The sequence below is a fragment of the Chanodichthys erythropterus genome, chromosome 11 (genome assembly GCF_024489055.1).
Source record: "Chanodichthys erythropterus isolate Z2021 chromosome 11, ASM2448905v1, whole genome shotgun sequence".
NCBI classification, from domain to species: domain Eukaryota; kingdom Metazoa; phylum Chordata; class Actinopteri; order Cypriniformes; family Xenocyprididae; genus Chanodichthys; species Chanodichthys erythropterus.
The window spans coordinates 21,864,441-22,007,281 of NC_090231.1; the positions used below are offsets into that span (position 1 = coordinate 21,864,441).

At 39.2% G+C, this 142,841-nt stretch overlaps 10 protein-coding genes and 1 long non-coding RNA gene across 18 annotated transcripts; 6 read left to right on the plus strand and 5 right to left on the minus strand.

Moving 5' to 3' along the window:
- Nucleotides 1–6,083: 6,083 nt before the first annotated feature.
- ccne1 (cyclin E1) lies at nt 6,084–18,332 on the minus strand. The gene is made up of 12 exons (XM_067402048.1): nt 17,824–18,332; nt 17,296–17,349; nt 17,070–17,157; nt 16,913–16,975; nt 15,956–16,119; nt 15,657–15,792; nt 11,846–11,992; nt 11,582–11,677; nt 11,347–11,481; nt 6,890–7,001; nt 6,597–6,754; nt 6,084–6,356 (listed from the first exon to the last, which is right to left on the minus strand). The coding sequence occupies exons 2-12, from the start codon at nt 17,310–17,312 to the stop codon at nt 6,240–6,242; spliced, it is 1,233 nt and encodes a 410-aa protein (XP_067258149.1). The 5' UTR covers nt 17,313–17,349; nt 17,824–18,332; the 3' UTR covers nt 6,084–6,239.
- zgc:162297 (uncharacterized protein LOC555865 homolog) lies at nt 18,332–24,442 on the plus strand. Of its 3 annotated transcripts, XM_067402050.1 has the most exons (6): nt 18,332–18,770; nt 18,843–18,925; nt 21,634–21,814; nt 21,896–22,046; nt 22,152–22,279; nt 24,084–24,442. In XM_067402050.1, the coding sequence occupies exons 1-6, from the start codon at nt 18,698–18,700 to the stop codon at nt 24,272–24,274; spliced, it is 807 nt and encodes a 268-aa protein (XP_067258151.1). In that variant the 5' UTR covers nt 18,332–18,697; the 3' UTR covers nt 24,275–24,442. The 3 variants fall into 3 exon arrangements, with proteins under 3 accessions (XP_067258151.1, XP_067258150.1, XP_067258152.1); XM_067402049.1 differs by having other exon boundaries at nt 21,634–22,046; XM_067402051.1 differs by having other exon boundaries at nt 18,755–18,770; nt 18,843–18,955; nt 21,634–22,046.
- A 139-nt stretch (nt 24,443–24,581) lies between these two features.
- Nucleotides 24,582–29,161, minus strand: si:ch211-260e23.9 (uncharacterized protein LOC555795 homolog). 2 transcript variants are annotated; one of them, XM_067402052.1, is made up of 4 exons: nt 29,037–29,161; nt 27,674–27,828; nt 25,739–25,874; nt 24,582–25,170 (listed from the first exon to the last, which is right to left on the minus strand). In XM_067402052.1, the coding sequence occupies exons 2-4, from the start codon at nt 27,801–27,803 to the stop codon at nt 24,945–24,947; spliced, it is 492 nt and encodes a 163-aa protein (XP_067258153.1). In that variant the 5' UTR covers nt 27,804–27,828; nt 29,037–29,161; the 3' UTR covers nt 24,582–24,944. The 2 variants fall into 2 exon arrangements, with proteins under 2 accessions (XP_067258153.1, XP_067258154.1); XM_067402053.1 differs by having other exon boundaries at nt 27,674–27,825; nt 29,037–29,150.
- On the plus strand, nt 27,835–31,498 carry si:ch211-260e23.8 (protein C19orf12 homolog). 2 transcript variants are annotated; one of them, XM_067402054.1, is made up of 4 exons: nt 27,835–28,268; nt 29,845–30,005; nt 30,460–30,637; nt 30,966–31,498. In XM_067402054.1, exons 3-4 carry the CDS (start codon nt 30,478–30,480, stop codon nt 31,229–31,231), a joined length of 426 nt encoding a protein of 141 aa, XP_067258155.1. In that variant the 5' UTR covers nt 27,835–28,268; nt 29,845–30,005; nt 30,460–30,477; the 3' UTR covers nt 31,232–31,498. The 2 variants fall into 2 exon arrangements, with proteins under 2 accessions (XP_067258155.1, XP_067258157.1); XM_067402056.1 differs by lacking the exon at nt 27,835–28,268 and adding an exon at nt 29,304–29,413.
- Nucleotides 31,499–31,697: 199 nt separating this feature from the next.
- On the plus strand, nt 31,698–33,095 carry zgc:101715 (Protein C19orf12 homolog-like). 2 transcript variants are annotated; one of them, XM_067400632.1, is made up of 3 exons: nt 31,713–31,804; nt 32,021–32,189; nt 32,303–33,095. In XM_067400632.1, exons 2-3 carry the CDS (start codon nt 32,030–32,032, stop codon nt 32,566–32,568), a joined length of 426 nt encoding a protein of 141 aa, XP_067256733.1. In that variant the 5' UTR covers nt 31,713–31,804; nt 32,021–32,029; the 3' UTR covers nt 32,569–33,095. The 2 variants fall into 2 exon arrangements, with proteins under 2 accessions (XP_067256732.1, XP_067256733.1); XM_067400631.1 differs by having other exon boundaries at nt 31,698–32,189.
- A 2,016-nt stretch (nt 33,096–35,111) lies between these two features.
- Nucleotides 35,112–40,328, plus strand: LOC137030331 (protein C19orf12 homolog). Of its 2 annotated transcripts, XM_067400580.1 has the most exons (4): nt 35,112–35,416; nt 35,882–36,063; nt 37,818–38,017; nt 38,584–40,328. In XM_067400580.1, exons 1-4 carry the CDS (start codon nt 35,280–35,282, stop codon nt 38,587–38,589), a joined length of 525 nt encoding a protein of 174 aa, XP_067256681.1. In that variant the 5' UTR covers nt 35,112–35,279; the 3' UTR covers nt 38,590–40,328. The 2 variants fall into 2 exon arrangements, with proteins under 2 accessions (XP_067256681.1, XP_067256680.1); XM_067400579.1 differs by having other exon boundaries at nt 37,818–40,328.
- A 3,620-nt stretch (nt 40,329–43,948) lies between these two features.
- Nucleotides 43,949–47,740, minus strand: LOC137030557 (uncharacterized). Its single transcript, XR_010896425.1, has 5 exons — nt 47,146–47,740; nt 46,116–46,213; nt 45,877–45,968; nt 44,562–44,648; nt 43,949–44,432 (listed from the first exon to the last, which is right to left on the minus strand). It is a non-coding gene; the product is annotated as an uncharacterized lncRNA (long non-coding RNA).
- A 176-nt stretch (nt 47,741–47,916) lies between these two features.
- On the plus strand, nt 47,917–50,456 carry LOC137030454 (protein C19orf12 homolog). The gene is made up of 3 exons (XM_067400778.1): nt 47,917–48,089; nt 48,366–48,548; nt 49,402–50,456. The coding sequence occupies exons 2-3, from the start codon at nt 48,389–48,391 to the stop codon at nt 49,668–49,670; spliced, it is 429 nt and encodes a 142-aa protein (XP_067256879.1). The 5' UTR covers nt 47,917–48,089; nt 48,366–48,388; the 3' UTR covers nt 49,671–50,456.
- Nucleotides 50,457–54,110: 3,654 nt separating this feature from the next.
- Nucleotides 54,111–56,043, minus strand: plekhf1 (pleckstrin homology domain containing, family F (with FYVE domain) member 1). Its single transcript, XM_067402057.1, has 2 exons — nt 55,922–56,043; nt 54,111–55,808 (listed from the first exon to the last, which is right to left on the minus strand). The coding sequence occupies exon 2, from the start codon at nt 55,797–55,799 to the stop codon at nt 54,924–54,926; it is 876 nt and encodes a 291-aa protein (XP_067258158.1). The 5' UTR covers nt 55,800–55,808; nt 55,922–56,043; the 3' UTR covers nt 54,111–54,923.
- On the minus strand, nt 55,969–62,928 carry pop4 (POP4 homolog, ribonuclease P/MRP subunit). 2 transcript variants are annotated; one of them, XM_067402059.1, is made up of 7 exons: nt 62,840–62,928; nt 62,456–62,505; nt 62,089–62,309; nt 61,877–61,954; nt 61,691–61,752; nt 61,429–61,530; nt 55,969–56,097 (listed from the first exon to the last, which is right to left on the minus strand). In XM_067402059.1, the coding sequence occupies exons 1-7, from the start codon at nt 62,844–62,846 to the stop codon at nt 56,081–56,083; spliced, it is 537 nt and encodes a 178-aa protein (XP_067258160.1). In that variant the 5' UTR covers nt 62,847–62,928; the 3' UTR covers nt 55,969–56,080. The 2 variants fall into 2 exon arrangements, with proteins under 2 accessions (XP_067258160.1, XP_067258159.1); XM_067402058.1 differs by lacking the exon at nt 55,969–56,097 and adding an exon at nt 58,844–59,342.
- Nucleotides 62,929–65,184: 2,256 nt separating this feature from the next.
- shcbp1 (SHC SH2-domain binding protein 1) lies at nt 65,185–83,183 on the plus strand. Its single transcript, XM_067400581.1, has 13 exons — nt 65,185–65,487; nt 65,905–66,102; nt 66,186–66,301; nt 66,416–66,624; nt 68,814–68,909; nt 70,047–70,277; nt 70,629–70,806; nt 71,700–71,820; nt 74,179–74,310; nt 76,291–76,409; nt 76,667–76,753; nt 77,444–77,585; nt 82,324–83,183. Exons 1-13 carry the CDS (start codon nt 65,292–65,294, stop codon nt 82,674–82,676), a joined length of 2,178 nt encoding a protein of 725 aa, XP_067256682.1. The 5' UTR covers nt 65,185–65,291; the 3' UTR covers nt 82,677–83,183.
- Nucleotides 83,184–142,841: the final 59,658 nt, after the last annotated feature.

Here is a 142,841-nt window from a genome sequence, read left to right on the forward strand (position 1 = left end):
CGCTCGTCACCCATTATTCCAGCACTCCTCCACTAGCTCAGCGTATTTTGTCCTCTTCCTCTCATTGGCCTCCTCGATACAGTCCTCCCAGGGTACGGTGAGTTCCAGGAGAATTATCTGCTTGGTGGTCTCTGAGATGAGTAGCATGTCAGGCCGCAGTGTTTAGGTGGCGACAGCTTCTGGGAATTTCAATTGCTTCCCCAGGTCAACTTTCAACTCCCAGTCTCGTGCTGTTGCTAGCAGGCCAGATGAGGTGGCCCTGGCAGCTAATGGTGGCTTCTCCCCAGCCCGGACGAAAGCAAAATCCTGATTATATATATACACAAACCCGATTCCAAAAAGGTTGGGACACTGTACAAATTGTGAATAAAAAAGGAATGCAATAATTTACAAATCTCATAAACTTAGATTTTATTCACAATAGAATATAGATAACATATCGAATGTTGAAAGTGAGACATTTTGAAATGTCATGCCAAATATTGGCTCATTTTGGATTTCATGAGAGCTACACATTCCAAAAAAGTTGGGACAGGTAGCAATAAGAGGCCGGAAAAGTTAAATGTACATATAAGGAACAGCTGGAGGACCAATTTTCAATTTATTAGGTCAATTGGCAACATGATTGGGTATAAAAGAGCCTCTCAGAGTGGCAGTGTCTCTCAGAAGTCAAGATGGGCAGAGGATCACCAGTTCCCCCAATGATGTGGCGAAAAATAGTGGAGCAATATCAGAAAGGAGTTTCTCAGAGAAAAATTGCAAAGAGTTTGAAGTTATCGTCATCTACAGTGCATAATATCATCCAAAGATTCAGAGAATCTGGAACAATCTCTGTGCGTAAGGATCAAGGTCGGAAAACCATACAGGATGCCCGTGATCTTCGGGCCCTTAGATGGCACTGCATCACGTACAGAAATGCTACTGTAATGGAAATCACAACATGGGCTTAGGAATACTTCCAGAAAACATTGTCGGTGAACACAATCCACCGTGCCATTCGCCGTTCCCGGCTAAATCCCTATAGGTCAAAAAGAAGCCATATCTAAACATGATCCAGAAGAGCAGGAGTTTTCTCTGGGCCAAGGCTCATTTAAAATGGACTGTGGCAAAGTGAAAAACTGTTCTGTGGTCAGACAAATCAAAATAAGTTATTTTTGGAAAACTGGGACGCCACGTCATCCGGACTAAAGAGGACAATACAAGTTGTTATCAGCGCTCAGTTCAGAAGCCTGCATCTATGATGGTATGGGGTTGCATGAGTGCGTGTGGCATGGGCAGTTTACACATCTGGAAAGGCACCATCAATGCTGAAAGGTATATCCAAGTTCTAGAACAACATATGCTCCCATCCATACCAGTGTTAATTTCGTTGACGAATAATTTTCGTCATAATTTTCGTCAACAACATTTTTTCACGGACGAAAACAAGACGATGACTAAATAAAAATGCGTTTTGAATGACTAAAACTATGACTAAAATCTACTCTAATTTTCGTCAACGAATAAAAACGAGACGAAAATGAAAGTGAGGGACGATTTGGGAAGATATCCAGTCAGAACTGCTGTCCTGTGTGGAAGATGCGCACATTTGAACTGTAATGTGCTGATCTAACCGCGGGAACGCGGTGCTGTTGCGCGCTCTACAGGCATTTATGCCAAGCGATTGCTTATAAGCTAATGTTGATGAATTATGACAATGTTTACTACACAGTGTTTATATGGTAGCATGTTTTAGACGGTTGTAAGAATGCATCTCCCTCATGAGCAGCCTGCTACAGTGCAGACTGCAGACATTTCAGAATAAGAGTCACGGTGTATTTCGGGATGGTTTATAATTATTATTTTTTTCCTGGTCATTATTGTTATTTTGTTTAAACAATAAACTGTATTTAATTTAATTTCTGTTTAATTCATAGTAAACTACTGTATCTTCTGTCACAGGAAGGAAAGACTAAGAACATTATTTGACACATTATTCAATATATTTTATAAGTATAAGGGTTATTATTGTTAACTAAACCTAAAACCAAAGAAATCTTCATTACTTGAAATAAACATTAACTGAAATAAAAGATAATAAATATATAAAAATGTAAACTTATAAAAATGTAAACTTAATAGTTTCTAAGCTTTAGCTTAACCTTAGGTATTAAAATAAACAGAAATAAAAACGTATATAGACATTTAAAAGCAAAAACTAAAAGACATAAACACAAAAAAATTACTAAAACTTTTAACTAAAATTACAATGAAAGCAGGAACAAGAACAACAAAAATCAAATCTAATAAAAAATTTTAAATGTAATCTATAATAGTAGCCTACCTCAGTGATAAGTGTGTCAATCCCTGAAAAGTACCGAATTTTGCTCTTTCATGTGTCTTTGCACTTGAACGATCAAAAACCGTCCGCTTTGGTGAGCAAAGTACAGTTGGGTGAACATAAACAGTTTGGGGAATATCAGATGTACCTATATCAGTGTATTGGATCTGTGGAAGCATTTTTATTGGAAATGTTTAATGCTTACAATTTAACTAAATTAGATTTTAGTCGACTAATTTTCCTGTAGATTTAGTCGACTAAAATCTTATGATATTTAGTCGACTAAAACTAGACTAAAACTAAAACAATTTCCGATGACTAAAATATGACAAAAACTAAATGGCATTTTAGTCAAAAGACTATGACTAAAACTAAATCAAAATTTGCTGTCAAAATTAACACTGATCCATACGTCGTCTCTTTCAGGGAAGACCTAGCATTTTCCAACATGACAATGCCAGACCACATACTGCATCAATTACAACATCATGGCTGCATAGAAGGAGGATCCTGGTACTGAAATGGCCAGCCTGCAGTCCAGATCTTTCAACCATAGAAAACATTTGACGCATCATAAAAAGGAACAACAAAGAAGGCCTAAGACAGTTGAGCAACTAGAAGCCTGTATTAGACAAGAATGGGACAGCATTCCTATTCCTAAACTTGAGCAACTTGTCTCCTCAGTCCCCAGACGTTTGCAGACTGTTATAAAAAGAAGAGGGGATGCCACACAGTGGTAAACATGGCCATGTCCCAACTTTTTTGAAATGTGTTGATGCCATGAAACTTAAAATCAACTTATTTTTTCCTTAAAATTATATTTTTTTTTCTCAGTTTAAACATTTGATATGTCATCTGTTGTATTCTGAATAAAATATTGAAATTTGAAACTTCCAAATCATTGCATTCTGTTTTTATTCACAATTTGTACAGTGTCCCAACTTTTTTGGAATATAAATAAATATGTGTATATATATAATTACATAAATCAGGTAAAATCCTGATTTTATAAATGATGAATTTTAATTAAATTTACTATTTTTGAACTTACTATTTTTGGATGATAAGGATTATTATACTGTTCTGTGACTGCTCTATGATATAAAGAGACACACTTAATCATGTTCTTCTTTTTATTCTAACAATATTGTATTAAAAACACACAATCACCCCATTAGCTGAACTGTTTTATAGGTGAAAAATGAGACAATGAAGATTGAATTTTCTCATTTGAAATGAAGAAAAGTTGTGTGTGAATATAGCTTTTTATCCCCCGCCACCTCTAAGAACCGTAGGGGGCTTTTGATGAAGATGGCTTGCTAACAACCCGAGAAATGCCAGTTTATTTTGCCTAAAACTGAGTCATCTACATGAATTATCTAAAACAATTTACTCCCCACCCCGTGTCATACAGGAAACAGAACAACACAACACAAACTCATTAATGCATGTAGGCTGATTATACATTTCAACCCTGACAGCACCTGATCTACTCAATTAACAATTACAAACAAGCAATTCACTCAAGGACTGAAAATCTGACCCTTTGTTTGTCTGAAAAGAAACCCGTTCTTGCATCTGCTAGCTACAGTATTACATCGAGTGGCTTACAGACAGTAGATTTAGATCTTAAACACAGAGATTTTAGACATTAACCAAAACCAATGCTCTGAAATCCAACATTAAACATACAACAGATTCTTCTTGAGGTTAAACTTGCTTCGTAACATTCTCCATCAATGTTAAACAATATAAACAGCATTTCTCACATATTTTAACCAGAACTTTGTTGAGAACTCTTTTATTGGATCATGTCATAGTAGTCCACGGCATTATGAATATTAGTGGCAGACAGGGGACACAGAGCTCCGACTAGGTGTGACTTTTGGCGGTGATGGCTGGGAGATCATCCAATGGGCACCTGCTGCTGCTGCCACCAGCGTCTGTGCCGAGAGAACAAAAGGGGCCATTGAGCACATAACAGCTGTTGCGCTGTTGCCTGCCTGAGGGCCCCCGGCCCCCAGGGTCTGTCTGCTGGGGAAAGCCCCCTCCTCCTCTTCAATGTTGACCTCCATACAGCTCTTTTAAGAGACTGCATGGTAGCCATCCTGCTGCCACATTGTTAAATACAGAACAGTGACGTTGACGTGGGACTCAATTCACTGTCACCCACAGTAAGGTTAGGAGCTTAGCTTGAGGGACACAAAGCTGCATGAATAGATCCTTGAGGTTGAGAAGCTTACATCCATTTAATCTCCAAACCCTTTTTTTTATTATTAACTGCTTCATTTGCCACAAAACATGTTTTTTTAATTACCATGATCTGCACTGTATGTTGTATAATGGTCATTGTTGTAGAATAACAATGTACGTGTGTAATGTTTCATTGAAATAATACAAAGCATATTCAGCAGTTTGCCATTTTCAATAACTGAAATAATAAAACCCAAACCAAAATTGCCTTAAGCAGATTCCAATCACCAACCCGGCACCCAAACACTGCCAGACCAAAGCAGCAGAGCGATTGTCACTGTGCAATGTAATGAATTACCCTTGTCTCAGCAGCAGCTGTTGAGGAGCTCACAGACCTCAAGTCCAGCCTTCTGATCATGACAGACAAAAGCATCACACTGACATCTAGTGGATCATGTCCTAGGTCTCTCCGTAACACTTGTTCTCAGACTGCAAGCAGAGGGCACTGTGTATGTAGATACACGAGTGAGACAGCCATTACAGGCCCTGTTCACCATTTTGTTTCATAGATCTCATACATGATGCTACACTACAATTTTTGACTCATAGTGTAAAACAGCCTGCAAGTGCATTTTTTCCCCCAAATCTGCATGGATTGCTTTTTGATAATTAGACAACTTAATAAAAGGCTGCTCATAATGCAACCATTCCCATTCCATTAAAAGCCAAATTAGGCTGCCTCTGTACATGCATGTCAAATTACACATGCTGGAGTTTTTTCCCCCCATGAAGTTAAATGTGCTGTACTACAGGATGTAGCCTTGTTAGTAAATTAAATGGTTGCAATCTAAAGCACTTTTTTTTTTTTTTGCAATGCTTTCATCTCTTTGCTCATTCATCTCTCATGTAATTGTCAACCAATCATGAACATGTTTAAAAAAAAAAAAACAAAAAAAAAAACCCTGTTTTTAAGCAAAAAGATATTTTAAAACAAAAAGTTAATTCAAATATAATATAAAAATATGGTCTAATATATAATATAAAAAATAGAAAATGTATATATTTGTTAAATTAGTATTTTATAAACATCAAGAAACAAAGCATGGTAATCATAAAAACTGTCTGAGACAGTGGCTTTATTTAAACATATGATATAGAGAAATGTAGCAGCATCTCATTTAAAAAAACAAACCTATAAAAAGTGAATGGTCAAGTTTGGTTACAAATACATGGGAAGCGACCAAAAGAAAATCTTAAATATAAAAAAATGAGAGTCCTAGCTTCTGAAGCTGGTGATTTCTCTGGTCCTTTCTGGCAGTGGAGACTTGAGTCCCCGTGACAACCTGTCAGGATTTTGCTGGTCCAAATGGAAACCTTTCCATCTGCTCCAGTTCCACCCTCTTTTAGCAGCAATCAGAGCCAGTGACAGCTCTGTGATTTTGGCAGGTAGTCTACATTTGTAAGATAATAATAATAAAATAAAATAAAAACACCAAACCTTTGGACCATTAAAAAAAAAAAAAAAAAAAAAAAAAAAAAAGTACAAAAAGTACATATTTCAAGTCTCATATGAAAAAAAATAAAAATAAGCATAAGACATTTTTGGTCTTATGTCAATGCATGTGAAGTGATGGTTGGGTTTGTCCTGTAATGCCATTCATTTGTTGATTTTCACTAAAAAAATTCATCAGTCAGGGCTGTGTCCTATTCCATAAGTAAAAGGAAGTCAGGAGACTGTGCTCTCTGGCTTCTCACTGCTGGGTGGTGGTGTGAGCACTCCAGAGGGAACTGGAGACCTCTGACTTCTCTCAATGTCCACTAGCTGATAGGAGTGCACCTTTCCCTGAAGAACAAGAAAAGAAACAAGAAAACATTAGGCAAGAGGAAATGAAAGAAACAAATGTTGTGGCTGGGGCAAATATATGCAAAATTCTTTAGAACAAGCTAGATAATAGTGTTGAAGCCCAAGTTTTGGCTGTGTGCTTGTTTATGTTTATGTTTATGTTTATATATATATATATATATATATATATATATCTGGCCTGAGAAAAATGAAGTTGTTGCTTCAAATGCAAAAACTTACCAGCCATTCCAAGTACTGTACATGGGTCTGTATATTGTGCGTGTCATCTGCTGCTATTCCTTTGAATGTTTTGAGGGCTGAGCTGCCTGTTTCACGAATTGACATGGCAAAAGGGACCATCCATCTCACACACTCCTCCAAATCACACCACTTCAGCCCTGGATCCAAAAATACAACATGAATAAAAGTCACTTCCAACCACCTAGGTCCAGTTTTTAATATACATGCTCCATTTAATAGAGCTATCGAGAAGAAATTCACACAAAAGAGTGGTTAAAAAAAAAAAATCATACCTGAAACTTTCATGACTAGCTCTAGAGAAGAGAAGTGGAAGAGTGCAGAAGCTGCAAGGAGGCCGTAAGAGAACTCCAGACTTCTTACATCCAGTATACACAGATCCAAGAGCTATACAAAAAGACAAAGACAAAATAAGATACTAAATCATATCAAGTAAAAAGAGAAACATATGCTTAGAAGAGAGGGGGGGGTTTCATACACTGAAACGGCTCAAGTTCAACATATGAAGAAAAAAAAAAAAAAAAAATGTAATCCCCATTACCAGAGACATCTTTAGTCTCAAACCACTTTTTTAAAACCCAGACAACTTTTGCTTTAATATTCTTTATTAAAATTACCATACAAATAATATTTCTGCTGTAGATACTTAACATTCAACTCTAAACACCTTTGGCAAAAAAATAAATAAATAAAAAGACCTTGTCATTTTAAAATGCTCCTCATTTCAATATGATAAAAAGCTACAAACTAGGGATGGGCATCAGTCGATATCAGCAGATTTTTGCTCCCGAGTGAAAGTTATAGAAACCCGACAGTTAACTGTGGTTTCTATCATTAGAACATGACAAACACTTGCCAAACAGGTGAACATTTCACAAGTTAATATTACATGTTTTGTCTTTTAAAAATGCACATTTGACAGTAGCTTAAGAGAGTTGTAAAAACTATAACATCTGTATAAAATAAAAAAAAATAAAAAAAAATAAAAAAAAAATATATATATATATATATATATAAAAAAATTGTATCAACCTAATTTTTAGAGGGTAAAATTTAGTCTTTCATAGTATTTGTATTATGTTAACCACAGGTAAAACTACACATTGCACCTCATTAGCATGGTAAAAAGTAACTGAATGGTTTCAAATGGTATTTGTGGTCGTTTCTCCTGTTTTCCATGTCAGTGTTATTGAGAATGTCAGCACTGTTTCATCTGGCTTTAAAATAGTTTATGGGTGCTTTCACACTAGCACTTTTGTGCGCACCCAGGTTCGACTGACGTCAGAGTTTGGTTCGTTTGGATGATATGAATGTTGTCTTCCGAACTCTGGTGTGCACCGACGAACTGTGTCCAAGTCTGCTTACAAAGGGTGGTATGGTTCGCTGCTGATATGAATTCAATTGTACTAAATTGCAGAAGTGAACCACTATTAATGACGTATGATTTGATAAAATGTGCGTTTATGCGTTTCACTCACTTTTCTGACAAGCGTGACTGATGCACTGCAAGCAGAGAGCTGTATATCTCATTTCTGCTTGCCTTCAGCATTCTTTTGAACATTTGCAGAGCATTCGTAGCAGATAGATGCAAGTGCATTTGTTTACTGAAGCTTTGAAAACAAAACCAACGGTTCAAAAACAAGTGAGATGAGCAATGCATTTTGCCACCTTCACCTGCACTGTCGTTACTAAGAAACGGGGTAAAAATCTGCTGTTTTGATGACACAAATGCACCACGGTTTGGACCCAAATTATATAATCTGAATACAGTCCAGTGCCAGCGATGGCAGGGGGAGAGGGAGCAATCAAACTCTGGTTCGGACCAGGCAATCGAATCAAGTGTGAAACCACCTTAAGTCACAAAGCATTTGATTTGTGGTTTGTATAGGAGAACTCTGCACCGAACTTTCACTGGATCTCACAGCACTGTTTAGTGGTCGAGTGATTGAGATGGTCAGAGAGTAAATGCATTTGCTCTAAGCTCACGCTGCAGTGTTTTGAGCACAGCTGATAAATATTGTGTGGCGCGCAGTTCAGATGAGCAACTCCGCTTCATTCCACTTGACGCGTTTGCGGTTTAATGCTTACATTCTCATATGCAACAAATATCAGCGCTTACCAGTTAGGCAAATTGATACAGGCAGTCCCAGATTCAGGACACAGGACTTGGGGCGGTTATAATTGTCAGAGGGGCTTGTGGTTGATATCGAGTTCTGGTTTAAAATTGTGTTCCGGCGGCGGGCTTCCGATCATCACAGGGTGCACTTGAGATCAAGGAAAATTATTTCACGATAATTATCATTGTATCGCCCAGTTCTACTACAAACTCATCTTCTGTCCACAAAACCCAGGTTGTGTTTCAATACATTACATTCAAAAAGTAACTTGAATTACATGAATTTGAAAATTAATTTTAAAAACACGTTCTTAAAGGGATAGTATACCTAAAATTTCTGTCATTTATTTGCACTTGTCATTCCAAACCTGTATGATTAACCTTCTGTGGAAGATAAGAGATGATATTTTGAAGAATGTGGGTAAAAGAACAGAGGTAAAAAAAAATTTTTTTAAATTGTGTAAGGCTGCACAATGAAGACAAAAAGCATAATTGTCGATTATTCCCTTGAAATTGTAATTACGATTATTAATTATGATTATCACAATTACATTGAATGATGTTTTGAATATTTTAATACCATTGTTTGAAGCAACTGCATGCCATATTTTTATGTAAAATAAAAGCAAGCTTTGTCATTTAAAATGAATAAATAAATAAATAATTATATGCATCTAATAATAATGGGGGCTTTTGCACCATGTTGTTCTAGGAACTTAGTTATAGGAACTAGTCACCAGGGTGGTTCCCAAGAACTAATGGCCACGTACACACCAAGTTTCAGGAGTGACAACCGCATTTAAATGCCGGAGTGAATACCCTAAATTATCGTTACACGTGTGCACGGAACATGACCCACTCGAAAATGTGATGATTGACAGCTTGGAAACCATAGCAACGTTCTGGCGTTTCTCGTGTTTGGTATCCATTATTGTGACCAAAGTAATATTACAGTGACAAAACACTTGTTACTTTCAGCAATTTAACTAAAAACAGTTGACAGAGGCGTCGTGTTTTGTTTATGCTTGTACGGCCTGTTTCACACAGAGCGCGCTCTTTCTGTGTTGCCATGATCACCCATCATAAGCTATTTTGGGCTTGTTTAAGCTCGTCTCAAAGAGTTTATGGAGTTATTAAAGTGAGCAGACATGATATTGTGATATTTTGGTCTTATTTTCAGCATAAAGCATTTGGATTCATTTCAGTTTATTATGGGCTTATTCTTGTTTGCTGATTTTTCTAGCAAGATCTGGCAACATGAATGAGTCAAGGCTCATGCTTTCCCTGTGATTCACTGTGCATACAGAAGAGAGACATCTCCGATGAACGTTAAAAAACATCAACAACTAGTTGTTCAGTTCGGTTTCGTACACACTGCATCTAATTTCTGTAAAAGCGGTTGTCACTACCTGTATTTTACTGAACTGTGTGCGTACAGAACGCGATTATGCGCCAAAAGGTGAACTGACAACCGAATTTAGCAGTGTGTACGTGGCCTATGTTCCCCTAGGGCCATTTTCCTGGTTGCATTCGCATCACCAGTAGAAAACTCTGAAGTGACGTAAACTGTGCTCATTGTTGTGACTTTTATTTTGACGGCACTGAGAACAGCTCAGCCAGAGCCTCGCATTCTCCATCTTCATTAGTTTACAATCTGTTTAACAGTCCATATGTTATTAGATAAAACTGTTATACAAAGAAAGTAAACAGTATATGAACAAGTATTAGGTTGTCATGTATTCAAAGTCGCACTGGATTTTCTTCTTAGCATAAGGTTGAGAGGTCCATCTATCCCGGTTTTCCATGTTTGTAGAGTTAGTTCATGAAGTAAATATATAGGCTGTGTACATGGCTTTTTGAAAATGGTGTTTCACGTTTATTTTTTTACATTTTTTTTTTATTTTTTTTTCCAACCAATCAGCGTACACTTGCATCACTGGTAGTTCCTTTTGTGCTAGGTTAGAACATTTACACTCTGAAGTAGTCGTGATTCGCAACGGAACATGCTCTAAACACCTTTTAAGCATGCAGAATAATTTAAGTGGATTTTTTTTTGTAATCGCACATTTAAACGATTAAACGATCATGGTTTCCGTAATCGTAATCACAATTAGAAATTCGATTAATTGTGCAGCCCTAGTTGTGAGGGTGAGTAAATTTCCATTTTTGGGCAGACTGTGCCTTTAAAGCAGGCATGGGCAAACTCGGTCCTAGAGAGCCGCTTTACCTGTAGAGTTTAGCTCCAACCCTTATCAAACACACCTGAACCAGCTAATCTAGGTCTTCCAGATTACACGCAGGTGAGTTTTATCAGGGTTGCAGCTAAACTCTGTAGGACATTGGTCCTCCAGGACCGAGTTTGCCCATCCCTGCTTTAAAGCATATTTTTGCAGAAAAGCCCCAGAAATGGATTTGGTAGGATGCGTTCATATATTGGAAACTTTGAGAAAACTAAAACCAGAAGCCCCATGCACACCTACAGTACATGTAGTAGAAAACAAAATAGTGCCAGGCCTTCACACTGCAGGACACGACATGTGCAGAATATAAATTTAATTGAATCACAGCTTTTTATGGTAAATATAGATTTTAACACGATTAATTGTGCCATCTTACCTCTGCAATCTGCACAAATGTAGCCTGTGGGTACTGGGCTATGAGAACTTCAGCAGTCTCCTTTAGATAGGCCATCTGCATGTAGATGTTGAGCCAAGCCACTGGGGTTAAAGGACTCAAACTCCAATTCAACTCCTGAAGAAAAAAAAAAGAAATGGAGTAGTCCATTACACCATATAAAGGAGCAGGGCTGCAGGTTTAGGCATAGTACTGAGCTTAAACAATGAAAATCTACCTTCATGATGATAACCTCCATGCTAAGAATGTCATCCTCGGTGCAGGCCCCATCGGTAACGTAAGCAAACTGATGCACCTTAGGAGGGTAAATTTCCTTTGGAAAGAATATAAAAACCCTAATTACATTTCAGGTTCACATTATACTGCTAAGTGCTGCAATTGCACTTTGAAAAGTTCTTAAAACATGAAATTATACTGATAAGATATAGCCCTTATCAAAAGATCAGGCTGAAGTACAAGGGCATCTGAAAGTAAAACTTACCTCCATTTTGGCAGCGATGAAGAGACAGGAGATGCCTATAAGCTGTAGTGTTGTTTTAAGAACATTCTCTTGTGTGGCCATGAAGCGATCAAAGTAGTCCTGACCCAAGTAAAATGTTTCTCTGTGTAACTTGTACACCTCACAAACCTAAAAGACAGTAGATGTCAGTGTCAAAGATCACCATTCAACATTTCAGTGCTTATGAAAAAGAAACAACCATTAATCCCTTTCAGAAAAAAACTGCTCATTTTTAAATTTCATTTTTAGTTAACCGCTCTATGAAAACAGACTTCCATTTCTTAACCCAAAGAACACTTCAATATTTATTTGTACGCTCGGATATGCATTTAGTTAGTGTGTGTTACGTGGGGGTACCTCCATTCTGAAGTCACGGTTCGGTGCGTTATTTCTACGGCAGGTGAGGGGAAAAAAAATATATAATAATAATAATAATAATAATAATAATAATAATATATATAAAATAATAACAATAACTATAAATAATAATATTAATATTAATGAAGAAAAAGAAAAAAAGAAGAATGCTTTTAAAAAAAAATAGTAATAATAATAATAATAATAATAATAATAATAATGCTTTAAAGTGCATATTGCAGGTTTAACATTTTTTTCGAGATGAATATATAACCTTGTACAAAAATACCATATAAAAAGGTACTGCAGGGTTTAAAAATGTTTTGCGAGACATAAGGGCATTAATTTAGTAGATAAAGTGACGGTCTCTGTAAAAAACGCTTTTTTTCCAGCGTCGCGTCACTTTACGTCACTACAGGGAGATGTTCGCAGAGCTCTGTGTTGATTCAGTGCACAATATATTGGTATTTAGCAACAGCGGCCGTGAATCAGTGTGTTTTCGGTAGTTTTTGTATTCTATTTATCATCGTAATGGTAAATTATTGTGTATGTGGAGGTTGCACAAACTTCAGCCTGTCAGGACATCGAGTCCAGAGGTTTAATAACAAGAAAAATGACGCCATCTTCCGTGCCGGGGTTTGTTTTGTGCAGGTGAAGAGACTGGACTTCACTTCTGCATGTGCTTCGAAAAACGCGTTATAGACTGGAGGATTATCATCCTGGCGATATGATGGAGTTCAACATTGTAATACTTCTGTAAATGATTATATTAAATTAATAAACTTACACACGCTATGCTTCTTCACCGTTTTTACTTGAATCAATTTCAACACTGATAAATACAAATTATGTACACATGCATAGAGTCTCACAGTTACACAAAACAGTTTTGAATTATGTGCTGGTAATGTAAATACTTCGATTTCATTCATGCCATGTATGTAAACTTATATATACACATTCAAGTTCACACAACTACATAATCACGGCGTCATATACATCCTTACACTATCAGTGAATGGGCACGGAATAAACTCATAACACAGAATTAATGAATAAAGGATAACATGAAACGCATACAGTAACACTATATGTTTGGCCGCCGGCGGGAGACATGATCACGGATCCGTCAGAGATGCAGCTCGATGAAGACTTACGGTGCACATTTTAAGTTTTGTGTTTGATTATTACATTTGCTAACTAATAAATCAGTCGTGATGAGAAACGGCTATATCACGTAACGTTAGTGTGGACGGATATTAACGCGTGTGACATACGCTTGATCAAAGTTTATTCGTTTCTGTTATTAGTAATTAGGCCTACTCCTAGATGACCAATAGCTTTGCTATTGCCTGATTCATGATAATAATCTGTACAATATTGTGATCTGAGCACATGTCGTTAACGTTATATCTATAAGCTAACACCGGTCTCTGTCCTGTTCTCCACTGCTTCTCCTCACACAACAGCTCAATTTGTCTGACCGTTATTCTGTCTAATTCTGGCCTGTCCCTGCTCTCTTGACCACATAGCAGGCTAATTGTATGGCTGTGATTAGTTATACGAGTATAAATAAGCATTTACAATTTCCTCAGCGTCCGAACTGTCATTGCAATCCATTGTTTTCCTATAGTTTATATTGATCGCGCTCCCTTCACTGACGTCACGTCCGATTGGGCATTTTTCAGATGCGGAAGTAAAATTCTCACAAAAAACGACTCCAGAAGCCTATGTAGCGTATTTATGCGTGTTTTTTCAAGAAAATCTATTTCATACATTATTTTTCTATACATTGAATCACTAAAGCTCTAACCTGCAATATGCCCTTTAAACGATACCAGACAAGGAATACGGGAAACGATGTAATTTTCTTAAAAAAAAAAAAAAATAAAAATTAAATATTCAACTGTATATGCTTTATAAACAAATTATCGACTTGCAAGTGCTTCCACCATTCCACTTTCCGTATTCTTCAAAAAGCTTACGCTGTATGTCCTACGCCTTCCCTATTCTATTTGCGAAAAAAAAAAAAAACGGAACTGGCACTGTGTTAGTTGAATAGGGAGGGTGTAGGACATACAGTAGGGCTGCAACGATTAAATAGCGATTAATCGTTTGCAAAATAAAAGTCTGTGTTTACGTAATATATGTGTGTGTTCTGTGTATAATAATTATGTATATATAAATACACACACATACAGGTATAAAGTTTAGAAATATATGCATGTATTATAAATATATATTTATATATATTTTATATTACATAAACAAATATTTTATATATAAATATAAAATTTTTCTTAAATATATACATGAATGTGTGTGTATTTATATATACATAATTATTATACACAGAACACACATATAACGTAAACACAGACTTTTATTTTGTAAACGATTAATCGCGATTAATCGTTGCAGCCCTAACATACAGTGTAAGCTTTTTGGTGAATACGGAAAGCGGAAGCACTTGCAAGGCGATCATTTGGGTTTATAAATCATACACAGTACATTTGTATTGTTTAAGAAAATGACCAATCGTTTCACTAGATAAGACTCTTATTTCTCGTCTGGTATTGTTTAAAGCCCTTTGAAGTTGCACTGAAACTGTAATTTTGACCTTCAACCGTTTGGAGACCACCGAAGTCCACTATAAGGAAAATAATCCTGAAATGTTTTCATCAAAAACCTTAATTTCTTTTCGACCGAAGACAGACAGACATGAACATCTTGGATGACATGGGGGGTGAGTAAATTAAGGAAAATTTTATTTGAAAGTGAACTAATCCTTTAATATCAGTGTCTGGTAAGATATTTGTCTAGATATCTCTGCTCACTTATGTGGTTTTATTATAAACAGACACTTCTTTAAACTCATGGGTAGATTATTTAAATAGTGTTTTAATAATAATAAAAAAGTAATTATTTAAAAATCATATGCGTCATATGTGATTTTTTTCAGATGCATCCACAATAAAGTATAACGATATTACCGGTAATTTCCCATCCTACTCTGGAGCTTCAAATTAAGTAGAAACTAATTTCTAGAAACGGCAACAACAGAACGCAGCCGCATTGATGAGTGCTTGCATGAGAGAGACGCACGCAACTGTAGTTTAAATGGAAAATATATTTTTTGTAACTTCTGGAGAGAAATGGCACAGAAACTATACAAAAATGAAGCATTCTAGTGCACATTTGTCGATCGCCTGTGTTCACGCAAGCTTATCAAATGGATGAAACATTCACATAAAAATTCAAGTGTACTTTGGGCTCTAACTGCAGTTAGCTTTTAATTATAAGAAAACTTGAGAACTTGAGGAACAGCCTTTGTAAACAACTTTAGGTTAAGACAAATGAAGGCACTTGCAGTGTCCCCACCCTTCTTATACAGATTAGATTAAGACGTGTGAATGGTTAAACAATGATCACCAACCTCCATTAGCCAATCCAGCAGAATTGCTCTCATTTTGGGTTGGAGATTTGGATGTCTCTCCATAACGTGTGTATCTCGCAAGTAGAGTTTGTCTTTTCTAAGCAGGTTGTTCCACACATCGTCTTTGCTTGCCCAGCTATGAGAAATGGAGAAAATGTTAACGTTTCCATGTACATTAATGTACGTCAAAGAATGTGTCAACAAAGGTGTCTTGTCATACAAGATATTCTACTGGCAAAAATGTAGTCATGTCAATCTAAGGTAGCTAAACGCAGTTTGAAAAGAGATAAATCTCTCACCAGAGGGCCGGCAGAGGGGTAGAACGCGTGGGGGTGACGAAAATATTTTCTGAGGCGTACTGTGTGAATCCCATGCTGCCAACAGCAACCGGTTCCTCTACTTCATCAGGTGTGGGCATCCGCCTGCATGGGCTTGTGTAACCTGTGTCAGGATTCCAGCAGGCCTGAGCAAGAGGACAAGATGTGTAAAGAAAGAGAAGAGAGAGAGAGAGAGAAAAGAAAAACTCTTAACGGATATAAACAAATATGAAAGCCCGCCTTCTGCAACTAGGACAGGCTTCAAAGGCATTTTGAAAAGGACCTTCCATGGCACAAAAAAGCTCCACAAATAAGTTCAAGCCATGACATTGACCCTAACCACTCACAATACCAAGGTGGCACAGGCAGCAATGATTATCATTAGGCAGGACTGTAACCACTTTAGACACTGAGGGGGAAAAGACCAGTCCATAATATTTAACAGCTGTTTAACTATAATATCATGAGCTGCAACCTACTCAACTTTGTCAAATTTCACTTTGAATTGAAGATGTAGGCCAAATCATTTGTGTGATTCATATAATTCTTAACAAATATGCATTTTCAACGCATAAGGCATACAAATAAGAGTGAATGTGTGCAAAATAATATTATTTGGAAAGAGTTATTAGCTTTTATAAACATAGGAAAAATATTACTGATGTGCATCTTGAGACAAAACAACAGCACTGACATTAGAATACATGTCATATAGAAGTTGTTTTCAGCTCAAACATGCATTTTAGTCTGGGAATAGGCTGGGGAACCATCTCTATATATTTACCACATATGTATAACCTTATAATTTCAGGACATTGACCATAATTTTGCGATCTACAGAAAAAGGCTAAAATAAGAGTGTCAATTGGTTTAGCATCACTGAAATGAGATGCCTGGTGAAGCATATGGATACACAAACGGGTCATGACTCATCCATACCTGGGATGCACATGGTTTCTTTCTTGTCATCTCTGTGATCTCCTCATCTGGATCTTGTAAATGCTGTGAATTCAAAAACAAAACAGTCAGAGACTCATCTCTCATTATGTTTTTCATTATAGGAGTATCATAAAAAGTTTAAGAATAGTTTACTTACAATAGCTACGTCTGCTTTCCTCTTCCTGGGACGCACTGAATTGGTTTTAGGAGCTTCATCTGTAGTGTTAGTCTGCTCTGTTCGTAGCCTGCATCGAAAATGATATTGTTACATTTCAACATTGGCTTGAAACTCTGTGACTAACTGGGCCAACTCGCTGTAACTTTTCCATGCATGCACAGTGATGATCAAAACTGCCTTAAAAAGACACGAAATCGAAACTTACACTTTCTTGCTTGGCATGATATCCACGCTTGTGACCTTCTTGAGTGTCGAGAGCCTAAAAGAGAAAAGTGTTACTTTATAAAAAAGTCCGTTTTGTGACTTTTAATCCCAACCCCCCTCATGTAAGTCCTCACAAAGCGCTTTGGGCGCGGGGAAGTAGAAATGGGCACAATGTTCAAGAGGTCAAAACTACACGAAAAACACAACCGAACGCTTCAAGACCACAGATATATGCACTTTAAAGTCTATATTTTCAAAGTAAAGCCAATTCATGCCGATATTTCTACTATTTGTAATAAAACTACACGTTTGCATTGCTCTACCCAAGGGAGTCAGAAAATGGCCGAGCCAATCATTATTCCTCATTTCATTGAACCCGTTCACACAACAGCTAAAAGTAAGAAACTAAAGTCTCGGCAATCCAACAATACAAAGTTTGCTTTCACAACCCCTTTTAATACAGCTTACTTGTTTAATGTCACTTTTGCCGATCTTTATTAATAACCCCACGATTGTGTAATGCACGTACCTTAATGCGATGCTCTCTGAAAATGCCTTCTCTCCACGGATATCCTCAAATGCACAAGTTAGGATGGCGTGACACAAGGCATTATTTAGAAAAACTGATCAAATAGTCTGTAAGCAGGCAGCATATGGTCAGGCTGTGATGTGTTCCGCAGTCCGCTCGCTCTGAGCTGGCGCCAGTAATTTTGCGCCTTGTCTTATAACCCGCCAGCAGTCGTTAAAAGGGGCCGTCAACGCGGGTCATTTAAAATCCCCGCTCGGTTAATAATGACCGAGAAGCAATGCGATCAGTGCCGCATGTGCGATTGACACCGGCACGGAGCGAGCACGCGAAATCCCGACGTTATAAGTCAAACATTTAATGGTCGATAAATCAGTTTAGAAACATGAAAATTTTGCCGGCAAAATGAGGCTTGTGTTTGGCAACGTCACTTGGGGGGCGGCACTGATGTAGCGGAAGTACGTTGAGCACATGGCTAGCAGGCTCAAAAAGTAAACAATCCGAGTGATCGCGTTAAATAGATGGATTTAATCGCGCTATAATGTTAGTGATACATGAAATGTAATGTTTTGGTTGTGCTCTGTTGGCCGTTTGAGATGTCAAGTGTTGTCAAGCTGATATAGCGCATTATTTTGTTACAGTTGCTGCTATGGGTTACCCAGGCAAATCAGTTTCACTATATTGACTGGCGCCCCCTTAGAAATACACAATATACTACAATATAGCGTTTTAAAATATTATCAAAGGATTCCGATAGACAGAGGATTCATGTAGCTTGGTTGTTGTCATGAGATCCACACTTGTGTCAGTATATAACCTTTGACCAGTCACATGACCATCAAAACGCACACAAATCTGTTTTTTGTTGGCTTAAGAAATGAAGTTTTTAAATCTTTTCGGACGCTTAAAATCAAATGTCATTGGCATGATTCACGTCCGAGCATTGCCAGGTAACGCATTTCAAGGGAGAACAAAATTAACATTGAGGAAAGACTGAACTTTTAAATTCTTTTCTTTTGCAGGAACTCCCTTGAACCGCGCAACTATCGCAGAGATCACAGAGGAAGCTTGTCGAGAGGCGGAAATTTACCACCACGCAGGACTTGTATGTGCTCAGAACAAGTAAAACGCAGAGGTGTAAAAATTATCTGAAAACCATACTTGAGTAAAAATACTGATACCTTACATTGAAAATGACTCCAGTACAAGTTACAAGTAACCAATAAGACTTGAGTAAAAGTCTTAAAGTATCTGAATTTAACATAATTTTACTCATGCTGAATGTAGGCTCATAGATGCACTAGTCCTGAGAGACATGCCAGTGAAAATAAGAAACTATCGATTTGTAAGATGAGAAATCAAGTTTATTTTCTAAAATCAAAATAAAATTGAACACCTCAATGTTGCTATAAATCAAGGTCGACACAACAGACTCTCAAAAGTCTACAAACTCTCAAGTCTTAGTTGAGCTCAAGTGCACAGAAAGGCCATAAGTAAACCAATATCCTTCAAAATTGTCTTGTCAATATAGCAGATAAATAAAACAATGTTAAGTAAAATTAAATAGTTCAAGTCTACTGTATGTGCTGGTTTGAGCGTCATCACCAGCTGCAGTCATTTCCTCATCTAATAAATCAAACACCTGCGATAAGCAACTACCTGCTAATGCACTCACATTCGCGTAAAGTATCCTTGTTGAAAAGTTTTGGGTGGGTAAAGGTAAAATGCACAAGATGTAGTACCTTCAATGCCCTTAGATGATGATATTGCTTCTTTATATCACAAATAAACTGCTGCAGAAAAATTGAGCTGCCATGAAAAATGTCATTTGTAATTGCATTACTCATCACAAATGTATTGGAGTAAAAAGTACATTTACTTGTTCAAAAATGTAGTCAAGTAGAGAGTAAAAGTTGCCAATATCTTTGATACTCAGTACAACTACAAAGTAGCCAAAAAAGATGCTTAAGTACAGTAACTAATAACATTTACTCAAGTACTTTACACCTCTGGAAACGTAAACATTATCATAGATGTTTAGAATTATAATCATCTCGAGCTTTCTAACATTTTGAAGTAATAATAATCACCTTATAATAATGGTTAGCGGTGCTTAATTCACGAATGAATCGTTCTTTTAAAGGTGCCCTAGAACCAGTTTTTACAAGATGTAATATAAGTCTAAGGTGTCCCCTGAATGTGTCTGTGAAGTTTCAGCTCATAATACCCCATAGATTTTTTTAAATTAATTTTTTAACTGCCTACTTTGGGGCATCATTAACTATGCACCATTTCAGGCTGCAGCCCCTTTAAATCGGGCGCTTCGTTCAGCATTCTGCAACAACTCTTTTTTTTTTAACCCGTAAAGTGAGCAGGATATATTAAAGGTACAATATGTGAACATTTTTGGATAATTTACTGCTAAAATATTACATATTGTACCTTAAAAATTAAACGAACGGCTTCGGGGCCCTCCCTAGCTCTACAGCACCCCACAGTGTTACAATGTAAATTTGTGGTGGAAAATGGAACTGCAGCGTGGTCTAATTGAACGATAAAAAATGACGGCTAATCAGAGCTCGAACATTTAAAGCGCAGACAACATAACTGCGCTTTATAATAAACAGAACGTTATCAAAGTTCCTTTTTCGCTTAGCGGCCATATTTGTAACATCTATTTGAATGGGGAAATCCTGAAATCTCAAAAACTGCAACAAAATCTAACATGAACTGTCCCATAAATGTTGTTTCTTATGCTTAAGTAGCATTAAAAAGCTTATTTTTTTAGGCTAGACGAGTCAATGCGCATGAGTTGTCCTAATTGCGAGTCTCAGGTTTCTATGGGAACCAGAGCCTCTAACAGTGACGCAATGACTTTATCAACCAGTGACTGGCTCTTTTACTTAGAAGGCGGGACGTATTCCGCCCTATTGCGCGTTGCAGTTAGTGAATAGTCTTTAGGTGTGTCCCAATTCGCGGACTTGTGCACTATTCTATGATGTTTTTAAGTACAAATAGTGCAGTAGTGTGTTCACACTGAAAATTCCAAAAAGATTAGTACACATATAACTAAGTGTGGAATGTTGGACACTTCATGCACTCAGCTGTCACAGCTTTAATTATATAGCAGAGGGGGAGGAGTTATCAGACTCGTTAAATTACAAAATACCCTTATACAATTCACGCACTACATGGATGAGTACATAGTGCATAAGTAGCTACATAGTGTATAAGTGCATTGCGTCATTTGGGACGCAACTTTTCTATCTATAGTTTTTGATGTTTATTATTCTTTGGTGTAGTATAGTTATCTATCTTTATAGTTCAGGGTGTGAACGGCCCTTAGTGGCAACAAACTGAAAAAAGGACTGAGCATGAAATTAATATAAACAGCTTCAAAGTGTAGTCGAAAAAGACACATGGCTTTGTTGGAATGTTTCATTTAGACTAGAGCATGTTGTATCACCCCCATGACGTCAAGTACCACGTAATTATTTAATGACGTAAAATAAGAGCTGAATCAGATTCTTAAACCGGTTCCTTAAAACGAACAGTTCAAAAGAACCGATTCGTGGAAATGAGTCGGAGCGGTCTTCGGAATTCTCATTGCTTCTTGCCAGTATGGGTGCCTGCAAAGGTCATAACTAGCATTCAGTAAGAGATATTTTTCCATTTTCTTTTAAATGTGACTGAACAAAATTACATCAAACCAGTCTTTCTGATAAATGTTATCAGATTTTAGATGTATCTTTTTTTTTTGTTATGTTTTGACCGGGTCAGTTTATGCTCATTTCAGACAATTCTCTCTGACAGGATGGGCTGATCATTGAAAACATGCATGACATTCCATACACCCTTGAAGTGGGTCCAGAAGTGTGTGCATCAATGACAGCTGTGTGTGCAGCAGTCAGGGGCCTTTATCCATCTTGGCCACTTGGTGTTCAGATTCTCTCAGCTGCAAACCAATCAGCACTGGCTGTTGCCCTGGCCTCAGGTAACTATCACAAATGCCTTTTTAAACCAAGGTATTCTCTGACAAGATATTTAATGAATATTAACTTCTGCCTCTCCACAGGCCTGGATTTTATCCGTGCAGAGGGGTTTGTGTTCTCACACGTTGCAGACGAAGGCCTGTTAAATGCTTGCGCTGGTGAGCTGCTGCGCTACCGTAGACGCATTGGAGCAGAGCACGTTCAGATCTTCACAGACATCAAGAAGAAGCACAGGTATAATCAGATCTGCATTGCGTGCTGGCTGACCACAGAGCTCTAACAGAGGCACAACAGTATGGTGGTTTCTGCTTTATTGTGTGATATTTGATAATGTTACAGTGCTCATGCCCTGACTTCAGATGTGAGCATAGCTGAAACAGCCCAAGCAGCTGAGTTCTTCCTTTCTGATGGAGTCATCGTCACAGGAACTGCCACTGGAGCACAGGCTGATCCAGGGGAACTGAGGGGTGAGTCTGGCAGCCTGATGCCATAATACACTTTAGTCTGACTTTCTAATGCCGTACTTTGTCTTCAATGTGTCTTCAATTTTTAAGATATTATGCTCTCCAGACATGTCCTGATTATCTGTAAGATTTTTAAATGTGCTTACATTTATATATTTTAAATGTTTACTCCTGTGATGGCAAAGCTGAATTTTCATCAGCCATTACTGCAGTCTTCAGTGTCACATGATCCTTCAGAAATCATTCTAGTATTCTGATTCACTGCTCAAGAAACATTTCTTATCACTGTTGAAACTAGTTGTGCTGCTTTATTAGTAAAAACTGTGATCTATTTTTTATTTTTTTTGTTTTGATTCTTTGATGAATAAAAAGTTCAAATTAAAAGTGTTTATTTGAAATAGAATTTTTTTGTAACATTATGAATGTCTATCAATTCCTAGTATGCTATGTATGTTTGAATCACTCAACTTTGATCTACTTTCAAAGATCTAACAAATCAATCTCGTGGGTCATCCTGACATATGTCTGCAGCTTCCTAACATCTCACAAAGTGATATCATTGTTGCTAACTAGAAATGAATTGATGTAAATAGGGTATCTTATAGTGATAACTTTATCATACAAGAAAACACATTGAATTACATTTGATAAATGCTCAACGTGTACAGCGTCACACAGGCACAAACAATTTTCCAGGGCTTTCATGCGACCAGCATGATGTTTGAGATAACAATACTTTTGTTTTTATGTGTCCCTTTATACTCCTACACTGCCATTTAAATAGTATTTCAAAGAAAATTAATACTTTTATTCATACTTTTACACAAAAGGGACAGTAAATACTTTCACATTTATACAATTTCTATTTCAATTAATGCTATTTATTCATCAAAGAATCCTAAAAAAGATCCCAGTTTCCCCAACAATATTAAGCAGCACAACTGTTTTCATCATTGATGATAGTAATTAATGTTTCATGAGCAGAAAATCAGCACATTACAATGATTTCTGAAGGGTCATGTGACATTGAAGAATGGCATAATAGCTGCTGAACATTCAGTTTCACCATCACAGGAAGAAATAAAACTTTACATTTTATTAAAACAGAAAACTGATTTTGAATTGTACTAATATTTCACAGTATTACTGTTATACTGTATTTTTGTGTAGCTTTGGTTTTCACAAGAGCCTTAAGAAACAAAATCTTACAGACCCCAATTGTCCAAAATTATATGTTTGTGCAAAGTCCAGGAATCATTAGTGTTAAAACTGTACACTTTTGTGACACTCTCAGTGTTCAATCCCATTCAAAGGTTGATCTGCTCATTTAGAGGTTAATCTGCTTCTAGTATCTAATGGAGCCCATCAGCCAAGACAGTACTGTCCTTTGGAAAGAGAGGATGCTGAACAGTCTCCTGGCCCTGGTGACTGCCCTGTGTGGGCAGATGGCCTGCTTCCTGCCCTTCCTCAAAACCAATGGCCTTGTATGAGCTAACATAGATACCACACTGCCAGCTATTTTAAATCCCACTTCCAGATGGCTGGTGATCATGGAAGGCTGTAAACATAGGCATGAAAACCAGGCCCAGTCTAGTCTGCCACTGCCCTGCTGCCTACTTTGGACTTGTGCCTATTGCCTTCCTTAGTTCTGATCCATTGGACTGGGGAAACTGTCAGATGGAGGATGAGGCACAGTCTGCCAAAATCCTCATTACAATGAAGGAACAACATGTTTTTGTATTTTTATGCATGCATGTAGCAGAAAGATGTCCTCATACTCATGTTGAGAGTCCTATTTGTTTAACAGAGGTTACCCAGTCTGTACGGATCCCCGTTCTCATCGGTTCTGGAGTAACACATGATAATGTGGAGCAATACCTTCAAGCAAACGCCATGATCATCGGCTCCCATTTCAAGAAAGGAGGCTACTGGGCAAATGGTGTGGATGCTGAGAGAGTCAAAAGGTTCATGGGGAAGATGCACACACTTCTGGAATGACCGTTGTAACTAAAATTGCTCAAAAATAAAAATAAATAAGAGCAATGTAAAGAGAAAATATTTATTTTTCAATTTTTAAAAAGTTTTATCAAATATATTCATGAGGATAAAAAAGCAATACCATTTAAATATACAAAAGTCAAATAATAACAGTTGTAACAATATGAATTACGACATACATCATCAGACTTAGTTTCTCGGCGGTAAACACAGCATATTGCTTTGTCATGCGAGTATCATATATAAGATACAATTTTACTTTAATATATTGATGAAACAAATGCCTTGTACAGTACAGTCTTCAATACTGAATTATTTTCAAACAATGTTTTTTTTTTTCTTTCACTTATTATACATGCACCAGTCACAGCTAAGCTAAAATAGAAGCACACAAACATAACATTGCTTAAAAACTTTAAAGTACTAAAGGACTAATAATGCAAATTACTTGTAATTTTGTAACAAATGCTTATTTCAGTGTCAGACTGTCAGTGAGACTTCTTCCTGAAGATAATAATACCCCATTGCATTTAAAGAAACATTTTTCTTAGTCCATACTAGTCTTACAGGGGAATGGTTTCATGTCATCATTTGCAAATATACCCCCTTAAAATGACTATTCACTTATCAAATGCTGTATGTTCAGTGCTTTCAGAAGCATTGATTTTTCTTAATAGTTGTACAGGCGCTGAGTGGGCTGTTTGAAGTAGCCATAATGGCGCTCAGGTGAATAGCGTGTTCTTGCGAGGTTTTGCCTGTTGAGGGCGCCGCGGGTCAGCTTTTTGTGCCCATTATAGACCCTGGCACGCTGCACTGAGAGCAGAATGGTGCTGCAGGGCAAGGGGCTGCCCCATGCTGCTAACCGCCAAGAAACGTTGCGTCTGATTGGCACAGGCCTAAAGGGGTAGATTGACAAATCACAAGCCAACATAACCACAGTTACAACATGGAAATATAGGTTACATATCCGTGCGACATCATATTCTTTTCTGATAATTAAAAATATTGTTACAAAAAAAAAAATAAATGCTTAAATCAGTTTCCACCAAAATATGAAGCAGTAAACGTTTTTAACATTATAATGATAATAAATGTTTTTAAACAGCAAATCGGCAAATTAGAATGATTTCTGAAAATTCATGACGCTGAAGACTTGAAATGATGCTGAAAATTCAACTTATTCACATCAAGTTATATTTTAATATATTAAAATAAAAAATGGTTATTTTAAATTGTAATATTTTCACGATATTACTATTTCTACTGTATTTATGATCCAATAAATGCAGCCTTGTTGAGCAAAAGAGACTTCTTTCAAAAGCATTACCAATCTAATCAACAATTAAACACCTAACATGCCATTTTATGTTACCTAAATAATGAATATTATCTCTATTCCAGCTGAATAAATTATTCTATTCTAAATTATTCTAGCTGAAAATGTGTAATTGTCTTTAAACTTACCTAGCCATGTCCTCTGTTTCTTCATCCGAACCAAGTTCTCCCTGATCGGGCCTCATCTGGTACACAGACATGCTGGGGTGCTCAATTAACAGGTTCTCAAGAATGTTTGTGTCAGCTGAGCCAAGTGACTGATTCTCTGCACAGGAAGCATAAATTACGTCAAGTCAACAACATTACTAATTATCCAATTAGGGATAATTCAGAGCAGGGTCAACACTTAAATTCACAGGACAATTTTCCTTTTCTCTCACAGGCCCAATGAGTAAGCTATACAATAATGAATACTGAGGCTATAGTTGTCACCAGGGTCAGATTAAGGTATACAGGCCTTAATAAGGCAGCAAATAAGGCAGTGATTGAAAGCACTCTGATCCAGTGGTGTTGGGCATCGTCAGATTAACAGTACTTGTACTTGACGAGCGGCAATTTAGAAAAAGAGAATTCCCTACTAGCATTGGTGACCGCTGTTGTGTCATGAGTTTGCAACTGAAACTGACGTAGGGAGGGGTGGTATAACATTAATCCGCCTGTCAAGGCAATAGTCAGTACTGTACTAGAACTGTACAAATAGATTAATCAGAAAATATTTGCAAAAACGCTGAACGCTTACCAGGATCAACTAAACACTGGATTCTCAAAAGTATGTGAAGTTCAAGACTTCTTTGTTGCAGTAAACTTGCACAGCGTTCTTGAATGAAAAATGTATTAGATGCATGCCGGTCTGTTATTGTAGGGGCATCTTTACATTTTCACGCCCCTAAACATGATGCAGAACAAAGCGAACTCTGATTGGTTGCATTACATGTCAGTCAAATGTCCTCTTGGGCGGTCCTTGGCCAATGAAAGCTGCGATAGACTCCAGACCTTCTGTCAAGGTCCATTAAAGTAGTAAAAGATATTGTTAAAATAGTCAACATGACTACAGTGGTTCAACCTTAATATTATGAAGTGACAAATACTTTTTGTGCACAAAAACAAAACATAAATAATGACTTTATTCAACAATATCTTCTGACTTTCTGAACTAGAACCTGGAAGTGCTGGACGTAACAGTGTAGCAGAAAGATGGGAGAGAAAATATTGTTGACCATTTTAACTGTTTTTACTACTTTTCTGGACTTTAAATGATGGTTATTACATTACTTTCTATGGGAGATTAAAAAAACACCTCTGGGATTTCATCAAAAATATCTTAATTTGTGTTCTAAAGATGAACAAAGGTCTTGTGGAATGACACGAGGGTGAGTAATTACTGACAGAAATGTCATTTTTGGGTGATCTAACCCTTTAAAACAGCACAAACATGCATTTTAGTCTGGGACTATGCTTAAGCCTTGTCTGTAAAACTGGGGGGCATAAGTTTTAAAATCAGAATTATATGTGTGGTTTCTTTATCAGTGGAATTTTAAAGAAAACTTTTATATAGTTTTGCTATAGCTGTTGAATAGACAACTGAACACAAAACCACACTAACATACATTCAAGATAGTTTGGTTAATTTTAAATGATTTTAACTGCTCAGGACAAGGTTATTTTTGTCACATATTCTTTAAAATGATACATGTTTATATAACTAATGTATTACAATATGTCTTTACTAATGGTTTGATATTTTGTATGTTAACTTTTGCATTTTTCATTAACTGTTTTACGGTTTTATTTTTCCAAACATTTAAAATAAGCTGAAATAACGGCATATTAACTTTTGATAGATTGCCCCATACAGTGTGACAACTTGTCATGCTTTTATGTTCAGTGAACTGCCCCAGTCTCCCCATATAGCCACTATAACACACCCAGATGCAAGAAATGGAAATACTGACTCATACTTGTGTGATAAGATGTGTATTTACATTAATAAACCTAAGAATTATTGAACTGTAAAAATCAGCTAACTTTTATCAGTAACCGCAGATTATAACCAAAATAACTCACCATGTATATTTATGATAACCCATTCTCCATCATCGAACTCGAGGAGGTTTGCACAGTTATCAGTTTCTTCTGCAACATCACTGTCCTTCTCTTCTCTTCCCACCAGCTGTGCAAGGATTCTGCTGATCATTTTCTGCTATGGCTTAGCCAGACTGCTATTTGTTAAAAAAAATATATATATCAACAAGGAGTTATGTTGCCCTCTAGAGGAATCGACCTCCATTGCAACATTTCCCTTTGCAATTCAAAAGATATTGTAATGAGCATATTTAGCATGCGAATATCTGCTCTTGCTGTTTAAATATAAGCTGTTGATGGGAAGTAATGTGCAGAATGTTTCAGGTGTCACATTAGACACTGTAGCCTTGCGTGACATTAAATATAAGGTCATGTTCTTGTTCAGCACTTGGCATGTACCAGCTGGTTGAACTGAGACATAGTGTTCCTTACCACAGATCACTTATTTTTAACATTGTCTAGAATTCCTTTCTAATGTTAGCTTTATTTTAGATTAAATTCATATACGAGTGAGATCATCAATAGACTTCTGTACAAGATCAGATATGTAAAGGCATGTCGGCCTACCCTGCTAAAGGCAAGTAGGAGTTTTTGTAAACTGAATTCTATGAGCCCACTGTACAGATGCAGAACTGACATTTTTACAGGTTTGAATAACCTCCGCTTTACAAAGATAACTTATTTGTAGGCCTACACACACACACACACACACACCAGATGACTTACTTAAACCAGCATAACATTTCATAAATGGTTAATTGTAGCACCTCTTTAGACCCTTTTAAATACAATTACATTAAATACAAAAGGCTTAGCGATGATGATATTTGTTTTACTGTTTTTATTTTTAAACTCCTTCAAAAGAAAACGATTGCTGGTTTCTTAACCATATTAATATATTAGGTTATATCTTAACTGCTAATAATGTTCTTTTTTTACGATGTTTACGTCAGTGAAGTGGGACAGGAAGGAGTGATCAGCTGCAGCTCTGGCCCCTGACCATGTAAAGCGTTCTAGACTTGTTTACAGTCAAGCGCTGACTGTACGTTTCTTTACAGCTACTTAAGTAGTTCACACAATAATAATAAAACATAGTGTTTCTTCGGATTATCGATGAAATTAATTATATTAAGGACAAAATAATAATAATATCCAAACTGCTTTCGTTTTTGTGTAGCCAAGGCTATACTATTCTTCAAAAAGGGCTAAACTAATAAACAGTGTTCAAATAGAGTTGAGCGTTTAAATACAAAAGAATTAACTTAGCTGAAGTTATCTATACGAAGAAACAAAACACATTCACAAATTTGACATTTCAGAGGTAAAATCTGTATAGTTTTCTCACCTTATTAGCTGTCAGAAAAGTAGTTTTTGCAGCTTAATTCCTCTGCTTTATCTAAATTGTGTGGCAGTCGCTCCCGTCTGAGTAGTCTGGACTTGTTTATGTTCTCGAGGCTCCTCCCCCTTGTTCTTGACTGTACTGTACCTGACGTCACAAGCTCCACCCACGGGGCGAGTCAATGGTATTCGTGCAAGAGGATGTTCTTGTTTACATACTGGAGGTCTCACAGGTGTTCACAGATAGGCTTTCCTATAACCTACAATACTAAAGAAAAACACCGAACCTCAAAGACGCAGATGCTGATTGGAAGTCAAATTGACTGACCATGGTGCTGCATAATGCACACTTATAACACTCAGAGTGGGAAAGACATTTTCAAAGTCTGTAATTCTTTTTCTTTTGCACTGTCTCAACTAATAGCCTATAATATCCTGAAAATTAGTGTGAAGTTATGTACTACAGAGCAGTTGTTTCAACCAATTACTATCTATCTGTCTATCTATCTAAACATAACTTGCGTCACCTTGAAGGGTGGTGTGACAATGTGGCCCCCTAGAGGTTAAAACAGCGTGGGACAGTCTTTTGGATAACCTGAGACAGTTTTTTTTTTTTTTTTTTTTTTACTCGTTTAACCTATCTGTAATCTCAAAATGTCAGAAAAGACCCACCTTATGATAAACATCACGGCATGATTACATTTTCAAATGAAATTTATAGAGTAATCATTCGGATGTCTAAACTAAGCTATAGGCTATTGTATGAATTATCTTCGTGTGAGATGCCTCATGTGTTCATATTAATATTGTCATAGAAATAACACAAATTAAAGCGAGACGACCTACAAGTCAACCGGCTCCACATCAGATGAGCAGACTGCAGAATTGTGCAAGTAACTTGAGCAATCCCACACTGATTTCACCCAAAGTGACTGTAACAGGCGCCTGCTAGCTCCTCTTTATTAAAGAACAAAAGGTAAGCTCTTTAAAAACTAGTTTTTTAATAACGTATAGCTAGTTTATTTATTTATTTTATCATATCAATAGGCCTAAATGTATTATAATAGTGTAGTCAATGGATAGATTTGCTATCATTTGTTTTATGTTTTAAAATAGGCTATTAATAATAATTTTAGTTTTTAAAGATTATATTGTGTAATCCATAATGTCGAATATCTCACAATTGTCCCTAGTAGGCCCTAGTAGTTTCTATTTTTCCATCGTTCGACTTCGATTGCAGAATGTGAAATAGCCTATAGCTACCTAAATATATACTGTCCGTAATACAATTTGCTATCATGAATTCATTTAAAATAGTAGCCTAGTTATTCTAAAATGATGCACGAACTGGCAACTTATTTGCGTATCAACATGACGTGTTTTAGTTTTGTGTGTAAAAGGGAAAATGATCTATTAGTGTTCATTTCAAGGTTTCTCTTGACACCACAATGAGCGGGCGCGTGGATGATGTGATGCAGCTTTGCTGTGAGGTCTCGGCCAGCAGGAAGATGAAAGCAGCAGTGAAGAGCTCTGGAAAGGGCGCCGCAGCGGCGGGTGGAGGTGCTTTTGTGGGGGGAATAGTTGGAGGCCCAGCCGGTATAGCTGTCGGTAGGATCATGCCTCTGTTTCCCATGCAATCCATGAACTTTCATTTACTTTCATCATCGGGTGTGGGGTGGTGTTATTATCTTTAATAGAGCAGTTTATATAGCTACAGTTTATATTGTTTATAGCTATATCTATCTACACACACACACATACACACACACACAAGTTTATTTAATTTTTATCCTTTAGCCTTGAAATTTTTACATTAAAGTTATAATTTTTTTTAGGTTTAACACTATTAAGCTAAGTGGAGCTTTAATACCTTTACAATACAAACAGAGCTATAAATGAATCATATTCTGCTATGAACCTCTTCATATATTACTAGGTGGTACTTTGGGAAGTCTCTTGGGAACTTGGATGACCAGTGGCTATTTCAAACCTCTTCCTGAGATCATCATGGAGCTGCCTCCTAAATATAAGGAGAAACTGTACTCTGATGTCATGGCTGCATTGGGCACTCTGGACTGGACAGACGTCGCTAGCCTCGTTGCTCTGGTTATGGGCAGTGCCACTCTGCAAGAACAAGTGCTTGCTGCTATACTCACTTATGCCAAGAGAGAGCTCAAGGCCGAAGTGCAGTATGAAAAATGACCACCAGAGGGTTAATGTCACCAGCCAGTGTTACTAAGTCCTAGTCCTGTTTGGTTATATTAGATACTCCTGTTGCTTTTGTACCCATTGTTATGTTTCTATATATATTTTTTATAATGCCATTTAAACAGTATAAAGAAAATGAGCTATTTCTGGGTTATACTCTAACAAAGCACATGTTGTTTCTGTGGCTATATATTCTCTAATAAATATCTCTGTGATGGATTAGTAGTGTTTTATGTTTTTATCGAACTGAAAATTAATTCAACAGATTATGTGAAATAATAGCCTATGTTGTAGGCTATGTTTTTAAGTTTTGTTTTTTAATCCCCAGCTAGATTTTTGTAAAGCTACTTTTCATGACAGGTTAATTTTATGCTCTATAATAGTTTATCAAAAACAGGCTATCTATATAGTCTCCACCTGACTAAATTCAGTGAACTAAATTCAAATGTTTAAGCGCAGAGACATTTGTAGAGCGCGGAAGTGCATGTAGGCTATATTACACAATGAATATGATACCGAAAGTAAACTTCTGCTCGAGTTAAAAACTCCTGCTCGAAAGACACTCGGGTAAGAAAAATCTTGTTTAGTAAAATCAGAAATGCAGTTTTTAAGTAGACCGACTGGTGATTTTTTTTTAAAATTACAGTTCGTCGATCTTATTTTCTCAAACATGAAGAGTAGCGAGGCCTCAAAAAACGAGAAATGATTAAAGAATTGTGTTTCATTGGCAGTTTTTCCTCTTCCTTTATACATGTGTGCATCGTTGTTTATTTCAATTTTCAGAACGTCAAAATGACAAATCGAAAAGATGATATTATGAAACTTTGCTGTGAAATCTCCGCAAATAAGAAGATAAAAGCAGCATTTACAAGCTCAGCGAAAGGAGCTGCAGTTGCTGGTGGAGGTGCTTTTGTTGGAGGTCTGCTCGGAGGTCCAGCTGGTATAGCTGTTGGTATGTTTATCCATGATTTTTTTATTTTTTTTTGCAACCCACAAACGTCTAGTTAAGTTATTAACCACAAGATGGTGCTATATTATAATTTTATTTCTTTATATTGATTAAAGGTGCTGCTTTGGGGGGTGCGCTGGGAGGATGGATGACAAGTGGCCAGTTCAGACCACTTCCTGAGATCCTCATGGAGCTGGCTCCTACACAGCAGGAGAAACTGTACTCTGATATCATGACCATAGTGGGTACACTGAAATGGACTGACCTCGCTCAATTAATTGCTCAAGTTAATGGGAATGCCTCTCTACATGAGCAGGTTCTGGCTGCTATACTCAGTTATACTAAAACCCAGCTCAAAGCTGAAGTGCGGTATGAAGATTGAATTTCACTTCATTTAGTTACCCTTTTAAGTTAATTATTGCATTTAAAATAATGACTGCTGGCATTTTGTTAGCAAGTTGACTGGTTCAAAATATCTTCTGATGGCAGAGACTGTATGACGGGATCATGTGAGAGACCAAGAATGGTTAAAACACTGGGCTATTTGTGACAGAACTAGTGTTTGGGAGTTAACTATTTGTTGCTAGTTAACATTCTTTATGTCACATGTGAAATTTTAATAAAACACTATAAAGGATGTCACTATGGCAAAGTAGAACTTTGTATTATAGGTCCAGTCCTACATGTTTTTGGTCAGACAGTTTACATTTTTGACAAATGTCATACTATAACTACTAACACACAATACGCAATCACGTAAATACACATGACCATGTAGGTCATTTATTAAAATTGTCACAATGCAAAATGTGTAATTTAGGTGTCATTGCATGTTGAATATAAAATGCATAATGATGATTGTGTACATGTGTATATCTTTTTATCCCAAGCCAAATAGGTGCAACATATAGAGAAAAGAAAAAGGTAAAATTCCTTAAAAAATCAGACCAGACATTTGTTTCTTTTGGCCTATTGATACAAATGTTTACAACTGTAGTGTTACTAACTACGATAATATAGGCTATAACAGTGGAAAACCAATGTAATCAAAATCAGTTTATGATTTCTTGAATAGACTGATAGTTGTAATGTGTGGTGGGTGGCTTTTTGTTAAAATGTGAGATAGCCTCCAAAACAGAGATGTAGCATTAAAGTGAACAATTCCTAAAATAATCCATTCTGAGCAAAAACAAACAAGAAAGAAGTCAGTCTTTTTAAGATGAAGTGTAACATTTGGTCAATCTGTAATTTTTAGAACAAATTCCCCATTTAACTTTCATGTGCAAGCTATGAAAACCCCTTCTAATGCGCAACATGGGTCAAAAATGACCCGTATTAATTTCCTATGTAATTTCAATCATGGTTGAGTGTTTCTTTGCTGAATCTTTGAAATATATTTTATCATTCATTTATTCCAGGTATTCTTTAAATATCTTGTTTTTGATTGAATGGTTCGGATGAATAGTTGTCTGCAGTAAATATGTTCCTACTTGCAAAAATTTGCAATGGTTTCTAATATGGGTCATTTTTGACCCATTTGTGTAAAATTGATGTAGAAATACAAAAGCTATGATTTGTGAAAATCAAAAACAAGATATTTAATGAATACCTGGAATAAATAAATTACAGAATACATTTCTTTCAAAGATTCAGCAAAGAAACACTCAGTAATGATTGAAATTACATAGGAAATGAATACGGGTCATTTTTGACCAATGTGTGTAAAATTTATGTAGACATACAAAAACTGTGTTTGTTAATAAAGTAAAAAAGAAAAAAATGAACATAATGATTTTTGACAATCAATAACAAGATATTTAAGGAATAGCTGGAATAAATGAATGATAAAATACATGTCTTTTAAAGATTCAGCAAAGAAACACTCAACCATGATTGAAATTACATAGGAAATGAATACGGGTCATTTTTGACCCATGTTGCACATTAGAAGGGTAGTGATACAAAAAAGGTTTTTATTCAAAAAGTAAGAAAAAAAAATTAAAATGAGGATTTGTGGAATACTGAATGATGAAATTCATTTCTTGCAAAGATATAGCAAATAAAAACTCAGCCGGGTCATTTTTGACCCATGTTATGCATCAAAGGGTTAAATGCTAAATGTCTTTCATTGCCTGCAACCTTATTGAGGATAAGTGGTTTGGGGAATGGATGGATTGATGGAAGGATAGATACATCATGGCAACACATAATGACTTTTATACTATACAAACTGTTTATTTTATCCCCTAAACCTACCCATTACAGAAAACTTTCCATATATAGCCTATTTTTACACACACACACACACACACACACACACACACACACACACACACACACGTTTGTTTTTGTGAATTGTGGGGACATAGGTGTAATAGTTTTTATACTGTACAAACCGTATTTTCAGTCATCCTACTCCAACCCTATCCCCCTAAACCTACCCATCACAGAAAACTGTGCACATTTTTACTTTCTCACAAAAACTCATTCTGAATGATTTATAAGCCTTTTTAAAAAATGGGGACATGGGTGCTTTACATAATGCCAGGGGGTCCTTATAAAATTTCTGAATATGAATTTTTTAATATTTTGTTATTTGACATGTTCCCATAAAAGAAGATATGTATAATATAACTGACGAAATGACTAAATATAGAACAAGTCAGCTAACATAGTAGTAAATTATACTTGATTGTATTTGGTCGCCATAAAGGCATTAATGATACCAATGAGGCAATTTTATTCTAGGGTCCTTGAGGATGGTTCCAAATATGACAGGGGTCCATTACTCAAAAAAGGTTGAGATTCACTGAAATAGGCAGTATAGGCAAATGCTAAGGGCGCAATCTCGCTAGGGGGCGCCAAAGAGGCCAAGGGATACAAACAAACAAAAAAAAAGTTACAAACATAACCAAACTTCTGATATCTTTAGCAAACTAAACTTCAAATTAGAATTAATAATTTGTATTATATAAAAATCCAAAATAAGGGCATTTACTGCACCCGCCCTCAATTGATTGACACCTGGAAGAAGGATGGCCGGAGCGAGGTGAGACCCAGGCCCCGTGTGCCAATTTGTTTACTTTCTGTTTAATGGCTTGTGCTGGATGCGTGCGCGTGCTATCACCGAGGGGCAAATTGGCGATATGTCAAAACGACCTCATAAATTATCTGGTGCGCAAGGAAGAAGAAAACGAAAAGAAGAGGAAGAAAAACGCGAAAAGCCAGAGGTAAGACTGTGTGAAGAAAAAAATGAATTAATTAATTATGCGCGTGCACTAGGCTAACACGTTAAACAGATAACTTTACAGATGAATATCTACATAAACAGACTGATATCCAATCCTTCAAAAACATGCATTAAAAAGCTTGAAAAGCAGCCTTTTTTAAGGCCAGCAACATTGTCGGTTTTTTTATGCTATGCCAACTGGTTTGAAATGTCTCTGTAATTAGTTAGGGGCACATTAAACGCAGTTAGCAAAGGCCTAATAATTTAGTTGCTCACTATATGAGACAATATTAGCAGGTAAGAGACGATTTATCACCTTGGCATAATAAAATCATTCAGTTGTAGAGGTAACAGGCTGTTTGTTTGATACAAACCATAGTTTATATAGGGCTATGAGACTCTGAGCAGTTTAAATCCTGCTACATTTGAGAATAGACAGCTCTTTGATAAAGTTTCTCCTCCACAGGCAGTGTTTTTCACACAACACAATGATGCGTCAAATAGACGATATAATGGGGCTCTGCTGTGAAATATCAGAGAACCAGCAGATTGCAGCAGCACTACAGCACTCAGCCCAAGGAGCTGCTGTCGCGGGCGGAGGGGCTCTTTTAGGGGGGCTAATCGGAGGTCCACCCGGTATATTTATTGGTATGCATTGTGTATTTGATTTCTTGTCATCCACAAACTTTAACCTACTGCATTTCTTAACCACAGGGTGGTGTATAATATAATTTATAAACAATTAATTGTGTTCTCCGAAGTTGCCTTTGTTGCTGGGTTTACCGTTAAACTTTTACTGAAACCATAAACTTAATTTACTTTTGCCAAGTCAGTATTTCTCATTTATTTAGCTAGATTAACTTTATGTACTAAAATAAAGCAATAACCCAATTTAGTGGTTCTAAATTCACTGCAAACCATGGCTTTCTCGGGGCTTATTGCTTTTATAAAAACGGTTAGTCCATAAAATTAGTTATTTTAATATTCACCCATGCACATTTGTAGTGTAGGTTTGTAAAGTACTACAACCAGTGGCGTAACGGGTGGGACATGAGTGTGTGATCATCTCTTCCTACTACAAACATGAATTAACATCAGTACACACCCTTTTTTAAGTTCACCGACCCCTCCGTCATTAAAACCTGCGTTCACTGATAAAGCGCTCTTCTGTGTGGACTGAGCACGAGCGCCAAGAGAGCACAGTTGCATGCCTCTGATTAACAGCGGCAACATCAACGAACGCTCTGAATGAGTTCAAAAACACCTTCCAGCGCTAGATGACCTCTTATTTAAAAACAAATGCTTTGTTAGTCAGCTGGAGATGTTTCATGTGCATTAGTTACATCCATGCCGCAAGATGTTTCAAAAAGTGGTAGGGACAATATCCACCCTGCTGAAAAATGGTGGGGACGTTTTTGTTTGTTTGTTTTTTTTCTTTATTTTTTATATATATATAAAAAAAAGTTATAGGTAAAATTGAACTCTTTATTATTTTTATTATTAGACATTAAGACATAACATAGAACAATTACACTTTTAACATGATATCCAAAAAGATACTGCATATATAAATGGGTTTACATTGCACAAGGAAAAAATAAATACAATAAATAAAATAATGACCAAAAAATAAAATAAATAAAGAAAAAAAAAAAAAAGGAAAAAATACCAGTTCAAGTACACTGTAAAATGTAATTAGTTGAGTTTACTTAGAAAGCTTAATTAAACTGTTGGGTTTACTTAAAAAAACTTAAGGAAACCAATTGCCTTAAATTTAGCAAGTAAGTTAACTCATCATTTTGAATTGATAAAACTAGCTACAGTACAGAGTATGTAAACCCAACAGTTTAATTAAGCTTTCTAAGTAAACTCAACTAAGTACATTTAAGTAACCTAAGTACTACAACGCCTCAACCAATCAGAACCAAGGACCGGAACTATCCGTTTTATAATAAGCAGAGCCATAGAGAGAGATTCCTCCCTGCAGAAGCTCTTAAACTAAAACTGAAATAAAACGGTATACACATCAAAAATAAATAACAAATTACTAAAACTTAATTTAAATTTTAAATCAAAACAGAAAATGTAAAGATTCAAATTATTAGCTAAAAACTTTAATAGCATATACCTTTTTGTAATAATCTAAACACAATAACCTAGTTGAAAGATTAATAAAGTTTGATTAAAGCATGTACAGTATAAATGTGGGTGGGGGGTTAAACATTTAGTAAATACAGTACAACATTTAGACCATTTAGTGTGATCAACATAAAATATCAAGTAAAAAAAAAAAGAGCGAGAGTTGATTTTATTGGTTAATACTTATGGATGGTTCATTTAGTGAACATAGTGCATCTTTAGCATTTTGTTTCTTTCTCCTGATCTTCTATCGTCTTTTGTAGGTGGTGCTCTGGGAGGTGCTGTGGGATGGTTGATGACTAATGACAAATTCCAGCCTCTCTCTCAGATCATAATGGAGATGTCTCCTCAACAGAAGAAGAAACTGTACTCTGAGGTCATGGCAGTACTGGGCAATCTGGATTGGGTTGACGTGGATCAACTCATTTTTCTAGTAATGGGTAGTTCCTCCCTGCAGATGCAAGTGCGTACTACTTTAATCTCTTTTACCATAAACGAGCTTTGCGCCAAAGTGCAGTATGGACAAAAATAGTGAGTTAATGTTGCCTGCTTAGTCTAAGCCAAGTTTGTCTACCTGGAGCTTTTTTAGTGTAGCCTAGGTGCTGTTTCTGAAATCTGTGTTTACTTTTATTTTTCCTTTATTATAAACATGCTTGTAGGTGTTACCGCATTGTTCCGTTTTAATATTTTAATCCAGTTTACAGTTTCACTGTAAACCTTAAAATGTTTAAAATACTCAAATCAATTTAGTAAATTGCTTCTGAGTAATTAAGTGGTAATCTTTTCCAACATGTGAAATCAAGGCCACCCTATTCTTTCAACTACAGTACAGTTAAAAGAATAATACATTGTTTGCTCACCCTCATGTTGTTGCAAATCTGTATGACTTCCTTCTGTGGAACATAAAAGAATATATTTACTAATATAACAGCGTTGGTAAGCAAACAGTTTTATTTACCATTGATTTGCATTGTATGGACAGAAAACACTGAGCCATTTCATGAAATATCTTCTTTTGTGTTTCTGAAGAAGTAAGAAAGTCTTTGGAATGACATGAGAGTAAGTAAATGATGACAGTGTTTATTTATTTAATTTATTTTATTTTTTGGTGAACAATCTTTTAGTAGACTAACCTTTTAGATCTGCTATTAATATAATGTTGTTTCGCTAATCATTTCAAAATCTATTTTCTAAAAACATGGATAGGGAAATTTGGGAAGTTATGACTTGAATCAGAGTCAGCTTTCAAAAATTTTAGAAAAATTGTTTGGTAAGGCCTGACAAATTTATAGAAAAAAATAAATTGCTAAATCATCACCAATATGGATTAAGGTCTAATACGTAGGTCTACTTCGATGGCAGTCATGGAACTGGTGGAGAAAATAACAGCAATAGAAGATAAGCAATATACAGTGGGGGTATTTATAGATCTTAGTAAGGCCTTTGACACCATTGACCATGCACTGCTATTGAAAAAAATGGAAAGATGTGGTGTCAGAGGAACTGCATATGCATGGCTGAAAATATGTACAGTGACAGGCTACAATATGTACAAATGAATAAGGTTCGGTATTAGGACCCAAATTATTCATAATGTACATAAATGATGTCTGTGAGGTTTTACAAAATCTAGATTGTATTCTGTTTGCTGATGATACCAGCCTCTACTGCTCAGGAACAGATCTGGAGCAACTCCTGAATACTGTTGAAAATGAGCTAAGGATATTAAAAAAATGGTTTGACATAAACAAACTATTAATGAACATAAGTAAAACTAAATATATTATATTTGGCAATAGGAAAATTAAAAAAAGTCAAAATTAAAATAAACGATCTAGAAATTGAAAAGGTATCTGTCAATAAATTATTGGGGATCTTTATTGATGAACATTTGAATTGGAAAATGCATATACATTTTATAAAGATGAAAATTGCTAAAACTATTGCTATAATGTGTAAAATGAAAAACTTTGCAAATCATCAGTCATTATTTTTATTGTACAATTATCTCATTCTGCCATACCTTAGTTATTGTGTAGAAATTTGGGGGGAATAATTACAAATCTAATATTAATCCAATCTATTTCCTTCAAAAGAAGGCTATTAGAATTGTAAATCAGGAAAAATATTTTGCATCAACAAATCCATTATTTATAAAACTAAATACCTTGAAAATACATGACCTTGTTGACCTAATTACAGCAGTTGTGATCTACAATGCATACAAGGCATCTACAAGCTCCTTCACAGTCTCCAGGAGATATTCAAGCTCAGAGAGAGTTGGTATAACCTCAGAGGAATAGGCATTTTTCAAAAAAACAATGTTAAAACAAAGAAAAAAAGTACATGTATTACCGTTAGAGGGGTAAATTTGTGGAATAGTCTAGATGAGAAATTAAAAGGGTGTTATACAGCAAAATTATTTAAAAAAAATGTACAAATGTCATTGAAAAATATAAAGGATTAGTATTATAAGAAAATCAAATAAATGATTAGTTAATAGGATTATTATTATTACAAATGTGTGAACTAATGGGAAGATGATTAACCTTATTTAATTCTGTTTTAACTTCTGTTTTTGGTAATGTAAAGTATATTATGTTTGACTTTGTTTTCTTCTTGACATAATGTTTTATGGTATGAGGGCTAGGCGTAAGTTTAGACTTCAGCCTAGACCCTTTTGGTCTTTGTCATTGTCTTTGATATGTTGAAGGATTGTATAATTTAATTTAAATTTTTTTTTTTTTTTTTTTGGATGGATGACCAAATAAACAAACAAACTAACTAATTAACTAACTAGTCAGCTTTTTCATTTTCATTAAAATCTATTTATTTGCTATGTATTAGCATTGGTATAGAGAATTCGGTTGAACCGAGCAGGGTCTACCTAAGAGAACAGTAATCACTATAAAAGTGACTTAAATGACTCTAGTCTTTATTGATTAGCTATTTGAACAGCTATTTTAACAACTATTTTCACAAAAATGGTGAAATAGTTAAATGTTATTTTAAGGCTACACCCTGTGCAATATGCATTCTTTCATAACTGTAGGAATAATCCATTTACACTTACTCTTTTTAAAGGGGTGATGAACTGAGAAATCTAATTTTCCTTGAGCTTTTGACATATTAGAGGTCATCATATTTTAAGAATATCTTGTAAGTTTTAGAGCTGGAAACTTCCTTATTAGTCCAATAAAAGCTTTAATTGACACCAGACCCAGCAAACGACAGGATTTTCAAAGTGGGGATCTATGACGTCAAAGGGGCAGCAAGCACCACGTCTGCAGAAGATGATCAACGCCTACTTTATCATTGCCTGTTTAGCCCCGCCCACTGATTCGCGCATGACATGCAAAGGTAGTAACATAGGCCTATGTGGTGCTAAACCGGATCAAGCTACCAAGCAATACACATGCCGTTGAGGATTACAAAAAATGATGCAGTGCCTGGACTGGACAGTAACGCAACAACATGTAAGTAACTGTGTTCATTTTAGTGCCTGATCTGATATGTAATGATTCATGTACAGTCAGATCTGTGTGTCAGTAAATCAAACCCGTGACTAAACATCAACTTGCGTTGTTTCTCTTAGGATGAAAATGTTATTTAACTGTCATTAAATTATATAAAGAAAGCGATCAAAGTATGCTCCCTTTGCTATCGTTGGAGCAACGCGAGCTGAAGCTGTCAAACAGCGCAGGTTTATCAGAGACTGACGCGCAAAACGAACTCGGTTACTAACGTAACCTCGGTTCCCTGAGATACGGAACGAGTACTGCGGATGGGGAAAGGTCTCCTTTTTCCCGCTGCTGAAGCCTTTTTCAATAGCGCAGTGTAACTGCTTACTGCTTGTAAGGTCGGGATATCCAGATTATAAAGGCAGGGCTCACAGAGTTGGCAATTTGCCAACATGCTTAATCGATTATGTGGCGACCAGGGCGGGCGAGAGCCGTGAGGGAACGGCGCGAGACCGGTGACGCAAGTGATAACAAACATCACCTGGGAGGCGCACCGGCCTTGAGTCTCTCACGGAGGAGCTCCGGGAGCATAAATGGAGGAGCGACGACCGTGGAGGCCAGAGAGGACCAGGCCTGGACTGTATGTTATGGTTTATTATGTTTGTGTGGCCGGCAGACGTCCGCGAGGGTCTGCCGGCATTACTTTCGTTTTGTTTGTTTATTTTGAGATTAAACTTTTGTTGAATGTTCGCCGGTTCCCGCCTCCTTCCCATATTTACGAACTATGTTACAGATGTTAATGCAAGTAACAGAGTGATATTGAGCATCAGGGGCCTGAGGTCAGCTGACCGCAGCAGCTCAAAGGGGGGCCCTTTGAGTGCTCTGAGGACCGTGAAAAGGTCCCAGGTGGGAACAGTGAGAGGACAAGGGGGTTCAACCGCCTAGAACCTCTCAAGAAACGCACAAAGAGGCTGTTTCGACCCACTGATTGGCCAGCAATGGGAGCGTGAAACGCTGCAATGGCTGCTACATACACCTTGTGCGTGGAAGGAGTGAGGCCCCTGTCCAACCGCTCTAGGAAGAAGGACAGTATCTGAGATACACCACTCCACAGGATCAACGTTGCGTGATGAGCACCAGCCAACAAAGACCAACCACTTCTGGGCATAGAGGCGTCTCGTGGACGGGGCACTTGCCTGAGAAATGGTGTTTAGCACCATTAACTAACTAGTCAGCTTTTTCATTTTCATTAAAATCTATTTATTTGCTATGTATTAGCATTGGTATAGAGAATTCGGTTGAACCGAGCAGGGTCTACCTAAGAGAACAGTAATGGGTTCACAGGCTCCCATCGAGGGACCATAGGTGCAGAGCCCAGAGTTCTGGCTGAGGGTTCCAGATCGTCCTGTTTGCCTGAGAGAGGAGGTCCTGTCTCAGGGGAATAGGCCAAGGGGCTTTCGTGGAAAGCCTGAACAGCTCTGAGGACCAAACTTGGCTCCTCCAGAACGGGGCCACCAGGAGGACTCTGTGCTCGTCTTCCCTAATTCGCCTGATGACCTGAGGGATCTACATCCTCATCTACATCCTTCGAGAAATAAACTGGGCAATGAGAGTTGTCTTGAGGCGAAGAGGTCTACCTCTGCCTTCGCGAAGATCTCCCAAATCATGAGAACCACCTGGGGGTGGAGCATTCACTCGTCTGAGGGAACATTGCTCCGAGATAGCATGTCTGCTGGCAGGTTCGTTCTATGTGTGTCACTTTGAGAGACTGCAACCTTGGCAATGCCCATTCCAGGAGGCGCTTCGCCAGTGCGCAAAGGCGGCTGGACAAGAGGCCGCCCAGGTGATTCATGTAGGATACCACTGTCATGCTGTCTGACTGGACTAGGACATGGTGTCTTGTCAGGAAGGCCTGAAAGGAGTGAAGGGCTCGAATCACTGCCAGCATCTCGAGGCAGTTGATGTGCAGATGGCTCTGCTCCTGAGACCACAAGCCGAAGGGTGGTCTGCCCTCACAAAGAGCGCCCCAACCCGAGTTAGACGCATCAGTCGAGAGCACCGTCCTTCTGGACACTGCCTGTAGGGGTACTCCATGACTGAACCACATAGGGTTCGTCCAGGGTTTCAGAGCTGCTATTGCACATGGTTTGTCTTAAAGCATATTAAAAACACCACATAGACATATGAACAACATTAAAAACTTGATTTTCTCCACAGGGGGACTTTAAGTTTAAAATAGATTTAAGATAGATAGAATGGAAGTGAATAAATGATAAAGGAAATGAGTCTATCATGGGCTTCTTCTGGATGTTTACATTTGAACAGTCTTGGCTCATTAGTCATCCTGTGCATTTGAAGTGCTGATTGGCTCACAGATAGAACCTTATAGAACCAAGTTAAAGTTCAACTTTGTAGATAGAACCTTTTTGTGGTCTACACTCAAAAAAATTATCCTTTAAACCTACTTAATTTAATTATGGACAGTGGTTCCACACAAGCAAATTGTTTTTTTTTTTAACATTAAAAGAATTTTTTGAATCTATGTAAAATGTTTGTGTTGTGACAACACAACTGAATGAGGACGAATCTATTTAAAATAGTAAAGTCAAATCAAATCAATGCAATTGCTTCCCTGTAACTTAAACTTGTTAAGTTTAGTGGACATGCTTTAGTTTATTTAAAACCAGCCAAATATGTTTCATTCAACCAACAAAAGGAGATTTGTTTCAAATAACTCAATTAAATTATGGACAGTGGTTCCATCCAATTAGGTTTTGTTACTTTAACTCAGTGATTTCTATTTAAAGTAACACCCTTCAAAGCAGCATTTATTTGTGTGTGATTACCTTGTAGAGACAAAAAAAGACAAGATATGTAACAAGTTATCAAACTGTATTTGTCAGTTGCAATAAACTGTATTTTAAACAGCCTGTTCAGTCATTACATTCAAGAATCTTTAAACTTGTGCAAAAGCTTTAACAGTCTCATGTAAAAGAAATTTTAGATAATGTTAGAATCAAAAGACTTCTGCAAACTCAGAAAGTGAAAATTAACCTGGAAAAAACAAAACTAAGGATAAATACAATTACATTTTTATTTTATTTTACAAATTTACAAAAAAAAAAAAGTGTCCAGATGGTAGTTTGCTCTTCAGTGCACTTTATTGGATAACTTGTTGCCATCAACTTTTGCAGTGCTTTGAAAGTATACCTGAATCCAGGAGGGTAGCTCAAATTCAGTCCATACATTAGTTCCATCAACATGGCTGTATATGGCATATGGGACACTGCTAAGGTCTGAAGAACCTTTTGCCCCTTTAACACCACTCCAACATCTGCTAGGCTCTCTTCTATATCTGCACCTTCCAGTCTTATGAAATAAATCCCCATCAAGGTCTGAATCGCCTCCTGTCCTGTCCTAGTGTGGATATTAAAAAAACAAAAAAACAAAACAAAAACAGTACTCTTAAATTCTTGTGTATTAACTTTAACAAAGTATTTAGCATCCTTGAAAATAAACAACATTTTAAAATGCACATATACTCACCATATACAGATCAGACTGCTAGGGCCTTCTTTCATGTAGAGACAGAGAGATTTGATTATGCACTTTCTTCAGTTCAGTGTCACCATTCTAAAGATGCAAACAACAACAACAACAACATTACCCAAATATAGCCTTTACCCTTTAAAATTAAAATAATTCACCTTTCCATAAGATTACCCTGCCATTGCTCCCATCATACTCAACCACTTTCAGTTATCCATCCTCCTCATGCTTTACATCAGGTGTGTGAAAGCTTGCTCCTAGAGGGACTGTTCTGCGGAGTTTAGCTCGACCCAAATTAAATGCACCTGAACCATCAATGTTTTTTGGAATTTTCAAATAAGAACAAAGTGTTAAACTTTCAGGCTGTTGCGCTGGGGTAAGTTAGAGCTAGTGTTATACATGTAACATCTGTCAGTTACTTTGCATTTATTGTATTTATCATGGTAATAAACAATCTTACTACATCTGTTTTTTTATACATGCTCATGACCATAACCCCAGTGAGAGAATATTGTTTTAAAGGGTTAGTTCACCCTAAAATTAAATTTCTGTCATTTATTACTCACCCTCATGTCGTTCCACACCAGTAAGATCTTCGTTCATCTTCTGAACACAAATTAAGATATTTTTGCTGATATCCCAGGGTATCTGATCCACTCAAAAGGCAGCAACGTCATTGCACCTTTTGACGTCCAAAAAGGTAGTTAAAAATATGGTTAAAGTAGCCCATGTGACTGCAGTGGTTCAACTTTAATGTTATGAAGCGATAAGAATACTTTTTGTGGTCAAAAACAAAACAAACATTATGACTTTATTCAACAATTGGAACTGTCATCCTTGTTTACATCCGAATGCCAACTTAGTATAGGCTGAAGCTGAACACGTGCATTTGATGCTGACACAGGAGTCAGCCAATAACGAGCTGTTATTCGGACGTAAACAAGTCAGTATGCAGTGAGTTCACTACGTATGACAACAGTTTAAATTGTTGAATATAGTCATTATTTTTGTTTTTGCGCAAAAATAGTATTCCCGTCGCTTCATAACATTAAGGTTAAACCACTGCAGTCACGTTGACTATTTTAACCATGTTTTAACTACATTTCTGAACGTCAAAAGGTGTAATGATGTTGCTGCCTATGAGTAGATCAGATACCCTCAGATTTCATCAAAAATATCTTAATTTGTGTTCTGAAAATGAATGAAGGTCTTACCGGTGTGGAACGACATGAGGGTGAGTAATGACAGAAATTTAATTTTTGGGTAAACTAACGCTTTAATTCAAGGTTTTGTTGAGTGTAGTTTTTCATACCTGTGTAGTGGGCACCAAGAGATGTTTAATTTTTTTTGTCCAAGGACTCCTCCTCAATTTGCAAACATCAGTTTTCTAGAGTATCCATCCAGCTTGACAACGAATATTGACACCAATGGGATAAATTTAAAACAAAAACGTTATGAAGGGCAGCTTTATCAGTTTATTGAGCCAAGCCATGGGTTCTAACTAACTACTTTTATTAAAACCTAAGAAGACAAATACAGTGCTTCACTTACCTTAGCCAAAACGCCATTTTCTCCTTCAATAAACTTGTGACATTCCTTTATTTCACCAAAGACAGTGACGAACTCCAAAAACCATGATGAAAAACTGTCTTAAAAAGTAATATCAGATAAAATGTCAAAATGTATGCATCTGCAAGGTGAATGTGGCATTATTTGTACTTGCTTCAGACAATTTTACTGGGACTTGCATAGCTTAGAAACTACACTGGGAGGTTTTAGGAGATAAAACACTTTACCCTATTTTCACAGACTAAAATGCATATTTTAGCTGTTTTAACTGAAAGCAAATTGTACTGATACATCTTAAAATATGTGGATGTCATTGTTTTATCTAAAGATGCACAAAGCTACAATGCCCTAATCGAAATAATGCCTAATCCTGGTTTAGCCTAAGCCCTGTCTGTGAAACCAGGCCTTAATATACTAAGACTGTGATAATCAAAGACCAAACTCTGAAACACAATTCCATTAAAAGCAGATGAGCCCAAAATATGAACGCAATGCGTTTAGTTACACGATAAGCGTTTTCCTCCCATGTTTTACACGCTTAACATAGCTATTAATACCGAAACAGCAATCTAAAAATATCAAATTCTGATGATGATGTTGATGATAGCCTAAACCACATGCTATTCGTGCAGATTAACCTAGAATATGAACAACGTTTATGTTAACTAAGCGCGTTGCATTCATATGATGGATTAATCTGCACATTTAGTTTATTAATATGGTGCGTAACGTTACTGAGTTTTAACTTTTAATATCATTGTCTTAGTGCATGAAGCCACAAAACTTTTTCACGTTAAGCGTTTTACACTAGAGAATCATCCACTTTTCACAAGTATGTTACAAATAAACACGCATCTTTCAATCGCATGGAACAATCCATTAATGGCGCAATAAACAAGTTTAACACAATATTCGATAGTCAATATATTAAAAACATCCAAGACATCCAAGACTTTGCGAAACACTAACAGAAATTAAAGACTTTGCCTTTAGATTAACTTTATTTTCTTACCTCACTGACTGACGTCTGATGCCATTCACCTTGCCACCTCCTTCGCGCCGTCTTCATCAAATACGTTGGAAGTCGTCACATCCGGTTTTTTGAATCGCGAACTTAAACACTTTACATTGGTTTATGGTTTAACGACTGATAATTAAGTATAGTGGAAATTGGCACAGTTTCAGTTAATGAAACGCAATACAATAGTGTTTTGGTGGGAAAAGAAATTTATGTGTGTTATTTTAACAAAACAGATTGGGGTAAAACCAACAGTGCTGCAAAACCATTTTTTTTTGAGTGTAATATATAAAAAGCCTAAAAATGTTCACAACTTAAAAAAAAATCACATAATGTAAATAAGTTCGAAGGTGGCGAAATGTAGGGCAGGCTAATGGTGCGTTCAAGTCCTCTTGGGAAGTTCGTATTTACGAGGTGGGAAGTCGTGTGTACGACGGTAGGTGCGTTCAAGTCACTTTCCTCGGAGTATAATGGCGGTGTGCCTTCTCTAAATGAATTACACAAAATAACACTTGTGTGCATTAGTTGTATGTTGCTTTTTTATGTTTTTTAATTCATTTATGAAGCCATTGTAAACTTTATTGTTACATATTACATTTTTATACTGTGATGCTATCATATTTTTTGCTGGGAATCAGCTTACTTCGTTGTAAATAGAAAAGCCTGACAATGTCACTGCAAAATACCTGCAGGTATTGTGGTATTTCGCTATGTTTCTGACTGACATGCCCCCAACTCGTACAGATCGGAGCTTAAAGAAAATTACGAGCTTCCCACTGGTATTTACGACATTATGGTGGCGTTCATGTCGGTTCTGCTCGTAAATACGATCTTTCCGACATGACTTGAACGCACCATAATACAGCGGAGCGAAGTATGTCACTCGATGTCACTTTCACTTTCTCAATCCTAAAGTAACGTCAACAGAAGAAACAGAGGTAGGCCTAATGCCTGAAAGTTTTATGAAAGCTGTATAATGTGTGTTTACAACACTTGCCTAGTGTTAAATATTCTTCAAAAGCAGATGTATGCCATGAAAATGTACAGATTTTCTGAAAGTTGTTTAGCTTTATCACTTTTTAACTACGGCAGTTGTAGTTACAAGCCGTTTGTTTGATACAAACCATAGTTAGGGCTTTGACACTCTGAGCAGTTTTAAATCTTCCTACATTTTGAGAATAGACAGCTCTTTGATAAAAGTTTCTCCTCCCCAGACAGTGTTTTTGAACACAACACAATGATGCATCAAATAGACGATGTAATGGGGCTCTGCTGTAAGATATCAGAGAGCAGGCAGATTAAAGCAGCACTACAGCACTCAGCCCAAGGAGCTGCTGCCGCAGGCGGAGGGGCTTTTTTGGGGGGGCTACTCGGAGGTCCACCCGGTATATTTATTGGTATGTATTGTGTATTTGATTTCTTGTCATCCACAAACTTTGACCCACTGCATTTCTTAACCACAGGGTGGTGGTATAATATCATTTATAAACAATTAATTATGTTTCTCTGAAGTTGCCTTTGTTGCTGGGTTTACTAAACTGTTATTGCAGCATTAAATAAAATATAAATTAAACTTTAACTTATTTTACTTCAGCCAGTTGCCAAGTCAATATTTCTCCTTTTAGTTTAACTTTGTACTAAAATAAAGCACCCCTCTTAGCTGTTCTAAATTCACTGTAAACCATGGCTTTCTCGGGGCTTATTGCTTTTATAAAAACGGTTAGTCCATAAAAATATTTATTTTAATACTCACCCGTCCCATGCACATTTGTAGTGTAGGTTTGTAAAGTAGCCTACTACAATGCCTTCGAACGCGGCTCAACCAATCAGAACCAAGGACCGGAACTATCAGTTTTATAATAAGCTTCTTAAACTAAAACTGAAATAAAACGGTATAGACATAAAAAATTAATAAATAACAAATTACTAAAACTTAATTAAAATTTTAAGTCAAAACAGAAAATGTAAAGATAAATGTTGATTCAAATTATTAACCAAAAACTTTAATAGCATATAGGCTACCTTTTTGTAATAATAGCCAATCTAAACACAAGTTGAAAGATTAAACATTTAGTAAATACAGTACAACATTTAGACCATTTAGTGTGATCAACTTAAAATTTCAAGTGAAAAAAAAAAAAAGAGTAAGAGTTGATTTTATTGGTTAATAATATGGATGGTTCATTTAGTTAACATAGTGCATCTTTAGCATTTTGTTTCTTTCTCCTGATCTTCTATTGTCTTTTGTAGGTGGTGCTCTGGGAGGTGCTGTGGGATGGTGGATGACTAATGACAAATTCCAGCCTCTCTCTCAGATCATAATGGAGATGTCTCCTCAACAGAAGAAGAAACTGTATTCTGAGGTCATGGCAGTACTGGGCAATCTGGATTGGGTTGACCTGGCTCAACTCATTTTTTTAGTAATGGGTAATTCCTCCCTGCAGATGCGAGTACTTACTACTTTAATCTCTTTTGCCACAAACGAGCTTGGAGCCAAAGTGCAGTACGGACAAAAATAGTAGGGTAATGTTGCCTGCTTAGTCTAAGCCAGGGTAGGCAAGTTCGGTCCTAGAGAGCCGCTGTCCTGCTGAGTTTAGCTCCAACCTTAATCAAACACACCTAAACAAGCAAATTAAGATCTTCAGGATTGCAAAGGCTATAGGCAGCTGAAGGTTTTTTTCAGGGTTGGAGCTAAACTCTGCAGGACAGTAGCTCTCTTGGACCGAACTTGCCCCTTGGTCTAAGCCAAGTTTGTCTACAGTACCTGAGTTCAGAGAATCTTTATTGTCTATCAGCTATGATAGAAATTTTTCTTAGGTTAAAAGGCTCTCATACAATACAACATATCAATACATACATACAATCCACATCGCACAGTTAATTTTAAAACAAACATTTTAGGATTAAAAAAACAACCCACACACAATCACTTAACCTTGTTTAAAATAGTTACTGCATTGGGCACAAAATAATTCCTGTAAGCCTTCTTCCTAGCCAAAGGAGTTCTAAACCGGCAAATATGTTGATGGAAATATCTTCAGTATAGTCTATTCATTAAAAAATCCGTAATCCATTGTTCAAACGCTGTTCCTTCCCTATTCTACATATGGAAAAAATGGAACTGACGCTGCGTTCGTTCCGTAGGTAGAATAGGGAAGGCGTAGGACAAACTGCGTAAGCTTTTTAAAGAATACGAAAGTGTGGTTTTGGCGGAAGCACTTGGAAAAGGCGATCATTTGTTTATATAAAGCATATACATTTACATGTAATTGAGAATGTTTTCATGGTAAAAAAAATAAAAATCATTTAACTCATTACAACATTTCTTTGAAAGTGAGAAGAGGTTATACATTGAACCACAGTGTCTCTCTCTCTCTGTACTGTGCTCTATAGCAGTTTGCTGGAGAGCAGCAGACCTGTACTATTCTTAGAATACCACACTCACACACCATGAAAACTAACAGACTTTAAAGGCGAAAACCACACTACAAATATAAGTACAAAAATCAAATGAATTACTTTAAACAGTGCAAAGAAGAATGCAGTGAAACCCTCAGTGTTGACTCTCATTTGTCAGCACAAATATGTGTTATTTTTAGAAGATCGAAAAGGTGGTTGTATAACATCAGTTGGTTGCCAAGAAAAATGCAGTTACTTCCTCATATTAAGGTGTGTATGCATTCACTGTCTGTCATCTACAGTGCTCAGTGTAAATGAGTACACCCCCTTTGAAAAGTAACATTTTAAACAACATCTCAATGAACACAAAAACAATTTCCAAAATGTTGACAAGACTAAGTTTTATAAAACATCTGTTTAACTTATAACATGAAAGTAAGGTTGATAATATAACTTAGATTACACATTTTTCAGTTTTCCTCAAATTAGGGTGATGCAAAAATGAGTACCCCCCAACCCCCCCCCACACACACACACACAACAAAAACTACTACATCTAGTACCTCGTATGGCCTCCATGATTTTTTAATGACAGCACCAAGTCTTCTAGGCATGCAACATCTATCTTTTTCCATTCTTCAAGAATGACCTCTTTTAGAGACTGGATGCTGGATGGAGAGTGATGCTCAGCTTGTCTCTTCAGAATTCCCCATAGGTGTTCGATTGGGTTCAGAACAGGAGCCACTGAATGACTTTCACCCTGTTCTTCTTCAGAAATGTGTTTAGAATCATTGTCATATTGGAAAAGTGCAGGACAACCAAGGGCACGGAGTGATGGTAGCATCTTCTCTTTCAGTATTGAGCAGTACATCTGTGAATTCATGATGCCACCAATGAAATGCAGCTCCCCAACACCAGCAGCACTCATGCAGCCCCACATAAGGACACTGCCACCATGATTCACTGTAGGCACTATGCATTTTTCTTTGTATTCCTCACCTTTGTGATGCCATACAGTTTTGAAGCCATCAGTTCCAAAAACATTTATCTTGGTCTCATTACTCCAGAGTATAAACCACTGCTAGCTGTCTCTTGTCACAGAAGTCAGACACAGCCAAAACAAACGTTGTTACATTATTTTCCTGTTCTCCTGAAACAATCTACATTGTAAAAAGTGCTATATGAATAAAGGTGACTTGACTGATATTTATAGTAACATTTATTGTGCATTAATGTTGTCCTACTGCCCTTTGTCAAGTCAAGTCACTTTTATTTATATAGCACTTAGAATACAGATTGTTTCTAAGCAGCTTTACAGTGATAACAGGAAAATAATGATCAATGATACAAATAATTCCATTCTGCTGTAACGCATCACTGAAAAAAGAAATGGAGCTTATAGTAAGACAACTTTTCTTTGAGAATGAACTTTGCTTCACTAGTTCCCAGAATCAAGCTCTGAGACTGTAAGTAATGTGTGGGAGTTTCTGTACAGTAAGAAAGTGCAATGACTGTGTTTCTTTGGTAATGAGTGGTTTAAGTTGTTTGTGGATTTCTTGTTCTATTTATATCTGTCCATTTATAGTAAACAACAGTGATGAGTGTGAAAGTTGATCTTACCTACTGAGCTGGTTTTGCTAGTTACGGTGTATTTTTCCACACACTGTGCCAAAAAGTCTGACATGGAAATTACTTTGGGGATTTAGCAAAAGGAAAAAGGTGTTTTTTAAAGAATTGTTTACTCTCTTCCTCCCACCAGTGTATACAGTTTTTATGAGAGCAGAAAACTTTCTCAGCTTGTATTCGCACATTACACTTTTATACAAAATGGCTTTTTTTTTTTTTTTTTGTAAGCCACACAATTTGATTTGTTCTACTAATCAGTTGTTAGTACACTCTAAAAATAGATGGTTCTGTAGAGCATCTTTCCTCATATAAAACTTACTGGGAATTATGCTTCTTGTGAAACATAAAGAAACAGGTTAAAATGTATAGTTATTACTATAGTAACATGTAAAGTGTAAAAAAGACACTGTAAAAAACTGCTACCTAGAAACATATCATGGAAGTAAGCTAAACAATACAAAATAATTATCTTTTGAACAATAAACCCCAAAAATTACATCGAATTCAAAATAATGAAAAATATTCATTTTATATATTATCACAACTAAAAATGAAGCAAACTGTGAATAACACCATTCACTACTTTCCACTCACTGATGTCTCTATATATAGATTATAAGCATATTATTATATGATATGATTTATTGATCAATATTTCACAGTGTTTCAAAGCAACTGGAGTAGCATTTAGATTTCTGTTTCCCACTTAGAAATGATTAGCTTGATCATTCATGTGCTCTGAATGTGTAATTACAATATTTCTATATGAAGAGTCTACATGAAGAGCATATTATTCCTTTTAAATCTGTAACTGTCAAAAAATCTTTTGAAGCACCTAGTAAAATGTCTTTAAATTAACTTTTAAATTGTAACTTACCATTTAAACTCTCAGAAACTGAGAAAGCTCTTCTAATCCAAAGTTACTGTCAGAACCATGTAAATGATGCAATTTATTAAAGCTACATGATCAGTCATGTGACCTGGACTAATATTCTGCAATCATGTCCTGAAAAAAAAGATGAAATCTTTAGATTTTTACTGTAATCTCAGTTATCCATCCCACCAGCAGTATCTTGAGCCATTGTCTGCTCTGATCCCTACTGTAAATGGATAATCCACCATGGACAATCCAAAAATAAAAAATACTAATTTATTCACGCACATTGACTTCCATCAAGCAGGTTTGGTTTCTTAGTTGTTGTTTTTTTTTTTGTTTGTTTGTTTGTTTTTTTTGATCATTTAATTATATTGTTCATTATTTAATTATAATAATTTATTCATGTGTTCAGTTAACAAATGCTGCTAGAGCATTGTAATTTTTCTACAATTCCTCAATGTAAAAAGAAAATAATTTACACAAGTCTTGCTATAAGATTTATTTATACTCTAAATTATATTACACACTATTCAATTGGTGGCCTCATTTCATGATGTTCTGTTGTGCTGATGTTCTGTGTTCTGTTGAACACTGATCAACTCACACATCAGTTGTGGTAAACAGAAGCTCAAGAATGTGTTACGCAGCATGCAAGAGGTTTGTTCTTGCGCATCAAGCAGGTTCGGTTGAGCTTCTGTTTATGTGCGCTGATCAATGTTTATATGTGAATAAAAGCCTAATTCAATCTGTTCACCATATAAAGCGATCAAGTCTCTTAAGAAAATTTGGACTCAATTCAAATGGGTTAGTTTCACGATCTCTATATGAACTTTTTGAAGCGTCAAAGTGTCAGTTGCGTAGCTGTGGAGAAGATCTTCATTTGTGTTCCAAAGATGAACGAAAGTCTTACAGGTGTGAAACAACATGCGAATAAAAGCCTAAATTAAATATGTTCATTATATAAAGCGATCAATTCTCTTCAGAAAATTTGGAAAAACTAAAACAATCAATTAGTTTTACAATCTCTTTATGAACTTTTTGAAGTGTCAAAGTAGTATTTGCATAGCTGTTTATGAAGGGACAGAAAGCTAGATTTCATCAAAGTCTTACGGGTTTGGAACGACATGAGGGTGAGTAAATAATGACATAATTTTCCCTTGTAGAATTGTATGTGTGTATATATTTTGTCATTTAATGCCAGTGTAATATAATATAGAGTATAATGTACATTTATTTTTTAAAATGAAAATATAAAAAAACTCAATAAATTAAGTTAGATCTTTTGGATGGTACAGTCATGTGACCTGGACTATAATACTGAAATCACATCCCAAAAAAGGATGTAATGTTTTGTCAATGTCAATCGCAGGTATTCACTCGTGAAGCAGTATGCTCAGTCACCGTCCACTATCCCTCCCTTAAACATTATAGGTCTGCAGTAAGAAGCTGTCTTTCTAGTCTCTAGGATGCTTTTATTGAAAATATTATTTTATGTTTTAATTATTTCTTCGCTTTATAAACAAACATTTACAAAAAACTGGTGTGTGTTTGTGTGTGTGTTTCCCACCAAGTATTTAATGCAATCACCAAAGTATTTCATAATAATGCTTTTTTTATTATATTGATTACAATATTCACATTGTTTACTTTATACATGCTATAATAGAAAACATTTGTTATACTATGAAAATATAATATACATTAAAATTTACATACATAAATACAAAAGTGCAAAACAGAAGTAGAAGTGACTCACATACTTTAGTGCAAAATACTTAATAACTGCTGGTATTTGTCTCTGTGCATCTGGTAAACAGTAAAACATGTTCAATTTCGGCATAGTTCATAATAGTAGTTGCTCACATCACGGTCAGAGTCCAATGATGGGAGGACTCCTGTGCTCGGGCTTCAAGTAGCAGTAGTGGGAGTAATCTGCTTCCTCCACCTGGTTGTTGAACCACTTAGTGGGCACCTGGTACCCGTTCTCATCTTCGAGCTCCTCGTCGCTGGACGTCTCAAACTCAGGTAGCGTTGATGAGTCCTCTACAGAGTTCTTTTTCCAGTGCTGTACATGTTTTCTCTTCTGTTTCTGCTCCTTTCCGTCCTCTGTGCTGCTCACGCAGTTCCGGCAAACTCTCACTGGCTTGGAGGAGATGTTGGGTAGCAAGGCCCGGCTCTTCGAGCAAGCTTGACATACTATATAACCGCATCTCCGGCAGTGGTGCCTCCGAATGGCAATGTTGAAGCGCTTTGAGCAGCGCATGCAGATGGCTGAAGCCATGTCAGGGATCCAGGTGGCAGCAAACTTCTCTGCATCATTGCCATTGGGGAGACCCTTATTTTGCATGTGGAGGGCCCTGCACCTTTCAATGTGCTCCATCCATGCGTTTTTTTCCTCGGGCGAGGCTGCCGACACGTAGAAAGACTTGCGTGGCATGCGGATGAGCCATTGGTTGGCCATGGCCATTCCGTCTTCCAGATCTTCCTGCTGCACCTCCTCCAAAGGAATGATCCTCTGCTTATTGTACCAGCGACCGGGCACCATGACGCTACCATAGACCAAGATGTCGTTGAAGAGGAAGAACATTTTGGGTTTGGGTCCACGCCTGCACAGCTTCAACAAGCAGCCCTCTCCCACAAGAAGACGTTCGGGTTTTAGAAGCATCTTTCCAGTGCGGCCGAAAGAGCTCTCCACCGCCTGGATTCGCTCTCGGTTCTGAAGAGTAAAGGTCGGATGTGCTGCCATTGGTGCTGCCTGTAAAATGTCAAAGTATTGACAAGGTCAAATTGATTTTTGGCTGTACTTTTAAATCAACAATCTTTCAAATATTTTAAAATATATTAATCCACAAAGGAGCTACCAAATACCTGATTGTCGTGGAAAATTAACGTTGGGTAAAAAGACGCTGTATCTGTTCGTCCTTTGAGCTCCAATAAAAAATGTGATGAAAATACTCCTCTGCGTTCGGCACTAAAAGTCACTTCTTTTAATTTGCCAGTCGGTTGAGACAGACCTTTTATACTGTGTCATAAGCTTGTCTTTCCTGTTTGAAAAGGGGAAATTCCACAACTGCTCAGCAGTATTCTACTATTTTATGTTACCTTCCTTGTTCTTGACTGGCAGAAACTCAGACACATTCAAAACATACTGACACAAAATATTTTGAATGATGTCAGATTCAAGTCCTGAGTGTAATATATGCAGTCACAGAATGGAACATTTATGATAATTCTGGTATTTTTGGTGCTGTGTTTTTTGCATAATTTATTTCACAGTGTATGATTAAAAAGATGCATGCATTAATGCATGTTATTGTTGACTAAAATGAAAACTATTAAAATCGGTTTCATGAACTCTAGACACTGTGTTCCAAATGATCATGCAAGTGACTTTCAGTACAATAAACATTTAAAACAGATTTTAGTTTTTCAAAGAAAGTTTGTTTTATTTCTCATCTTTTTAGATGACTGGTATCAGTCTCAGGTTTGTTTAAGTTTGCCAAGTCTTCTTGGGTAAATGGAAAACCTACCGAAAGAGGTTGTTCCACATTATTATAACACATTCTCGTGCAACATGGGGAGGAAGAAAGATCTTTCTGAAGATGAAAAACGTGAAGTGGTGCAATGTCTTGCAAAAGGCATGAAAACAACTAATGTTGTGAGAAAACTGAATAGACTATCAAAGTAACACTTAACACATCATAATCAAGAAAAATTACTACATTTTGCATGAGGCTACCGTATAGTTGTAGATATAGAATCCCTTTTATATATTAAGACGATACAATAAAAATCAAGTTAAAAAAAAATCAAAAACAAAATATGAGAAAAATATTTTAAATATAAGGGAAAGAGCAAAATACTGAACTTGGTTAAGGTATTTATCTATCAAATTTATTTGGCAAAAAAGGCAAACTACATTTACACAATGTAAAAATGCAAAAAAAAAAAAAAAAAAAAAAAACCCTCATGAAAAAGCAAACACTGACTACAACTTAATCAGTTAATATTTTGCAATTTGGCATGTTTTATTGCATTATCACATATAAAAATGGACTCCAAGCAACTACACAACATGTTTACAAAATCTTTACAAATTTTTAATAATATTTGTATAAAGGGTGATGTCATTTTCCCAGGCTGAACATCCCTTTTGGCCACTACTGTATGTGAAAACAGATATTATGGAGTCATTTTTAAATAATTACATGTTTATGAATGTGCTTAAACATGCAGTTCCCTTGACAATGTGCAAGCTGTAAAAGTGTGGGCTGAAGTGAACAACATTTGTTGTTTATCTGATTAAACAGTATTGGCTTAGATAACAGAGAAATCTTTATCTGATTCATTAGGTAGGTGGCAAAAAAACAACAGAGCTTTGGCCCTTAAAACATTCGGGTGGCATAGCCAGTCTAGCAAGTTTTTTTTTGTTTTGTATTTTTTTTTTTTACAGAGAAAAATATGAAAAGTGACTACAAATGACAGGCTTGTTATAGGGCACATCTGTTTAATACATATAACAACCTGAAATTTTATATGTGACAATTAATAGGCTACATAATATTTTTTGTAAAATATAAAGTGATTTGAAGGAAGTCTGCACACTTATGATGCAACATCATGACATCAGAGAACGAGATTAAGTGTAAGGAACCTCTTTTCTCATAAAAGACATTGCACATGAGAATGATGAATGGACTTCTTGTGTATTTGCATGTATGATCACTTCCAGGGCTGTCGTTTTTCAGTACATAAAAAGCAGTTGATGTTTTCAGCTTCCTTTAATTCAGACACTGCTGCCAAAATCTGTACTATGCTCTCAGCACTGAATGCCAAATAATTTTTCTAAGCTAATATAGTTAGTAACAAACTCTTACGTACTTAAAAGGGATAGTTCACCCAAAACTAGAAAAAAAAAAAATCTCACCATTTACTCACCCTCAAGTTGTTCTAAACCTGTATGAAGTTCTTTTTCGTCTGAACACAAAAGATGATATTTTGAAGAAAGTCGGTAACCAAACAGTTTCTGGTCCTCATTGACTTCCATAATATACTATGGAACTCAATGGGGACAATCAATGGTTTGGTTACCCACATTCTTCAAAATATCTTCTTTTGTGTTCAGCAGAAGAAACTCATACAGGTTTGGAACAACTTGAGGGTGAGTGAATGACAATTTTCATTTTTGGATGAACTATCCCTTTAATTGCAAAACCTGTTCCGAGTTTAGGAATGTGGAGACTCCCTGGCATTACCAGAAGAGGCATTAATAAGTCACTTGAAGGAAAAAAAAAAAACATGACCAAGTCTCCAAGAATCAGGTCTAGGTTCACAGAAGGAAAAAAATAAGTTCCTTGTTTTGTAAACAGGCAAAGATTACGACATACCACTGAAAAAGAACCACAACTTCAAAATCACACTAACTCAGTATACACTTTGAACTCCTGTGATCATGTGCTCATTCAAGTACACTGAAGATACTGCATCTAACAATACTTTGCTTGTTTTATACACCCACCATGGGAAATAATTGTGCAATATAAACATACTTGTGGATATATTGTCATACCATTGTCTTACGGAAGTAATGGTATTTGGTACTTATGATTTATTAGTTTCTTTTTAATTTTTAGTGAATTTGCAGTGCTGACTACCCTTGTTGACTAAATGAGGTCATAACCAAAGGGTTTTGTATAATATACGGAAGTGGCAGGTACCAGGGATCGTTTAAAAAGAGAGAGAGAGAGAGAGAGAGAGAGAGAGAGAGAGAGAGAGAGAGAGAGAGAGAGAGAGAGAGAGAGAGAGAGAGAGAGAGAGAGAGAGAGAGAGAGAGAGAGAGAGAGAGAGAGAGAGGTCAATGTTTATTCCTCCTATCTCCTCCCCCCCAAAAAAAGGTCTCCCCCTGGTGGACAATCAAACAACTACTTTTCCTAAATGCCCAATATAGTTTCATGCTTGACCAGATACAAGGTATATACTGAAAATATGTCCTTATGGTCATATAACCATCTTTTCAAAAATGTGTACAAATGGAGCAATAATAATTATAAAGTAAAAACAAATCCATAATGATTGAGCGTCTGCACTTTATAGTCTCCCAGGCTCCAGTACCAGCCCACAGTTAAAAATGACACAACGTTTAAGACTTTCCATTACAAGTCAATGGTTCCTTTTACTTTGAATTTCTTTGCGGACCTCTCACTGGAACGCAGTTCAAATGTACTGCCGTAGATGTGAGTTACAAAATCACCAATTTCCACACTGAACACACTATTCCTCTTTGGAATTACTGTAGAGCGAGAAAGAGAAAAAAGAGAAAAGTCACTATCCAGAGGGAATTATTGAATAGCATATTTCTACAATGAATAAGCAACACTTTTTGAGAGGTGAAGTCAGTTCATTTGGTAAATGGGGTTCTGAGAGGTGGCTAATGACTGTTGTGAGGAAGTGTGTTCATGACACAATAAGGATTTGACTTCAGTCTGGACTAGGGCTGTTTTCACAACATGATTATCGTGGCCAGAATAATTCAAAATAATATTACAGCGATATCTATAGAAATGTTGAAAAAAATAATAATGCTATAAATCAAATTCATGATATAAATCATTCACTGACTTCAATCGAACAATGACTATTTACTTTTAGAGTTGCTGTACAGCCGAAATGAACTCTGTTGCATCACTGAACCATTTTCCTGTTATCATTGTAAAGCTGCTTTGAAACAAAACAAAAAAAAATGTCTAAAAATGTCCTTTTACAAAATAAAAAAAACACTCCCACACAGACTTTTCTCGGGTGTGGGTTGAGTGTCATTTCCTCTGACATGATTTTGTGCAGCAGTAATAGCTACAAACTGCTCCATCTTTTTACCGTTTTATGATGGGTACTATGCTGGACATGACCTCTACTATGTTGGAGTGTCAACCAGATTGCTGCTGGCGCTGGATTATTTATGATATATATAACGTAACATGATATCAATATTTTATTTTTTAAACGTCACATCGTGTTTCTATTTAAAGTTGTGAATGTAACGCAAAATTTGAATAATCGCATAAAACAGTTGCACATAAAGCAACGTTTCCATTCAAAATCGTCACTTCTTGGGAAATTGCTGCAAAATATCTGTAACAAAGATCTAAGTTGCTGCAATTGGTGAAACCACTGTGGACCTTTTTGGGTACATCATAAATGTTGTGTGCATCAGAGTGCACAGACGAAACAATATACACTGTTGCGTTATTTTTCATTTAGATACTTGGTGTTTGGAATGAAAATGTGAGAGAGAGTTCTGGGAGGTCATTATACCCAACCATTTTGATGGCATTTCAGAATAACTAAATCAACATTTTAGATGCTGTGCAGTGAAATTGGTCTGCTGGTTATTCCAGTTATCCAATCACTTTCTCTGTTAAAGCAAAGTCACGCAAGTTTCTTTTGTTGTTGCGCATCAAGGGATTTATTCTCTAACTGTTTTTCCATCATAGTTTATTTGCTTGTCTTGTTGGATAGTAAAAAAGATCCACCTCAATTGAATGCATTTTTTTAATTTACATTTCAAGTGCATTCTGGTGATTCTGTTGTCTGGCTATCACCAGACCAAGCTCAATTTAAAATTGAACATTGGTCTGGGGAGTTTGCTAGGTATTTTCTACTGCACAAGAGGCGTGATCAACGAGCATTAGCCACGCAATTGGATAGTCCTTCACCCGGATCATTGATCTAATTGGTTGACATACTTTTGCAGAGCGATGCGAAAACTCCAGACAGGCTTAGTTTGTATTGGTTTGTAGCATTGATCAGCGGTTTGCAGAAGCAGCAATGGCATCTAGCGATTTTTGCAGGTTGTGCAAAAAAACATGAAAGTGATTGATATTTACACCCACTCGAGCAATTTGTTTCCTAAACTAAAAGAAGTCATTAAGCATCGTTGAGAGGTTAAAAGGAATTGGATTGACGGTCGTGCGAGAGACGTCATTGTGTTATACCCGCCCAGAGCCATAGAAAGAGCTCTGTACCCGCCAATAGCGAGCAAGGTGGATAAGCCAGTCTGTGATTAGTTCCCGCAAAAGTGTAACAGATGCAGCAGAAATGAATGTACGGGTTTCCAGACTGAGTTGCTGGGCGAAATCAAATCGCCGGCAGATCAGGCTGGGTTTACCCAGTCTAGTGATTCTGTCCAGTGTTTTTCAATGAAATATCCAAAAACATACATAAAAATAGGCTTGAACTTTTTTTGCACTCAGAGGCTCCTCCATTTTTTTTTATCTAGAGGACAGAAGCTTGGTTTAGCATCTTTGAGTACCGACATGCTCACTCACAATAGTGAAATGCTGTGAAACCTGTACAAATAATTTAATTTACGCATATACCTTTTAGTTTGTCCTCTTTTGTGATGATTTTGAAGATGTGCTTCATTTCCTGTACCAAGATGCCAGTGAGACCCACATACGAGGGGCATTTTGATCTGACAACTATAAGGAAAAAAGATGAGAGAAAGAGAACATGACATTCCACTATTCACTCAAAATAGCACCATTAAATCGAAAATCTGGATATACTGGATATACTGCCGCTAAACCAAAAATGTGTGCCTTTGTGTGCAGATATTTTCAAATGTGCATGACGTTGTACCTGTTAAAATTGCACCATGGAAATCAGCTTTCAGGAGCTTCTGCTGGATCATCTGTGGGTTGCTGTATTCAAAAGAAACAGGCAGCACATTCACGGAGCGTTAGCAAGACTGGAATTGAAATTAGAGGTACCCATGAGCCAGAAATTCTGAAGAGCATCTTCCTAAAATTATTACATGCATCTTACCTTCCTGGTTTCAATCCATTGCATAGGTCCTCAATGTACTGTTTCCATAGCTCATGCAGAGGCAAGAAGAGTTCATATCTAAAATCACATCCATAAACAAAGACACATTATTTTAGTGATAAGCAGAAGTTTTACCAATATAATATAGTGCATGATACAACACTATAAGGTGAAAGAGAGTATAAACATATAATGAAACCTCCAATACAGACTTTTGATGTTCAGGTTTGAGCTGGAATAATTTTAGCCGTCTTCTTTCTTTGGCATTCAGTCCCTTGGCCTTCCTTTTCTTTCCCTTCTTTTTCGGTCTCTTATATTCCAGAACTACTGCCTTGTACAACATCATCTCCTCAATGGTTGCATCTTTCATTTGGGAAAGGCTATTTTTCAGGAACGCTTTGGTGAAGGCCTCTGCTTTCGTACTATCTGAAGACTGTGAAAAGTGACATTCAGAATCTTATTTGACAAGTCTGTAAAGTTCCCAGAATAACTATACATTATGAAATGCTTAACAGATCATAAATTAGAAAGATGAAAATAAACCATGAAACAGCTTAAGGAACTAATGTTAATGATCACCTCAACTCCCAAAAGAGCGCTTTCCTTTGGTGGGATCCGGGACTCCAGCACTGTGAATGTGAAAACAGATCAAATATAGCATTTATTACGCTTGTCCTTCATTTTGTTTTCTTTGGTAAATGACCATAATGTTATATTTAACACGATCCAAGATGGTCACAACATAATACATTAAAAAGTATAAGTTTCTTTCTTTCTTTTTAATTTTTCACTCAACATTGCATTACTGCCATCTATTGATAACAGATCAGAAACTCTACTTTCTCCTCCTCAGAGTCCCACCAAAAGCTTAACCAGCGCTGCGTGTTAATCTCCTCTGGTTTCGCTTCCAGCAATATTAGATTAATAGGACCATGATCAATATAACAGCACCATCAAACTTACATTCCATAGTTCAAAACACACAGTATCCAAAAAAGCTGCTGCTAGAATCACACGTGCTGACAGGAGTCAGGACATACGAGATGATCACCGATTCAGACCGAAGAAATCGAGCACGCATCATTCATCTCAGAATCACAGTCCAAACTAACAAAAAATAATACTGTGAAAAGGAGGATGTGTTTCTCGATATCTCTTTAAGGGTTATTAAAGATTATTTATGACCATTTAATTTAGCAAAAAAAAAAAAAAAAAATGTTAATCTAGAATAAAACATTTAGCTAACAGTAAAAGAGAATATTTTAAAGGGATAGTTCACCCAAAAATGAAAATTCTGTCATCATTTACTCCCCTCAAGCTCCAAACCTGTTTAAATGTATTTGTTCTGCTGTACACAAAGGATGATATTCGGAAGAATGTTTGTAAACAAGCAGACCCCCTTCCTAATTGCCTACCATAGTAGGAAATAAATATACTATGTGCCATCAAGCATAACCTGATATTGCAGAGTTCAACATGTTCCTGGGTCAACATTTTTGTTGATCCTAGAACAACATTCAAATCAACCAATCAGATTTGAGGGACAAGTTTACAGATTATATCAAGTTTAGGCTTAAAATCATGAATTGGTGCTTCTAGATCAGTGTTATTCATCTATCATTTCCCTTTGATTTTTGGGATAACTTGTGGGTAGGGTTAGGTTTAGGGGTAGGAATAGGGTTAAGACTAAATTTTCAGACTAGAATGTTGTTCCAGGATCAACAAAATATGATGACCCAGGAACGCATCTAACTCAGCAATATCAGGACGTGCGTCAGTCAATGGGGGGGATCTACTTGGTTACAAACATTCTTCCAAATATCTTCCTTTAGCTTCTATCCCTTTAAGAAGCTACATTTCATCCGTTTCATTGGCCATGTGTATTACAATGCATGTAGTGTACTAATACATGACACTGTATATCAATAATAATTATTTTAATGACTTCCAAGGTGACCATAATAATAAAGTATGCAGTTAAGCCAGGGCTAAATAAGCACTCAAAATTACTCATTGCAATGTATATATAAAAAAAAAAAATGAAATATTTATACTTTATCATCCAAGTGGTCCTTGAAACATGGAGCTCTTTACTTCTTATTGTTATGTAGGATTCCTCTGAGTATAGGTGGATTACTGAAAATGAAAAAAAATAAAAAAGTGCTTATACATGGTTGTATTGTTCATGTAGGCTACTTGTTATTCAATAAAAAAGAGAAAAAATGAAAAGAATATAGCCTAGGTGACGTTCATGTGCGTTCAGCTCCTGAATACGATCTTTATACTTGACTTAAATGCATTGGTTATGCATCGGATTTGAGATGTGGCCACTGCATCACGAAAAATGGAGACATTAATGCAATCTTTCAGGGGTGGGGGGATAACATTTTTGGAGAAATCGGGTATATGTCATTGAGAATGTTTGTTTTGTAGAACAAAACGTCCACGTATCGTAAAGTTATGTAGTCATCATGAAATCAGAATTGACAATATTTACTTTGTTAGCACACATTACTAGTCTTGTGGTATCTGTGCAAGTTAATACACAGATTAAAAATATGTTTATCATGCAATCTTTTGTCAAAATCTAAAAAAAAATTGCTTCCGCTCTGAAATAGCATTCCTTCTCTGATGACGTCAGTTTGACGACTTGGGTTGAATATCCTTAACCACTCCTCTCCAACCATCATTCTGATTTGAGCGAGGGATGGAGAGGAGTAAAACCCTGGACATACGTCACAACAATGAAGTAAAGTCGGTTGCAATTTCTGGTTCATGGGGACTTTATGTTAATCATAAACATTATGAGGGCACATGCATTGAAACAAAATAATGGTGTGCAGTGCACAAATAAATAATTTATAATAACATGCAATATTCCATAACAAAAATAAGATTTCCTGTCATTATTTACTCACCCTCAAGTTGATCCAAACCTGTATGAATTTCTTTTTTCTGCTGAACACAAAGGAAGATATTTTGAACAATGTCAGTAACCAAACAGTTGATGGGCCTCATTGACTTGCATAGTATTTTTTCCATACTATAGAAGTCAGTGAGGCCCATCAACTGTTTGTTTACTCATATTCTTCAAAATATCTTCTTTTGTATTCAGCAGAAAAAAGAAATTCATGCCGGTTTAGAAAAACTTTAGAGTAAGTAAATAATGACAGAATTTTTGGGTGAACTATCCCTTTAAAATGGTTTAAGTGTGCAGTGTCCCTTTAAGAATGTGTCGGTTTGCTCCGCCCTGTAAGTTTATTGGGCTCTTTTGCTCCGCCCGGGTAGCGTTTGAAAATACAAGTGAAGGGAGGAGACCGACATTCAGTTGGCTGCTAACCTAGTTAACTAAATACATTTTATTGATATCTATACCTCGTTTGCTGTAGCTAGTTTAAAGTTTTAAGCTTTAGTGATGTCAGAGGAGCTTGTGTGTTCAAAGCCGGAGGAGGTGAGAGACGCCGAGACTGAAAACGCCGTTGAAATCATCGTCAAACTAACCAGCGAAGACGCACTAAATGATCATGATCATAATGTCAACCAAGAGACAGAAAGAGAGACAGAGACTATCTGTAATGTCATCAGGCCAGACCACAATCGGGTTTCTAAAGGTTCGTAATGTTTATACGCCATGTGACCGACTGTGTGATTTGTTGTGATTTCAGTTGAACTCTTGCATTATGTCAAGTTACCATGTGTGATTCACTCCCCCTCCCAAAAAAAATTAATCGAATGTCACACGTTTGACTTTGACACTGCTGTTTTAACAACATCACATAGGCCAAAACACATTTGGTTGTGTGGGTCTATAGCAGGGGTGGCTTACCCTGGTCCTGGAGAGCCTCAGTGCTGCAGAGTTTAGCTCCAACCCTGACTCACCTGTCTGTAGCTTTCCAGCAACACTTCAAACCTTGATTAGTTTGTTCAGGTGTGTTTGATTAGGGTTGGAGCTGAACTCTCCAGGACCAGGGTTAGCCACCCCTGCTCTATAGGGCACTTTACTGAACTGCCATTGCTGATGTTTTCAGAGTTATTTCAGACAGAAGAAGATGGTGATGATGATGATGACGATGACAGCGGCACCGATTATCTGAATAGTGATGAAAGACCCTGTACCCATCTACAGCGAGCGGAGAGGCCAGGAAATGGAAAACTGCCGGACACCTTCCAGACAGATCATCTTCTATACTATGAGAGATTCAAGGCTTATCAAGATTACATGCTGGGTAACCATTCAAACACTTTTGAAAGTCATCCAAAAAAAATTGTGAGTTAATAAATGTATTTATAAACCTGAAATGATTGACAGGTGACTGTAAAACATCAGAACTAGAAGCCTTCACTGCTGAGTACCTGGAGAAGATAGTGGAGCCATGTGATTGGCAGGCCATATGGCATACTGATGTGTTTGACGTGCTGGTTGAAGTAAGTTCATTGAAGCATATGGTGGCAAGTGCTTTTTGGGAATTTACAGTCAATACTTATGATTGATGCATTCACACAAAAGGATGTTTCGAAAGCTGAGGATTGTTGTTGTAGGTTGTTGACGTTGATTGTAAGGAGCTAAAGGCAAAGGTGGAGCTGGTGCTACCAATGGAGTGTGAGACCAGAAGCTGTGATTTTACTGAAGAGTCCATGAAGGCCCTGCTGGAAGCTACACTTCATAAAGTACCTCTTCTGGAGCTCTCAGTTGTCTACGATGAGTCAGGGGACTTTGATCAGACGGCTTTGGCCCTGGAACACCTCAGGTTAGTTAACCCATTAAAGGTACTTTTTTCTTTTCCTTTTCAGGGTTTGACAATAATGAGCACTCAATTCAGTTCTCTTTAGCGTAGTCTTGTGCTTGAATCTGAATAACGAAAACAATTAACTGCCACCAAAGAACCTTGAAGTTAATTTTATTATTATTATTGACTATTATTATTTTTGTTCTTTAACCTAAATTATTAACTTAAAATCGGAGGGCTTACTTCAAATAAATATATTAAGGCAAAGAGGTTCAGCTGACCAAAAAGTTGGGAAATCCCTGCATTGCATGCACACCTGAAATGATGTGAATTTGTACATCATGTGTTTGAAAGACAAAAGCCTTCCAGAGGAAGTAATACATGGTTAAGTCAAGTCTCCTTTTTTAATATATAGTGCTTTATACATTACAAATTGTTTCAAAGCAGCTTTACCGTGATATTGGGAAAATTATGTTTTGGCTGTTGTTCAGCTGAAGTCAGTTCAGTGTTGATTCAGTTCTGTTGTAAAGATCATCAATTATTAAATTAGTTCATTTCATTATAAATCAGTTCTGCAAAAAAAAAAAAAAAAGCTGTCATCCAGCTTAGTTCAGTTCTCATCTAACATCGCATTTCGAAGGCTGCTTCCTTCGGAGGTCGCATTTGAAGGCTGCATACGTCAGAGGCGGCCTCGTTTATGAAAAGTAACCATAAGATTGCAAAGCAAGACCAAAATTACAATATTTTACCTCACAAGGAATAACGGTAAATTTTATTACCTTACTTTTCTTAAATAAGACATCCTTGATGACGCATGCAGCCTTCAAATGCGACCTCCAAAATGAGACACAGCTAGTGTCAGTGCAGTCAAATCAATATTATTATTGAATATTAAGTGTCATATTAAGTGCAGGCAAGCCAGAGGCGACTGACATGGAACCCAAACTCCATCAGGTGACAGAATGGAGAAAAAGTTAAAAGATTCACTGAGTGATAATTCAAATAATTAATGTGTTCATCAGGAGCTGATTAGTGTGCAATGTTGCAATGTTGAGAAAACACTTCTTAAATGGATTTTCAGTTTTCTTTTCTAAAAAGGCTGACTGCTTATAAATTCAGAAGGTCTTACAGGTTTGTGGAATTGCACACACAGACCAGATAATATTGATGAAATACTGAAAACTGAGACCCACACAGCATTTGATTACTGGATTTACAGAAATCATTTTACTTTTTCAACCAAAATTTTGTCATCATTTACTCACCTTCATGTTTGGTTGCTCCAATACTGTATGAGTTTCTTTCTTCTGCTGAACACAAAAGATATTTTGAAGAATGTTGGGAAACAGTTGACGTAGTCATTGACTTCCATAGTGTTTTTTCCTTCTATGGAAGTCAGTGAGGCCCATCAACTGTTTGGTTACCAACATTCTTCAAAATATCTTCAGCAGAAGAAATAAACTCATATAGATTTGGAACAACTTGAGTAAATGATGACGACATTTTCATTTTTTAATGAACTATCCCTGTAAAAGTAAAATGATTTCTGTAAATCCAGTGATTAAATGCTGTGTGGGTCTCAGTTTTCAGTATTTCTTCAATATTATCTGGTCTGTGTGTGCAATTCCACAAATCTGTAAGACCTTCTGAATTTATAAGCAGTCAGCCTTTTTAGAAAAGAAAACAGAAAATATAACAAACTAAGAATTATGAATAATGTACTGCCATTGTGTGAAAAACATGTAATCATGTATAGAAATCATCAATAGAAAATTAACTGTAGTCTGAGTACTGTAAAATGTAATATAATCGAAGTACTTTATTTTTGGAATCTGATTATATAATCCAGTTTACATGTAATAAGTTACTACCCAGCACTGTTCATAATACATTAACTAATTTTAATTATTCAGCTTGAAAAGTTTCAAATACACGTGTGGTTTAGTGGTCATGAGTGGGTGAGGTACTGTAGCCATAAGGCGTGATTTGAGTATTTAATGGTATGTTCTATTTGATACTCAGATCTGCCATATTTTGTCCATCAAAACAGTGATGTAGTTGTATACAAGTTTGGGTTGTGATTCTGATGAGGTTTCTCTGTTATACTGAACTGTCTGGTTAAGCAGGTTTTCCTGTCATTGTTATTCACATCTCCCCCCACACTGTGTCCCCATCATTCACTATTGCATGTTTCGGTCTAATCCCCACAGGTTTTTTTATAAACATATCTGGAGGAAATGGGATGAGGAAGATGAGGATGATGACTTTGATTACTTTGTTCGGTGTGTCGAGCCTCGTCTTAGGCTGTAAGTGTCCTCTGTGTGTCCTGTCTCTTCCCCTGAAGCATGAACCAACACTGAGTTCATCAAAGTCTGTTAGTATCCCAGAAGCACTGTGTTAGTTATAAAGGAGCTCGGACCACCAGGTGGCAGTGTGTACTCAGTAATGAACAGTTGTTTGTTATATGACAATGCTATAAACTGCTCTGAGTTATCCACATAGGTTTACTTTGCAATTTTTAGAGTCATTATGAAATTAGATGTTTAATTTATGCATGGGATATCTATTTTTAAATTCAGTTTGGCATAAACAACAGTGGAGATGATGTCAGACAAATTAAATGAGTCTAATGGCACCATTGTGACTTTTTTTTACTGAACTTCACAAGTTTGAAGCAATTATTTTTGGTGCCACTAGTGATGCAGAAATTCATCATCAACTTTAATAAGTACAGGATTTTATGATTCCTCTCACATTTTTTTTTATTTTATTTTTTTATCTGTCCCTTCAAGGGTTAGTTCACCCCAAAATGATATTTCTGTCATTAATTACTCAACCTCATGTCGTCCCAAACCGTAAGACCTTTGTTTGTCTTCGGAACACACATTAAAATATTTTTGATGAAATCCGATGGTTTCTGATCCACACATTGACATTGATAAAACAGTCACCGTGACTACAGTGATTCAACCTTAATGTTACGAAGGGACGAAAATACTTTTTGTGCACAAAAACAAAACAAAAATAACTTTATTCAACAAATTTGTCTGTCCTCTGTCATACTGTTATGCTATTTTTGTTGCAGAGCTTCTGTTTACGTCCAAACGTGGGGTCAGCATTGGTACGACACAGGACCTTGCCAATACTGAGCCTGTGGACATAAACACGGAAGCTCTGCAACGAAAATAGAATAAAGTCATTATTTTTGTTTTATTTTTGTGCACGTAAAGCATTCTCGTCGTTTCATAACATTAAGTTTGAATCACTGTAGACTAGTTGACTATTTTCTCGATGTCTTTAATATCTTTCTGGACCTCAAATGGTGCAATGACGTTGCTGCCTATGTGTGGATCAGATGCCCTCAGATTGCATCAAAAATATCTTAATTTGTGTTCCGAAGACAAACAAAGGTCTTAACTAACCCTTTCATGTATTTTCCACAGTTACTATGATATCTTGGAGGATCGTGTTCCAGCTGGTCTTGTCGCTGAGTATCACTCAGTGCTGGCGCTCTGCTCGGAGAAGTTTCGGGAGTTCTCCAGCCTGAGAAGTGACCTGAACAGTGACTCTGAGTCTGAGCAAGACAACGTGTCCATGGTGGAAGGGCTGCGCATGTACGAGCAGCTTGAAGCACTTAAGCGCAAGCTGCGTATTATTGAAAACCCACTGCTCAGGTTATTATTTCTGCTGTGTGTTTTGAGATTGAGAGGTGTCATGTATATGTGTGCCCACAACGTGGCTTTACTCCTCAACCACAAGTTAATCAGGAGAGTAACGTAATGAGTATAAATGTGATTAATATTGATATCAGGCATTCATGGTTTTTGAAATATTGGCTGATTTACGTTTTTTCAAACCTCTGGATCAATACGCAGTGCTCCATAATTAATCATCAGTCTTTCCTAGTTACCAGATTTCAGATCTGCTGGGATCAAAGACGTGTTAATCTGAACAGCTGTGTTTGAGCAAGTGTGAATGTTAGTTCTTTGGTTTGCTCACTCGTACCACCTGCGTGTCTGTTGCAGGTACGTTCTGGGCTACAAGGTTAACTCTGGTCAGCAGTCATGCAGGGCAAAGGGGCCACGTTCTGCCGGCGGCCGTGTGGTCCACTTGGTTTCTGCCTCGGCCACAGTTCACCAGCTTCAAAGCTTGATAACTGACAAACTGATGCCCCACTATTCGAGTGAAGAGTTTGAAGTGCAGGTGTGTATGACCCTTTCTCTTTTTCATGGCCCAGTTGCATGCTGGCCAGAAGACCTTTATAGTACTCAATTTTTCAGGAAAATACTGGCTTTGTAAATGGAGATTTTGGGAGAGGTTTATGAAATCTGGACTGTGAAAGAATGGGAGAATCTCTTAGTTTTAAGCCATGACAAGACATTTGGGTGGGAAATATGGTATTCGAATTGGAAAAGGTCACTTCACCTATTTTGAGAGCTGAATCTGGATGGGGGATGGTCTGATCATTTTAAATAAAGTAGCTTCAGACAAAGCAGGTTGAGTGCAAATCCTGCCCAAATGCTGATATTAATGCTCTTCTCTCCCGTCGCCTCTGATCACTGTCTTTTAATTTCCTGAGTTTACCTCTCAAAGGTTAATATCTGGCCGAGAGCGCTCGCCGCCTCAGCTCTTAGAAAAAATCAAATCATCGATTTCACTCATGCTAGTATAATTTTATGACTGCTAGGTCTCAGTGAATAATTTGGCGATTAAAATCTCGCATGTGCTTTCTTCTCCATCTTCTGTTCGAATAGTAAGATTAAAGAGTGTTTTGTGCCAAAAAGAAGTTGTTAGGACGGTATGATCACTAACGTGTCAAGGTGCTTTAATATAGGATTTGTAAAGCACACTGTTCATGTACTAGCTCATGTTTGATCTCTCTTGTTTCGTGAGCCAGTTTATCCCTCAAGAACTTGTTAAAATGGTGCAGAAGATGTGTGTGCTCGCATGTCTCTTTTCAACCCTACTGAGACACATTCACTTCAATTTGTGTGTGTCAGACTGTTTTTACTCTGTGATTTGAAATTCAGTTTTTTATTGCTTTTTCTTCGGGATAAGATGAATTGGACTTAATGTGTTGTGTGTTTTGGTCCCAGTTTCACAGTGACCCGGTGCTTGCAGTCAATGCATGCTATGAGGGGGATGTGGTCATCATATGCCCGGGCCTTTACAGCATCACCAGCTCCATCAGTCTTGTCGACTCTATCGAGGTTGAAGGTAATCACATGACTTGCCATGTTATAGATCTTTTTGAAACTTATTCACAGATGAATAGTTCACATTTTTAAAAATGTTTTTGACCTTGTAATGTTTAATGAAAATGTCATAATTGGGCCTTTTGGTGAAAACTACAGACTTCTCTGGTGATGAATGCAAGTCATTTTACATGTTTCTTTTTTTTCATAGTTTTTGGCAAATTTCATGGAAACTAAAAGAGGTTAACATTTATGTTCTTCCAAACTTTTTCTTCTGTGGAACAAAAAAATCATTATAGAATTAAATCAAATTAAAATATCATGTTAAAAAAAGTTAAAATTAATTAAGACTGTAGCATTGTGTGAGGACAATTACGAAGAAAATTTTAATTTATGGATGAACTATCACTTTCAAATTTAGTGACATTAGTAATGTCTAAATATTTTGGCCAGTTTTAGCTGCAGTGATGTAGTAGAGACATTGACCTGATTGATTTGAAGGCGGTACTTTTTTTTTTTTATTTTTTTGTCCACCTCCATCTAATAACTCAGAGGAAATCACCTATATTTTGTACTATTCTTTTCCCTTTTAATAAAGCTTTGTGAAATGGCATGCTTCATAACAGTAAGTCAGAAGTCTGGCACGATGCCTTGTTTGTCAAAATGGTTCCCTGGACGTGTATAAAACGAACATCGCAATTGGTGCGTGATATTAGGAAGCCTTCTGAGGTAATTGAGCTCGATGGCACAATAACCATCTTCCAATGATGGGGTGGAAATTAATGCATGAGGAATGTGGAGGCTAGCGAGCAGAGAGCACACGGGGTCAGGGTCGAGTCTCTTTATGCAAATGGATGACCTGCAAAGTCAGATAGGGATGAAGTTAAATGAGGTAGAGGAAAGAAGGCCTGGAGGCCGCTGTTTAAATATGGAGGTTTTGTGTGCTTGGCAGTCCCTCCTGCAGCGTCAGGGAAGCCATGAAAGAGGAGATAACACACAGGCGGCTGCTGGCTCTACTATAGGAGAAGAGCAACTCAATTAGACCACTGCCAGATTACCATAGAAGAACTCGGCTCCCTGCGCTAAAGGGTTCTGTGCTCTTTGGTATTTAGAGAGAATGTCACACATGCCTCTGTCTCAGGCTACGGCTTTATCGCCAAGATAATTTGAAGGAGCTGTAAATAGTTTTGCATGTTTTACAGAAAATGATTTAACCCTGCTGCATGAGATGGAAAATGTTAACTTCTTTCTCTCTTCTGGTCAACATAATCAATCTCTCTGTATTTTCTGCCTGTTTTGGTAAGTGGATTGTGGTAAGTGGATCTGCCATTGTGGATGTATTGGAGCAAATGGGAATACAGAATTTTTTTGTAGTTTCCATTCTACACTATAGAAGTTTACCCAACTATGGCGACTTCCGCTTCTTAGGACACTGGAAATGTGATAAAGCTCCATTTTGAGACTTGCAATGGTGTTGCATTTTGGAGAGCAGGAAGTACGATGTGTGATTCTCTGTGTTATTCCCATTCAAAGCGACCCACTGCTGTCAATTACGGTGAGATCTTCCAACAAATCCACTCTTGTTACCTGCAGGCGTAGAAGTGAGGATGGTACTGTGACCTTATTGGTCTATATTCAGCCTTTGGCATTTGAAGAAGTGTCTGAGAGCTGACCAGAGTGCTGAAGTTCATCTGAGCATTGTTAGAAAACTCTGGAAGAAACCTGCTTCAGGACCATCTGTCAAAGAGCAGTGTGTAATGAAGCCGGGCTGTCAAACTTTGAACCGCTGCTCTCGCTGACCTGTCACCACTATCTCAAACTAAGATGGTGCTAAGCTGACCTCTCAGTCATCAGTCTGCTATAGACTCAACACGCTTGTTGATGGTCATTTAGGCACATTGTTACTTGGAAACCATGTGTCTAGACTGAGAGATGATCTAATTTCCATAGAGAATTAGGTCCTTTGTGGAGAGGCTTTGCTATAATGAGATGTTCTTTGCTGGATGGTAGGCATAGTTGTAAATGACAGTAATCCATCAGGGTTAAGGGCCTGTCAATTTCCCTTCGGCGTTTTTGTCATGCAGGTTCAGAAAATGTTTTATTCAAAGAGTGCAATTTTAACAGGTTCTTGTTACTGTCGAAAATATGCCATCACTGGTCTGTTTTATAACAAGGGTAGTTTAGAGTTTTTATTTTATTTAAAAGAGGCATAAATAACATTAAAATATCCCTGCAGTGACTTTTGAAATTTTTTTTTAATTTGGTTCTATTTTATTTTGTAAGATAATTTTTAGATTTTTGTAAGTTGCAGTAAAAAATACAAGGGTTTGTTATAAAAAGCACTGTTTGCAAAGACATTTCTCTCCCTGTCTTCTCTCAGGATACGGTCTGCCGGATGAGGTGGTGATTGAGAAGCGTAACAAGGGTGACTCTTTTGTGGAGTCAACGGGAGCAAACGTCAAACTCTCAAATCTGAAGTTCATACAGCGCGACGCCATTGAAGGCATCCTGTGTGAGTCTCAAAGAAAATTGGCCTGTTCCTTTTCCTCTTTTCCAGCTGTTTGTCGAAGAGTCTTGAGGGACTGCTGCTGTTGAATGGGAAGCAGCATATCCACCCGAGACCTGACGTGCATTCATTCGGTCTCTACAGCAACACCATGAAAAGAGAGTCATCTTATTTTTTGCTTGTCATTTCATTGGTGAGCCATTCTGGCATGTCTAGCCTAGGGAGCTTTTAAATCTGTATCCCCGTGTGCAGTTACTGTACATTGAAGGTTTGCTTCCTGTGGGATTTCTGATCTGGTCAGCACAGGTTTGCTTATCCACTAGATATCCGGCTTGCTTCCAACACAAAATGTTCCCTACTGTATTAAGGCTAGGTGATAGCTAAAAAAAAAAAAAAAAAAGTCTCCCACTATTCAGACTTGTATATAAAATCTATATCTTGGGTTATGTATTTGGCTTTGATGGTATTGTTAAAAAGCAATCAAGGCATGTTTTCTATACTGTCTTTAACTGAATGAACATAAGGAAAATTATAGTTAATTTATTTACACTATAGGTTTGGGGTCAGATTAGTGTTTTTTTTTTTTTTTTTAAAGAAAGAAATTGATACACGTCACAGCAAGGAAATTAATATAAGATCATGCATACATACACACACATACAAGGGTGTGTAATGTGTGTGTGTGTGTGTGTGTGTGTGTGTGTTTTATATATATATAATATAATACACACACACAACATTTTTGTAGAAAACATTATATACACAATGGGTCTCATTCATGAAACACGAGCAGAACGAAAGTGGTTCTGGCGTAAATTTTTGGATTCATTAAAATGTTCGTATTTTCCAAATGTTAGTTGAAACGAAAGAAATCTACACCTGCTCCCAGCCACGCGTAAATAGTGCGTTTAACATCCGAACGTTTTGCTCATTAATAAGGCTGCATTTTAATTCACCTTAATAAGGTACATATTTACACAGCATTTTGAAAAACATTATATATAGTAATTACATACGTTTTTTCTTTTTACTTTTATTGTGAGAGCCAGTAATAGCATCTGCAAACGTAGCACTTTAATCAAATAATTCATTGATTTCAATAGGGCTGGGCAAACTAATGGCCCCTTAATTGTTATGGAAATTGTTTCCTATAAAATGGCCAAAATCTTTCGTATGGTGTCATAATATGATGCCCATATATAGTTGTCAGTCAGATTTAATGGGCAGGATTTATGGTAATTGAGAATGAGCGTTTACGCGCGTCCCATTTACGACTGTTTGGAATTCATTAACACACACACATTTCACTATCACTTCTGATGTTTACGAAGTATTTGTGAATCAGCAGAAGAGTTTTCGGGAAGGTCTCTTTATGCGCAAATCACTCACATATTTACTCGTATATTTACGAATGTTTCACGAATGAGACCCATTATATATAATGTTTTCTACAAAAATGTTGTGTAATAAGAAATTGATAGTAAGAAATTTTTCTTGAGCACCGAATCGGCATATTGAATGATTTCTGAAGGATTGAGTAACACTGAAGACTGGAGTAATTATTCAGCTTTGCATCACAGCAATTAATTACATTTTAAAATAAAATAAACACTTTGTAATATTTATTTTACAGTATTACTTTTTGTCCTGAACTTGTGAATCAAAGTTTTGTATCAATTGTAACAAACATTTTGAACTGATTCAAAGATAAAACCTACTATTCTTGCAGCTAAAGTGTAAATAAAAGATGCAATTTAAAAATGTCTTAACACTTTCATACTCACAACTCAAGATCATGGATCGAATCTAATTGCGCCTTCTAAATCATTGTGATGTTGTCAGTGTTGTTTAATATTATAATGTGTATATTCAGTATAGCCCAGGACTATTTTCAATCTTTGTGTGACCGGAGACCTTTCCTCCTCCTTGCATGTCCTGTCACCGTCCTCCAATATTTTTTCGATTTGTCACCCTTTCTTTCATCAGGTGTTCGCCAGGGGAAGCTGGAAATGGAAAATTGTGTGATGCAGTGTGAGACCACAGGTGTGATTGTGCGATCGGCGGCCCAGCTCTTCATGAACATGTGTGACCTTTACGGCTCCAAGGTAAGCTGCACTAGCACATGGTACCTCACATAATTTATAAAATGACTTCTTCACTTATGAAAAGGGTATTATCATTTGAATGTTTCACTCCATCATCTATTCTTTACGATAGTTATTACAGTATGAGATACAGGTGTGAAAGATCTCACCAGCAGCATTCTTTTGACTGATTTACCACCAACTGCTTTACTAAAGAGCCTCTTCTTCATTCAACAATATCATTGTTATTTCTGATGGTCGCTGTGTGCTTGCTTCAGGGCGCCGGTGTGGAGATCTACCCTGGGAGTGTATGCAGTCTGGTGGGCAATGGCATCCATCACTGCAAGGAGGGGATCCTGATTAAGGTGAGCAAGATGAATGAGTTTCTGCTCTTCTAAACGCCTATAGATTAGCCCGTCTAGCTTCTGGTTACTGCTAATCGTTGCCCAGGCAACGAAGTGTCTTACCTGACCCAACAGAGGCACACTGTAGAGCTGTCTTGGTATTGTATTAATGACCTTAGTGGATTATTGCATTTAAAAGACCTCCAGGGAAGTTAGCCCCTTTAGTGCGTTAGTGGAGTGGGACTTCACTGGCCGCCATGGGGCGTCTTTGATGGTAATGCCTCTAAGCTGTGTCACCAGAGGTCAGTACGATCACACAGTTCAGAGGAAAGCTCAGAAAAGCAAATGAGAACCCTGCAGTTATAGAGACAAATCTTTGTGAAAAATTTTGCAGATCAGATCAGTTGAGTATTTCATGAGCTTAAATATTATTTGATGGCTTTCTCAAGTCCGTGTTAGTGTTTCACCTGAGAGCAAATTAGATTCACACACAGGTAGCAGCATCCCAAAAGGATTTTTCCGTAATTAACTCTAGTGGAATAATTGGATTTTACCTACCTTCCTAAAGCTTTGTGCATTTGTGTACACACTGTGCCTGTCTTTCATTCTTCCTCACGTTGCTTAGGCCAAAAAGAGATGTGAGAGTGTGCGTGCATGTTCATTTGTGTAGGCATGCTGCTTGTTTACCACCTCCTGCTTCCCCTTTGGCAGGATTTTGCAGATGAGTTGGACGTCATGCCTAAAATCACCATGGTGAATAACGTGATCCACAACAATCAGGGCTACGGCGTTATCTTGGTCAAGCCAGGTGACGCTACCGTGGAGGATCTGCCCGCAGAGCCCAATGCCGCAGGTGCCCCTCTTTTTCTCTCTGTTCCTGCCGCCTCAGTTCATCAGCAGCAGGGCAGATTCTCAAATGAACACCAGCTAATTTATTAAAGTGTTAGTTCACCCATGAATTAAAATTCAAATATAAAAATAAAAATATCATTAATTACTCTCCGTCATGTTGTTCCACACCCGTAAGACCTTCATTCATCTTTAGAACCCAAATTAAGATATATTTGATAAAATCTGAGAGGTAAATGACTCGTCCATAGACCGTAATTTAACCGACACTTTCAAGGTCCAGAAAGGTACTAAAGACATCATTTAAAATAGTCCAAGTGACTGCAGTGGTTCAACTTTAATTTTATGAAGCAACAAGAATACTTTTTGTGCGCAAAAACAAAACAAAAATAATGTCTTTATTCAACAATATCTTCTCTTCTGTGTCATTCTCATCAATTGTTTACATCCAGCACTTCCATGTTTTACTTCAGAACGCGGGCTCATTATTGGCTGGTTCTTGCATCAGCATCATGCGTATACATCGTGCTGCTCACATGATCAGCTTTCAGGCATTCGGACGTAAAGATGGAAGCCTTCACTGTGCTTACTGCAGCAACTGCATAAGGATAATAGAATATATTATAGATTGTAGAATAAAGTTATTTTTGTTTTTTGTGCACAAAAAGTATTCTCGTTGCTTCATAAAATTAAGGTTGAACCACTTTAGTCGCGTTGACTGTTTTAACAATGTCTTTTTCTGGACCTTGAAAGTGTTTTATATTGCTGTCTATGGACGAGTCGGATATATCTCGGATTTCATCAAAAATATCTTAATTTGTGTTCTGAAGATGAACAAAGGTCTTACAGGTTTGGAACAACATGAGGGTGAGTAATTAATGACAGAATTTTCATTTTTGGTTGAACTAACCCTTTAAGAACATGTATCTTAAAGTACCTAGCAATAACTGAAGTAGAAACACTAACATATGCTATAGGTTTTATTCTAGGCCTAAAATGAACATTTCCCCGTTTTTTGGTTCTAAAGTAGTTTATTTATTTATTTTTTAATTTTTTTTAGAGGAAAGAAAAAAAAGAAATTCTTAATCTTCTCACAGCTTTTTTTATACAGCTACTGTTAATAGTGAACAGCTTGTCAAGCTTCAAAAATAACACAACACTGAAAGATGCAAGATAAATATGTGATATTTCAGTTAATAACTGATATTATAAAGATTTGTGTTGGTAAGTATTGGATATTTAATTGTACACCTGCTCATTTACCCTATTTTTTACTTTTTCCATTATCAAAAGCTCACTTAAAGTTCATCTTAAAAAACACTAATAGATAATAAATGTTGAATCTTTAGCAAATATAAAAATGCATATTCAGTTTTCAAACTCTACTTAAGAAATTCCCATATATATATATATATATATATATATATATATATATATATATATATATATATAATATATATATTAATATATATATTAATATACACTGCCAAATGATTATGCAATTGACATATCAGTACGATTTTAGTACAATAAACATTCAGATTTTAGTTTTTTCTGATTTGTCTCTTGCATAATAATTTGGAACGCAGTGTAATATATTAGTCAGCTGTAACCCCTTTGACCTAAACTATTGACTCCTGAGATTTTAAACTAGTACCTCCTGAGATTTTAAGTTAATATTTCAATAATTTAAAAACAACACATCTGCAAATCACTGCAACTGGGTCATTGGGTCCAGTTGAGAACTGTATCAGACCAATTCGTGAACCAGATCGACTGCATAGCTTCAGAGATGACTCATGACATGAATAGACTACTTTTATGATGCTGTTTTTCATCCTTTTTGGATCTTGACAGAAAGTGGTCAGCATGAACTGTCATTGTATAGATAACTTTTCTTATGTTTGGTTCCACAGAGGGGAAAAAAAAAAAAAAACTGCATTTGATTTTGAAACAACATGAGGTGACATGCATGAGTTATGGGGGAATTTACCTTTCATGTAGTGTGTAATATATAGCTGTCATCCTTAAAAGGTGCCATAGAATGGAAAATTGAATTGACCATGGCATAGTTGAATAACAAGAGTTCAGTACATGGAAATGACATGCAGTGAGTCTCAAACTCCATTGTTTCCTCCTTCTTATGTAAATCTCATTTGTTTAAAAGACCTCTGAAGAACAGGCGAATCTCACCATAACACCGACTGTTACGTAACAGTTGGGATCATTAATATGTACAACCCCAATATTTGCATATACCAGCCCATGTTCAAGGCATTAGACAAGGGCAGGCAGTAAAGTCTGGAGCAGCACAGCTGAATCATCAGACTAGGTAAGCAAGCAAAGACAATGGCGAAAAATGGCAGATGGAGCAATAATAACTGACATGATCCATGATAACATGATATTTTAGTGATATTTGTAAATTGTCTTTCTAAATGTTTCGTTAGCATGTTGCTAATGTTAAATGTGGTTAAAGTTACCATTGTTTGTTACTATTCACGGAGACGAGAGCCCTCGCTATTTTCATTCATAAACAACTTCATTTTTTTATAATTCTCTCCAACAGTGTGTAATGTTAGCTTTAGCCAAGGAGCGCTATCAAACTCATTCAGAATCAAATGTAAATATCCAAATAAATACTATACTCACATGATCCGATGTATGCATGCATGACGAACACTTTGTAAAGATCCATTTTGAGGGTTATATTGGCTGTGTGAACTTTGTTTATGCACTGTATTATAGAGTCGCGAGCTTGGGGGCAGGGAGCGAGAGGATTTAAAGGGGCCGCAGCCTGAATCGTCGCATTTCTAATGATGCCCCGAAATAGGCAGTTAAAAAATGTATTAAAAAAAATCTATGGGGTATTTTGAGCTGAAACTTCAGACACATTCAGGGGACACCTTAGACTTATATTACATCTTAACAACACATGTTATCATCAGCACCTTGTCCGGCAGATGAAGTAAAATGTCTGTGAAGTTTCAAAGGTCAAACACATTATAAATGAAATGAAAGAACCGGTTCTGAACTAATGCCACTTTATGGTCTTCATTGGCTGCCCCGAACAATGCCTACTTTGACCTGCCCTCAAACACTGTGGTTGTAGCTGAGGCCTGGAAGTTTTGATTTGTGTTGTTGACATGTCAAGAAAATGCTGATTCCTGCTCTGTGAAAGCAAATCCACTTTGCATGCACTTCCAAAAGATGATGACTCTGGCTTGAATTGATAAGCTAAAGCCAATGCTATCATTACGGTTTGAGGCCTCCAGAGCTGAAATTCAGATATGGTGATGAGTGTTTTGTTTCCGACAGTGGTAGACCAATCACAACAGACTGGGCCATCTGACCAATCTGAACAGAATAAGCTCTTGGAAAGGAGGTGTTTATCTTTTATTACACCATTTCCAGACACTGAAAAAATTAAAATGGCATAATAGGGGCACTATTCGTTCACATTTATGCTGAATTTTGAAATAAAGTAATTCTTGTAATTTGTTAGGAAATACAGAAACTTACAGAAATGATACACATGCAGAAATGTGCTTCAGCTTGCAAATAATACAGTACATAAATAATACATGCGTGTGTCCAGGGTTAGTCCACAGACATTTTTTCTTTTTTTCTTCATGTCCTTAGTGTGTTTTTTTTTAAGGGGAATACTGTAACCTTGAAATTTTTTTTTTTTTATCTTTCACACATCTCATCATCTTTGCCACAAATTAAATAGGCCACGACCACTTTCCCCAGTACTGTAAATGGTTCTGTGTGTGCCTGCATAAGCCACATGCCTATATAGCTCATGAAGAAACCCGCAGGACTCAGTACGACTATGCGAAATGTGCTCTACTTTCTCCTGTGGTAATATCTGTGAAAATGTATTCGCTTGCATAAAATTTTTGTTAAAAATGCCCCCCTGGGGCTGTTGGAAGGCCTGTCTGTAATGACTGCCATCCCCATGGCACATTTCTTCAGCAGGATTGGCTTTTTTCCTCTCTCTCAGCTAGCTCCATTTTGAGAAAAGGAAAGAACGGAAATACGCTTGACATTCAGTGAAGGGCAGCTGTGAATGCAGTGTGCTTAATTTCTGAATTATGCTCCGCAGAAGGCGTCTCGGCTTCAAAATGCAAGTAGAACCTACTTCTCTGGTTCCTTTATGTTTCCGCCTCTAACCGTTTACCTTGGTCGAATGTACACATTGTCATAGTGAATTTCTGTGCTGTATTGTTTAAATGGCAGATTTATGTTAATGTATGTTAGAGAGTAATTTTTAAACTGGCTTTCCTAAAGATGCTTTCTCTTTTCTCTTAGAATATAGGAAATTAAATTCTCTGTCTAGTAGTATTACAGTGAAATTGTTCCTTGCATCACTTGTTTTTCCAGGACCAGCAGGGTTTAGTTTTAGTGCAAAAGCCTTCCATTTAGGGGAGAGTCATAGATGTTTCAAAAATCCTTTTATTGTACCCTATCATTTTCAGGCTGACTATAACCATTCATATTACTCTCTGCTGTAAGGATGGAATGAAAGCATGTTGTGTTGATGCATCAGTCTGCGCTTCCTGCTTTTTGTTCAGGAATTAAAGGAATAATTTTCCCAAAAAGGAATACAAACTATCATTTGTTCTCACTCATGTTGTTTCAAACCTGTACATACTCAATTTTCTTTTAGGTTTGAGGTTTTAGAGTAAATTTGCTATCACCAAAAGAATTCAAAAACCAAGTCTCTTCTGTTTTGTCAGATGAGAAAGAGGAAGAATCTGAGGACACGGGAGTAAAACCAGAGGCTGATATGGATGAGGATGATGATGACAATGATGGTTATGATGTGCCCATCATTGTTGTGGAGGAAGACTGCCCAGCCATCAAACATAGCCGCTCCGTCCCTCCAGACTTCACTGAGGGAAATGATGCCATCAAGCAAGAGTTGGTTGCCACGTCAGCCAAGAAACATGGGCTTCAGAAGAGCCGGATGAAAGCACTAGGGGCCATGCGGGCTGATGAGAATCTACTTTCGCAGGAAATGTTCATTTCCATTCATGGAAATCAATTCAAGCACAATGGAAAAGGCAGCTTTGGTACCTTCCTGTACTGAAGGCATCTCTACGGCAGGCATGCACAGACACACTTTACTGTTTAACTATTTATTCTGTACTTCTTTAATTTTGCTACACGTTTACTTTGAGCTTTTCATTAATTTCATTGTGTGAGTGAAATGCAAAATGAATTAAACACGTGCTAAAATATGCAGGCTTTTAAAAATGTCTTTTTAACCTGTCTTTTTGGATTTAATTTTTGTTTATCAAAGTTTTTAAACACTGAAACATGTGTACATATAATAACACAAAAAGCAGCACCTTGGAAATGTTTTGTTCACAAGATCTCATGTTTTAGAACAAACGTGTTCATAGAATTCTTTTTTTTTTTTTTTTTTTTTTTCAGAGTTCTCACAGTTCATGTTTTATCCACACTCTAGTTTAATGGTTACTATTGTTACTAATAAGTTCTAAAAAGCGTTTGGTCTCTGAAAAATAAAGGAAAAAAGCAGTATTTTCTTTCTTAATTCTAAATATTTTGTAGAAATAAAGTTTTATTGTTCCAAATGGCAAACATCTGCTTTATGTAGTCTACTTCTTTTTGAAAAAAGCATATGTGTAAAAGTTACTGGTTTTGCTGGTGTATAGCGGTTCCTTTTGTGAGTCAAAATTTAATTCCCATTAATAAAAAAAAAATAAAAAAATAAACTTCTCAGAAAATTAAAGATAAACCTTATTACAATGGTGATCACTTGTTTTATTTGATAATGTGTTTTAAAGATAATGTGTCTAAAGAGCTACAGTTTGACCTGCATTAGCCAAACTTGTTCCTCAAGCCAGCAGTGATGCTAATTAATTTTAAATGGGAAAATAAATGAATCACAAAAAAACAAACAAAAAAAAAACACAAGATCTTTGAAGGGCATTAATGTGAAATCTAACAATACAAATTAATTGAAGTCAATGAGATGGAGGACAATTAAATAGTTATCCATCCTTATACCCTCTTCTAGCGCCATGTCAAATTTAGTTTTACACCAAATTCTTTTATGAATCAACTTTAAACTGCAACTCGCAAGCGTGTGTTGTGAAGGCCTATTCTCTTTTTAAGGAGACTTCTGGGAAAGAATTCTCTTCCTGTTTGTTACACATTCATAACTTTTTCTTAGTTTCACAAGATGTCTGTTTGTTGTATAGGTCAAAGTCTTTGAGCGAAATCGATGATAAATATATACCTCTTTTTTGAAGAGGGAAAAAGGACCTGGGGGTTATTGATTTCTTTTTTTCCTTTTACTGGTTCTTCTGGCATATTTTAGATGCAATAGAAATGGAGGGGAAAAGAAGTGACAGGCTTCTTTTGTAGCGATTGTTTTATCTTCAAATGAGGTGTCAGTCTGGACAGACTAAAGCAAGAGCTTGCAGTCATTGAGGACTCTAGAAAGTATCCTATTTTGAAGCTGTGTCCTTCAGACCAGCGAGCGGTCTGGGGAACAATGGCAGCATCCATTGTTCGGGGTAAGGGCGACTGTCAAAGCCACTGAATGTGCAGTAAGTTTGAGCGTCCCCTATGACTGTAAACCACCACGCTCTCCTTGTTTTTCTCCCTGGTCTTCTGCCTTAATGCTAAGGTGACCTACAATATCTACCAGTTGCTCATTAATTTATGACAATGAGCGTTTCACCTTCCAAAGTTTGTGATGCTGCATTTGAATACTAGAGTAACAAGCTGCTCGTGTAGACTTTAAATAAAAGAGAGTGCTGAATACAGTCTTGTTAATTAGCAGTGCAGTCTGTTAATTAAATGTCAAGGAGTATTGTCCTTCTCTTGAGGTTGGAGTTTTCTTGTTTAAAAACTCAAGACTGTTGAGAGAAGCTGTGTTATATGAAGTTTTGATAGAAATAAAGGTTTGTTGATCTTATTTATGATCTTAAGTAGTGAACAGGGGCTAGAGAGATATAAGAAGTGTAGATATGAGTGACAGATTTGAAAAAAGTCACACAAAAAAATCTGTCAGATAGTTTTTGGCCCTTTGTGTCCTTTCTTGACCTAAATTATAATATGTCTGAAAAATTAATAGTCTCACTCTTTTATGAAGCAGGCTATTTTTAAGTAGGGCACAACTTAACTCTTTTATTGACTTTCTCAGTTTGGGTAAATCTACTTTAGGGTTCAGAAAATTTATTTTGTTTTTAAAACAGTTTGATTTACACTTAGCTACACTTAAAACTGAGAAGTTTTTCCTTTGAGTTTTCCGCATACAGACGACACCATTTTCAAAACGACCTCCATTCATACGAATCCTTGAAAATGACTAAAAACGCTGTATTCTGCTGTCAGGCCATTAGATGGCGATGAAACACTATAGACTGGACGTGTAATGCGCATGTGCATGATGTCATAGTTTTCACAGATTCGCGTTTTTGTTTACACCATAGACTGTAAAAAAAGGTTTACACGGAGACCGTTTTCAAAAGTTTGCGTTTTCAGACCACCAAAACGCCGTTGTCGTGTAAATGAATGGCCAAGTTTTCTGTTTTTAGTTGAAAACAGTGTTGTGTATGTCATCTGTGGCGATGTGTGTTGCAGTAGCGCTGTTATATTATAGCTATAATGTCATATAGCCTATTACGTTTTGGGTTTTTTGAACATTTTGGGAGGAGTAAAATTTACAAATGTGGTTTCAACAACCAGTTGCACACTTGTCCAGTTTCATTTGGAATGTGTCTCAAGCAAGCAACCTTCTGAAGTGGAGTGATCTGTTTTAATTCTCCCAAGCCTTTCAGAGGACATTTATACCTTGTCTTTTTACTGATAGCTATCCAATCAGAGAAGCTAACAGGTATAATTAAAGTGAGAATTTAAATAAAGACCTCCCTGCTTAACTAGTATAGCAGAAAACAAAAACAAAAAAACTTTTAAACATCATACTGTAGTATAAGTGCATAGTCTAGTAAATCTTTTGAGACACGACTTTCAACATACTACTTCACATACTGTTAAAGAAGGGTAGTGTGCATGTTTGGGCACAATGACTGCATTTGAAAGCTTAGGCAGTTGACTTGTTGCCTCGCAATGACTGCGCAGGCAGCGTTTGCGCATACAGGTATTTTGTAATGGATTTCAGACAAACTTCTGTCGTGGTGGCAGCATAATGCTTGATCTACAACAAAATAGAGAAAGCTTTGGTGGCAACTAAGCAAATATTTAATTAGGCCTACAACAATAATTTCTCACTAGAAATGACATCAAAAGTGGGAAAAGTATAGGTCAAAAATGTACATTTACACACAAACTGACCACCAACCGCAGTTTTCAGATGCCATATTTATTTTTTAGCTGAACTGTCAGAGAATGGAACATGATTGTGGTATATCAAACACAGCAAAGGATACAACTATGCTGCCTTCAAAAATTCATCAGATTAAGATATCTCAGTAGAGAGGATGTGACATGATCATTGGATTTGGACATGCCTTGTTGCCGTTCTACCTCTGTATGCTGCCTGCAAGGGCAGCATTTTTCAGCTTTCAGATGCAGCCAGGGTGTGTGGCCACTGCAAGCAACAGATTAAGGCTGTTTACACTGGTCATAGCAAAAGTTCCAAATCCATTTGTCCTGTTGTTGGAAGTAGCACAAGCATGTTTAATATGCCTGAAATAAAATGGGGCACCAGTTCTCATGAAACGTGTGGTGCGATCAGCTTTGAGCTCTGAGAAAACCTCACAGATGGTGGCCCATTATCTCAAGGCCAAAGTGGATGAGTGGTTTGAGTCCTCTATGGACTCCTTCATTTAAATCTTCATATTGGCTCAAGCGTCCAGTCAGCAGACTCTTATTGCCAAATCTGTAAAGGAGCCACTCAAGATGAGTGACTTCACTCCATTATGAGTCCGAGTACAAGACAAAGCAAAAACACCATTGAAGGTCTTAAAGAAGAAAACCTTTGTCCGCCACCATAATCTGCCAGACATCAACGGTACAAATCTGAATATAATACATTTCCAGCTAGAGATATGTGAACAGAAAGAATACCAAACTGATGGCTTCATGAGAAGCTCAAGCTGCTCTTCGCATGCCCTCCATCACCGCTCGCTCTCTATTATTAGATCACGGGGGTAAGGTGTAAGGTGTCGATGCTGAGCTTGTTGCACGTGTTCAGATCAATGAAGTCTGCGCACACTTGGAGGATCACTTTGCCAGAGTTTCAGAGCTTTAATGACTGCAATATCTCACACCATCTGTCACTCTGGGCGGGACGAGGCAGGAGGTCCTATTCTGTTGTTCAGGATTAAAGGCTGTAATTGTCAGCTCATATTCTGTGTTTCGTGCCAGTGTGTTTTGGATGCAATCGACATGCACACCCCCTCAACACCACCTCCCTGACCATTCTCTCCACCAGCCCTTTCTTCATCATCTTCATGGAGGGACAGCAGCCGGGGATTGCAGAAAAATGTGTATACTTCCATTACTGCTCACGCTGTGAGTTCAATGAGTTTGGCTCTCGAATCTACAGTACCCATCCTGCCACAAATTACTATTTTTTTTCCCCCCTTCAAAGGCTGTCTTGAGTGCTATAAAGTTCTCAGTTTCTTTTTTCTTTTTTGAAAAAACTTTGTCTGTCTGTCAAATTCTGGGTCCTAATATTTGGTAATGAAGACTTTTATAACATATCTTTTACAGATTTTCTGTCAATTCAGTGTCAGGTGAAAATTTGACAAGAATATTGAAGGGCTCCTGAGAGATCCGATGTCTGTGCTCACACATTTGTAATTGAAGCTGTGATTTTTGTGAGAGGTGCTGCAAATGTGATCTAATAACAATAATGTTTGAAAAAAATGTGAGTTAGGAGGCCTGGTTAAAGATCCCCCAAAAGTTGTGATTTAACAAGTAAAAACATGACTGCATACAAAGATCCACAGATCTCTGTATCCAGGCATTTTTTTTACTTGCTAACCAATGTTGCACTCACATTGTTTAGTGTTTCAAAAAGATGTTTGACTTAAAGGTCAAATAATAAATCAATTCTGCATATTAGGAATACAAGAAGAATCTTGCGTAACAGGTGAGGATCTTTTTATTGTATTTTGGATGTTGTAGACCTAACCAAACCAAATCACTTGTCCTTTATCTTCATTCATCTCATAGCTTTAAGAAATTTAATTTCTTTCATTCTCATCTCTGCCTAGTCGTCTGTCTGAAAAACCTAAATATGATTTTTGATACATATCAAATAGCAGAAATCAATGTTATGTCTCATGCTCTTTGAAGATCTGGCTTCACTGTTGCACCATTTTTACCAGCTTTATTCTGTAGCCCCTGTTTGTTTTGCAAGAATTATGGAGTTAAAACACACTGTGCAGATTCATTTCATGTAATAATAGTCTTAGTTTTTGTCTAGCTTCTTTTTATGTAATGGTGCTACAAAACTAATTTGGTGCCTTTAACACATCTAGGACGTTGACTAGTACAAGAAGATACATTTTGTCAAACTGTCCAAGATATATGGCAGTGTGTAAGACCAAGATTGCTTGGTCTTACGAGATGCTATACCAAGATTAATTCATATTCTTTCATGATTGCAGAATTTAAGCTTTTTAATAATTAGCAGCCTTTGCCTGAGATGTGTATATGAGAAGTAATGATTCCTCTTTTCCTAAATGTTTGCCTGCAAAGAAAAAGGTCAGCACAGACCTAAATGCCATAGACATGAGTACTGAAAGGTATTAGTATTCCATGTAGTATTATTTGTGGCAATCAGGACCGGCCCATTTTATTGGTTATCACCCAGGGCTCCCAACATTCAGGGGACCTGGTCTATTTATTTTTATTCAGCCTCTTGACCTTTTCCTCACAGCTATATCAATGACTATCAGTGAAAGGAAGCAATGGCAGACGATTCAACATCAGAATCAGAATGCACTTTATTCACCAAATGTGCACAAGCACACAAAAAAATTGGTATAGTTTTTATACCAAGAAACGAAATCAAGAAAAAAGACATTTATGGACTGTAGCAAGGTTTAAAGTTCAGGGAAGAAAAGGCGGAACCGGCAAACGTACAATGTAAACTTTAATCCAAAAAAAAAAAAAAAATGAAGGTAAAGCGGCAGCCCCTCACATATAAACATAATAAAAACATAAAGTCCAGGCCTGGTACTCTCTCGTCTTGCACTGTCGACACTCCTTTTATCATTCTGGAGCTCCTCCATGATATCAGTGTGGCACGCAGGTGACGCTCATTAGCTCTCGTGCCACCGGCCTCGCTCCGTTCCCGCGGCTCTCGGCCTCGCCTTGCTTGCCACATGGACATTTACATATATAGTATATTTATTCCACAATCGGTTTTTGTACATAGGTGAGTCTGGAAGCTGTTAAGAGTAGGAGGTGGAGAACCTGTATTAATTATGCTTAATATTATTAGGAAGGTAATCAAAATACATTTGCTGTAGCTGATATTAAAGTGTGTATGATGTGACCTTCTTTTGGGTTTACAATAATTTAAAAATATATTTTGCTTAACTTGTTTGTTCTGCATGCTGTGTGTTTTCTTTAGAGGTGATATTAAATTCAACTGAATGGCTTAGACACATTTCACACATAACCCACAATATTAGTGACAACCAGTGAACACATTAGTTGAATATGTAGTGACAGCAAATATAATAAATGAATGAATAAGCATAATATGAAATAAGCATAAATGAAAGAAGCAAACAACTATAGTAACACAGCAATCTGCTCAAAAATGCTCAGTGTTCAAAACACTTACTTTTTGGTTATTTTAGTCTTTGCTGTTATTTGTATTATTTGTAATGGTACTTTAATGGAACATTTGCATGGAAGAAAAGCAACTTGTCAAAACCTTTCTCAAGAATAATACAGGGGGAAAATAAAGCTTTCAATGTAGAGATGTTAAGAGGTCCCACAGTGTGTAAAATATGAGCAATTAACCTTTCTGCAAAGACCTGGGGCCTCATTTATAAAACTTTGCATAGATTTCATCCTAAAAGTGTACGTACAAGCAAAAACTAAATTCTGCGTAGGCACAATTTTTTTTTTTTCAGATTTAGAAAACCATGTGTACGCCAGAACCTGCGCACAAATCCTTTTATAAATCCCAGTCAGCGGAAGATTGTGCGTACGTACATCTCCACCCTGTCTCCTCCCTGAAATCAGCATATATGGAGTTTACAACGCCTAGTTTTACTATGCATAACCTCATCTGCATATCATTTCCATGCATATTCCCATCCACGTGACACCATGGTTAACACCGTCAAAGGTCAAATTAAAATATTATATTATGGACTATAAATGCAAATTTGTGCAATACACGACTACACTGATAAAAATCATGGTTCCCTTTCGATACTTCACTCGTACTGCGTATGGGGAAAGGTCTCCCTTTTTCCCCGCTGCTGAAGCCTTTTTCAATAACGCAGTGTAACTGCACCGTCATTGGTTCACTCATAGACAAGTTGTTGAACCAATGGCGGCGCGGCATAGCTGCGCGGCCTATGGCGACAAAGCGCGCGAATATTCCCGCCGAAATGGGCGGGGTATAGGGCTATATAAGCAGGCGTTTCGCCATAGGATTTCAGTGTTTTCTCCTTCAGCGACGACATCTACTTCTCTTCGCTGATCTCCGCCTGAAGCCGAAGAAGCTCGCCGCCTTCTGCTCTCGCCGCCGTCTGAAGAGGCTCCCGCAGCGGACTCGCCTGGACTCGCCGGTGGAAGAAAGCGCCGGCGCCCTCGCGGACTGCAGCTTCTAGCGCCGTCGCCGAGCCGCCGCCTCCCGCTTCCCGCTTCCGGCCGCTTCCTGTGCGTCCCCTGCCGCCATCCGGCGCGCCGCCTGAGAGCTTCATCCGCGGCTTAAACGCCGCTCTAAAGAGCGATTTCCAGCGGTTTTCACCGCTTTAAGAGCTTCCGCGGCCCTCGCCGCTCTAAAGAGCCACCCAATTGCCGTTTTCACGGCAGCGGCGTCTCACGATGCCCCGCCACTCATGTGGTACTTGCAGGGCCCCCCTGCACGACGACGATGGACACAGCGAGTGTGTCGCTTGCCTGGGCAAGCCCCACGCAGACGGCGCGCTCGCTGGAGACTCATGCCCGCACTGCGAGTGTATGAGTCTCGCTTCCCTGCGCTCGCGGGTCGCCTTCTTCACTGAGGGCGATCTCGCCGCTCGCGCCCTCCCCGTCTCCTTCCTCCCGCGGTCCGGCGAGGAAAGACAGCGGGGTAGAGCGACTCAGCGCCAGGAGTTGAGCGAGCTCACGCCGGCCCAGCCCCCGCGTGCCTCGCCCTCTCCTCCCAGGGAACTCTCTCCAGTTCTGTTCTCTCGCCCTGAGCAGCGTCCCTCCGCAGAAGCGAGTGACCTCGTCTCATTCGGGGGAACAGACGACGAACAAGACGACTCCATGTCTCTTGCGGCTTCCGAAGCGGAAGGATGGGCTGGCGAGCCGGAAGACCCCGCTCCACCGCCTCCCTTGGAACCCATCGAGCATGGCCAGGGCATGGATGCCGAGCTCTTCCGCATCCTGTCTAGAGCCGTTGAAGAGCTGGACCTCGAGTGGGCCCCTCCAGAGGAGCCGTCTCGCAGCCGCCTGGACGAATGGTTTCTGCCAGGCCGCCGCCAAGCACCTCGCCAGCGTTCAGCGCCCTTCTTTCCTGAGGTCCACGAAGAGCTGACGAAGTCGTGGCGCGCTCCTTACTCTGCCCGCCTCCACACTACGCACCGCTCCGCCCTCACCGCCGTCGACGGCGCCGAGGAGAAGGGATACGAGCGCTTGCCACCCCTAGATGAAGCGGTGGCTGCTCACCTCTGTCCTCCCGCGGCTGTGGGTTGGAAGACGAAGAGGGCCCTTCCTTCCAAGCCCTGTCGGACCACCTCTACTCTGGCTGGACGGGCTTACACTCGGCGGGCCAAGCTGCCTCTGCGCTCCACACCATGGCCATATTTCAAGCATTCCAGGCCAAACTCCTCCGCTCTCTGGATGAGTCTGGAATCGACGCGCCAGCCTTCAAAGATCTCCGCAGCGCCACGGATCTTGCCCTGCGAGCTACGAAGGCTACGGCCCAGGCCATCGGTCGTTCCATGGCCAGCCTGGTCGTGTTGGAGCGCCACCTGTGGCTCAACCTAACGGAGATCAAAGACCTAGACAAGACGGCCTTCTTAGACGCCCCGGTCTCGCCTTCTGGTCTCTTCGGGCCTGCAGTGGATGGCTTCACTGAGCGCTTTACTGCCGCGCAGAAATCGTCTCAGGCTATGAGGCATTTCTTGCCTAAGCGCTCCAGCTCCGCTTCTGCGTCTAGCCGCCCCAGGACTGCGCCGGCTCAGCAGAACAAACCAGCCCCACCTGCAACACAGGCAGCGCCGCCCCAGGAGCATCGCCAGCGCTCGCGCCCTGCGAAGCGCCCTCCCTTCCCGAGGCGCCAGGGACCCCGGCCCAGGATTGTGCTGGACCCGGTGCCTCCGAAGTCGTCCTGATTCGTCGGACAGGAAGAGGATGGGGGACCGTCCCGTTACGACCGGACCACCCCAAAAGCTCCCACGGGTAATTTCCCCTCCGCCTCGTTTATTTCCGGGCGTGGGAAACATACTCCAAGTGACAGCTGGGCCCACACCTGTTGCGCCCACTCCCAAACGCCGTTTTCACGGCGGACAAATTTTTACCTCATCACAAAAAGAGCAAATTTCCTCTTCCACCCCTCGCGGTGTACGACCCTCTCAACGGCGGTCTGTCACCCAACATTATTCAACCCCTAGCCACTCGGGCCGAGGCCTGGCAGGCCATCCCCGATGTGTCAGAATGGGTCATGGGGATCGTAAACCAGGGCTACTCGCTCCAGTTTGCACGACGGCCCCCCCGCTTCGCCGGGGTGCTTCAAACATCGGTCAATCCGGACGACGCTCTCATGTCCTCCGGGCCGAAGTCATGTCGTTGCTGGAAAAAGGAGCTGTGGAAATGGTTCCTCCGTCAGAGAGCGAGACAGGCTTTTACAGCCGCTACTTTCTGGTCCCCAAAAAGGATGGCGGTCTCAGACCCATCCTAGACCTCAGGCTTTTGAATCACTCCCTCATGAGACGGAAGTTCAAAATGCTGACGCTGAAGCAGATCCTCGCGCACATTTGCCCCGAGGACTGGTTCTGCTCGCTGGACCTGAAGGATGCGTATTTTCACATCCAGATAGCCCCCGTCACAGACGATTCTTGAGATTCGCATACGAAGGGGTGGCATACCAATATACGGTCCTGCCCTTCGGGCTGTCTCTGGCTCCCCGCACTTTCACCAAGTGCATGGACGCGGCGCTTTCCCCTCTGAGACAGATGGGAATCCGGGTTCTGAATTACCTCGACGACTGGCTCATCTTAGCCCGTTCGCGAGACGAGCTGGAACGCCACAGATCCGTGCTCCTCAGCCATCTACAATGCCTGGGTCTCAGGGTCAACTTAGCCAAGAGCTCGCTATGCCCCACTCAACGAATTTCGTTTCTGGGAGCAGTTTTCGACTCGGTCCGTATGACGGCAGTAGTCTCGCCAGAGCGCGCCCTGGCAATTCAGCAGCTCACGGCATCTGTCACGAACAAAGCCTATCTCCCTCTGAAGTTTTTCCAGAGGCTGCTAGGGCTGATGGCTTCCGCCTCCCCGGTGCTGCAGCTAGGCCTTCTTCGGATGCGGCCTCTTCAGTACTGGTTGAAGTTCCGGGTTCCTCCCAGCGCATGGCGGCACGGCCGCCTATGTCTCAAGGTCAATCGGGCCTGTCTTCTAGCCCTGAAACCTTGGATGGATCCAGTATGGTTCCAACGCGGAGTCCCCTTACAGGCGGTCTCACGGAGGACGGTGCTCTCAACAGACGCCTCCAACTTGGGCTGGGGCGCTGTGTGCGAGGGCAGACCGGCCTTCGGCTCGTGGAGCCACGAGGAAAGCCATCTACACATCAACTGTCTAGAGATGCTAGCAGTGATGAAAGCCCTTCAGTTCTTTCAGGCTTACTTGACGGGACGTCATGTTCTAGTTCGGTCAGACAGTATGACGGTGGTGTCATACCTGAACCACCAAGGCGGTCTTTCGTCCAGCCGCTTATGCGCTCTGGCGAAACGACTGCTGGAATGGGCTCTTCCGAGGCTTCAGTCGCTCAGAGCGACTCATGTTCCTGGCAGGAACAATCTGGGTGCGGACATGTTGTCACGGAGCAACATCCCCCTCCGCCGAGTGGATGCTCCACCCCCAAGTGGTCCTCACGATCTGGGAGTTCTTCGGGAAGGCAGAGGTAGACCTCTTCGCCTCAGAAGACAACTCTCATTGCCCAACATTTTTCTCGAAGGAAGTAGATGCTCTGGCCCACACATGGCCCAGCACGCTCCTTTATGCTTTCCCTCCGATCGCACTGATCCCCCAGGTCATCAGGCGTATCAGAGAAGACCAGCACAGAGTCCTTCTGGTGGCCCCGCTCTGGAGGAACCAGGTTTGGTCCTCAGAGCTATTCAGGCTCTCTCTAAGAGCCCCGTGGCCGATTCCCCTGAGACGGGACCTCCTCTCTCAGGCAAACAGAACAATCTGGCACCCACAGCCGCAGCTCTGGGCTCTGCACCTCTGGTCCCTCGATGGGAGCCGACTAGCCTCCCCGAGGACGTCCTAAATACCATTTCTCAGGCTAGAGCCCCATCTACGAGGCGCCTCTACGACCAGAAGTGGTCAGTCTTTGTTGATTGGTGTTCAACACGCAACATAGACCCTGTGGAGAGTGACGTATCTTCCATACTGTCTTTCCTCCAAGAACGCTTGGAAATGGGGCGCTCCCCTTCCACGCTTAAGGTTTACGTAGCAGCCATTGCAGCGTTCCACGCTCCTATTGCTGGCCAATCGGTGGGACGAAACGGGCTCGTGATCCGTTTTTTGAGAGGTGCTAGGCGTTTGAATCCTCCTCGCCCTCTCACTATTCCCTCCTGGGACCTCTCGTTGGTCCTCAGGGCCTTGAAAGGAGCCCCATTTGAACCAATGGGTTCAGCCGACCTCAGGCCCCTAACACTAAAAACCGCTCTGCTACTAGCACTAGCATCGGTAAAGCGTGTTGGCGATTTGCAGGCCCTCTCTGTGAACCCTGCATGCCTCGAATTCGGGCCTGGTGACTCTAAGGTCGTTCTGAAACCTAGGCATGGCTACGTCCCTAAAGTGCTCTCAACTCCGTTTAGAGCTCAGGTCATCTCGCTCTCTGCTCTTCCTCCCTCGGCGGACGAACCAGAGCTGCAGCTACTCTGCCCAGTCAGGGCATTGAGGACCTACATAGACCGATCACAGTCTTTCAGACTGTCGGATCAGCTCTTTGTTTGTTTTGGCGGCCGCACCAAAGGGTCTCCGGTCTCGAAACAACGCATTTCCCGTTGGATAGTGGATGCTATTAACCTGTGCTACTCCTCACTGGGCACTAATTGCCCCATAGGAGTCAGGGCCCACTCCACTAGAGGAATGGCTTCCTCGTGGGCTTGGTCCAACGGAGTTTCCATCCAAGACATCTGTGAGGCGGCCGGCTGGTCTTCGCCGTCCACCTTTGTCAGGTTCTATCACCTCGATGTCCCGACCTTACAAGCTCGGGTCCTGTCGGTGTGATTAGCGGCTTCCAACAGGTCCCGCTTCACGCCACCATAGGAAGTATCTTCCTTCAGTGTAACCATGGGTTCGGTTAGGCTTTGCCTCCGCTTGTCCTTTTTGCCCCCCTCTGGGTGGCCAAATGCAAGCTATATCGTTCCCAGCCGTGGCACGGCGTGGTTGAATTCGTTCCCCATACGCAGTACGAGTGAAGTATCGAAAGGGAACGTACTCGGTTACTAACGTAACCTCGGTTCCCTGAGATACGGAACGAGTACTGCGTCACTTGCCGTGCCACGAGGCTGCGGCTCAGGGTCGTCGCTTCAGTCGATTGACACTGAAATCCTATGGCGAAACGCCTGCTTATATAGCCCTATACCCCGCCCATTTCGGCGGGAATATTCGCGCGCTTTGTCGCCATAGGCCGCGCAGCTATGCCGCGCCGCCATTGGTTCAACAACTTGTCTATGAGTGAACCAATGACGGTGCAGTTACACTGCGTTATTGAAAAAGGCTTCAGCAGCGGGGAAAAAGGGAGACCTTTCCCCATACGCAGTACTCGTTCCGTATCTCAGGGAACCGAGGTTACGTTAGTAACCGAGTACGTTTTCCTTCATCTGCCGCCAGTCCCTTAGCTCACCATCGGTGTCGCCAAACTACTCTGTCTCCAAAATGTTTGTACGCACACTGTTAAATGTCACTGTAGATTTAGCAGCACATTACTGTAAAAACCTACAGTACAATACTGCCTTTTTATATTACAGTACAATACTGTATTTTGTATTGCATTCTGGGTAATTTTGTTTGAGCGGGAACATTTTACAGTATATTTTAGTGTTGCTGTAACCTAGCTGTAACTTGGCTGTAATATGCCAGGCAAAAATACAGGATTGCTGTAAACAGCGCCCCTCGACTGACGTCAGAACACAACGGTAGCTCACTCACTCGATGGATATCTGGATGCTTCACTCGGTCGATATCTGGAAGTTTGGTAAGTTAATTTTACATCTTATAATTAGGTTTTAGGATTTTACGCTATAGTGTACGTAACTTGTGAAATGACAGTGAAAGTTCAGCCAGCGAACGTTGCAAAAACACCGTTATAGAGTTAACTTAGGTGTCTGTTTCACGCTTGTCCCGACATTTTAAATTCTAACTCGGTGAATTACGTTACATCTGGTTTATTTCGACCAAACCAGACCTTGTGATTGTTGAAACGCTGAAAAGACAAATCAAGATGATTTTCGTGAGTTTTATTTTGTTTCTGTCGAATTTGAATGTAACGTTACTGTGTTTTACAATGGTCTGTGAGGTAAATTTACTGCATTTGCTAATGGAGTCTAAGTTTGAATGATCATATGATAACAAAAATGTCTAACGTTATCTCTGTAACGTTAGGGATCGTTTTTATAATGTCCGATCTGACCCTGTCAGCAAAAACTTTTAGTTTTGTACATTGACAGGGCTTAAACTGCTAGGATTTGCAGTCTATTTCCCGGATGACGGCTGTGCCTGTCGCGGTCAACACTGGACCTATTTGAATAAGTCGTTTAGACAGGAAAACACGTGAAAACAAGGCTTAACACTCTGAGGTCTGACGGTATCGCCGGCGATACCACCGTAGTTTTTTTCTTATCAGTGTGAAAGAGACTCAAAATACTTAACTTTCCTTTGCAATGTAAATAGGTGATTTGGGCTTAGAGAGATTGACTGTTGGTACCAGTTTAGCATTTTACTTAATCATTATTTGTCATTACAATCACAACGCTATACAACTGAGTCTTCCACCTAAATTAAATTATGTATGAATAAAGGTAAAAAAAAAAATATATATATATATATATATATATATATATATATATATATATATATATATATAAAATATATAATCAGAGTTGATATATTAGTCAACATGCCATGTATGCCAAAAAAAGCAACTTAGAATTTTTAGAAGCAGAAGCTTTTTTTATTATTACTAAAGATGTATTGTTGGAGTGTATGAAATACAGTGATGTGTTAGCTTATACGTCCTCAACAAGTAACGCATAACTGAATAAAATGTATTTTGATTTCTTACAGCTCTACGGTGTGTCTTTGCAGCCTGGGAATAAGTTTTCTGTAAGTATTAGCCATTTTAATACAATGTTTTAGACGGGTTAGTTCATCCAAAAATGAAAAGCATATTTATTAACTGGTATGATATTGCTAACAGGTTCCTGGTCAGAATCAACCCTGAAGATGGAAATGCAAGACAGACAAAGTGCCAGACAGGGAGTCAGCAAGGGGACCCAAAGGGTGGTGCAGAGGAAGGTGACGGCCATCAACCCACAAAACTTCAAAATGATGCCTGCACCCACACACACACACTTGTTTTTTTTGGGTTTTTTTTGTTTGTTTTTTCGCTCACTTGTCATTCTTTTACCCAACCCAATCCTCAAGTTCTCTTTTCTTGTATGTTTTTGTTTTTTACATTTGTGCACACTTAAAAGGTTAGTTCATCCAAAAATGAAATAATGTAATTTATTACTTACCCTCATTTCGTTCCAGCCCCGTAAGACCTTCGTTCATCTTCAGAACACAAATTAAGATATTTTTTGATGAAATCTGATGGCTCAGTGAGGCCTGCATAGCCAGCAATGACATATCCTCTCTCAAGATCCATTAATGTACTAAAAACATATTTAAATCAGTTCATGTGAGTACAATGGTTCAATATTAATATTATAAAGCCACAAGAATATTTTCGGTGTGCCAAAAAAACAAAATAACGACTTATGTAGTGATGGCCGATTTCAAAACACTGCTTCAGGTAGATTCGGAGTGTATTGAATCAGCGGTTCAGAGAGCCAAAGTCACGTGATTTCAGCAGTTTGGTGGTTTGACACGTGATCCGAATCATAATTCGACACAAAAGATTCATAAAGCTCCGAAGCTTTCTGAAGCACTGTTTTGAAATCGGCCATCACTATATAAGTCATTATTTTGTTTTTTTGGCACACCGAAAATATTCTTGTCGCTTTATATTATTAATATTGAACCACTGTATACTCACATGAACTGAATTAAATATGTTTTTAATACCTTTATGGATCTTGAGAGAAGAAATGTCATTGCTCCCTATGGAGGCCTCACTGAGCCATCGGATTTCAACTAAAATATCTAAATTTGTGTTCTGAAGATTAATGATAGACTTACGGGTGTGGAACTGCATGAGGGTGAGTAATAAATGACAGAATTTTCATTTTTGGGTGAACCAACCCTTTAAGGGGACAGTTTACCCAAAAATGAAAATTATGTCATAATTTACTCACCTTCAAGTTATTCCAAACCTGTATAGGTTTCTTTATTCTGCTAAACACAAAAGAAGATATTTTAAAGAATGTTGGTAACCAGACAATTGACCACACCCATTGACTCCCATAGTATTTTTTTCCCCCCACTATGGAAGTCAATGGTTTCTATCAACTGTCTGGTTACCAACATTCTTTAAAATATCTTCTTTTGTGTTTAGCAGAAGGAAGAACTTCATATAGGTTTGGAACAACTTAAGCGAGAGTAAATTATGACAAAAAATTTTCGGTAAACTGTCCCTTTAACAGCCGTTAATACCTGTTATTTGCTGATTCACTGAACATGCAATGGTTTTTATGGTTTGATTGAATAAAACATATTTTTGACAAGAACATTGTTTGGATTGTCTTTTGATTTGCAGGTATTCTGTCATCATTCATATTACTTCCTATAAGTTTATATACCGTAATAACTACATATTATGTAATTATAATATTAATATTATTAGTTATTTTGAAAATTGCAGTAATATTTAGCAGTGATATATCAATATTGATATTACAGTACAATACTGTATTATTAATTACAGCAGAAGCAAACTAAAAGTATAAAATGCAGTAAAAATACAGTACAGTACTGTTTTGTAGAATTACAGTACTGTTCTTTTGTACTGTAAATTGAATTACAGTACAATTACTGTAAATCACTATACAGTAACTTGCTGGCAACCCTGCTGCCAGTACTGTACTGTAAAAATACAAGAAAATCGTTAACAGTGCATGGGTCAGAGTTTGCGTGAAGGTGCGCAAATTTTCCCGTCAAGTTTGTTTTTATAAATCACAACTTATGCGTAGGAACTATATAAAAAAACTCTTAAAGAGCTGGGGCCTCATTTATAAAATTTTGCTTACGCACAAAACAGGCCCTGAAAGTGCGTACGCAAAATTTTATAAATGAGGCCCCAGCTCTTTAAGAGTTTTTTTTATATAGACTCATTTTGTCATTTTAGATTTAACTGTGTATTTTGTTTACTTGGACAAAATTGGTTTCATTATAGCCTTTATTCTCTTTTTCTGCATTTTCCTCAATTATTGTTTACAATGAATGTGTTACGCTGAATAAACTTTTATGCACAGTTATGTAGAGTTATCTACCAGTGGGACCCATTTTCATGATCTCACTTAGGGTCCCACATACACCTGGACCAGCCTTGGTGGCAATTATAGTAAAACATTTGCTTTACCACCAAAAAGGACATTGAATATCTCTAGGCCTGCAGAGCTGCTGATAAAAATCCAAGTTTGCTGGGTTGGTGTTTGTGTGTTTGGACTTTGTCCACAACTCATGCTGTGCGGGGAAGCTGTAAGCCATGGGACTCTTATTATGTGCAACTTATTGCAGGCCTCTTTTATTGCAGGTGGTATTCAGTAATATTATACAATAACCTCAGGGCTGTATTCCTTTTTCACAGTGTTATTGCATTAGCTTACTGTTATTTATTCTTCTCTAATCAATCTAAAACAACATGTAAACAGATAAACTCTTAAAACTCTTTAATGGTAAAGTTTCTTAGTTTCTATTTCTTGACTAAACAATGCGCTATTCTTTTAAACCCTCTAGCTAATGTTTTTTTTTTTTTTTTTTTATACAAATTGCCCTCAAGCAAGGACCATTGTGGCACAAACACTTTATTCCAGGCTTTTTTGTTTCTGATTGTAGCAGATTATCTCCTGGCAGGGTTTTCTGATCCCACTGATATTTTCCTCCATTTGCCCTCATTAAGGTGTCAACACACCGAGTCCTTCACCATATGCTGGATCTAGACTCAAAGGCCTGAGGTGGACGACAGCCACAGTCCCTTTCTGAGGTCAGAAAAAACATCACCTTCTGTTTGGATGTGCTCTCAGACACAACAGTGAAATGTGAGCCTTAAAGGAACACTCCACTTTTTTTGAAAATAGGCTCATTTTCCAACTCCCCTAGAGTTAAACAGTTGAGTTTTACCATTTTTGAATCCATTCATCTGATCTCCGGGTCTGGCGGTAGCCTACTACTTTTAGCATAGCTTAGCATAGTTCATTGAATCTGATGAGACCAATAGCATCTCGCTCAAAAAAATGACCAAAGAGTTTTGATATTTTTCCTATTTAAAACTTGACTCTTCTGTAGTTACATCGAGTACTAAGACAGACGGAAACTTAAAAGTTGCGATTTTCTAGGCCGATATGGCTAGGAACTATACTCTCTTTCTGGCGTAATAATCAAGGAACTTTGCTGCCGTACCATGGGTACAGCAAGCACAATGATATTACACATTTTCCGTCGGTCTTAGTACTCGATGTAACTACAGAAGAGTCAAGTTTTAAATAGGAAAAATATCAAAACTCTTTGGTCATTTTTTTGAGAAAGATGCTATTGATTCAATGAACTATGTTAAACTATGCTAAAAGTGGTACAGACAGACCCGGAGATCGGCTGAATGGATTCCAAAAAACGGTAAAACTCAGCTGTTTAACTCTAGGGGAGTTGGAAAATGAGCCTATTTTCAAAAAAAGTGTAGTGTTCCTTTTAGAGAAATTAAAAAATGCTACCAACATGAGTATAACTTGTGAGCTCAACCTTTTGCTCCATTCTGACACATTTTGTGCTACTTAAAAGTAAGGCACACAGAGCATATCTGTTAAAGCAGAGGATATTTATTTTGGTTCACATATTAAAAGCAGAGTGGTGCTGCACAGCAGGTCCGAGTTTCAGCACTGAACACAGCAGAAAATATGGTGAAAAAAGCACTATAAATCTATTCATCAACCTACTCTTTTGCAAATTAGGCTTATTATTATGAAGTAACAGAAAATACTAGAGTGAATTACTTATCCCTTTTTTAAAGAGGACAGCAGCTTGATGCAAATTCAACATGCTCACAGGCATGGAAACACTTTCTATTCAAGCCATTTACTTTGGGGTTTGATGTTACGTTCTGTGTAGATTAATTACCATGCGGATGTTTGCTACTGTCCAAACATTTGGGATCAGTAAGACAAAAAAAAAAACTTTTATCCAGCAAGGATGCATTCAGTTGATCAACACTTACAAGACATTTATAATGTTCCAAAAGATTTCTATTTTAAAGAAATGCTGTTCTTTTGAACTTAATGAAATATATATATATATATATATATATGAAATATTTAAAGGTGCAGTATGTAAGAATTCTGTCCGCTAGAGGTCGCTAGTGGCCTATTCAAAACAAATGGATGGTGCAAAAGAATAGGGATAGGACTCGGGAAGAAATCATGTTCATGGATGCAAATTAACGTTATTGTAGTGTAAAGGCCCGTACACACCGGGACGAATATCGCACGCGTTTATCGTCAGCGTTTTTCGAGACGTTTTTTTGTGTTCACACCCAAGCGATTTTCATCGGCGATGCGCAAATTCACTCCCTGACAGTATGTGGCGCTTGTGCTTAACGGTAGTGCAAATAAACATATGATATTAATAAAGTTAAAGAAGATAAAAAATGCATATAGATAAAATGGCATAGGCCTACATTATATATATATATATATTATATATATATATGAGTCAGAAACGGTAGTGCAAATAAGTCACAATGACAGTAGTGCAAGTGAACGGTAGTGAACATATTTATGAAACAGACATTCTCAACTATTTTTCTTGAATGTAAAAGAAAAAAAAAGTAAAAATACAAAAATAATACACATCTTTGGCAGAGCACCCATAGTGTGCGTCTCAATCAGCTCTATACTTCACTAGTCAGGGCACTGATCAGAGAGTCGGCCACATTCATTTACATGGTATACACGACCTAGGAAGCTAGGGAGCTGTTTGAGATGCAGGGATAGTTTGTAGGGGTCTCCTTACGTTCTCTTCGTCGTCTTGTGTGCTCGGTAAGACCGTTTTGTGCTTGAACGCCACCAAGTCGTGTTTTACTGTAACTTCAGCAGCTCCAGGCACGTGAACAAAAGCGCTAATCTCATTGGTCGGCCAGTTTTTTACGCGGCGCGTCAAACCAAAAAAACGAACCCGAGGCGTTTTTTTTTTAAATTACGTGTGTTAAATTACACTAATTACGGTGTGCACACTCACATTGGCGCCAGTTGTTTAGTCACGAGGCGTTAAACGTCGGCGAAAATCGCGCGCGATATTCGTCCCAGTGTTATGAAATATTCGGTGTCTGAGATTTTCGGTGACACTGGGCGGAGCTTACATGAATATTCACGAGTTTCCTGTTTTGAGTTAAAGCGCCACTGAAAATGTTAGTGCACGCTCTTCGGCTTACATTAAACGTAATTAGCATATGTTTCAGCGTTAAACGATGTCAAGCTTGTATTCTAACTGTTATTGATGCACAAGATTTTATATAAGCTATATTGTTTTATGTCGTGTCATGTGTTAGCTGCTGGTTAGCTGTTTGATATGAACACAGCCAATGATTCACGGGTGTCGTTAGGATTCGCTAAACGAGCCAATAGCGTTTTAAGTAGCCTATTTTTGTTGTTTCTGTATTACCTTGAGTCTTTTAAGCATGTAGTTTTGAAAGTTTGCAAAATGTATGGTAGCATAATAATATTAATTGTAAACTCCTGTGGTGAAGACAGCAGTAAACTTTCCTAGTTTGCAGAACTTGAAGCACTTCTAATCTGGGTAGACTTGAATTTCTATATGTAATATGTTTCAAAAATTGCACACATGCAAGAAAACATGTTAATGTACTTTATATATAGTTTATTTATTATCCAAATAGGCCATGGTGAATTATGCATGCGATAACTAATATAATATCTATAGCCAATATTCTTTCATTCCCAAATATGACTTTTGCCAGTAAATATCCTTGTACACCAGATAAAGCAGACACTTTTATTTTTCACTTTATTTTGAACATGACAGTGTATTAAAAATTGTAATACTACATGTTTGTTGTATGTCATTTTATTATATATTTCAGATTGAATGTGTCAGTAGCAAAGGCTGGTATCACTGGAATCACAAGAGACCAAACTTTCAGACCAAACTTTCATTTGTCTGGGATCCCAAGACCCTGTGTAAAGTGTGTTAATCTGCTTGCTATGAATAGAAACATGAGACAGTGATATTTGCTTCCCTGCAGCACGTTCACTATATGGAGAAGACAATTGACAAAAGTATGAGGAATATTATTGTTATGTGGATAATCAGACATATATACATACTACTGTGATTGTTCTGTCATTTCTTAATTGCTTGCTCAGTTGGTAAATATTTTTAAAGAGACTTTATTAAATCCTACAGTTAAGAGTTATTTTTTTTCATATTATTAGGAAACATTCTCAATCTTTTTTCCCACAAAATGATGCATTTCATTGACAAAAAAAAAAAAAAAAAATGTGGAAAAAACATGAAGCACTCAGGATTCAGTTTAACACAGTGGTGATATGAAACTATATGGAACTAAATTATCAAACCTGCAGTATATTCACAATGAAATGTATTAGTTCTATTCTACAAGCTTTCCATAACAATTAAAATTGTATTTATGTTAAATAAGCTGCTAAAATAATAGACCATGTAGTAATTTGCATATCTGTAATATCAAAGATGAAAGTAAATAATGAGTAGTTTCACTTTGAATAAAAAAAAAAGCAACTGATTCTGTGTTGGAATTTTATTCACAACTGAGAAGAAGTCACGACATATGACATATTTAATTAGCAAAAACACTTGTATTTAAACACACTTTACACAGGGTCTTGGAATCCCAGACAAATGAAAGTTTGGTCTGCTCTTGTGATTCCAGTGATACCAGCCTTTGCTACTGACACAATCTGAAATTTATAATAAAATGACATTACAACAAACATTATTAAAATTTTAATACACTGTCATGTTCAAAACAAAGTGAAAAATAAAAGTGTCTGCTTTGTCTGGTGTACAGGGATATTTATTGGCAAAAGTCATATTTGGGAATGAAAGAATATTGGATAGATATTATATTAGTTATCACATGCATAATTCACCGTGGCCTATTTGGATAATAAATAAACTATATTTAAAGTACATTAACATGTTTTCTTGCATGTGTGCAATTTATTTTTGAAACATTACATATAGAAATTCAAGTCTACCCAGATTAGAAGTGCTTCTGCAAACTAGGAAAGTTTACTGCTGCCTTCACCACAGGAGTTTACAATTAATATTATTATGCTACCATACATTTTGGCAAACTTTCAAAATTATATGCTTAAAAGACTCAACAAAAATAGGCTACTTAAAACGCTACTGGCTCGTTTAGCGAATCCTAACGACACCCGTGAATCATTGGCTGTGTTCATATCAAACACATGACACATGACACGACATAAAACAATATAGCTTATAAAATCTTGTGCATCAGTAACAGTTAGAATATAAGCTTGACTTCGTTTAACGCTGAAAATATGCTAATTAGCTACCTTTAACGTAAGCCGAAGAGCGTGCACTCATTTTCAGTGGCGCTTAAACTCAAAACAGGAAACTCGTGAATGTTCATGTAAGCTCCGCCCAGTGTCACCGAAAATCTCAGACACCGAATATTTCTTAACACCGGTGTGAACAGGCCTTAAGGCTGGAAGCTTACGCTGCTATTTTGAACCAATAATCAGAAACAAAAAGCAGTTGAAGGATGTCGTGCATAATTCAGTTATTTATCTGACTCCAATATAATTAATCTGACTCCATTAAAGTTGTTGTTATTTTTTACCTCTTATTCATTAAAGGTAAAAGTCTTCCTTAGAACCGATAGGAAAACATAGGATTTAACTTGAACGTTTAGATAATGAAAGTTACAATCAATTTAGCTTTCAACATTATCAGTTACAAAAGGAAAGATTCTCAAAACCTTTAAAGCAGGCAAAGTTATTTATTAAGTTACATGTTTAAATATACAGACAGTAGAATGGAACAACATACTGTATAGAAAACCTAGTTGTAACAAATAATGCACTGCTGTGCAGAAGAGCCTGTAAAAGCCTTTCTTGTATTAGGAGGTTACATCGGTGTGCGGGAGTGGCAGGGTTGAAGCCTTTCCTCCCAGAACATCAGTTACCTTTCCTTCTTATACCCTGAGCAAAGCATTGTTATACATGAGTGGAATACCAACACCAAAACCAACTGGCAGGAAACCAAAAGATATGTCAAATGGGTGGTGATCAAGAGGGGGAGAACTACATTAGCATATTCTCCTCAATGCATGTTTAAGCAATACCTAGATTGTACATTCAGCCCTACAGTAGTATGAAGCAGAGCAGGACTGAGTGTTGTGGGAGCTGAACGAGGCTGCTGGAGCGATTGCGCAACACGCCTCACGAGCAGCGGAGATTTTACTATGCCACAGTCGTCAGCGCTGCTTCTGCTTTGCCGGTCATGAATATGAGGTAAGACAGCTCTGTTTATAACGTTACTCTGTGTGTTCGTTCGGTGGCTGCTGTGAGAAACTAGTGCTAGAAGTGCTAGATTGATTTTAGAATATCATAATAAATGCTGGCTGGCTTGTGTTGATAAATAGCATGCAATTAATTTTAAAACATGTTGTATGATGAAGAAAATATTGTATTACTGTTACTAAAAATAAAGCTGCATCTGATTATCCTATGTTAGCTACTTTACAAAATAGTGTTTTCTCTGAGGCATGGTAAAGCATGCTACTCGCAAAAAATAAAGAAAATTAGATTTAAACAATATAAGACTAAATGTGTTGAGCTGTATAACAATACTTAATTTTCTGTCTATAAATGTATCAAAACAGTTGTTCTCTTGTCTATTAAAACATGTAATATATTAAAACGTCTTTGGTGTTTTCATGGTTTCTACAAAATAAAACCGGAAACCGAGGGTTAACACGGGTATGACGCAATTGACAGGTGACTCCTCACCCGTCCCGGAGCCTTGGTTAAAATTACAATTTTCTCAAGATTTACAAATAGTTGCAAACATTTGGGATATTGTAAGTACTCAAGTGAACAAAATATATAACACTGGCCTAGTGGTTTTTGGATATTTTAATGCAAAATTCTTACATATTGCACCTTTAACAATTTTACTGTTTTCTTCTTCATGTGTGTTTACATGGCACTGTTTCTAACTAAAAACTGAAAAATGTATGCATTTTGGACGTTCATTTACACATAAATCCCTTCGGTTTTAGTGCACCGTTGTCGTGCAAACATACCTTTACATTTCACTGTTATCAGGTTTTGTAATAATTGCCTATTGGTTAACTCCAAAAAATATATTTTATTATTTCTGGCTGTGATTATAGATACAGTGGGTATGGAAAGTATTCAGACCCCCTTAAATTTTTCACTCTTTGTTATATTGCAGCCATTTGCTAAAATAAAAAAAAAAAGTTCATTTTGTTTTTTCCTCATTAATGTACACACAACACCCCATATTGACAGAAAAACACAGAATTGTTGACATATTTGCAGATTTATTAAAAAAGAAAAACTGAAATATCACATGGTCCTAAGTATTCAGACTCTTTGCTGTGACACTCATATATTTAACTCAGGTGCTGTCCATTTCTTCTGATCATCCTTGAGATGGTTCTACACCTTCATTTGAGTCCAGCTGTGTTTGATTACACTGATTGGACTTGATTAGGAAAGCCACACACCTGTCTATAAGACCTTACAGCTCACAGTGCATGTCAGAGCAAATGAGAATCATGAGGTCAAAGGAACTGCCTGAAGAGCTCAGAGACAGAATTGTGGCAAGGCACAGATCTGGCTAGGTTACAAAAAAAATTTTGTTGCACTGAAGGTTCCTAAGAGCACAGTGGCCTCCATAATCCTAAAATGGAAGACGTTTGGGACGATCAGAACCCTTCTTAGAGCTGGCCGTCTGGCCAAACTGAGCTATCGGGGGAGAAGAGCCTTGGTGAGAGAGGTAAATAAGAACCCAAAGATCACTGTGGCTGAGCTCCAGAGATGCAGTCGGGAGATTGGAGAAAGTTGTAGAAAGTCAACCATCACTGCAGCCCTCCACCAGTCGGGGCTTTATGGCAGAGTCACCTGAAGGACTCCAAGATGGTGAGAAATAAGATTCTCTGGTCTGATGAGACCAAGATAGAACTTTTTGGCCTTAATTCTAAGCGGTATGTGTGGAGAAAACTAGGCACTGCTCATCACCTGTCCAATACAGTCCGAACAGAATCTGACATGAAATGCATTATGTGAACGTTTGGCTAAAGAGATGCGTCTTAATCTAGATTTAAACTGGGTGAGCGAGTCTGAGCCCCGAACATTATCAGGAAGGCTATTCCAGAGTTTAGGAGCCAAATGTGAAAACGCTCTCCCTCCTTTAGTAGACTTAGATATCCTAGGTACAACCAGAAGTCCAGATTTGTGATCTTAAAGAGCGTGAAGGATTGTAGGGCGATAGAAGATCGGTTAAGTACACAGGAGCTAAACCGTTTACAGCCTTATAGGTCATTAGCAATACTTTATAATCAATACAGAACTTAATGGGTAACCAGTGTAGAGATGATAAAATTGGTGTTATATGAACATATTTTCTTGACCTGGTAAGAACTCTAGCAGCTGCATTTTGTACTAATTGTAGCTTATTTATTGCAGAAGCAGGACAACCAGCTAATAATGCTTTACAGTAATCTAGTCGAGACGTCATGAAGGCATGAACTAACTTTTCTGCATCAGAAACAGATAACATATTCCGTATCTTAGCAATGTTTCTGAGGTGGAAGAAGGCTGTTTTTGTAACATATGAAAAATGATTTTCAAAGGACAAGTTGCTGTCTAATATAACACCCAGGTCTTTAATTGTCGAGGATGGAGTAACAGTAAATCCTTCTAAATGCAGATTGTAGTCTGAGAGATTCTGTGTACAGGTTTTTGGACCAATAAGTAATACTTCAGTCTTATCTGAATTTAATAGAAGAAAATTACTATTCATCTAATGTTTTACTTCTTTAATGCACTCTTTCAGATTGTATAATTTGAATTTAGTTTTTCAGCTGCAGGGGCAGGATGACTGGTTGCAATTGAGGGAAAGATGAATGCGGCCAAGTACAGGGATATCCTGGACGAAAACCTTCTCCAGAGTGCTCAGGACCTCAGACTGGGTAGAAGGTTTACCTTCCAACAAGACAATGACCCTAAGCACACAGCTAAAATAACGAAGGAGTGGCTTCACAACAATTCTGTGACTGTTCTTGAGTGGCCCAGCCAGAGCCCTGACTTAAACCCAACTGAGCATCTCTGGAGAGACCTAAAAATGGCTGTCCACCAACATTTACCATCCAACCTGACAGAACTGGAGAGGAATGGCAGAGGATCCCCAAATCCAGGTGTGAAAAACTTGTTGCATCTTTCCCAAAAAAATTCATGGCTGTATTAGATCAAAAGGTGCTTCTACTAAATACTGAGCAAGGGTCTGAATACTTACCATGTGATATTTCAGTTTTTCTTTTTTAATAAATCTAAAGGTGTTTACAATTCTGTCAACAATTCTGTGTTTTTCTGTCAATATGGGGTGCTGTGTGTACATTAATGAGGAAAAAAATGAAATGATTTTAGCAAATGGCTGCAATATAAAAAAGAGTGAAAAATTTAAGGGGGATACTTTCTGTACCCACTGTATATATGTGTGAATATACAGAGATCTTCTATACAGAGGTGTTTAGTTACACAGTAGAAGTGCTGTCAATGTGCTGTTGTAGTATGCTATTCCTTCAATTATCCACTGCTTAAGTGTATGGAGTAAAACAGGCCGGAAGACTTCTTGTACCAGAGACATTTCTGTTGCTGTTCTAGTTGTGTATGTGTGCACTCCATTTATTTATTTATTTATTTTTTTAAGGCTGAGTATCTGTTAGTGTCAGTGCAGACAAGCTGACCATGAAAAATCCCTCAGTGTCTTATTAATGTTGACTTTTACCTGGATGTTTGTTTGCTGGGCATAGAACAGTGTGGCATCACAGCCAACTCAGCCAGTTGCTGTGTAGCAGTGCTCTACAGAGTGTCCAGAATGAACAGAGAAGCATGTAGGAGTAATGCAAGCAGCAACATATAACAATCAGTTGGTCAGTTTTTTTCCTGAAAGAAAGTAAACATAATATTCTATAAAATCTAGTAGTCTATTTTATGAACTCCCAGGGGTCCATCTAAAATAGCCAGGAAAAGACTGAATTGTGAACAAATTTCTCACCAAAAACCAAGGTGTTATGAATACGGCTCCCGCGGCTCTTCATCCCGGCCGCCGGAGGGAGCCGTCACCGGAATATTGACTTGTTGCTATCTGGACTACATTTCCCATGGGCCCTCATTCCTGGGACTGATTGCGCACACACCTGCACCACATCACACTCACTCCATAAAACACTCACACACGCATCCATGCACCGCGAAGTCTTGATTTGCCTTGGTGATCATTTCTGAGCGTTTTCTTGTGGACTGTTACCCTGTTATCGATTGGACTGCCTTACCTCTGTGAACCTTTGCTGCCGACCCCGATCTCTGCCTGTTCCCTGGACTCTGTTTGTTTGCCGCCTGCCACGATCCCAGCCTGTTGTAAGACCTTGATTTATTGCCGCCTGTCTCGACCCAAGCCTGTCCCTGTTTACGCTACTGTCTTGTCCCTGTTTGCATTGTGCTACCTTGTCTTAATAAAGACGCTGCAAATGGATCCTCACGTTGTTGACCCATCATTACAGAAGACTTCGCCACCAAACGATCCAGCAGCCCTCATGCAAATTTCCACCGAGCTTTCAGCACAAGCCAGCCAGCTCGCGGTGCACCAACACCAGCTGAACCGACTCCCCTCTCTCACTGAGGAACTAGTAAGGACTTTGCAAAGCCTACGCCTCGCCCCTCCTGAGGCTGCCATGCCGCCATCTCCCGCCGCTACCAGTCAGGCGATCACGCCGTCCCCAGTCAACCCACGCCTTGCTCTGCCTGAGAAATTCGACGGCAATCCTGCCAAATGTAAGGGCTTCCTGTTACAATGTTCTCTGTTTGTTAACCAGCAACCATCCTTGTACTCCACAGAGATCAGTCGCATATCCTTCGTCTGTTCCCTGCTCACGGGCAAAGCACTAGAATGGGCTACAGCGGTATGGAGGGGGGACAGCTCGGTGTTCCCCACTTTCTCGGCGTTCCTACAAAGCTTCAAGGAGGTGTTTGAACACCCGGAGGGCGGCAAGAGTGCTGGTGACCAACTGCTCACTCTAGCTCAAGGAAAGTCCACGGCCGCAGAGTTTGCCCTACAGTTCCGCACGCTGGCCGCGCAGACAGACTGGGTGGAGGACACGCTGAAACTACTCTTTCGCAGAGGCCTGAACCTGGAGCTCCAAGCTGAACTGGCTTGCCGTGACGAGGGCAGGTCATTAACTTCATTCATAGAGCTGGCCATCCACATTGATAATCTCCTCCGCTCCCACCGGCCGCTTCGTTCCATCGCCACCAGCGCAACCACACCAGAACCCATGCAGCTTGGATATACCCCTCTTCAACCCGAAGAACGAGAGAGAAGGCGCCAAATGCATCTATGTCTCTACTGCGGACAGGCTGGTCACATCAAGATAAACTGCCCAATCAGACCCAACGTCTCCAACCTCAAATCGGTGAGTTCAGATTATCCCTCTAACTGCCTGAAAATACCCATCCAAGTCACCTGTAACGGCCGGGTTGTCCACTCACGCACTCCTAGACTCCTGAGCCGCTGGAAACTTCATATCAGACACTTTCACCCATGAGCATGATATCCAATTAACCAACTGTCATTCACCATTAACCGTGGAGGCGCTAGACGGGAAGCCCATAGGAGGAGGAAGGGTGCCGCATATCACCGCTGAGCTCGGCCTTCAAGTCGGGGCCCTTCATAAGGAACAAATTCGCTTCTACGTCATTCACTCACCCAACAACCCCGTCATCCTTGGTCTGCCCTGGCTCCGCACACACAACCCAGTCATTTCCTGGAAGGAGGGTCAAATTGTCCAGTGGGACCCCGCATGTCATCAACATTGTCTGAGTCCAGTTCGACCCATCGCCATTCATGCCATAGCCGTCAATGAAGCCCCAGTCGACCAGGAATCAGTCATTCCCGCCGAGTACAACGACCTGGCACTAGCTTTCAGTAAATCCAAGTCCACGGAACTACCGCCACACCGCTCCAGTGACTGTGCGATTGATCTGCTGCCTGGGACTACGCCCCCCAAGGGCCGTATCTTTCCGCTGTCTCAACCTGAGGAGGAGGCTATGAAGTCATACATCGAGGGAGAACTAGCTAAAGGATTCATTCGGCCCTCTACCTCTCCCCCTTCATCGGGGTTCTTCTTCGTCAAAAAGAAGGATGGCAGCCTCCGACCGTGCATAGACTACCGTGGCCTCAACGACATCACCATAAAGTTCAGGTACCCACTGCCACTAGTACCAGCGGCCCTTGAACAACTTCGTCAAGCCCAATATTACACCAAGCTAGACCTCTGGTGTGCTTATAATCTGATTCGCATCCGAGCAGGCGACGAATGGAAGACTGCCTTTTCCACCTCCTCTGGCCACTACGAGACCCTTGTCATGCCCTTCGGACTATCCAACAGTCCTTCAGTCTTCCAATCGTTCATCAATGATGTCTTCCGAGATATGCTAAATCGGTGGGTCGTGGTTTACATCGACGACATCCTGATCTACTCCAACACTTATCACGAGCACATCCAACATGTTCGAGCAGTTCTGCAACGTCTGATCCAACATAAACTTTACGCCAAGGCCGAGAAATGTGAATTTCATCGCACTTCCACTTCTTTCCTGGGCTACGTCATCAGCCGTGAAGGAGTAGCGATGGATGATGGAAAGGTCAAGGCGGTGCTGGAATGGCCGCAACCACGCACACTAAAAGAATTGCAACGGTTCCTGGGGTTCGCCAACTTTTACCGGAGGTTTATCAGAAACTTCAGCGGGGTGGCAGCTCCCTTAACCACCATGACAAGACGCAACACCTCCCGCCTCACTTGGTCACCAGAAGCAGTCCGTGCGTTTCAAGAATTGAAGAGACGCTTCACATCAGCTCCAATTCTCCGTCATCCAGATCCCGAACTTCCGTTCATTGTGGAGGTGGACGCCTCCAATACCGGCATAGGAGCCGTACTATCCCAGCGACAGGGTGATCCACCCAAAATGTTCCCCTGTGCGTTCTACTCCCGTAAGCTGTCCTCCGCTGAACGCACCTATGATGTGGGCAACCGGGAGTTACTTGCCTTGAAAGCGGCGCTGGAGGAGTGGCGTCATTGGCTCGAGGGGGCTAAGCACTCATTCATAATTCTGACTGATCACAAGAACTTGGAGTACTTACGATCTGCCAAGCGCCTTAATCCACGACAGGCCAGATGGGCAATGTTCTTCACCCGCTTCAATTTCACAGTCACTTACCGACCTGGGTCAAAGAATGTAAAGGCGGACGCACTATCAAGGCAAACGGATGAACCAGAGCGCTCAGAAAATACGGAAAATATCTTGCCTGAGACTATGCTACTCGCCCCGTACAATGGGACATTATGACAGAAATCTCACAAGCCAACGAACATATCGCAATCCCTGCTACCTGTCGATTTCCCCAGTTCCGGTCATCCGGGCATCACTGCCACTCTCCAGCTTCTACAGAACCAATTCTGGTGGGAGACCATGCCCGCTGATGTCACCACCTTCCTCAACCACTGTACCGCCTGTCAAACCACTAAAACCTCACATCAAGCCCCGGCCGGTCTCCTTCAACCTCTTCCCATTCCCCAACGTCCATGGTCCCACATCGCTATCGACTTCGTTACCGACTTACCCGAATCCCAGGGAAACACCACCATCCTCACTGTTATCGAACGTTTCTCCAAAACCTGTCGTCTTCTGCCATTACCCAAACTTCCTACCGCGTTGGAAACCGCTGAACTCCTGTGCGGTCTTTCGCTTCTGCGGACTACCTGAGGACATAGTATCCGACAGAGGACCCCAGTTCACCTCCCGTGTCTGGTCCGCTTTCTTCAAACAACTTAACGTCAACATCAGTCTCACCTCTGGGTACCATCCTGAATCCAACGGGCAGACTGAACGCATGAACCAGGAATTGACACGGTTCCTACGCACTTACTGCAGCCAGAATCAGGCGGACTGGAGCCGTTATCTAATGTGGGCAGAATATGCACAGAACTCCCTACGAAAACCTGCCACCGGCATCACCCCATTCCAGTGCGTCCTGGGCTTCCAACCTCCGCTCTTCCCCTGGTCTGGTCAGCCATCAGAATTACCTGCAGTCACAGAGTGGATGCGCAGAAGTGAGGAGACCTAGGAGTCAGCACATCACCACGTACAGCGGGCAGTGAGACGCCAAGAGTTCCACGCCAATCGCCATCGACGGCCCAATCCTCACTACACTGTTGGGCAATGGGTATGGCTATCCACCAGGGATCTTCGCCTCCGACTTCAATGTCGCAAACTCAGTCCCAGGTTTGTAGGGCCTTTTCAAATCATAAAACAAATTACCCCTGTATCATTCCGTCTAGACTTGCCTTCTAACTATCGCATTTCTCCCACTTTCCATGTGTCGTTGCTGAAACCCTCCGGGGGACCGAGAGAGGAGCCTGCGGGAGCCGAGGCCCACAACCCCCCACCCCTGATCATCGAAGGCGAGGAGGCCTATCAGGTCTGAGATCTACTCGATTCCAGGTGCCGGGGTTGAAAGCTGCAGTATCTGGTGGACTGGGAGGGGTACGGCCCGGAGGAGCGGTCCTGGGTCAACAGGGAAGATATCCTGGACCCATCACTCATGGAGGAATTCCACCGGACGCATCCGGAGCGACCGGCCCCTCGTCCACGCGGTAGACCCCGGCAGCCGCTTCCTTGCGTCTGGAGCCGCTCGCGGGGGGGGGGGGCTCTGTTATGAATACGGCTCCCGCAGCTCTTCATCCCGGCCGCCGGAGGGAGCCGTCACCGGAATATTGACTTGTTGCTATCTGCACTACATTTCCCATGGGCCCTCATTCCTGGGACTGATTGCGCACACACCTGCACCACATCACACTCACTCCATAAAACACTCACACACGCATCCATGCACCGCGAAGTCTTGATTTGCCTTGGTGATCATTTCTGAGCGTTTTCTTGTGGACTGTTACCCTGTTATCGATTGGACTGCCTTACCTCTGTGAACCTTTGCTGCCGACCCCGATCTCTGCCTGTTCCCTGGACTCTGTTTGTTTGCCGCCTGCCACGATCCCAGCCTGTTGTAAGACCTTGATTTATTGCCGCCTGTCTCGACCCAAGCCTGTCCCTGTTTACGCTACTGTCTTGTCCCTGTTTGCATTGTGCTGCCTTGTCTTAATAAAGACGCTGCAAATGGATCCTCACGTTGTTGACCCATCATTACACAAGGCCAGGTGATAAAGAGCCAAATCAGCAACAATGATACACTTTATAATTGATGTATCGTTTTGAGTTGGAGTCTTTTACTGATGCTTTAGTTTAGTTTAGTTTAGTTTAGTTTAGTTTAGATTAGTTTAGTTTGGTTTTATTGTCTCCCTTAGGGGAAACTAATTTTTGCAGCAGAAAGTCACAATACATACAGAAAATACATCTACAGACAAGGCAACAGTAATAATACACATTGTGCAAATAATTCCTTAATTCCTAAAAAAAAAAAAAACATTGACAATTTGCCTAGGAAGAATTCATTAAACCTGTAGCCACTCTGAAACGACGCCCTGTATGCAACAACAGAAATTCTTTATGTAATAGATGATCTGAATTCCTTAAAGGTGCCCTAGAACTAGGGATGTCCCGATCACGTTTTTTTGCCCTCGAGTCCGAGTCCGAGTCATTTGATTTTGAGTATCTGCCGATACAGAGTCCCGATCCGATACTTAATAGCCTACATAAAAAAGAATAAAGAAGAGCGAAAAAACAGATCCAGGAACAGTGCTTTTCAGGTTTTTCAGGTATTCGGTTTTCAAATAGTAATCAAATATAAAATATCACTGCATATTATCTTTACTGTATAAAATATATAAAGATTAATCATTATTGAAGTTACAAAAACTATTCAGTCAAGAGCAGTGAGTGATTTCTTTGTTTTTTGTTGTTTGATTTAACATTAAATACAGGCAGCAGGAATAGTTGATGTCCCTTTAAGACATGCACGATCCAGTTCATATACTGTTACACATGCGCTGTCTTTCTCGACTAATATACGTTCATTTAAGACATAACCGACTATGTTTGCTAGGATACTCGCTAGGACGGGCATGTTGACATAATGTTTGTATGAATTTGTCTGCTGAAGAGCAAGACTTGAAAGAGAACTCAGTATTTGCGCGCTGACTGGAATAAGCGTGTGCGCGCTTCGGATGAGCGCACACAAATCTTCTCACAGCGCGCGCGAGTTCTCTTTCGCGTCTTGTTCTTTAAGGTTTAAATCAGCAAGGCTTAAAAGAGTTAGTTTAAATACAGACAGCAACGTGTGTCAACACCCGGGTGATGACGGCGTAAATGACTGGACATGAGAGCAGACGGCACTCGCAGTTAACAGTTTACAAAGAGTGACTGTTTTGTCCACGCTTTCTGATTATCGTTGTTGTAACGTTTTGTGCATCCATCGACTGAAACATACATTATCTGAACTCTGTCTGTATTCCACGTTGCTATTTTAAACAAACCATATTAACCAATAGATGCGTCGTCATTCGAGATGGACCGCAGTGCAAGTGCGGTCTGTAAGTGGAGAACCGTTGCACCCCTAATACATATATATCCGAGTCCTGATCGGGAGGTAATGTCCGATTCCGATCGAGTCTGAAACCACATGATCGGGCCCGATTTCCGATCATGTGATCGGATCTGGACATCCCTACCTAGAACGTTTTTTTAAAAAGATGTAATATAAGTCTAAGGTGTCCCCTGAATGTGTCTGTGAAGTTTCAGCTCAAAATACCCCCTAGATTTTTTGTAAATACATTTTTTTTAACTGCCTATTTTGGGGCATCATTATAAATGAGCCGATTCAGGGCTACTGGCCCTTTTAATTCTCATGCTCCATGCCCACGGAGCTCGCGCTTGCCTTGAACAGTGCATAAACAAAGTTTACACAGCTAATATAACCCTCAAATGGATCTTTACAAAGTGTTCGTCATGCATGCGGCATGTATGCATCGGATTATGTGAGTATATTGTTTACTTTTGATTCTGAATGAGTTTGAGGCTGTGCTCCGTGGCTAACGGCTAATGCTACACTGTTGGAGAGATTTATAAAGAATGAAGTTGTGTTTATGAATTAAACAGACTGCAAGTGTTTAAAAATGAAAATAGCGACGGCTCTTGTCTCCGTGAATACAGTAAGAAACGATGGTAACTTTAACCACATTTAACAGTACATTAGCAACATGCTAACGAAACATTTAGAAAGACAGTTTACAAATATCACTAAAAATATCATGATATCATGGATCATGTCAGTTATTATTGCTCCATCTGCCAGTTTTTTGCTTACCTAGTCTGTTGATTCACCTGTGCAGATCCAGACATTAATACTGCCTGCCCTTGTCTAATGCCTTTCATAATGTTGGGGACATGGGCTGGCATATGCATATATTGGGGCGTACACCCCGACTGTTACGTAACATTTGTTTAAAAGACCTCCAAAGAACAGACGAATCTCAACATAACACCGACTGTTACGTAACAGTCGGTGTTATGTTGAGATTCGTCTGTTCTTTGGAGGTCTTTTAAACAAATGAGATTTATATAAGAAGGAGGAAACAATGGAGTTTGAGACGCACTGTATGTCATTCCCATGTACTGAACTCTTGTTATTCAACTATGCCAAGATAAATTACATTTTTCATTCGAGGGCACCTTTAAAATTAGGTGTGCCTAATGTGTGTGTTTAAAACCTGTCTATGATAAATATCAATGGGCTGAATTTGACTCACCCCGATAACTTTCCCTGTTACTTTAACTATTGCACTTGCCTCTTGTAGCCCCAGCCCCACTTCTTTCAGAGCCCATTAACACTGGGTGGTCTAACCCAAGTTTACTCTGTTCTTACCTCAAGGCAGTGTACTGTGAGTGGGAAGAACACAGCTCTGAAACTTTGAAAAGGAGACTTGCAGTGAAATAGACTCAGAAGTCTTAAGTCTCAAGTCTCAGTGCTTTTGATATTTTGACCATTCTTTCATTCAAAGTTTTTGTTGCTCTTTTGTTGCACTAAACTTGTGATTTATATATCATCCAAGTATACATAATAGTAATAAACTCTTCTCTATGTAGTGATGATAGGCATACTCTAACAAGCTCAGAGACATTTAGAATGTGTTGAAGTGTTTAATAGGCCATGTCTTGGTGCCCTGGATATTGATATTTTGTTAATAAAAACTCCACCATATTCCACCAAAGGTGAATTGGACTCCTAATGAATTTATGATGCTAACTGCAAATTCTAAACTATCAGCCATTTCAGCTGAAAGATGAAAGGGTTAATTCACCCTAAAATTAAAATTCTGTCATTTATTACTCACCCTCATGTTGTTTCAAACCCGTAATACATTCATTCATCTTCAGAACACAAAGCAAGATTTTTTTAAACGAAATCTTGAGAGCTTTCTGCCCCTCCATTTGACAACCTGGGCAGTTACCTCCTTCAAGCCCCAGAAAGGACATCATTAAAGTAATCCATGTGACTTCAGTGGCTTACCCTTAATTTTATGAAGTGACGTTGCTAGAAAGTGGTAGTTGCATAAACTGTCAGTGTTGGGACAGAAATCTCTCAGAAATCCTCATTTGACTTCCAAAGATAAACAAAAGTCTTACGGGTTTGGAACGTAATAATTAATGTGTAATTAATGACAGAATTTTCATTTTTGGGTGAACTAACCCCTCCCCAACATTCATCTGAGACTGCTGGCCTGGCACTGGTCTCCTCACATCGTGACACTTATTTTTCTATTGTGGTATGAATAATAAAACAAACACTTAAACTGCAAGCTACACATATAATGGAAATAAATGAAAACATGTTAGTAAATGTAAACTTAAATGTAAAATTAAGATAAATGCTTCAGATAAAGTTTTGAGGAACTGATAGTTTTACATTAATTTGAGATTGATCTGAGAAATGCGACTTATCTGTTTAAATGTTGAATATGAGTCCACACTTTCAACACATATTCAATGATCACATGCCTCACAGCAGTAAACATTTTTAGAGGTGTATGTTTGACTTATTTAATCTGACACTAACAGTAAGTGATTTCGGTAACACTTTACTTGAAGGGGTGCATAAGACTTACATGACACCTTCATAATCATGGTTTCATGGTTTTATGCATGTTTATGACAACTGTCATTAAGTGTCATTCACTCAATCATGTCATTTTTAATGCAAAGATGACATTGTTTGTGATGTCTGTTATGACAACTTGACATAAACCAACACATCATAACCTGTCAGTGTCTTTGTCATGACAACTTGACATTACCAAGACAACATAACCTGTCATAAACATAACATAGTTGAGTATTTATCAAACTTAAACTACTTTGGTTTTTAACATTAACATTACATTACATTATTTTGGTAGCACTTCAGTATAGGAATCACATATATAAACTATTAACTATGACTTTTCTGTCAATAAACTCCTAATTTACTGCTTCTAAATATAGTTAATTGTTAAGTTTAGGTATTGGGTAGGATTAAGAATCTAGAATAAGGTCATGCATAATAAGGCATTAATATGTGCTTAATAATTATTAATAAATAGTCAAAATTCTAGTAATATGCATGCTAATATGCAACTAGTTAAAAGACCCTAAAATAAAGTGTTACCATTATTTTATAACAGTGTCATTTTTTTAAGAAGTTTGAAATGGTCTATTATCTGACCTTCTGTTGGAGAAAACTTTAAAAAAAAAATGAAATGAAAAATATGACGCTGTTATAAAATTATTTGTCAGAGTATTGTCACTTAATGACATTTTAATGACAAGTTCAATTTGTACCACTGTACTTGAGGTCAAGATACATATTTATGAAACTTTTAATGTATTTTGTAATGTAATTTCTACATTTAATGTAATGTTAACCCATGAAGCTAAATAATGTCAAGTTGTCATGACAAAGACACTGATGATGTATTGGTTTATGTCAAGTTGTCATAACTCAAACAATGTCATCTTTGCATTAAAAATGACATAATTGAGGGAATGACACTTAATGACAGTTGTCATAAACATGCATAAAACCTCCTTCATATTCATGACATGTGTCATGTCATAATTATGAAGGTGTCATGTCAGTCTTATGCACACCCCTTCAAGTAAAGTGTTACCGTGATTTCTTTTTCAAGTCAGTTGCCCTTTTTGACACTTGTGTTGCTGTTTCATCAAACCCTAATGGACTTTTCTGTAAAAACCACATCATAAGATACATTTCAGTAGGGCTGTTCGATTCTGATTCCTGGTTCTGCAATCAATGGACTCGATTCCTCACTGTTGTTGTGATTCTTTTTCGATTTCTTTTTTTTTTTCTGTCAATCAGATGCACATGAAAGTTGTGTTCATTACTATAGCAACAGTAGGCTTTTGGTGCTATTTCTTTCTCATTGATCATTGGCTGGTAGAAATAAGGAAAATAATAATTAGGTAGACAAATATCCTTATTTAAAACTTTATAAAGTTCTCATTTTCAAATTCTCATTTTCAAACTTCAGATAAATTGAGGACTCAAATGCAGTGAACAAACGTGAAAAGTTTATTAGGAAAACTTGAGGAACAAACGTGAACAATATGTGACAGTGAAGATGAAGAAGCTCCGTATGGTGGCTTCCGTGTTCTCCGCACACCATAAGTGGACACACAAGAGCTGACGAGCCCCAGTCCAGCAAGTGATAATGTCCTGCTACAAACACCTTGTCTTGGGGTCCTGAGCACAATAGCAATCAAACAGGAAATAACAAGTCACAAGAGCAAAAAACACAAGATAGAGAGCACAGACAAAAACACATCCACGTGACACAGCATAGTGATCAACTGACGAAAACAGGGAGACACAGCTGGGAGTAAACAGGGTAAGGGGAACGAGCGACATGTTTGGGAGATCAACTTATGATTGTGCGCACAGTGCTACCAGGAAATGCTGATTGCTCAAATCAAGAGCTGCAGAGAATGACAGGACACTAACAAACAACAGAGACCAACCGGTGACACACCCTGACCCGTGACACTCATCCTCCATTCACTCCCATTATAAAGCTTGAAGAGCCAGGATATTTTTTTAATATAACTCCGATTGTGTTTGGCTGAAAGAAGAAAGTCATATACACCTAGGATGGCTTGAGGATGAGTACATTATGGGGTGATTTTCATTTTTGGTTGAGCTATCCTTTTAAGGTCTGGGTAGATTAGATGTAAGCAACTTTAAGCACATAACCAATGTGTTGAATGCAGGAGAAATGGGCAGAAATAAAGATCTGAGCAGCTTTGACAAGGGCCAAATTGTTATGGCAAATTGTCTCATCCGAAGAACGCTTAGATTTAGTGGGCAACCAGTCTTGGGCTACAACTGCTGGAGTGCATGTATATTCCAGTTGAATCATGTTGCAGCCAAGAGCCGCATGTTAAATGCAAGTTAAGTGTCTACTTTATTGTTTCAAATAACTTAACTTAATAACTTAAAATAAGATGTCAACATATTATAATATTCCAAAGTGTGCAATTGTCATTCAGCGTAATGGTCCGGACTTGATATATAAAATGTCAAGTTGTCATGACAAAGACACTGATGATGTATTGGTTTATGTCAAGTTGTCATAACTCAAACAATGTCATCTTTGCATTAAAAATGACATAATTGAGTGAATGACGCTTAATGACAGTTGTCATAAACATGCATAAAACCTCCTTCATATTCATGACATGTGTCATGTCATAATTATGAAGGTGTCATGTCAGTCTTATGCACACCCCTTCAAGTAAAGTGATTTCTTTTTAAAGTCAGTTGCCCTTTTTGACACTTGTGTTGCTGTTTCATCAAACCCTAATTTCAGTGATGATTCAAGTTGGACTTTTCTGTAAAAACCACATCATAAGATACATTTCAGTAGGGCTTTTTTTTTTTTCCCTTTTCTTCCCTTTCTGTCAATCAGATGCACATGAAAGTTGTGTGTGTGTATTATATAAAATGTCCCCAATTGTGATTAACAATTAATTTAGAGTTGAAAGGCACTGTAAAAAGCCAAAAAGTAAATGCAGACCCAGTAGCTTGGGTGGCACTCTGAAAACCCCTTAACACCAATAACAATAACTATAAAGAAAACTATAATAATAACTATATTAGCATCCACACCAATAAATGATAACACTGTTCATTCTAAGAATGTACTGCACTTTTGTCATCTGCCACTTTAAATGTTGGTGCTCTTTAAATTGGAATGAAATGGAATCTGAATCTCTCTGAAAGTTATTCCACCATATTGTTTCTTTGTGGCGTTATCGTTAGTTGTGGTGTAGACTCTATATTCTTTTATATATATATATATATTTTTTTTTTTTTAAATCTTTATCATCATCATTATCATTATAGTTATTGTACTTGGTGTGAATGGGCCTTTAGCAAGGAAAAGAGAAAGGTATTCAGGATTGTGATTGTCACAATAATAGCTTACCACCAATATTTCTGAACAGAGAGTTTCCCCTCAATACAGTATGTCACAAGTTCAAAAGAGGCCATTGAGGGGATTCTCCAACCAAAATACTCATCCTGATAATGCCATTTATGTTGGCAAACAAAAAGTATTAATAAATATAGCTGCAAGGAGTAATTTTTGGGGCTGAGCAAGTCAGAAGCAAAGTGACAAGCTAAGCAAGCATGGCAGGAACATCTGAACAGTATAGAATAAAATGCTGTTTCTGCTGTCATTTACTCAGGAATATTATTAACTAATTTAATGATACAGACTAATTCTGAAAACATTGCAATTATGGGAACTATGGCAATATTATCTCCCTTTTTGGCAAAATGTCATTACTTCAAAGACTTTGTACTGACAAATGAAAACCTAGTAGTTTGAAGGTTATTAGCAAAGCATAAAGATTTAAAAAATACATTTGATTAGTATTTGAGGGCTGCACTGTGATCCTTAAAAAGAGTCTTTTAAAATGTTATCAAATGATTCCTGTTTTAAATATGCCTAATAAAGAAAAATAATGTATGTCAGTCTTTTTTTTTTTGCTCAGAAAAAATATAAAATGAAACGGGACACATTCTAATGTACAGGAAAAACGTCTCGGTTACGTATGTAACCCTCGTTCCCTGAAGGAGGGAACGGAGACGTACGTCAGTAGTGACCGACGAATTGGGATATCGCTTAGAGAGCCCTATCATCTTCGTGTAAACTAAAACAAGCCAATAGAATTGGCGTGCGATATTTGCATAATGCGCACCGCCCCCGACAGGTGTATATAAATAGGAAGCAGATGCAATCGCACTCTGTTTTTCGCTGAGGAGACAACTGGTGTCCGCACTACAGCGAGGGTACAGAAACTGTGGCGACGGGACGTACGTCTCCGTTCCCTCCTTCAGGGAACGAGGGTTACATACGTAACCGAGACATTCCCTTTCAGTCGGTCACGTTCGACGTACGTCAGTAGTGACCGACGAATTGGGATCCCAACTAAAGCGCCACAGTTACGAAACCCCTTCCAGTGCCCAGCACAAGCTCAGCCGCCCATAGCACCGGCTGGCGGTGAAGGGGGCGAGCTTACACCGAGAGAGTCTACTGCTGTCTAACCACTACCCACTAAGTAAACTAGACACACTGGGGAAGCGAACCCGTAAGGGACGCTGCGGAAACCACTACCTACCCAAAGGGGGAGGAGTTTACGTGGGAATACACACATGGACTGGCCCGGGGGGGCAGTACGCATATGGAGTCCCTGGGATGGCTCCACCTGGTTAGGGGGAGACTCATCTGACAGGTGACAGCAGAGCTGGCTCTGCTAAGGGAAAGACACGGACTCGGCCCGTAAGGAGTTTTAAACCGTGGAAAATACACATATGGGACCGCTCACGTAGAGGGGTCACGACATATGGGCCCCAGCCAACAGACAGCGTCAGCGACGGATGTAGGCCTGGCATCAGACACTCCGCAATGTCCGAGCCGAAGGGGGAGGCGGAGGAACTCGACAGGGTTCGCCAAGCGGGGAACGCGACTGGAGTGAAAGTATGCACGTATCCGGCCAGTGGCGGGAATGGCATTGCAAGCCGACACTTAGAGTTGGTACAACACGTCTACCGACTAGTGGATGCGAGTACACGCGAGGATACCGGCTCTACACGTTGGCTATAAAACCTAGCGAACGTGTTAGGTGTCGCCCAGCCCGCAGCTCTACAGATATCTGTCAGCGAGGCGCCATGAGCCAGCGCCCAGGAAGAAGCCACCCCTCTGGTGGAGTGGGCTCTCAACCCGAGCGGGCAAGGCACGCCCTGGGATTCGTACGCCAAGGCGATGGCATCCACTATCCAGTGGGCCATCCTCTGCTTGGAGACAGCCTTTCCCTTCTGCTGGCCTCCGTAACAGATGAAGAGCTGATCTGAGGTCCTAAAGCTTCGCGTTCTGTCCACGTAAACGCGCAGAGCGCGGACGGGACAGAGCAAAGCTAGGGCTGGGTCTGCCTCCTCCGAGGGCAGCGCTTGCAGGTTCACTACCTGATCTCTGAAGGGAGTGGTAGGAACCTTGGGCACGTATCCAGGCCGGGGTCTCAGGATGACGTGAGAAGCACCGGGCCCGAATTCTAGGCACGTTTCGTCGACTGAAAATGCATGCAGATCCCCTACCCTCTTCAGGGAAGCCAATGCAACCAGAAGAACCGTCTTAAGAGACATTAGTTTCAGGTCGACTGATTGCAAAGGTTCGAAGGGATGACCCCGGAGAGCTGTGAGAACCAGGGTCAAATCCCAAGAGGGTACGGAGGAAGGGCGAGGAGGATTCAGTCTCCTGGCCCCCTCAGGAATCTGACGATCAGATCGTGTTTCCCCAGGGACTTACCCTCAACTGCATGGTGATGTGCGGCAATGGCGGCAACATACACCTTGAGGGTGGAGGGAGACAGCCTTCGCTCCAACCCATCTTGCAGAAAGGAAAGCACGGATCCGACCGAACATGATCGGGGGTCCTCTCGGCGAGAGGCGCACCATTCGACGAACAGGTTCCACTTCAGCGCGTAGAGATTCCTAGTAGAAGGAGCTCTAGCGGAAGTGATGGTGTCTACGACCGCTTGCGGGAGATCACTCAGAACCTCCGCATCCCGTCCAGGGACCACACGTGGAGGTTCCACAGATCGGGAGGCGGGTGCCACAGGGTGCCCCGTCTCTGAGTCAGGGTGTCCTTCCTCAGAGGAATCGGCCAGGGAGGTGCTGTCACGAGGAGAATGAGGTCTGAGAATCAGGTCCGAGTGGGCCAGTACGGAGCCACTAACAGAACCTGCTCCCCGTCCTCCCTGACCTTGCACATGAATAGTGCGAGAAGGCTCACTGGGGGAAGCGCATGTTTGCGCAGACCCGGGGGCCAGCTGTGTGCCAGGGCATCCGTGCCGAGCGTGCCGCCGGTCAGGGAATAAAACCACTGGCGGAGGGCAGTTTCCGGGGAGGCAAGCAGGACTACCTGGGCCTCGCCGAACCGCTGCCCAATCAGCTGGACCGCCTGGGGGTGGAGCCGCCACTCGCCCGCAAGTAGATGCTGCCGTGACAGCACGTCGGCTGCACGGTTGAGCACACCTGAGACACGAGTGGCCCGAAGGGACCTCAGATCCTTCTGACTCCACAACAAGAGATGGCGGGCGAGTTGCAACATGTGACGGAAGCGTAGACCACCTTGACGGTAGGTGTACGCAACGGCCGCAATGCTTAGTGAGCGGACTAGAACGTGCTTGCCTGACAACAGCTCCTTGAAGCGGGCCAGCGCAAGACGAACCGCTAGCAACTCGAGGCAATTGGTATGCCAATGCAGCTGAGGCCCCGTCCAAAGACCTGTCACTGCATGCCCGTTGTACGTGGCCCCCCATCCCGTGGCAGAGACATCTGTGGAGACCACAGCGTGCCTGGACACTCGTTCGAGGGGTACTCCGGCCCACAGGAACGAAGGGTCCAACCACCGGATAAGGGTGCGACGGCAGCTCGGTGTCACGGGGACACGGAGCGTGCCGCACTGCCACGCCCATCTCGGGACCCGGCCGTGGAGCCAGTGTTGAAGCGGTCTCATATGAAGCAATCCGAGCGGCGTTACCGCGGCTGCAGATGCCATATGCCCCAGGAGCCTCTGAAAATCTTTCAGTGGAGCCGCTGTCCTGCACTTGAGCGAGCTCAGGCAGTTCAACACCGACTGGACGCGCACCTCGGTGAGACGCGCAGTCCGTGCGACCGAGTCTAGCTCGAGACCGAAACAAGAGATCCTCTACCCGGGGGCGAGTTAGCTCTTGTCCCAGTTGACCTGAAGACCCAACCGGTTGGGAGCTACAACCATGTCGGGTAGGACTTTGTACTGACATGCCCGACCCTCGAACGCAGACCGACCTAGGAAGGGTCTGCGTCGAGGCAGAATCGAGACATGAAAGTATGCGTCCTTCAGGTCTATTGCTGCAAACCAATCCTGGGGACGGTCCAGGATTGGCCGTAGCCCACCGCCCTTTTACGGTACAATGAAGTAGGGGCTGTAAAACCCCGACTTCATATCGGCTGGAGGGACCGGCTTGATTGTACCCTTCGCCAGGAGGACAGCAATCTCCACCCGGAGAACAGGAGCACTGTCCAACGACACCTGAGTGAAGTGGACAGCCCTGAAGACCGGGGGACGCCGGGCGAACTGAATCGCATAGCCGAGTCTGATAGTACGAATGAGCCAACTGGACAGGCTGGGGAGCGTGCTCCACGCTTCCAGACACTGAGCCAGCAGGACCAAAGGCACCACAGACGCACCGGGGGTGGGGCAGCAAGGCAGAGAGGGACCCGACCCGGACGGCTTGGGGGCGGCCCGGAGTGGGGTCAGACTCTGCGAGGCAGCAGTGTGCATGGGAGACCGCGCACGGGACGCGGTCTGCACCATCACACTGCCACCTGCTGGCGAATGGGGAGGGAGCTGACAGCAGCGAGGCGGAGCCTGGCACACTGGCAGACACCCCCTGTTGTGACCTGGAGTTTGAGGAAACTGCTCCTTTTGTGGCAAAGTGGGTACCGCTGGACTCCGGAGAGCCAGCGGCGGTAGATGGACAGCCGCCACAAAATCCCCCCGGCCCTCCTCCGGGGGTGGGAGAGCAGATGGAATACTCTCCCAAAGGGCAGGAACCTTCCGCTCCAGGTCGCCCGTCTCAGGGCCGAGTTTTCCCCGACCGCTTGCCACCTGGCTGGCAGAGACGGGCTGGGCACCACGTCCGCGCCCGGCACCCTGCTGTTTGGCTGGTGTAGGCTGCTGCTTTGCCAACTTAGCAGGGGCGGAGGAAGACGCAGGCGGGCGCCCTCGGCGACGAGCGGGCTGAGGCTGAGCCACGGGCGGCTGGGTGGAGGCAGCAGCGGACCGCCGTGGCATGACATGTCTGATAGCCTCAGCCTGCTTCTGTGCAGCGGAGGACTGTTGGGCACAGCTCTCCACCGCGTCGCCGAAAAGGCCGACCGGAGACACGGGGGAATCCAGGAACCGATGTTTGTCGGTCTCCCTCATGTCTGCCAAGGTCAGCCAGAGGTGGCGTTGCTGGGCTACCAGAGTAGACATCGCCTGGCCAACAGAACGCGCTGTCACCTTCGTTGCCCGGAGGGCAAGGTCAGTGGCAGCGCGCAGCTCCCCAAGCAGCTGTTGGTCAGGACCTTCCTGGGGCATCTGCGACAGCGCTTTTGCCTGATAGACCTGCAAAAGGGTCACCGCGTGCAGGGCAGAGGCAGCCTGCCCACAGGCACTGTAAGCTTTCTCAGTCAGACCGGCTGAGAATTCACAGGCCTGGGACGGGAGACGCGGCTCACCGCGCCAGCCAGCGGCCGTTGGACACAACTGCGTCGCAACAGACCGCTCGACTGGCGGGATCTTCGCGTACCCCCTGGCTAGCCCGCCGTCCAGGGAGGTGAAGGCGGACGAGGGACCAGGCCCTGTACGAGCCCCATGCGGAGCTTGCCAAGACCTGGTCACCTCATCGTGTACTTCCGGGAAGAAAGGCATTGGGGCGGGACGCTGGATTTGACCAGCGCGACCCCCCGCCAAGTACCAATCGTCCAACCGAGATGGGCCGGGACAGGGTGGAGGGTTCCACTCAAGCCCGACGCACAAGGCGGCCCGGGAGAGCACAGCCGTAAGCTCGGGATCCGACTCGGGCAACGCTACCGTCCCGGGCGGCAGCGCGTCCGAATCCTCCCCGAGGACTCAGGCTCACCTTCCGATGCAGCGATCGACATCCGATCCGCCGCCGGCACACCAAAGGTAACGGCTGGACAGTCCGTAGAGGGCCCAGCGGAAACCAACGGTGGCACGATGGGTTGCGATGCTGATGAGGCGGCAGGGGCCCGAGGAGCGTTTCCGCTCGGCGGGGAAGCCCTGACCGTAATCCTCCGGTCACCCTTCCTATACAGCGCCGTACCGTCATTCCGGTTCCCGGGGCCGGAAAAAACGGTCGTACGCGGCATAGGAGAGGGGACCCCCGCTTCCTGAGACTTCAGGAAGGAGAGTCTCGACCTCAGCATCGCGATAGTCATGTTCCCGCAATGGGAACATGAACCATCCACAAAAGCTGCTTCAGCGTGCAGAATGCCCAAACACGAGATGCAACGATTGTGCCCATCAGCAGGGACCAGGGAACGACCGCACCCATTAACGCACAGACGAAATGACATACTGTCAGGGTTCGTCTGTAAAGCTCTTTTAGAAGGGGAAGTCAACTCACTCGTGCTGAAGCACCCAGGGAGCGACGCGATGTGTCAGGTACACCACTCCCTGACACACCGAGGAACCGGCCCAAATCGCTACACACGCACACACTCTTTGTGTTGCTGTGAAAACAGCAGTTTTCGAGCTTATAGCTCAGCTCCTCAGAGACTCGCGACCTCGCTGAACGTGCCCTTTCACCAGCACTGAAAGCTCGCTGTAAATCCTCTTCTGAGGCAATGTTTCAGAATAAAACAAACAAAGAAAGGAGTCTTCTAAAACAGGACACCAGTGAATGGCTCCGAAGCGAAAGACAGAGTGCGATTGCATCTGCTTCCTATTTATATACACCTGTCGGGGGCGGTGCGCATTATGCAAATATCGCACGCCAATTCTATTGGCTTGTTTTAGTTTACACGAAGATGATAGGGCTCTCTAAGCGATATCCCAATTCGTCGGTCACTACTGACGTACGTCGAACGTGACCGACTGAAAGGGAACTCAATTTAAAGCTGTATTACAGCTGATTATTAGCTGTATTATTTTTTTATGCTTGAAACCCCCCTATTGTCTTTGACCCATGAACTTGTGGTTTCTTTCTCTGACACATGTATCTGCCAATAAAGAGACCTCTTTGACACGTGCAGTGCTGTTGGATGTCAGGAATCAGGCAGCAGGCAAGAAGTATGCTGTTCTTCTTAAGGTGAGTTTTTTGCTGCTGCTGGCTAATTACACCAGCGTTTTCAGTTCACAAGTATAAAACACACAGGGTGGTTTGCTCTGTCAGCTATATTTTCTGTGTATGACAAACTTCTTATGACAGATCTAATAATAACCAGAGATGTCAGGCATATATTTATAGTTTCTATATTTATAATTTTGACTTGAGATAACAGAGCCAAAATTGATGGAGCACATACTTTGTGATGCACTCTGTCATTTAGTAAGAAATTAGATATGCAAACAATTTTTTATAGAACAAAATGTCAGCTTTCAGATTGTCACTTTATTTATGAAATTCACTCAAAAATGTCATTTTGACATTCTTTAATGTGGTTAAATGTACTGTATTATAAATGCATTGTATTTTTTACTTTAGTTATTACTTCCTTAATCTTTTTTTTTTTTTTTTTTTTTTTTAATATTAATACTGAAATATTTGAAATATCTGAATATGTGCCAATTACAGTTTTTCAACATTTTTTTGTCGACAGATGTAATAACAGATATAATTTCACTACATTTGTAATGAGAAACATTTATTAAATTAAAAGCCTTCTCTGCAGTTTTCTGCTTTAAAAAAAAAAAAAAAACTAATGGATTTATTAGGGCTCCAAGCATAGATATGTAGGCCTATACATAGATTCCGCATATGAGGATTCCACTATGTTGAAATGGTTAACACGATGCTGTTCATCATTCACAAATCAATGATTATTTAATGAGAAACTGCCACAGCATTGTACAGCCATATGGCTGCAAAAACAAATTCCAGATGGATAGATGATAGCCTTTCAGAGTTTGTATTTGCATGCAACTCAATATGCTGAGAAAATAATCTGCTAAAGTCTATTGCAGATATAGATATTCATATACATGAATAATTAGGTTGCAGTTGCACAGTCATCTTGCTCTCGAGTGGTCATGGACCGGATTTGACCATTCCAATATGGCAGTCGTTTTTCAACAGGAAAATAGGGTACATTTAGCAATATAGTGGGTGAATTATGTATATGATGTATATATGATGTCATGATGAACCATATGCATTTTTTCCACTGACGTTCTAAGTTGTTAAAAGTGTTTCTAAGGATACTGATTTTTAGAAGGCAGCTGTCTGTCATAAGATACATTTTAATTGTATCACATAATTATCCAGAGAGGCCATTGGTGCTTAGACCCCAATGATTTGTGCTTGTGGCTATATTGATAATTATTATTAATAATAATAATAATAATAATAATAATAATAATGTTATTATTATGACTACTATCCCTTTTTCCAAATGTAGTTGCAATTTCTCCTGATAATATATAATTTTTTTGTATATATTATCAGAATAACATATAGAATAATAATATTTTTTCAAGCTTTTGCACCAAATTTAGAAATTCTAGTACCATGAAAACACTAGTTATATAATGTTTGATTGAATAATAATAATAATAATAATAATAATAAAAATAATTCTGTCAACAAAACAAAAATCTGAAAAAAAAAATGTCTGCAATCTCTAGATTTTTGCTTTGATTGTTTGGTTATATAATGTTTGATTGAATAATAATAATAATAATAATAAAAATAATTCTGTCAACAAAATTGTAATGTTGACATGCATTTTCTGTAAAGCAGTTTTGAAATGATATGTATTGTGAAAAGCGCTGTACAGATATGAATGGATATGTGAACTAAATTTGCTGTCTTGATTATTTAATGTTTGTTTGCATAAATCTAATTCTGTTAAAAATGTTAAAATTATTTGGAATCTTAGATTTCAATGATAATATTTCAACAACAGCTTGGAGAAACATAATTAGAAAGCATAAACTATTCAGTGCGTAGAACTCAAATATGTTTCTGGGTCTCAAAATGATGGAGCAGGTCACATATATCCTTATAGTGCTAAACCATATGCATCTATTTTCATATCTCTCTATAGTGCACACACACAGTTAGCAGAAACAAGCTGGCACTGGGGCACAGTTTATCACAAAAACATGCTTCCTGCTTTCTTTCCCCCTCTAACTCTCTCTCTCTCTCTCTCTCTCTCTCTCTCTCTCTCTCTTTCCTGCTCTCTATCTCTCTCTCTGAAGCTGAGGCAGCCTGTGGTGGTGTTTGCCATTTGATGTGGCTCCTCTGTTGAAGTGACTTAGAGGAGAATTCTCTTTCCCTGCAGGAGCATCAGACTCTGTATGCATGGAGGAAAGCTCCAGCTGAGATGCCAGGTTTGTAAAGAAAGCTTAGAAAGGAACACATGCAGAAGGAAAGAGATGAGCGAGAGAGGTTTCCATTTCAGAGATGCAAATGTAGACAGTGTGTTAAGGTTGCAGAATGGAAGAAAACTTTGAAACTCCTCTTAAAGGCAGTAGGAAAGGTGTGTTTATTTTAGAATGGAAGCCATTCTGTTGACCTAGAGGTTGGGGACAAATGATGATACAAAATACACTCTCAATTTATAACTTTATACAATTTGGTGAGTTGGCAGCTAAAATATTTTGTATGTTGGTATGTTTTTGCATGATCTGCATACGCCCCCCTCTGACAGTTATGTTTAGGGATTATAGGTGGACCTTCATGCTTATTTTTAATTTTTTTTCTAAACATTGGAATGGCAAAATATTCACAGTGTATATTGAAAAAAGTAACAAAAAATAAATTACATTAAGAAAATAAAGGTAAATATTACTAAAATTATGCTGTGTTCTCTCATTATTTGGATGCCGTTAAGTTCAGGAAGCCCAGGCCTAATTAAAATACATAGACAAGAAAACATCTTTTCAGGGTTATGACTGTAACCCTTGTTCACTGAGAAGGGAACGAGATGCTGTGTCAAGGAAGCTTACAAAGGCATGCCGGAACACAATACATACATCATACAATATTGTACATCACGACATAGCACCAATCAGGATTGATCCAGTTTCACATGTGCTTCAGATGCTATCATGCAGAGGCATTCCCCGTAGTGTCGTCTTCGAGGCAGCGCAAGTTCCCTCAAAAGGGAACAGCACAAAATAATCACATAACACATTTTGTATTATGCATTGTGTGTTTCTACTCACTGTAAAAAATAAATCTGTAAAATAACAGAAAAGGTTCTGGCAGCTCATTACCTGGACATTATCCAGTAATTTCACGGACTTTCCATTAACTCTAAAATGCAATAAAGTGCAAAATATAGGTAAAACATGTAAAAAATAAATATATAGAAAATTCTGTTGAATTAATACAGTTCATTGTGGCCTATTTTTATGGATTTTTTTAGAGTGCTGCTCAACTAATAGAGCATGGTGTTGGCAATGCCAAGGTCATGGGTTCGCAGAGAACACACACAGAGATGGGCACGAATACATCAAAAAGTATTTAGTTACAAATTACAAATACTTACTCATCAAATGTATTTAAATTAAATACAAAATACTGCTTAAAAAAAAATAATTAAAATACATGTAATTTGAAAATACAAAATTTCAGCTGGTTAAACTTAGAAATGAAAGTTCACCTGCTGCCTTAAAAAACTAAACATAAGTCAACTCAACTTGAAAATAACCTTTGTTTCAACTCACAAATAGTCAAGACATTGCATTACTTTAAGTTTAATTTTTATCTCAATGCATTGTCTTGACTATTCGGGAGTTGAAGCAAAGGTTATTTTCAAGTTGAATTAACTCACATTTTTAAAGCAGCAGGTGAACTTTAATTTCCAAGCTTAACCAGCTGAAAATGTTTTGCACACGCAATCATTTGAAGTGCTCACTAAATATAGATTGATGATCCTTATGAAGATACTAAAGTTATTCATTCAGAAGCAGTGAGTGATTTTGTCTTTTTCTTTTGTTGCTTGATTAACATTAATGACAGACAGCAGCAGGTTTATTAGGCTGCTGTCACTTTTAGAATGAACGCACAGACCGAATCTACAGTAGTCAACATTTGAAGTGGATCAAAATAAGTTCATCAAAGTTGTCTTAAGAAGGTTTTAGGGACAACTTTGATTAAATGTTTTTATCCACTTCAAATGTTGACTACTATACTTATGTTTACATTAAAGGTGCTCTAAGCGATCCTGGGTGGAGGAACTTCCTGTTGACGTTCGAAGTGTTGTCAAACAAAACAGAGGCTAGCTAGACCCTCCCTCCTCCTCCTCCTCCTCTCCCTCCCCTCCGTGCTTCCTGAAACAGTCATGAACGTGCATTTAAAATCATTCTTGTCGGTTATTGGCTGGAGCATGTTTATTATGTTTTGTGGTCCAGGCTGCACCAGTTTGTTTTTATTGCCATTTTTGGAGCTTGTGGTGACTACAGAGACCGCGTTTTTTTACAGTGTGTTCAGGGGACAGGCAGCTAGCGGATAGTGAGGAGATGTTTGCTGTATGTGTGATATCACTTAGAGCACCTTTAATTTAAGACACGACCAACTGTGTTTTTGTCACGCTGCATGGTTTATGGAAACACACACAGACGATCAAGATTCCAATACATGGACTTTAATAACGAAATGCAGGAGATGAATACATATAGCCACAACACTGACGTTCTACAGTGACGACAACCGACAAACACTGAGTGAGAACACAGGGACTAATCAAACCCAATCAGAGTAACCAAGGGAACTAACAAGTGTCCGGAAAACTGAACAAAAGAACATGTGACACAAGGGAAACAAACAGAGAACACTGACAGTTTTCACCAATAATTAATCAATGTTTTTTTTATTTTTTATTATTTAACCTACCCATCCGCAGATTATCTGCAGCGCCCGCGGATATAACTGCGATCCGCACATCACTAGACAGGACACGTCATGCTTTGGTCAATTCACAAGTTCTAGCCATTTGTGTTAATCTTCTGTCCTTATAATGACTTATATGAATAATATCTGCTAGTATATTTTACTAGATACTTTACCTTAAAGCAGTTTGATTGAACACAGAAGCAGAGTCTTTACCTTCTTGTGACCTTGCTATGCAAAGTAAGACAGACGTCGTTCACGAGCTCAGCAACCAAAACAGCAGCCACCTTTTATGGTACATTCACATGGGGTGTCGGCGTTAACGCTTCTTATTTACTTTGAATGGGTGATGTCATGCGTTGCTGAACTGAATTGTGGGTTGCTTCACTTGCATTGCTCGTGGCAGAAGTTAAACATTTCTTTTCAAGTGCCAACGCAAGCTTCAGCCAATCAGATCACCTGATGCAAATACCCTAGCACAGACGCTATCCAATTGCATTCATGCAACACCAGAAAAAGTAATATGATTGGCTGTTGTCAGTATGATGGTTGCATCAGCACCAAGCTTCAGACATGCCCAGACATCCCAACCTGCAAAAAGTCATTTCAGGGAGGTATCATCCCCCCCCCCCAGATATGTAGATTATTTTTACTATTTATATAAGCTGCTTATACTATTTATGTAAACTGCTTTTATTTATTTTCCATTGCAACTTTAAACAGGTCTAAGGAGTTTGTTGTTTTCATGTAGCCTTGGCAACTAGCCTGAATAATATGCACATGAAATGAAACTTGTCAACTCACCATACTGATAATTGATTGGTTGATTTGCCGAAAAAGGCCATTCGGGATGCTCTCTGTCTTACATGCGCTTTGCACACACGCACACTAGCACACACACACACACACACACACACACGCAATGTCTTTCGCTCCCTCTCCCTCTCTGCCGTGCGCGCGCTGGTTTGAAACACAGTCTCTATGCGCGCTCTTGCTCGCTCGCTCTAGTTTCCGGGAGATTTGAACTAATTTGCGGGCATCAGGGAGCCGCTATCAATATGCGGGAGACTCCCGGAACTTCCGGGAGACTTGGGATGTCTGCATGCCCTCCATCAAGCATTGACGTCAACTCCCCATGTGAATGCACCGTTACAGTTCCTCCTGAACCAAAACAATGAGCTTATACTGCGCTCACGCCATAACTACCATAATTAAGAGATGGCAAGTCAAGATGTTATACTAGGAGCGGTTTGTGACTCAAATGTATGCGTTTCAATGGCAACACTACCAATGCCGAACTGAATCTGCAGCAGTGGTACAGGTCAGAGCTCTGTCAGTTGTTTATGTTCATTATTATTGTAATGTTATGTGCTTTCGGACATGAGGTACTTTAACCCCGTCTTTTGTGACACTTTTCTCCCTGCTGTGCGCATTCATGTGTTTTGGAGGAGGCGTGGTTTTGGAGACGTTCTGAAGGGAGGGTGGGATCTTATGCTTTCAAAGTTAGCTTGCTATTGCTAGGCTCTCCGAAAATGACCTACCCTACCTTAAAGCCTGGTGATGAAAGTTATTGTATGCAAGAATAAAATAACATATTTGTATTTTTGGTATTTTAAATACAAAATACTTTCTCCCAAGGTATTTCATTACAAATTACATTTGATTTTTTTCTTTAAGGAAAATACAAATTACAAAATACTCAAAAATAATTAAATACGTATTTTAAATACATTTAATTAAAACACTGTCCATCTCTGAACACACATACTGATAAATGTACACCTTGAACGCACTGCATTGGATGAAAGTGTGTGACAAGACCATGTAAGAGTCTGTGTCGTCAGTATCCTGGGACAAACTCTGCCGAAGAAAGATAACCAATAAAAATGGGCAAAAATATATTTAGAAATGACCACAGTGCTCTAAAACAGTAGGTAAGTGGGAGCATAAAAGTGAAATCCATTATCCAAGCTTCAAGCATCCAACTTTAATATGCCTCAAAAACCTTTTTTGTCTGTTGAAAAGTAGCGCAAGGCTAAGAGCAAGCTGATTTAAAATGAAAGCTGCCTTTTCTCTTTCCCTCCATTTTCTTGTTTACCCAGAAAAAAAAAAGAAAAAAAAACTAAAATAGATTTTATAGCCTCTCTTGGTGTAGCAGGAGGGAAAAGGCTTGAATTCATATCAGCTCCTCAAATCATGGTCAAATAACAATGTAATATTATTGACAAAGCTGAAATGGTGAGAACAATTGTAAGGTTCTTGCATCTGCAAAGTACTGTTAATAACAGTAATTCCCCTCCATCCATTTTCTTTTTAGACCCCGCTAGAAATATTACATTCCAGGAACATTCTCAGAATATCACCACTGGTGTTAAGGACGTTGCCTAGTAACGTTCCCGGTACGTTCAGAGACGGTCACGATGTGGAGTTCTTTTAAGTTTTGGGGGACGTTATTTGGTGGACCTTCACAGAACATTCAAGACGTTCTCTGAACGTTTAGGGAACCATACTTTATTTGGAAATGTTCTCAGATAGTCCCTACTGCCCTTGTCAAAAAATAAATTGAAAATTAGAGCTAAATTGACTACAAAAGTGGCTGTTCAAACAAAAACTATTTTTTCTTAAATGTCTTACAAAAAAAAAAAAAAGCTCTTTACAGGTAATTCCTGGATTATGAAACCTTTTCTTTGAAAATGCAAATCTCTTGTAGTTAGTCATTAGCTGACAACAGCACATGCATGAGCTAATGTAGCTGCTGTATCACTGCATCAGCAACTACACAGTTAGTGTCTTTAAATAAAGCAACATACAGCAGAACATCAGTGTTTCTGGATCATCACTGACTGAAGCACATCTCCAGCACAATGGTAACCTCAGAACTCAGATAACAGAAACAGAACATTAAACACTAACAGATCTCTCTAGATCTCAGCATCTTCACTTATTACAAACCACTCCTGACCCTTGACGTTTTGACTTTACTTTTTCTCCAATTGTTGTAACTGTGTGTTTCTAAAGCACATTTGTTACAAAACAAAATTGTGAGAAAAAACAAAAATCTGATCAAATGGATTTAGTTGCTCGTTGTTGCTCGTTGTTCCCAGAACGTTCAGAGACAGTCACGATGTGGAGTTCTTTTAAGGTTTGGGGAACGTTATTTGGTGGCCCATCAGGGAACATTCAGGACATTCTGGGAATGTTTAGGGGACTATTTCTATAGGACGTTCTGTTAACTTCCCAAATGTCCTCTTTGTAACATTCTCGCGCGACCATAAATTAACCAAAATGGAACGTCCCCCTAAAGTCATATAAGGAACCTTAAACTGCAGCACTTTCTTTACCAAAAGAGGATGTTTTAGAAACGTCCTGAATGTCCTGAAGGTTTGGAATTTTCGTCACCTTTAGAGAACTTTTAGAGAACGTTGCACAAGGTCCTGAGAACGTCGCCTTCTACGTGGGAAGTAAATTATTATTCAAAGTGCAGAGATCTCCATATGCATAGAACTGCACAGTCCTATCTCTTTAATGAATTCATTAGATACTGCCGGCCGAAGCGATCCTTCAGAAGGCACAACGAGACGCTCTCCGGTCACCAGGTCCCTGATGATTCCAGGGGAAGTCCATTCAGAAACGAGCGAGAGACCATTTGCCAATATCTCCCGTCTGCGTGTGCAACCGCACAACCGTACATGGTCTTATTTGTTTTCTTGTCACTGCTGAAGATAACATATCACTGTACTGCTCAGATAATTACTCTTCTGTGAGTGTGAGGGGGGATAAAGATGTTTAATCTTCTAAGGCTCATTACTCACTGCAGTGTTAATAGGAATTACAGAGAAGAAGCGAATCGAGGCAGGGGACTTCAAAGATCAGCTGCTGCATGTCGAGGGCTGGATTTGAATGTATGTGAGGCAAGGCTGGTGAAGATGCACATGATTTTGCCTCTTTTTCTTTTTGTTTGATCCAATATAGCTTAAATTTCATTTGCATTTTAACATCCACAATCATTCTGGATGCCATTTTGTGTTTGTTTTTTTTGAAGTATCCATATAATATTTTAGCATAATGTCTGTCGTTAGTTCATTAAATAAATAAAATAAGTGATAAGTAAATAAAGTGTAATGTATTAAGTGCAGGAATGCCTTTGTCAGCTTTTGGACATCAGCAACCAGCAACATCACAAGGAGTATTCAAACTGAAGTCTCTAGTCTCCTCGTAACCCAAAGCAAGTAAATAATGAGGCATATTTCTGAGTCAGCAGGAAAAAGGACTTTGGCCACTTCTTATATGTTTGAGGCCTAGCAGCTGGAAGTGAGACAAATCGTCCTAGTGAATAGACAGTGACTAAGGTGGCTGTTGTTTCATTGTATTTTCAGATTGTTATTTCTCAAGCGGTCTATTTTTAGCAAAGTCACTTATTCACACTCGATGGGGGGATATGGGCAGAGATGGATGGGACTCTGGCATGATGAATATGCCATACACATTATGTGTCACTCTCTATCTCTTTACCTATCAGTCTGCATGTCTCCATAGGCCCACAGCGGTATTTGAACACGGTTGAGCGACACTGGAGCCTGTGAGATGACCGAAAGCCACATTCCGAACCGCTGTTTGTTTTTGTCGCCCACTGGCTCTCAACCATCAGTCTGACATTCTTTAGATTGTCAAGGACATTTGAATAAATGTTAACAATCAGTTCTCACTTGAGGTGCTGTCATTTCACAAGTGCAGCTGAAGGTCTTCCTTTTGCGTGTCTGCTTATGCCATCTGCTTATGAAATATGCAGATATGAAAAAGGGTGTTGCTAATCATCTGGCAGGACTTAATGTTGTCATGATACCAAAATATTACTTGACAGAACCAATGCCAGTGAAAGTGATTGAGAAAAAAAAAAAAAAAAACATAGGGAGGGGACTTGGTTCTATGCATTGATTGTCGATTGTATTGTGAGATGTGGTGTTGCTCACGAAAATGGAGGCAGATGAATATGAGCTTGCAGAGGTGAGATTTAAGCAAACTAAATGATTGGGGTCCTGCATACGTCACTGTAGAGAAGTCTGTTATTTTCATTGGAAGGTCCAGTAATAACATTTTGTCTAATGTTACAAAATATTAAAGCTGCAGTCCGTAACTTTTTTTGGTTAAAATTATCCAAAATCAATTTTTGAGCAAGTACATAACCAGCCAGTGTTCAAAATGATCTCCTTACCTTTAACCCAATTCACAACTGTACGCTTGTAATAATGTTTTATAATAAGAGCGGTACTGGTGGGTTTCGGCTGGAAATTAAATCATGCAGTCATACGTCTTTGCGTCATTACATCACGTCTGTTTACATGAAGGAGCCCCAGCTAGTAGGCTATATGGCATGAGAGGATGCTGCAGGTGGCGGATCCTTTATAGCACCTGGAATAATTATAATTTATCATAACTAATTGATAACTTATCATTTTGATGGCGGATTGTAATCCAGAAAGGTCCAAATGACAATCATCAGTGAAAACTGGAGATTCACCTGTAGTCAAAAGCAAAAGACTTCAGACTGTGGAGTGTCTACAGAAATTGAAACGCTAATACACACTAAATACACATAGTCACGCAATGCTGATGTTGTTAACATTAATAATTTGAGAACAAAGTATAACAATAATAATAATTTGCACGGTTTGATGTGATCCAAGCTAAGCGATCATTAGACTTAATCACCGTTTATTGTAATGCTTTTTTTATCAGTTAGTCAGAACAAAAGTGGCAGACATGTTACTTAATTGTTCAGATGACATTTTCCAGTGAAACATTTTACTTTGGTCAAACTTTCATGACTACAATCTGTGATTCCGAAGTACAGTATCCACACTGATGTGGTGACTGACAGCAAACATTTGATTCATCCGCGCCGAGGAGCCGTACTGATGCACAACCCACATAAAGATGATAATTCCGCAATTGCAGGTTTCAAACAGAGATGCCGACAAAGAGGAAAAACTTATGACTAGCTTTAAACATTACAAGGTCAAAAAAAGTTTTTCAATTAAGTAAACATTGCCTCAAAAAGTCATTAAATAGTAATAAAATGAATAACTTGGAGTCTTATTAAAGTTTGCGATTTGATTATTAATGACATAATGAGGGTCACAACAGTAAGTCAATAGGCTGCATTTGTACTGCACAATTTAATACATCTGTTTAGTCATTTAAGACAATGTTTACATTAATATCCCATTATGAGGAGCACAGCCGCATAACCTCGAGATGTGAACACTTCACAACAGCCGCCTGCCAATCAAGTGTACTTGATAGTATAGCATTTTTACAGTTACTGCAAAAATGATGGTATGGTTGCAGTTTAATCTTTTTATTCTTAGTTGTTAGTTTCATTTTTCCAATTTATGTGGAAATACTGTTTTTTGGCTGTAAATAATATTTCCTGACCTACAGAGATTGGTCAGTTCCCTGACTTTGCTTTATAATTCATAAATAGACACCATGTGGTACGTTTGAAAGACTGTACGTGAAGAATTTTGAATGAAATTTGAGGAAACTGGCTCCTTTCATTGTCTTACTTTCCAACTGGGGATGAATGAGTTTAATTTGGCAGAGGATAGATGGGTCTGTGTTTGCACATATTCCAGTGTCCTGCCTTCAGCAGACCCACAGAGTAAGCAGTGACAGTTGTTTACCGCCTCCATCTGTTCATCTGTTCATCATCTGTTTTCTCCCTCGCTCCGTGTCTCTCACTACATGGGAAAACCATATTTAACATACTATAAACTCATTGTGCTATGACACACTCAACCATCTGTGTGATAGTTCAACTCAGAGAAAGAGACACCAGTTAATTCTTCCATAGGAGGGTTGTGTCCCTTCTCAGCCTGTTGACTGACCAGGTTGTTTTTGCACGGCAGAAGGATCCCTGAGGTACTGTGCGTTAATGAATGTGATTTACAGATGGTTAACCAGTCAATCAAGCTTCTTAGTGTCAGCCGTTCTTCAGCCTCTTTAAGGGCTCACATTAATTCCTGTTGTCATACGGCATATTGGGTTTGTTTTCCACAAATGCTCTTTTCTTCCTCCCGTCACCTCTGCCCATTCATAACAATTACATCCCTGCAGTGTCACTGGTATGTTCAGACACCGCAGGGTTGTGAGAAATCTGTAAGGCCTATAAACGTTAAAAACTTTGAAACAAGCCAACATTCAAAGTCTGTATTGACAAACTCTGCATTTTTAGTTATGTAGTCATATAGATTTCTTTTAACTTTACAGGATTTTATTTATTTTCTTTTTCTTTGTACTACCGTTCAAAATTTTGGGGTTGGTAAGATTTTTTTTAATGCAAGTTATTCCTGTGATGGCAAAGCTGAGTTTTCAGCATCATTACTCCAGTCTTCAGTGTCACATGATCCTTCAGAAATCATTCTAATATTCTGATTTGCTGCCCAAGAAACAATGATTGGGCTGCTTAAATTTTTTTTTGTGTAAATTATACTAAATTCTTTGATGAATAGACATTCTCTATTCAAGTCTGAATGGGGCAAAACCCTGTCAGAAACATGACTAGAAAAAATATAATCCAGACACCATCTGTAGAACACATTTCAGTGGATGTGCAGGAATAGTGGGCTTTCTGAGTTACCACAGATGATGTTTCCTTGTTATTATGTTTCACTCAGAGAAATTCTGTGTGTGGAAAGGGATGCTTTCGACATGGACGGGTCTTACTGACAGCTCCAAAGTGGCTGGAGCAGCTTTCTTTTTCTCTTGTCCTCTGTATGTCATTGTCATTAATTCAGAGATGTTCATAGTATAGAAACCGTTTTATTTTTTAAATGACCAAGGCTGAAGCATTCATCTCTGACACTTCATAACATTTAAAGGTCATCCTTGCTCTTTTCCTGTCTTTTGTGCTTAATAACTGTACTGCTAGATTGTTCTTCTGAGGGAGAAGAGATGATATGACCAGCTTTTCATTGTTAATGTGACGACAAAGGGGTTATAAGGCACACACTGAAACTTTAACTTTACTGGGTTCATTTCTTATGGATGGAGGCACGTTGAGCTATTTCTGTACAAAAAAAATGTTTGTGGAAACTATTAATGAAGCATAGACCGCAGTGACCTGTCTTTTATGATGATTCTGACTTCCTGGCATATGCCTTGATACTGCAGATGAACCTCATCATCACGGTAAGAAATGAGTGCCAAAAGACATGCCCACATCACTGATGCTATCATTAAAATTCATCCTTGCAATACAGGCACAAGAAGAAGCGTTCTCCCCTCCATTAAAATGGATAAGTCAGCGGTCCACCTGGCCTCATTGCGGGAGAGATAACATTTTAGAGAGCCTGAAAGAGAAGAGGGAATATGCTACAGCTGCAGTGCATAGTACACTTTCTAATGCGATGCGTTCATTGTGCCGCTGTCAGCTGTCAGTGGGAGTCGAGCTGAAGGGATGGATGTAAACACACAATGTGCTAAACGAGGGCATCTTACATGGTGTTATGGAGAGTTGTCATATCAGCGCTGTGGTGAGCCAGCACAGATCCCAACTCCCAGTTTGCTTTTGTGTGTCAAATTGACAAAGAATTTAAGATGCTTTTTCTTTTATCTGTGAACAGCCTCTGTCATTCAGCCTTCAATGGGAACGTGGGGCATGAAAAAGAAGCCACCTACCCAGCGTTATTTTATGCTTATTTGGAAGACATTATGCGTAGAATGTTCTACATAATATGAATCAATTCTATCAAAGGCGGCATGACATATATAAGACAAACAGCAGTTGGAGAACAGCTTCAGCTAAAATAGATATTGACAGTGTGTTCCGCAATGCCATTCTAAGAGACATTGTGAACAAACAAAAAACAATAGTCAGTTTGAGTGGGTTGAATTGTCCTTATTTGTTCTTAGACTACCTAGTGAAGTATTTGAGAAGAGTGCTAGATTTAGAGATGTTTAAAA

Excerpts from the sequence above, each read along its gene's own strand:
- si:ch211-260e23.8 (XM_067402054.1), top strand. The coding sequence starts at position 30,478 with ATGAGCGGGCGCGTGGATGATGTGATGCAGCTTTGCTGTGAGGTCTCG. Across the intron at positions 30,638-30,965 it reads CCCAGCCGGTATAGCTGTCG|GTGGTACTTTGGGAAGTCTC; the intron begins GTAGGATCATGC and ends ATATATTACTAG.
- ccne1 (XM_067402048.1), bottom strand. Across the intron at positions 11,678-11,845 it reads TCATCGCTGCCAAAATGGAG|GAAATTTACCCTCCTAAGGT; the intron begins GTAAGTTTTACT and ends TTCTTTCCAAAG. Across the intron at positions 6,755-6,889 it reads GCTAGTCATGAAAGTTTCAG|GGCTGAAGTGGTGTGATTTG; the intron begins GTATGATTTTTT and ends TTTTGGATCCAG.
- si:ch211-260e23.9 (XM_067402052.1), bottom strand. The coding sequence starts at position 27,803 with ATGATCAGCAGAATCCTTGCACAGCTGGTGGGAAGAGAAGAGAAGGAC. Across the intron at positions 25,875-27,673 it reads GGTTATCATAAATATACATG|AGAATCAGTCACTTGGCTCA; the intron begins GTGAGTTATTTT and ends CTTCCTGTGCAG. Across the intron at positions 25,171-25,738 it reads GAAACAGAGGACATGGCTAG|GCCTGTGCCAATCAGACGCA; the intron begins GTAAGTTTAAAG and ends CTACCCCTTTAG.
- zgc:162297 (XM_067402049.1), top strand. The coding sequence starts at position 18,698 with ATGAAGTTTTTAAATCTTTTCGGACGCTTAAAATCAAATGTCATTGGC. Across the intron at positions 18,771-18,842 it reads TCACGTCCGAGCATTGCCAG|GAACTCCCTTGAACCGCGCA; the intron begins GTAACGCATTTC and ends TTTCTTTTGCAG. Across the intron at positions 18,926-21,633 it reads TTTACCACCACGCAGGACTT|GATGGGCTGATCATTGAAAA; the intron begins GTATGTGCTCAG and ends TCTCTCTGACAG.
- LOC137030454 (XM_067400778.1), top strand. The coding sequence starts at position 48,389 with ATGATGCATCAAATAGACGATGTAATGGGGCTCTGCTGTAAGATATCA. Across the intron at positions 48,549-49,401 it reads TCCACCCGGTATATTTATTG|GTGGTGCTCTGGGAGGTGCT; the intron begins GTATGTATTGTG and ends TGTCTTTTGTAG.
- zgc:101715 (XM_067400631.1), top strand. The coding sequence starts at position 31,940 with ATGATTAAAGAATTGTGTTTCATTGGCAGTTTTTCCTCTTCCTTTATA. Across the intron at positions 32,190-32,302 it reads TCCAGCTGGTATAGCTGTTG|GTGCTGCTTTGGGGGGTGCG; the intron begins GTATGTTTATCC and ends TATTGATTAAAG.
- plekhf1 (XM_067402057.1), bottom strand. The coding sequence starts at position 55,799 with ATGGCAGCACATCCGACCTTTACTCTTCAGAACCGAGAGCGAATCCAG.
- LOC137030331 (XM_067400579.1), top strand. The coding sequence starts at position 35,280 with ATGGCTTGTGCTGGATGCGTGCGCGTGCTATCACCGAGGGGCAAATTG. Across the intron at positions 35,417-35,881 it reads AAAAACGCGAAAAGCCAGAG|GCAGTGTTTTTCACACAACA; the intron begins GTAAGACTGTGT and ends TCTCCTCCACAG. Across the intron at positions 36,064-37,817 it reads TCCACCCGGTATATTTATTG|GTGGTGCTCTGGGAGGTGCT; the intron begins GTATGCATTGTG and ends CGTCTTTTGTAG.
- shcbp1 (XM_067400581.1), top strand. The coding sequence starts at position 65,292 with ATGTCAGAGGAGCTTGTGTGTTCAAAGCCGGAGGAGGTGAGAGACGCC. Across the intron at positions 70,807-71,699 it reads GTGAAGAGTTTGAAGTGCAG|TTTCACAGTGACCCGGTGCT; the intron begins GTGTGTATGACC and ends TTTTGGTCCCAG. Across the intron at positions 76,410-76,666 it reads GTGACCTTTACGGCTCCAAG|GGCGCCGGTGTGGAGATCTA; the intron begins GTAAGCTGCACT and ends TGCTTGCTTCAG.
- pop4 (XM_067402058.1), bottom strand. Across the intron at positions 62,310-62,455 it reads GCGCTCTTTTGGGAGTTGAG|TCTTCAGATAGTACGAAAGC; the intron begins GTGATCATTAAC and ends CACTTTTCACAG. Across the intron at positions 59,343-61,428 it reads AAAAGAGGACAAACTAAAAG|TAATTCCAAAGAGGAATAGT; the intron begins GTATATGCGTAA and ends CTCGCTCTACAG.